This window comes from Choloepus didactylus, chromosome 12 (genome assembly GCF_015220235.1).
Source record: "Choloepus didactylus isolate mChoDid1 chromosome 12, mChoDid1.pri, whole genome shotgun sequence".
Taxonomy (NCBI): Eukaryota; Metazoa; Chordata; class Mammalia; order Pilosa; family Megalonychidae; genus Choloepus; species Choloepus didactylus.
In genome coordinates, this window is record NC_051318.1 from 8,764,066 (window position 1) to 8,908,244 (window position 144,179).

Sequence of the window (144,179 nt, forward strand, 5' to 3'; positions counted from 1 at the left end):
CCATACATTCATCCATGGTGCACAATCAACTGTCCACAGTATGATCACATAATTATGCGTTCATCACCACAATCTATCTCCGAACATTTTCCTTACATCAGAAAGAGTCAGAACAAGAATAAAAAATAAAAGTGAAAAAAGAACACCCAAACCATTCCCCCATCCCACCCCATTTGTCCTTTAGTTTTTATCCCCATTTTTCTACTCATCCATACACTAGATAAAGGGGGTGTGATCCATAAGGTCTTCACAATCACACTGTCACCCCTTGTAATCTACATTATTATATAATTGTCTTCAGGAGTCCAGACTGCTGGGTTGGAGTTTGGTAGTTTCAGGTATTTACTTCTAGCTACTCCAATACATTAAAACCTAAGAGGTGTTATTTATATAGCGCATAAGAATGTCCACCAGAGTGACCTCTCGACTCCATTTGAAATCTCTCAGCCACTAAAACTATTTCATCTCATTTCGCATCCCCCTTTTGGTCAAGAAGATACTCTCAGTCCCACGATGCCGGGTCCAGGTTCATCCCTGGGAGTCAAAAATATATACATTTTAACTAGAGAAATTCAAAGAGACAGAGAGAGAGAAAGAGAGTTAGGAGGTAGGAGATGAATGAATGCCAAGGGGGTGGATTACAGATGGTATTTATTGTTTTCCTTTCACTTTCAATAAAGCAACACTTAGAGAGAAACAGAATTAAATTCTGCAGGCCACCTACCTGATAAGACTAATTTAACTAATCTAAGACAGAACCATTGTCTTCCTGTCTAATCTGAGCTAAATCATCCTACTTCTCTTGCTTCAATCTAGTCTCTTATAAATGTGAATTAAAAGTATGAAAATAGCAAATAACTGAAATAACCAGTAATAAAGAATTCCTAAGTTAAATGATGGTGAAAATACACAGTGAAATACCAGGCAGGGATTTTGTTACAGAATATTTAACAACATATTAGAAGTCCATGATATGTTAAGAGAAGAAAGCAAGTTATAAAGGGTACGCTGACAGGTTAATTCTATTCCACAAGTTTACACAGAGCAGGAGCATTCCAGCTACATTGCTTTTTTTCTTTTTTTTCCATTTTTTCAAAGAAGTCATAATCCCTCCACCATGGGGACTGGCACATGCTGCTCCTTCTTCCTAGAATGGAATCCTCCCACTGAACCCCAGCCTTTCAACTGGTTAACTACCTTTTAATTTTAAGTCTCAAATCAAAGCCTAACTCTTCATTAGTACTTATCAAAGTTTATAATTATGTATTATTATTCATTACTGTCTGTGCCCTAGATTATAAATTCAATAAGGACAGAGAATTTATCTACTTTTGCTCGTCATTGCCTCTCCAGAACCTGGCACATAATAGATACTTTTAAAATATTTAATGAATGAACCAAGGTTAACTTTTATATCCATAAAGTTATTTTAAAAATGTATTATTACAGAATTTTCCTATATTTCTGAATCCATTGATGAAAGTCAAATATACTTCAAATTGATTAAACTCAACATAATGAATCCTAAATTTTCCAATTTGATAGAGTAGATAATTCACTCTAATTAGAGAAACTCAAAATCTCAAAATTAAGCACTCTTCATAATGGAGTACAGATGTGGAAATAGCAGCTACAGGGGGTTTTTACTAATGCATTGCAGATCCTATATTTCAACACTAGAGTCATAACATTTTAAAGCTCAGACTGTCTCATTTGATTAGAAAACTGACGCCCAGAGACACAAAGTGACCCACCCAGGATGACACAGCTAAGCCAGCACTAGGCCTTTTAACCCAGTGCTCCTTCCACCGCAGCATAAAGGAGAATAGCTTCCAACTCCAAATGTGGAATTAGGAGAAACCAAGACGGGGAATCAAATAGGGGAGTCAAATGCTGTCCAAGAAATTCTAGATTTAGGAGTGTCTGAAAATGTCCAGGAGGCTGGTGTGCAAGGAAGCCCAGAGAACCAGAGGCAGGTCTCCATCTTAACTTCTTCTCCACCTGAAGAGTAACTTAATTTTTTTTTTTTTAATTTCACTTTTGGGTTTTTTTCCCCATGTGCAAAGATCTGGGGGGCACCGCTGAGTACCCGTGTCTTGCACAGAGTCTAAGAACACAATGACCAGCACAATGTCATAGCTCACAATACAGCTGTCAGGTGAATCTGTGGACGCATGAGGGAGTGGGCACGTTCCCTTGAGCCTCCCTCCAACAACCCACCACGGCAGGCGAAGGATGGCCCTCCCCGAGGAGATCCACATCCCAGTTCCTGCAGCCGGTTAACTTTACGTGGCAGAAAAGGACTTTGCAGATGTGATTAAGTTAAGGGTTTTGAAATGGGAAGATTATGCTTGATTATCTGGGTGGACTCTCCATGAAATCACACGAATCCTTCCAAGAGGGAGATTTAACCCCCAGGCAGAAGGGGAGAAGGCTGTGTGATCACAGAGGCAGGATTGAGGACACATGCCAAGGGAGGCTGGCAGGCACCAGAAGCTCACAAAGACAAGGAATGGGTTCTCCCTCAAGCCTGCAGAGGAGTGTGGCCCTGCCAACAACTTGATTTCAGCTCAGTGACACTAATTTCAGACTTCTGGCCTCCAAGCTGTGAGAGAATTGATTAAACATAACATAATGAGACAGGCAGAGACAAACACATTTCTGTTGTTTAAAGCCACTAAGTTTGTGGTGATCCATTGAAGTAGCCCCGGAAACTGAGACAGATTTTGGGTTCTGGGCACTAGGATGCTCCTGCAACAAATATCTAAAAATGTCAACGTGGCAATGGGCAGAAGCTGGAGGAATTTTGAGGTGCATGATAGAAAATATGTAGGTTGCTTTTAACAGACTGTTGGTGTAAACATGGACATTTAAAGGAGCTGTTGGGGAGGGATCAGAAGGAAGTGAGGAGTGCAGGCGAGGGGACATAGACCATCTTAGAGAAAACAGATAGTGTTAGAAGCACAGTGTCTGCAGAAATAGGAGCTTTAAAGGAGCTGCTGGGAGGGCCCGGAAGGGAGTGAGGGGCATGTTTTTGGTAGTTGGAGGACACGGGGTCCTTGTCGTATCGTGGCAGGAAGCCCAGCTGCAGTGTGCCCGACAGTTATGTGGAAAGCAGACCTTGCAAGCGGTGATCTTGAATGTTTAGCTGAGGGGATTTTCAAGCAAAGTACTGAAGGTGCGGCCTGGTGTCTTCTTGCAATTTATGGTAAAATGAAAGAACGTGAGGGAAGGCCTGTTGAACGAAAAAAAAAAAAATGGAACTTGATGACTGGGGAACTTCTCAGCCTACCCAACATTTTAGCAAAAGTTGCTAAAATGAGGAGATTCACTGTTAGGAAATCGTGAAGAGAAAGCTAAGGGTGTGGCTGGACAACCACTGGCAAGCAGCTTAAAAGGATCTGAAGGTCACAGCGTTCCCTCACAGGGCTCCTTGAAGATTTTAAGCACACAGCTCACAGATCCCCTCAACCATTGGAAGGGTTAGATGAGAGATCATCCAGGAGAGACGTGTGGAGGGGACTTCTGTCTAGTAGCGTGACTCCCCATGACACACCTGAGAGACTCACAAGGATTTGGGGGAATGTTGTATCACCAGAAATTGCCAGCTCGGACTAAAGGGACAGACATGGGACAAAATGAAAGAAGGTTGTGGGACTCCCAAAATTTTACAGAGAACAGGCTCATCATTTCTATCATTTTAAGCCACCAAATTTTTGGTAATTTGTTACAACAGTCACAGGAAACTAACCTGTACACATTAGATACACAATAAGATGTTTTTTAATCTTTTAATTAAAATTAAATACCAAAAAATTTAAGGGATATTCATAATGTATATATGCGGTATAAATAGCACTTATAAAACAAACATGCATTGTGCCCACCAGCCCACTGAGTAAACAGAGATGACATTACCCTGGAGTCCTGTGTGCCCCTCCCAGAACCCATCCCCTTTTCTTTCTCCCACAAGTAACCACTAACTTGAATTTTGTGTTTACCGTTCTCTTACTCTTCTTTATGGCTTTAAAAAATGTGTATTTCTACATGTTTGTTTTTTAGTTTTACATGATTTTTTAGTTTATATCAATGAAACCCTACTTTTAAGTGTTGCTCCGTGGCTTATTTGCTTAAACATTATGAGACACTTCCACGCCTCACGCAGCTTAGTGCATGCAGCAGCTCACACTCCCTGCTGCAGAATATGGCCTTGTAGAGATGCACCACTTCTCATTTACCCAGTCTTCAAGCAACAGTCAGGGACGCTGGGTGCGGCTTTGGGTTCTAATGAACTGTGTGTGCTGCTACAAAGAATCTTCCAGAGGCTTCCTGATGCATAAGTGTAAGAGCTTCACTAAGCCATTAAATGCCTCAGAGGAGAACTTCTGGGTCCCAGGGTAGGAGAATCTTCACCTTTACTAGGTGCATTGTCTTCCATAGTGGTAGTACCAAAGTCTAAAATTCAGTGCTGAGTAGACAGTTTCTTCCTTTTTTAATCTCCCAGCACATACTGCATCTACCACTTATTTGAGGAATAATTATATATTGCACTGTAACTTCTCTTCCGGAGTTAACTCTTGGATTCTCAGTCATCTCTGCCTATAATAATGCTTTGACTAGATAGGCACCCCCTCTGGGAAAGCACCATATGCCACTCTTGGAAGAGGTGTGAGACTATAGGGATTAAATTCATAGACTCTGAAGCCAAAACATCTGGATTCCAAACGCTGCTCTGCCATCTTTCAGATGTGTGACCCAGAGCTGGTTATTCAAAGTCACCCTTAATATAAAATGGGGTTAACAATAACACATGCTTACTGTGGAGAATTAAGTAAGTTATGTGTGTGACCCTTGAAGGGTGCTGGGCACAGTAAGCACCATATGAGTGGTGGTGGTGGTTGTTTTCATGTTGCTGTTCTCCGTAAGAACTAGCACATGTCAAACCTTAAACATTCTCAGCAGATGACACTGGCTTATACTTAACAGAAGTGATGCAAACACCCACATCTTCATGCCTGCAAACCCAAACACCTTTCTATTCCCACACCCACACTCTTCCTTTGTTTTACAGCAGATCCCCCTAACAAGGTAGATCCCTCCACCGTGCTCTGGAGCCCAGCCCCTGCTTCACCAAGATGGCCAACGCCATCATCCCCCCTCTCTACTTGATCACTCCCATCACAGATGTTCCCTAGAATCTTCCATCTTAAAATACAAACTCTCTAGACCCCATGTTGCCTTTCAAGTTATGTTCCCTTGCTTTTAAACTAATTCATAAAAACACCCAAACAAAACAAAAACTCAACTGACACCTCAACTCCCATTCTCCTCCCATGCTTTGCTGCCCAAAGCCCACTCATTGAGAGCGGCCTTGTCAAGGCTGCCGGTGACTTCCATGCTGCCACATCACACAATCACTTCTCCGTCCTCGTACTGTGGACCTCTTGGCAACACGTGATGCAGTCGATCACTTGCTCCTCTGCTAGACTTACGGCCCACCCTGTGGGGTCCTTCCCACCACACTGGCTTCGCACCACTGCTCAGGTGTGGGGCCTCTTTTCTCCTCTCTAGGTAATCTTGTCCAGTCTGGTGGCTTCAAAACCTCTGAAATGATGTTGACTTCCAAAATTGTATCTCCAGCCCTGACTTACCCACTGAGCTTGACTCCCACACTTATTTGAGATCACTTGGATGTCTACATCTAACAATAGCTAAGCCAAAGCCACACAGGCTTGCTTGCTTCCCACAACCACGTTGAGCTTGTTCACACCTTAGAGCCTTCGCGTTGGCTGTTCCCCCTGCCAAGAACCCCCAGCCCATGTATCTTTGATTTCTGACTCCTGGTCTTTTGGGTCTCAGCTCAAACATCACCTTCCAAGAGAAGCCTTCTCTGACCACTCCATCCATCGTCCCCAGCTCGCACCTGGTCCTATCACAGTACCCTGTCCTTTAGTTTCTTTATAGCATTCATCATTTGAAATCATTTTGTTCATTAATTGTTAGCTGGCTTATTTTATGTCCCTTCTCCCTGTACCCACCTCTACCTCCAGGAATATAAGTCTTCTAAATGAAAACATGCACTGACTAACACCAGAAACAAAGCCCTCACTTTCTACAAAGAGGAGGAAAATTCATTTTATAGGGGACATGTTTATAGAATGCTTGGGAACATAAAACAAAGCACCTGCTCCAGGCCAAGCAGTCAAAGATGCCTGCAATGGTGCAGCCAACATGGCAGACGGGGGCACCTTTGAAGGCCTGGCACATAGTAGGTGCTCAATGAACAGCTGCTGAATGAATCCACTGATTGATTCATTTTAGCCCATGGGAACTGCATCTCTGATTATGAATGGAAGACAACAGATTCTTACAAAAGCCAATTTAATTACTGAGGATTATCAACAATTATGCATGGACATGGAAGTGGAAGCACTAAAGTTTGCAGTTAATTAGGGAATGCCTTGAGCACCGATATGGAAATGACCCGAGTATAACGTCCCTGGAAGCCTGCTATTATTTCATGTTCCCAGCACACTCTGAAGGCTGTATTTGCTGTCTGGATTTATGGTTTAGCTACAAGATGTAAAAATCCCATGTATTCAGACAAGTTCCTTTGGCTATATCATCAGAAGTGGCTGAAAAGCAAAAATGACATTCTAGTTATTCTATAAATAAATCCTTGTTAACAACCCCAGGATAAAAACAGCCATTTGGAGAAAAAATCCCTATTTAAAAAGGCAAAGAAATGTGACTAGCACGATATCTGTTCTGGAAAGTTCAGACTCAAAATTTAGTTCTGAAGATATGAACTGTATGGATGCAGTTCTATAATAGCATCTTATTTGTGATATAACAAAAGATAATGGTCTTATAGCTTTGGTATAAATGTATTTTCAACTTCTGCTCGTTCTCTAAACAGGTTATCTTTTTATTGATTTTCTCTCTGAACACTGTATTTACTAGATGGCCAACTTTCTCCCCTGATTTCATTAACTCCTTTTCTCAATGGCCCTCCCCATTCCCACTGTAGGTTGGACTAACAAATACAACATTTGAGAAATCAGAAACTTAAGCAAATAAATTTTATTCATGGTTAGGCTTACATAGTTCCAAAAGGTAAACATAAAGAATAAAATACCTAAAAGCACCAGACGCAGTGCTCCAGCACCAGCAGAAGGCACTGATCAGAACACAGACGAAAGCTCGACATGGGATCTTCGTTTAGAGATGCCAGGCTCAATCCTGGTGAGCAGGCTGTTCTCTGAGTGGTAACAATTAGTAGGCACAAGTAGAGATAACTGAAGACTCTTCCCCACTGGCTTGGCGGCCATGGCCCTCCAGGAGCTGCCACTACAGGGGACATGCAGGCAACTGCGACGTAGCAAGGATAACAATCCCCATTACTGTGGCAGCAATGCCAAGGCCACTGCAGCAGCTTGATGAGATGAATACATCTCCACGGCACCTCTCACCCACGTGATGGTCTCCGATCCATTACTCGGATGGGCCACAAAATCCACACTCAAAAAAATGAGTCCAATGCATTCAGTTATCATCAAAACACACCAATCCTGGTATCTGCTAGTTTCAAGAACTGGTAAATGCTATTGCATTATTTTGGAAATGAGTCAACTCTAAGAAACACATACACACACACACACACACACACACACACACACACACACATGACTTTTGGAGGTCTGGTTTTAAACCCCTCTGCTTGGCTATAAAAGCATTACAAGCAAAGTTGACGAAAGGCATTTTTATTTTAAAAAAGAGAGAGAGACAAAGAAAAAAAGAGGAAAGTATTTTACTATACCAAAATTAGATTACAACATATTAAAATCAAATCTTATGCAAATCATTTTACAAAACTGAATTATATAATTAAAAACATTTAAAAAAAGAGTACTTTTTACACATGAAAACCAGATGTGTTAAGTTACCATATATTAAAGACATGATGTGAAGGTTAGATGTATTTCAAAACACTATGTTCAAATTTCTTTCTTTAAGAACCAGAGCAGTTGCCAGACCAACATTCTGTTCCTCCATTAGGGTCTCGCTGTACCCTGGAGTGATCTGTTCTCAGTCAGCAGAGGGTCTTCCAGGAACACTCAGAGAAAAAAAAGGGCAAAACATCAGTCACAAATGCATTTCAGTACCTGAGACTTCCACAGAGCTCACTGACTTGAATAAAACACTCCAACACTGTTGATAAATACTGAGGACACTATTTTCCAGCATCCATATACTTTTGCATCATAAGCAGGCCATAAAGATAGGGCTTCGGGGAGAAATAGAACAGAGACAAACCACTAAACAAATAGAAAGCTCTAGAAGTCCTCTCATTCTCTTTTTATGAGGCACAAACAGCAAAAGAAAAGCGAAAACAGAACAACGGCGGTAACCGATCACGGAGGATTTCATTTCTAGGCTTTTAGGATGTTTAGCATCACTCCTGCTGAGTTCCCAGGAAAGAATCTTCATCATCAATAACAGTTTAAAAGTTCATACCACTGGCAATACCCATGTCAAAAGAATTCCACTGTTCTTTATATACACATATGGGATGGCAGAGAGTCACGTCTCGCCACTGTCTTGCCCGACTGAAACGTTCGTTTAACAAATAGAGGGGACAGGGAAGAGACTTATAGTACCATTTATTTTACATGACAGTAATAAAGCTGCTGCATCACAGCCTGAAGATGCACAATAATCATTGTGCATTACGATAACTGCGTAATTCAGAAGCATGTGATTTTTCCCAGAAAAAAAAAAAAATTGCTGTGCCCCTACATGATTCCTCTCTTTCCCCTCTCAACACAGACAACAGAGTTTCCACGTAAAGCCGGGAAGGGTCCGAGGCGCCTGGCACACGGAGGCAGTCTGCACACAGCACAGCCGGCTCATGCCAGCCCCACTTCCACGGCCTCCCGCCCCGGCCCCCAGGGCCGCCCTCACAGCTCCTCCTTCCAGCGCTGCTGGGTCTCTGGTCCGGCCTGGGCTCCCTCGCGGGGTGCCAGCCACGTGAAGTACACCTCCACGGGATCGATGTTCCAGTGTTTGTGGAAGGAGATGGGGACTTGGTGAGAAAGGTAAGCCTTGGGGTAGTCCACTGGCCGCGCCTGCAGGGAGAGGAGACCGTTAGGCTCTCCGGCCGGTTTCTTGGCTGCAGGAGAAGACCTGAACATACGAAACAACCGCTTTGAATCAATATTTGATATCAGTTACAGGACTCGAAAAGCAAAGAGGAAAATCGTTTTCACTATCTCCCCTCTAACTCCAGGCTCTTTGCTTTTGTGTTGCCAATTACTTTAATTTCCCCAAGGCATCTCTCCAAATGCTTCTCTGCTCCGTGATCTTGCCCCTGGGAGATTCGTCAACCATGGTAATAAATACAAAAGAGGGAAGTTCTCCTCGGTAAGTCATTTACATTACTATTATGACTTCCACAAAAAGCATAAAAGTTATTTCCGACAGCCCTCTCTAAAGGAAGTCTGGCCATCTGTGGGCTGTGTGTGGGGCCGGGGCCAGGAGCTCCTGTGTTCCCTCTGCCAGCCTGCTGCGCTGTGTAGTTTGGTGTGAATCTTTCAAAGTAGGAAAACACTTTTGGTGCTTATCACGGAGAAGAGGACAGTGTGAGTGGACATGAGAGAAACTCAAAACCATCTGCAAGAGGCCTTAAAAGGGCTTTGCAATATCATCACTTCAAAATCCTCTAGAATTTAAAAACCAAAATGCAAGCAGAATTAGACATAGTCTAGAACAATGAGACTGAAGAAACAATCTACAGGGTACAGAAAGAAACTGAAACCAGATACTACCATTTGCTCTAAAGCCAAGCATCCATCATCTCTCAATCTCACCTTAATTTGTTATCATTTTATACGGCCCATCTGGTTTACTCATGGCAACCCAGTAGGTTGTCAATAATCAAACAGTCTTGATTTTATTAAAACTAGATATAACACATTTTAAAATAAGTCTTCTTCAGGCTAACATTTGGTTAAATTCTGCTTTCTTAAATGGCTTACAGAGTATTTTCATTCAGCTTTATCTCATTCTATCCTTGAAATCACCTTGTGGGACAGAGTTGTGTGATGCATCCTCATTTGATAGTTAAGGAAACCAGAGCACACAAAATTATAACTTCCCTGGGGTGACACATCTGGCAGATGTTGTTGGCACAGGGACGGAGAGCAGGCTTCTGGGTCCCAGTCCAGAGCTCTTTCCGGAGACCAGTTGGCTCCTCTCGGCCCCTGTGCCTCTGGCTCGGCCACTGAGCCGCTTTGGCAAGCTTTATCCAGTGGTGGCACAAATACACTGCTCAGATGAGTGTTCAAACAACACTGATACCTGGGAGGGAAACTGCACAACAATGTAGGGGAAAACGTTCATAATGGCCATTTTGTAACCTTTTAAAAATTCCAAGTGCTCATGGAGTTAAAAATCTAAGAAGGGAATTTTAAAGGGAAAGACCATGAGACAGAGAAAAAAAGTATACTGGATTACAGTCTAATTGGATTGGGAACGTTTTGAATACTAGCTAAGGGAATTCGTCAATTACATGATGTCTATCTGTCAGACCCCCTGAGAGTTAATTGGCAGGGAAGGAAACCAAGGAGAAGCATCCTCTCGACTCAGCTTTCATATAATGCCACAGTGGTCCCAGAAGAAAGAAACAGAAGCAATGGAAATAAATCCTTGCTTGTTTTTCACATTTAAAAGTGAACTTTTGGAGATACAAGTGCATCTAACAGGAAAAAATAAATCCGTAACATCTTTCCCCAGGGGAATGTAGACGCCTCTGAATGCCTGCATCTCAGCAAGATCACCCATGCATGAGAAGAGCCGGCCTAGGGAGCATTAAAATGTGCATAAATCAAAGGAGAGGCTAAACCTGCTTGTAGTTGTGCCTAAGAGTCTCCACCTGAGTGGCTCTTTGTTGCTCAGATGCGGCCTCTCTCTCTCTCTAAGCCACCTCAGCAGCTGAACTCACTGCCCTCCCCTCCGTGTGGGACCCGACTCCCAGGGGTGTAAATCTCCCTGGCAATGCAGGATATGACTCCTGGGGATGAGTCTGGACCCAGCATCCTGGGATTGAGAACATCTTCTTGACCAAAAGGGGGATGCAAAATGAAACAAAATAAAGTTTCAGTGGCTGAGAGATTTCAAATGGAGTTGAGAGGTCACTCTGGTGGGCATTCTTAGGCACTATAGAGAGAACACTTTTTAGGTTCTAAGGTTTTATTATACTGGAATAGCTAGAGGTGAATGCCTGAAACTACCAAACTCCAACCCAGTAGCCTTGACTCTTGAAGATGATTGTACAATATAGACTACAAGGGGTGACAGTGTGATTGTGAAAGTCTTGTGGATCACACTCCTTTTATCCAGTGTATGAACAGATGAGCAGATAAATGGGGACAAAAACTAAATGAAAAATAGGGTGGGAGGAGGGGATGATTTGAGTGTTCTCTTTTACCTTTATTTTTTATCCTTATTCTTTTCCTGGTATAAGGACAATGCTCAAAAATAGACTGGGATGATGAATGCACAACTATATGATGTGAAGAGTTGACTGTATACCATGGATGATTGTATGGTATGTGAATATATCTTAACAAAATTGAATTTAAAAAATGAAAAAAAAATTATCCCAATTAAAAAAAAGTGCATAAATTAGGTCATGGAAAAGAACAAGGCAAAACTACAAAACTGAAATGCATCCTAAGAGGCAGCTGTAATGCCAAGAAGTCTACAGAGTGTCTAATAATCATACCTACATGTCCAAAATGCCAAAAGAAAATCCCAAACAGGCCAGGCCTGCAGTGAGGAAGGAGAACTTGGGGAACAGATGTATGGAGGGCAGTGGGCATCTGTGTACAGAGAAAGCGAGACGGCTGAAACTGCGCAAGAAGGATGGAAGTTGGGCAGAAGGAAGGCTTTCTTGTCTGCAAAGGTTAGCACACACTGAACAGGGCAACAAAAGAAGAGTGAAACTGTACTCCCTTAGCACATATAATATCTTTTATAGTTGCACTGAGGTTTCAGAACATGACAATCATCCCAGAAAGTTCCCCAGTACCCATCTGCAAGCAATCCCCACCCCCACTGGCCACCCCAGGCAGCCACCGATCTGCTTAGTCTCTAGAATAGTGCCTTTTCTAGAAACTTCATATGAGTGCAGTCATAGCCCATGAAAACTCTGTGCCTGGCTTGCTTTATTGGCATAATATTTCTAAGGGTCATCACACAATTGCATATAGAGTAGTCTGTTCCTTTTTTATTGCTGAGTAATCTTACACGGCATGACCAGAGCCTCTTTTGTTGACCCAATCACCAGGTGACAGACACTTGGATTGCTTCCGATATGGGGCTACTCTGAATAATGCACACAAAGTCTTTGTGCACTTACAGGTTTTCACTTCTTTTGGGTAGACACCTAGGGGTATAAGGTAAGTACTTATTGGTGCATCATATATTACCCCCAAACCTAGCAATTTAAACAGAGATTTATCTCAGAGCTGCTGTGCCGTCAAGAGTCTGGGCACAGCTTAGCTGTGTCCTTGCTCCGCAGTCTCTCACAAAGCTGCAATCAAGGTCTCAGCTTCCAAGCGGGCTCAGCCATCACGGGCAGCGTTCAGTGCCTCGAGGGCTGGTGGACAGGGCACCTCGCTTCCTTGCTGGTTCTGACCTGAGGTCACCCTCGTTCCTCCCTGTGGGCCTCCCCCAGTGTGGCCACTCGCCTAGTCAGAGCATGCAGGCTGAGAAGGCAATGGGGAGAGTCTGCTGGGAAAACGCAAGACACGATCCTTCATAACCGAATTATAGGAGAGACATCACATCACCTTTGCCATATTCTATGGGTTAGAAGCAAGTCATTAGGTTCTGCCCACACTCAAGGGGGAGGAATAACACAAGGCTTGAATACCAGCAGGTGAGAATCACTGGGACTCATGCCAGAAACCGCCTACCACACATATCTTTAAATTTTTAAGAAATCAAAATATTTTCCAAAACAACTGCATTTTATACTACCACTAACAATGTATGAGGGACCCAGGTTTTCCACATCTTCATCAATACTTGGTGTGATGATTTGGAGCTGTATGTACCCCAGAAAAACATTTTATTATTTTGATGCTATTTGAATGAAAATGTTCTTTTCATTTCATTTCTGGATTTTCTGTTGCTAAAACATACAATTATTTTTGTATATTGACTTTGTATCCTGAGGTCATGCTAAATTCACATATTAGTTCTAACAGGTTTCTTTGTTGTTGAATTCTTAGGATTGTCTACATACAAGATCATGCAGTCTACGAATAAAGACAATTTTACTTCCTCCTCGCTGATCTGTATCCTTCAATTTCTTTTCCTTGACTCATATTGCACTGGTTAAAATCTCGAGTACAATGCAGATTAAAAGTGGTAAAACTGGAAATCCCTGCCTTGTCCCGATCACGTTTTCTGTAGATTTTCTTCAGTCATTTGACGAAGAGAACTTCAACCTAGTTTGTTAAGTTTTGGTTTTGTCTTGTTTTATCATGAAAGGGTGCTGGATTTTGTTAAATGCTTTTACTGCGTCTACTGCAACGATCATGTGGTTTTTATCCTTTACTCTAGGAATAAGAGTATTACAATAATTGATTTTTTTATGTTAAGTCACTTTTGAATTCCTGGGATAAATCCCACTTGGACATGGTTAATAATCCATTTTTATATGTGGCTGGAATCAGTTTGCTAATATTTTGTTAAGGAGTTTTGAATCCATGTTCAAAAGGAATATATTGTCATGTAATCCTTTGTGATGTACCACTTAAATCTCTTTAATTTTTTAAGCTAAGTGTATATATATACATATAGAAAATGTATATATATATATTTTCTTAACGGTTGCTCTAGGGATAACAATATGTATCTTTAAACTGTCAGGTTAATAGTGACCTCATCAAGTGAGTTGGGAAATATTCCCCTTCCTCTAATTCAATTTCTTCAATGGACATAGGTTTAAATATCCCTTCTTGAGGCAGCTTTAATAATGAGTGTGAATTATCTAATTTATTGGCATATTTCTGTAGGGCCTGAAAGATATTCCCTCTTTCATTCCTGATATTGGTAGTTCATGTCTCCTCTGTCTTTTTCTTGGTCAGCCTAGCTAAAGATTTATCAATTTAGCTGAACTTTTCAAAAGAATTAACTTTTGGTTTCATTGATTTCATCTATTGTCTTTCTGTTTTCTATTTCATTGATTTCTCCTTTGATTTTTATTCCTTCTTTCCTTCTACTTAGTTCAGGTTTGATTTCATATTACTGTTTTGTTTCTCAACTCAGAAGCTTAGATTATTGACAGTACTTTTCTCCTTTTATGATATAAATGTTGAAAAACTTCCCTCTAATCCCTAAGTAGCAGTACCTGAAAATTTTGATATGTTGTGTTTTTATTTTTATTTCAGTCAAGATTTTTCTAATTTCTCTTGTGACTATTTCTCCTTTTGATGCATGATTTACTTAAAAGTACATTGTTTAACTTCTAAATATTTGGGGTTTCCCCCAATTTTTCTGTTGTTGATTTGTAATTTCATTCCATTGTGGTGAGAGGACATACTTTGTATGTTTTCAATCCTTTAAAATTTATTGAGACTTGTTTTATGGCCAAACATATGGTCTATCCTGGAGGAGGTTCCCTGTACAGTTGAAAGGAATGCGAATTCTACAGATGTAAGGTAGAGTGTTCTTTCTCTATGTACCAATAGGTCAATTCGTTAAAAGAGCTGTACAAGTCTTCCGTATCTTTGCTGATCTTTTCTCTAGTTGTGTTATTATAAATATTGAGCTTAGTATTGAAATCTCTACTATCACCAATGAATTGCCTATTTCTCCTTTCAATTCTGTCAGTTTATGCTTCATGTATTGTGAAGATCTGCTGTGTTAGGTGCATACATATACAATCATTATATTTTCTTGATGTACTGATGTTTTATAATTATGAAATGCCCCTCTTTCTCAATAGTAATATAGTTAAACTGTTAAAAGACAAAGACAAAAGAAAATCTTAAAAGCAATGAGAAAACTAATCATCTGATAAAGGGAATGGAAATACAATTGTTGGCCGAATTCTCATTGGAAATAATGGAGGCCAAAGGGCAGAAAGAAAAAACAAACCTGCTAACCAAAACTTCTATATCCAGTAAAGATATCCTTCAGTAAAAATATCCTAATATTTCTGTTCTTAAAACCTATTGTATCTAATGTTGATATAGCCATTCCAGCTCTTTTATGCTTAGCTATTTGTATAGCATATCTTTTCTCATATTTTTACATGCAAGCTATTTGTGCTCTTTTAATCTGAAGTGTGATTCCTATAGAAAGCATATAGTCAGATTTTGCTTTTCATCAAGTCTGACAATATCTGCCCTTTAACTGGAGTGTTTAGTCCATTACATTTAGTGCAATTATTGATATTGCCGGATTTGCATCAGCCATTTCACTATTTGTTTTCTATATGATTCATGTTTTTTGTTCCTCTGTGACTCGTTTACTGCCTTTTTGGTTAAACAAAGTATTTTAGTACACCTTTTATCATTGATTGAACATTTCCATCCTTTTGTTTTAGCTATATTTTTTAAAATTTCAATAACATTTCTACAATATATCTCCATCTCCTTCCCCTGTCTGTGTGCTATTATTGTCATATACATTGCATGCATCTGTCTTATAAACTCAACGCAATAGGGTTATAATTGTTGCTTTTACAATCTTATGTAAGTTAAAGAAATCAGAAGAGTTAAGACACACACAGTCTTTTACATTTACCCACACACTAACCCTTCCCAATGTTCTTCATTCCTTCCTATATATTCATGTTACCTGGTGTCATTCAGTTTCAGCTCAAAAGATTTTCTTTAGTTTTTTCTTATAGGGCAGGTCTACTAGCAAAGAATTTTCTCAGTTTTTATTTATCTGGAGATATCTTTATGCTACTTCTATTTTTGAAGGATATTTTTACTCGATATAGAAGTTTTGGTTAACAGGTTTGTTTCTTCTTTCTGCCCTTTGGCTCATTATTTCCAATGAGAATTCGGCCAACAATCGTATTTCCATTCCCTTTATCATGATGATTAGTTTTCTCGTTGCTTTTAATATTTTCTTTTGTCTTTGTCTTTTGACAGTTTAACTATAATATGGCTAGGTGTGAATCTTTTCTTGATTATCTTATTTGGGCTTCGGTGAACTTCTTGAATCTGTAGATTAACGTTCTTCATCGCATTTAGGACGTTTCTCTCCTTTTTCTCAAAAAAAATTTTGTCCCATTCTCTCTCCCCTTTCTTCCTGGGACTCCCATAAGTGTATGTTGGTACCTTTTATGTTTTACCATATGTCTCTGAGGCTCTGTTCATTTTTCTTCAATCTTTTTTCTCTGTGTTCTTTGGACTGGAGAATTTCTATTGATCTATCTTCAACTTCAATGATTTTTTCTTCTGCCATCTCAAATCTACTGTTAAATCCATCTAGATAATTTCTCATTTCACTTACTGGCCTTTTTCAAGTATAAGATTTTCGTTTGATTCTTTGTCATCATTTCTGTCTTTCTATAGGGATTCTCTATTTGTTGAATCACTGTTGTCATATTTTTCTTTAATTCTGTGGCCATATTTATATGAGCTGCTTTGAATTCTTTTTCAAATCCAACATCTGGTCCCAATCAGAGTCAGTTTTTATAGCTGATTCTTTCCTGAGAAACATTTCTTTATGTATTTCAGAATTATTCATTGGAAACTTATTTTAGATAATCAATTATAGCATCTCACCAATCTGATTCATTTCTTTCTTATTTTTTTTTAAAGTTTCTTGTGTATACTTAAACTGTGGAATCTTTCTCCCTAAAGAGCATGGCTGCTGATTTCTCTGCTCAGTTTTTAATTCTTACTTTTATTGTTTAGCCTGTATTGATAGAAGTTGCCCCTGTATCTAAATAGCCTAGTGGTCAGCCTGTGAGCTGTGCTCAGACACCTGGAGCCCATAAGGCTCCCACCTAAGTGTGGGTTGGTAGGCACATTCAAAGCTCCAGCCAGTTTCCAAATCTGCCTTGGCTCTTACCTTCCATTTGACTCTCTAGTCTCCCAGGCATATGCACATAGCTTCCCAGCAGCCAGGGATGTGTGATGTGTGGAGAGCTTACCCAGCTCTTCCATCTCCAGGGCATCCTTATTGAATTTCTGGCTGATTCACTCCTCACCCCAACTGAGACTGCAACCTCAGGCTAGAAAAGGTGAGGTTTTTTCCTGTTCCCTTCAAATCTGCCAATTGTAGGTGACATATCTGTGGATCGTCACCTCCCCCTTCCCAACTTAAGTCCACACACTGCCGCAGCAAAGCTGCTGGTTTTGTCAGCCAGCCCCAAAGTGGTAATAATGTTCTCTCCCACCTAGCTGGGCAGGTTGGGGGTGGAGAATAACAGGGAGCAAGGATAGGAGCAGCTCTGGGCAAGAAGGACTCAGACACTGTTGTTCTTACCCAAAACTGTAGCAGGTTTTCAAGAATAAATGCTTCTCAATTTGTTATCTGCCTGTGGCTGATTCTGACTCCTGAAATTGTTATTCTGACAATTTTGTCGTTTTATACTTGTTTTTTGTGCAGAAGATCCACTGACCACTGCACAAGCATCCATGTCCATTAGTGGCATATATTTTTGGATAAAAAACAAAAAAAAACAGAAAACCACATGCTTAGACACTTTGCTTTTAACAAAGGGATGTATTAGGCCTTCGATTTCACAATAACCTTCCCTGACTAAAAAGAGAGGAGAAACATGGCACAAACAAATTTGAATCTGACACTACTCCCAAATGTCCATTCTATCTCAGACTAACTGGGAATCTTGGATTTTCTCTCTTTGCCTCATATCTCTTTTTGAATATGAACAAATACATTGTTTATATCAGAGTTCACATATTACAAATGATATTACAAATGGAAAGCACTGTGCAAGTTACACTAAAGTCTCTAAAAAAGGCTTAAAAATTGGAAGACATAGAGCACGTCCTGTTGGGAGGATACGTTTTAGACATGTTTTACAATTTTGGAAAGGTTTAAAACACATGTGAAGTAACTACAAACTTTTTTTTAAGTATCTTCAAGGGGCTTTTGCTTAGGATTAGATTATTTTCTTTCTTTCTTTTCTCCTTATCATTTTCTTGACTGGGGTATTCTTCTCTAAGTGAAAAAGGGCTGCTACAAAAATCTAAGAACCTGTCATGCTAACCATGATAAATGATTTCCCTCATGCACCAGCAGTTTTAATTATGCTTCCCTCTCTTTGAGTGAAACATTATGAAAGAAAGCAAGGAAGAGAGAATAACTTTTCTAAGTCATTATAACACAACACATAGCCTTAAAAGGAGCAAGATGTCTCAAGGTTTTAAAGATGGGAAAGGGCCTTCTGACTGGAACCAGGAATAAGGTCTCTCATACATTTCCTACAATTAAAAGTCTATTTTTATCCTTCCTGCCTGTCCTCAAAGATGTGGAAATGGATTCTGCTTTTCTAGATAATGCAAACACTTTCTTTGCCTTGTTCAAGTTGTTTTCTAGAGTGTCATTTCTGTCATGCTCAATAGTCTCTATTGCTATGCCAGCATTTGTTACTGGTTTCTAAATAAAGGATGAAAGTATAATTTCAATATAAGGGAAGACATTTAAAATACATGTGTACATTTATCTGTACATTTCAAATTTCAAAAAGATCTGAATTTCTCAAAGGAGAGCATTAGATGGGTGTGGGCTGTGGCTATTTTTAGTCCAAGTATATCTGCAATTATTCTTAGACTATCAAAACATTCACTGCCCTGCTTCTTAAAAACTGATAAAAAATAAGGCAAAAACAATTCCAGTCTTCAGCTCCGAAATGCAATATGGTGAAGCTATTAGCACTATCACTGGCAAACATCTCATCTCTTCTTTTCCATAACATTCAAAACACACGGTTATTGAGATACTATATTGACATTTAATAGATTTTAGCTGCTTAGTTTAATAGCAACAAAAGAGTGGGGGAGCCCAATGAAAAAGCAGCCAAATGGACTGTGTAAAAAACTGGGAATAGTGTAGAAATACATACATGTGGTGTTCAGTAGGACAATATTAAGTCAGTCCAATACATTTCTAAAAACATCCAATAATTCTTTAAGGTCATTAAATTTTTTAACTCAAAAGGAAAACAAAATAGCTTTTCCTTGGCTCTCCAGGCAAAGATGCTGGTCAAACACCATTTGGCTTTCTGGATGGCTTGGCTTTTCATTTTCAAGGTGTCCTGTGGCTGCTGTTCCCATGGAGACTGCTGATACAGTTCTTAAATGCATTCAGAGAAAATGTGGAGGGGGTAAAGCAGAACACTTAAGTGCACAGAAAATCACCCCCTCTGCCGAAGTCGGCCTACAAACAGTGTCCTCACCTGGTGGAAGAGGGGGCTGTGCGTCACGGGGATGCCCAAGCCACTGAAGCACATTCCCAGCACCATGTCGTCCGGAGCACTGTTGCTGTAGCAGCGACACTTGCTAGCGAGAAGTCTCCTGACGGCTTCCCTGCTGAAGACCATCCTAGGGGGAAGCAGAGGAGGCAGAGGGAGGAGCTGGGGCAGCGCCATGGCCGCCACCAGATGCTCCAAACGAAGCAATACAGTTAGCGGTGTGCTTCCGAGAAAGAGAAAGGGTGCTGGCGTCGGGGGAGTTTTATATGTAATAGTTCTTCCAGGGAAAATACTTTTTTGTGCTTTCTATGAAAGCAAAATCACTTTTAAGAGCTATTTACTTAACAGGCAATTTTACATATTTATTTTCCAATCTCTTGCAAAGTGATACTATGCAATTTCTTTTTGTAATATTTCATTTGGAAAATCAGACTAGTCCTTGAGGTTCAAACCTCTCAGTGGCATGGACGACGACCAAGCCTGCCCACAGTCCCATCAGGTGAAGGCACCTCACTCATACATGTGAGGACTGACAAGGAGCTCAAATCAGACCAAAAGAACCACCCATTGTCAGGTGACTCCAGTCTACACAGCTTCTGTAAGATGATTTTGAGAAAGAGAGATTTGCCTCAAACAGTGCTATGACACTGTTTGGGCTGATATTTCAGGTTCTTTCTGGGGAAACACAGCCCCTTCTTGCAGGAGGCTAGAAACCTTAAAACTACGCTTTCCAGACCTCCTTGTCAGCTTCCTTCTGACAACGAGGGGCAGGAGGTGCTGCTTCTGGTTCTGGCACCACAGTGGCAGAGGCAGGCGGCGGTGGGCGTCTGAGCAGCGGGTGCTGGCGAGCCAACAGCAGCGGAAGCCACAGCACGCAGCCCTAAGGGGCTCTGGGTAAAAATTACTTTCTCTGCTCCTCCAGCCTTGGGGGCAAGAGGAGCTTTCTACTGCATCAAACTCGAGGTGAAGCCACCTTTTCTGTTTTACTCTTCTGGCCCTATTCAACGCTTTGGTACCAAGACCCTGCATTCAGTTCCCCTCTGTCTGAAAGAGGTTGGTTTCTGGTTTCCATTCCAGTCCCAGGGAAATAAATCTTCTCGTGTCATGAACAACCCAATGGCAGACAGGGCTAAAAGGACCAACGCGGCTTGTTAATTCATTCCCGGTAACCGAAGGCTTCCTTTAAGGCAGTGCTATCGAAAATGTATCCATGTATTCCCAAAGCTAAATATGGGCCTTGCACACAGAAAGCACTTAATAACAGTTCAGCGTATCAACCAAATGAGGACAAAGCTGGCTTTGCAAGGAGCAAGGATTCTAGAAATCAGTCTAGTAAGAACGGAAAAAGGACAAAGAGCATGAATACAATCCTTGATTCAAAAATGTTAATTACAGACTCATCCAGGCCCAGTTCAGCACAGTTTAATTAAGGCTCATCGACCACACCCTGGGAATGCAGCGATGCAGAAGACATGCTCTGTCCTTGAGGAACTCAGATGAAACCATGTAGGAGATAAGATAATGTGGTGGGAGATACGACTAACCAAGAAGAAAAAGAGTGCTTTATTCAAGACGAAACAATGAAATATGACTGCACAAGAAGGAAAACAGTTCTTGTCACTATACAAAAAAGAAAACTGCAAGTGTGAAAAACCACCATGAGCTGTCTTTCTCTTAGAAAGTCTGCCGTCTTCCAGTAACTTGGGCCACCTACTTCGTGGTTGAGTCAAACACCTACACAGCGTCTGCCCCACTGTGCCCAAGTGACTGACCCCAAGACAAGGTCTAGAGAGAGCCCGTATCAACCTGAAACATACATTTCCATCAGTGGCTACCTGATGCCATGTTAGGAAAACTTCATAAATACACTATTTTTATTCCAGTCAGAGCTGTCATTTTATTCTTTTCAAACCCAATTTAAATAAAATTGCTGTCTTTTTTCCTGTTACCAACATCTATTAGAATGAGAAAGAAAAGAAAGGGCTCTTATTGGGCCTGCTCTCTGAAAAATCAACTTTAGAGGGAGACAAGATATAAGCATGAAATTTTTATTAGCAATTTTTCATATTTTTGCCTACTCAAACAGAACACTATTACATAAATTATTCACATAAGCTAAGTACACATGGTTCTTTAATAAAATCAGCCAAAAATAAATGGAAAATTATCATTTTCATCCTAGCACAGTAGAAAAGAATATTATGCCTGCTCGGTCATCCAGATTTTAAATATTAAAAAGATGTTCAAAGACTGCAAAACTAATAATCTGATTGCCTTTAAGATACAGTATACTATTTCTCAAAATAAGAAAAACTGGGACCTGCCCAAGGATATCCCTGCAAATGAAGAACACGGAGAGAAGAGAACGTGTGCCCGACTCCATTCCCCAGCCTGGACTTCAAGCGGATGAAAGGATCATGGCTAATTCTTTGGGTAACACTCTCTGGGGACTCTGCTCAAGGGCATTTCCACCCCTCCTGCCCAAGTGCAGTAATTTGACCTCAAGGATGCCAAAGAGGCTTATGAAATGTTTATCATGGCTTCCTACCCAGACTCTCATATGTAAATAAGTATTTTCAAAAAAAAGAAAATGGACGGTGTAAGAAAGTGAAAAACAAACACTTAGATTCTAATAGTGAGAAGGTCACTTAGCTATGATAAGTGGAACTTAAGAGGGATGGTTTAAGGCAGTTGTTCTCAAACTTACTTGACTGTAACCCACGGTCAGAAAATGAGAAAATACATCTGCAATACAGCAATCATTTATATGTTTTGTGTATGTGCGATAAAACTGAAACAAAAATTTCACAAAACAATACTTACCCTTAATATATGAGAACCACTGTGATGTTTTCTATTTTATTCCATTTCATGCTATATTTCCTTATTTAGAATGCTGGGTTTGATCCATTAACTGACTTTAAAAGTTATTAATTGATCCTGACTTTCTGTTTTAAAAAACTTGTAGGTCCTTAATCTAGATCATCAGAAAACTCTCCTATAATACTAGAAAAATTACTAAACATTCTACCTGAAGCTGTTATCAAAGGTTGATAACAATCTCATGAAGAATGTTTCCATATCTTTGGGAAAGTACTATTAAAAACAGACATTGCTCTGGTCAATATTTGTTATGTAAAAATCAATGCCAAATGTTCATGCATTTGTTTAATCATTTGTTCATCGTACTTATGTAAAAGATTTTTTTAAATGTGTCCCTGTGGTAGGAAACAGGGATATAATGACAAATGAGATGCAGGTGCTGCCTTCAAAGAATTTATAATTTAGGTGGAAAACAGCAAAATATACAGGCAAATGAATGACAATTATTTGCCTAATATTCTATGAAAGTACAAGGGAAAGGCATCGAACTCAAATTGGAGGGGCTAGGCTGGGATAAAGGCTCTCAGGAATAAATAAATGATAGCCATACCAAATCCAAAAATTGAGGAGGAATAGCCAGGTGAAAGAGACAGGAAGTTGGGGGCAGAAGGGACAATACTAAATAGAGAACAGCAGATGCCTTATCTTGAAGGAGGGAAAAAAAACAGTTTCTCTGAGAAACTGAAATAAGTTCAGCATGAATTCTTGTAAGATGAGAATGATGCTGGAAAGGTAAAATACTATCTGACAAGATCACTTGAAGACAGATCAATAGAAATTCTACAAAATGAAACACACAGAATAAAAGATTGTAAAAAAATAATAATAAAATAAAAAATAAAAAAAATAAAACCCCAAATCTCAGTGACCTCTAACATGCATGTAATGGGAATAAAAGGGGGGGTGGGGAGGGAGAGAGGACACAAAATGGGGCAGAGAAAGCATTTGAAGAATACTAAGTGAAATGTTCCAAATTTGATTAAAAATATCAAGCCAAAAATCCAATAAGCACAGTAAACCTCAAGCAGGAAAAAACAAAGACAACCAAATCTAGGACATCATAGTCAAATGGCTCAAGATAAAGGATGAAAGGAAAATACGAAAGATGGGGTCAGGGAGAGGAGACATCATGCACAAGGGGACAAGGTTGAGAATGACAGCTGACTTCTAATCCGAAACAATGCAAGTCAGGAGACAATGGACTGACAGTTTTAAAGTACGGAGAAAAAAATTCAACCCAGAAATCATATATCCTTTGGAAAGGAAAGAGAAATAAAGGCTGTTCTAGATAAATAAAGGCTGAAAGAACTTATCATCAGAAAACCTACTAAAGGAAATTCTTCACACTAAAGAAAAATAATACTAGATGGTATCTAGATCTACAAGAAAATCTAAAAAGTACACACACACATAAAAAGATAAATAAATGGTTAAGTATGAAAGGTTTTTTCTTAACTTCTTTAAAATACTATCTAAAGCAAAAATAACAAAATTTCCTTACGGAGTTTAAACCTAGGTTTAGTAATAAAAATATGATCAACACAGAAGATAGGAGAGGGCATATGCAATCACACTGTTGTAATTTTCTTATATACAAAGTGCCATAATGTTAATCCAAATTGGCAGTCCCCAGAAAAACCACAAAAGATGCAAACAAAGATATATAATAACAAGCCAACTGAGAATAAACGATGGGTTACAAAGAAATGCTCAGTTAATTCAAAAGAAGGCAGGAAGGGAGGGTCAAAGGAACAAAGAACAGAAGGGTCAAACAGAAAAGATGGTAGACTTAAACTCAATCATGTCAGGAATTACATTGACTATACATGGGCTACTTTTTTTTAAAACTCTAATTAAAAGACAACATCACAATTTGTCATTAAAAACCTACCCACAAAGAAACTTAACTCATGGTACAGATGGCTTCACTGGTTGGTTGTATCAAATATTTAAGAAAAAAATAATACCAATTTTAACCAGATGCTTTTGGAAAAGAGAGAAGGGTCCCTTCTCAACTCATTTTATGAATCTGGTATTACCTCATGCGGTGGTGGGTTGAAGCTTTGTGGACCCCACAAACACATGTTCTTAAATTTAATCCATTCCTATGGGTGTGTACCCATTGTAAGCAGGACCTTTTGACAAAGCTACTTTAGTTAAGATGTGACCCATCTCATTCAGGATGGGTCTTAATCCTATTACTGGAGTCCTTTACAAATGGAATGAATACACAGAGAGGGAGAGAAAGCAATGGAAGCAAGAAGCTGAAAGCAACAAAACCCAGAAGAGAAGGGGGAGACTAGCAGATGCCACCATGTGCCTCGGCATGTGGTAGAGGAGCCAATGATCACCATCAGCTGGTCTTCAGGAAGAAAGCATCACCTTGAGGATGCCTTGATTTGGCCATTTTCTCGACCTCAAGCTGTAAATTAATAAATTCCCACTGTTTAAGCCAACCCATTTCGTGGTATAAGCATGTTTTAAGCAGCCCAGGAAACTAAAACACCCCATTATTCAAAGCTTACAGAGACATTAAAAGAACATTTCAGACCAATAAAGGTGATGGAAAGCCAAGGAAGGTCTCTGAGCAGAGAGTGAGAGGATCAGATCTGTTTTTAGACAGGTCTCCCTGACCACAGTGTGGGTGACAGACACAGTGAGCGAGACCAGCAGGAGGGGGACCAGGAGGCAGTGACAGAAACTCAAGCAACAGATGATGGTGATGGAGACTAGACTGGTGGTGGTGGGGAGAGAGAAAGTATGGACAGAGGAGAAATAAAACTGACATGACTTTGTGACTTGAGTCCATTGCAGGGGAGTGGAGAATGAAGACAAGGTGAGAGATGAGTCAAAGATTTCTAGAGCCTCACATACTGATGTCCTTCCCTGAGAGAAGAACACAGGAAGAAGACCAAAACTGGGCTGAAGTCAGAAATGATGAGATCAGCATTGGATGTTGTTCCAGTTTGCTAATGCTGCCATTCTGCAAAACACCAGAAATGGATTGGCTTTTATAAAGGGGGTTTATTTGGTTACAAAGTTACAGTCTTCAGGCCATAAAGTGTCCAAGGAAAGGCAACAACAATCGGGTACCTTAACTAACGGATGACCATCGGGGTCTGGAAAACCTCTGTTAGCTGGGAAGGCACATGGCTGGCTGGCATCTGCTCTGGAATTCTGGTTTCAAAACGGCTTTCTCCCAGGCAAACTCTGGACTAGCAAAAGTCTATTTTCAATGGCCATCTGCAAGATGTCTCTGTTGGCTGCAGCTAATGTCAGGGGTCTGCAACTCCAAGCATGTCTAAGCATCAGCATCAGGAAGTGTCAGGGCCTGTGTGGCTCTCTTTTAAAGCACTCCAGTGATTAAATCAAGAGCCACCCTGAATGTGTGGGGCCCACATCTCCATGGAAACACTCAATTGAAAGGTTCCAATCTAATCAACACTAATACATCTGCCCCCACAAGACTGCATTAAAGAACATGGCTTTTTCTGGGGGACATAATATATCCAAACTGGCACAGTTGTGTTGTTTCATGTGCCATGAAACCCCAAGTGGAGATTCCTTTTGGCGATTTGACATACGAATGAGGAGGTCAGGAGAGAGTTCTGAGCTGGTAATGGAGATCTGGGTGCACTCAGCCTAAAGTCAAGGGAGTGGATAAGATCTCCCAGGAGGAGTACAGAGTGTGAAGAGAAGGGGCCTAGAAAAGAAGCTCAGGAAACAGGGACATTTCAGGATAAATGTACTGAGAATGTGTGATCAGAAAGACAGGAAGTAAACAAGGACAGGATGATGCTTGGAAAGCACGAGAAAGGAGTGTTTCAAGGAGGCTGCCAAGAACTTAAATGAGAGAAAGATTAGAAACAATCCATTGCACCTGGTGACCTGGAGCTCACTGGAGACCTCACCCTAGGAAGGAGGCTGGGCATGGAGGGCAGACTGAAGTGGGAGCTGAGGAAGTGGAGATATGAGAGCAGTGAATTCTTGAGGTGTTTTGAAAGGAAGAGTGTGTAGCGGTAAGATGAAGTTTTTATAGACAAAAACTGAAGGAGGTGCAGTGGTTCAGCAGAGCCTGCCATGGGCACAGGAAGGGGAGTAGAACACTGAATGCAGACTACTGGCTGATGTGGCACTAGCCAGGGTGCACCTGGAAGAAAGGGACTGGGTGGCACTCATCTTTGCATAGGGCTAGCCCAGAGCCTGGCATGCAGTAGGCTTGCTCAATGCATGAATGACCAGTCTGAGTGATGGGGAAATGCTGCTTAGAAGAGGTAAAACAAGCTTTCAGAAGGTCTCGAGTACCAGTTTCAGAAATAACGGTTAAATCCAAGACGTAAGGAGACAAAATAGTTTTCTTGCGGAAAGCACCAAAACAATTCATTTCTGTGATATATAATTGGGCCACAGAAGTATATAAACCCACATACAAATAACGAGAATCATTTCAAAAGGCGGAAATCAAACAGGAGTCATCCTGAATCAGCTCTAAAACTACTCTCACCTAGAAAACTAAATTCAATCCTCAAGGCTGCAAATCGATAGTTTTTTAAATGAGACTTTTTTAAATGAAGACGTCAGTATTCCTGGGCCTTAAATTTTAGCATCATTTCAAAGGCTATCTGGAGCTCCATCTCCTGTCCTTAGTGACCTGGGGTAGAAGCAGGCAGCTGCTTAACGAAGGTCAGTAGCCCTGCTCGGCCTTAGTTATCACCACGAAAGGGCCACCTCCATGACCACATGACCATTCTAATCTAAGGGATTGCAAAATAAGAAGATAAAAGTCCCAGCCCTTCAGAAGTTTACAATCCTGTGCTTCCAACACTGCTGGACACACAGGGGACACTGAGTAAATGCCTGCTGAATGAATTTAAAGGCTATAGTTAATAACAGGTTACGATTTTTAGTAAATACCCCCAACAGCACAGAGAAAAGACTAACTGCTCAACTGATATTACCTGTATAATCAAATTAAAATCTTTCCCCATATGAGATTAAGTAGACGCTGTGTTTAAAAACACTAGTTTTCAACTGTTATTTAAAAACCTATAAATTCTAAACAAATGTCACTTAATTGCTTAAATCTATGCTTCGATACTAGTTTTTTTCCCCAAATGTGATTTATCAAGCACTGGGTGATTTAAAAATCTAGTGGTTTATTTTCTGAAATTTAAATCTGTACCAATTTTTTTTTTCATTTCAACAATCAAAACTAATTGGCTGCCTAGGAGCAATCATTTTTATAGGAACTCTTCTACCAAGTACCTTGACATACATTTTTATATTGTCTCTTCAAGGGGTAAAAAACTGTCTTTACTGTAGCTTTCTTTTCATATAAAGCAAATTTAATGTTTGCAATTACCCAGTAATTTTCAACTGTTATAACAAAAACTACAGTTTACGGAGTTCACACATCAGTATCAATTCAAAGTCACAGACCCGACTCTGCATCATGGAAACAGAAAGTTAACGTTCAAAGTATTTGCAGGACACATCCCAAAGTAATCTGAACAGAGAATAAAAATATATTTGCAGGGCCCCCCTGAGGAGCTGGGGGAAATGCAGAGGTGTTGGACTTCCTCACCTGGATTGTTGCTGATGTTCTCACAAACACTGGGGACTGACAGCTTGGTACGCCAAGCCCTCTGTCTTGGGGCTTGCCCTTATGAAGCTCGTTACTGCAAAGGAGAGGCTAAACCTGCTTATAATTGTGCCTAGGAGTCTCCCCCTGAGTGCCTCTTGGTTGCTCAGATGGGGCCCTCTCTCTCTCTAACTAAGCCAACTCAGCAGGTGATCTCACTGCCCTCCCCCCTACGTGGGACCTGACTCCCAGGGGTGTGAATCTCCCTGGCAATGCAGGATATGACTCCCGGGGATGAATCTGGAGCCGGCATTGTGGGATAGGGAACATCTTCTTGACCAAAAGGGGGATGCGAAATGAAATGAAATAAAGCTTCAGCAGCTGAGAGATTTCAAAGGGAGGTAAGAGGTCACTCTGGTGGACATTCTTATGCATTATATAGATAACACTTTTTAGGTTTTAATGTATTGGAATAGCTAGAAGTAAATCCCTGAAATTATCAAACTCCAACCCAGTAGCCTTGACTCTTGAAGATGATTGCATAACAATGCAGCTTACAAGGGATGACAGCGTGATTGTGAAAACCTCATGGATCACACTCCCTTTATCCAGGTATGGATGGATGAATAGAAAAACGGGGACAAAAACTAAATGAAAAATAGGGTGGGATGGGGTGGATGATTTGGGGTGTTCTTTTTTACTTTAACTTTTTATTCTTATTCTGATTCTTTCTGGTGTAAGGAAAATGTTCAAAAAGAGACTGGGGTGATGAATGCATAACTACATGATGGTACTGTGAACAGTGGATTGTACACTTTGGATGACTCTATGGCATGTGAATATATCTCAATAAAACTGAATTTCAGTTTAAAAAAAAAAAAGTATTTGCAGGAAGCCTTTCACATAGTTACCCTCCTCCGCCGGTGATGTAGCTATAGCCACCTGTCCCCAGTCCGTAGCCGTAGCGTTCACCGAGAATCACGGGCTCGCTGGAGTCATAACAGCTGAGCAAGTGCTGGAGCCTGGAGATACTGAAATTCCGAAGAGAACATAAGCAATAATGACTTAATGCAAATACAGCTTCAGAATAATTATTAGATCGATCTTAGAGCCCACTGCTTTTGTAGTGTAGCACATAATAGCATACTGAAATGGTTTATGGTTGAAATGTGAGTGATTTACAGAAGAAACAGAATTTTAAAAGAAAAGAAACAAAAAAGAATTGATGAGCACTGTACACCAGTGGAAACAGTTGAAATGTGGAGAAGACAAATTTAATGCATGAGAAAGATCTCTCATCAAGGGTTGCTATTAAGAGTCTACAATTTAGCTGATCAGGTTCACATCCTTCTAAAGGTAAATGTCGACCGCTTCTAAGTTACCAGAAAATGTTTTCTTTGGAACTTAGCCTGGGTTCAGAACACAAGCTAAACATTCTAAGCACTTAGTTTGGAATCAGTCTTCAGGAAGTTGTCTAATAAATAACTTTGTGGGAGAAGGCACATGCCAACGTGTGGTAACCCAGAAAAACATCATTGGGTTATGGAGAATACACCCGTAGATACTTTTATTGGAAACTGCAACCTGTACAAACACAAAGCACTCCAGGGCAAATCCATGTCTACTGCTTGACCTGAAAAGAAATGAGAAATTTGTGATATTTCTCTTCTTCCCACATATTGCAAAATTATTAACCCAACCTCCAATCTTCTCTTTCTGAGCTTCAAATAACTGAGACTAAAAGTCTCCTCCAGGTTTCTTTTCCTTATACCATTAACCACTTCCATATCCACAGCATCAGTTTAAAGCTGAAGGATCATAAACCGAATCTAGCAACCATCATATCCTTAACATTCTCTAAAAAGTGGAAATTTGGATAAGGCAGATAGGTCTCCAATTCAGTCTAAGGGGATTTGCTACTGCTCCAGGAAAAGAACTTCTTACAATAATCTGTCACCACATAGGGCAGTTTTGAAATGAAGAAAAAATGGCAAGGCTCCGGATTAAATGCTATCAAAATGACACTAGCACATCTCAGTATTGCTCACAGATTTTAACATGATATTGATCTTTAAAATCCAGAAATGTCCCACTCCAACCTATTGTGTTTTTCTTTTATTTTTTAACTTTTTATCTGAAAATAATTTCAAAATTAGAGAATTCAAAATTAGAGAAACATTATTTTGAAATAATTTCAAAATAAGTAGTACAAAGAACCTCATGTACCTTTTCCCCATTTCACCAATTGTTAATGCACACCCCGTTTATGTTCTGTCTCTTTCTGTCTCTCTCTCTCTGTGGTTATGATGTACACATTTCTTTTCTGGACTTTCTGAGAGTGAGCTGCATACATTATGCCCCTTTATCCCTAAATACTTCAACGTGTATTTCTTAGGAACCAGAGTTAGCAACTTAAGGAAATTTAACATTGATAGGATACATTTTGTAAAAAGTTAAATATATACCAACTACGTGATTCAGCCATTCCACTGGTAGGTCTTTACCCATGAGAAATGAAAGGATGTGTCCATACAAAGACGCATACACATAGGTTCAGAGCAGCTTTATTTATAATAACCCAAAACCAGAAAAACTGATAAAATGCTTTTATCCAAGCTATCAGCCGTATTCCAATTTTATCAACTAACCCAATAATGTCCTCTTGAGCATTCCCCTAGCCCCGCAGCCCAGGGTCACTTATTGCATTTAGTTATTGTGTCACTTTAATCTCCTGTAATCTGAATCATCTTGACTTTGTCTTTCCTGATACCAGCATTTTAAAATAATACAATCCCCCCTTTTTAACAGAATGACCCTCATTTGGGGTTGGTCTGATGCTTTTTCATGATGAAGTTCAAGCTGTGCATCCCCAGTTGCAATACTACACAAACGATGCTGTGTCTGTCCTAGTGTCCGTCCGTCCCTGGTGACTAATGATCATTTTCATTGCCCGGTCAAGGTGTGGTCTGGTTTCTCCATTTGCTATTTACAAGAGTCTCGGGAAGACACTGTAACACCATGCAGATATCCTAACCCTCACCAAAACTAACCCCTAGATTTAGCATCCATGATTCTTGCCTGCTTCAATTTTTACTATGATAACTACAAAATGACAATTTTTCCAATTCCATCACTTGCCCCATATTGACCAGTCAGAACTCAGAATTATCCTGCCAGCAAAAACCTGCTCTTCTCCATTTATTATTTACTACCTTACTTTTCACTTGATATATTATATGCATGAATGTGTGGATTCCTAATTTTTAGTAGTTTATAATTCATTATTGTCCTTAATTATACTGAGGCTTAACTTGACCCAGATTTGGTGAATGGGAACCTTTTCCAGATGAATCTGTGTCTCCCTGACATGCACTGTCGGTTTTCTGAGCACTTCCTTACTTTCTGGTATAAAAACATGTCCCGGATGCATCTTGCACCTTCTCTGCCTCTTCCCTGGAATCAGCTATTTCTCTGGGAACCCCTGGTTCCTTTTCATGGGGAATGGTATTAGTTCTGAGCTCAGTGTTACTGGGACACCTCCAGCAGAAAGGGCTTGGCAACATGTACGTGCGTGTGCACACGCACACACGCACGCACACACACACACACACACACGCTTTAGAAACCGTGAGTTCTTACAGAGTCCTTCAATTCCCACCCATCCCCAACAGGACTCTTCCTTGACCTTCCCTATTCATGCCCATAGTTCCCTTTTCCCACCAATAACATTTACTTATTTACTCAATCATACAATGCACCTCAAATAATTGCCTAGTACTACAAAATCAGACCGACTAGACAGCTCAGAATTTCTGTGAAGTTCCTTCTTTCCTCCTACACCTGACTGAAGGCACACACTTAAGTACTAGATCCAAAAGTTCCTTGCTTTAGTTATAGTTTTCCTTCAGTGCGATTATATCAGTTATTTGGAATATAGTTGGCTTCATTTGTTTCAGTTTCTTCCCAATCCTTGTTGATTTTTCTCCTGTCCTTGTTGATTTATTTTACTTTTACAAATATGTAAAATATTAGCATTCTTCCAAAAGTCAAAGCTGTACAGGAAAACTTGGAGCTATCACACCCTCCTCTATCGTCATTGTCCTTTCTTCCTTTTTGTAAAGATAAGCAGACACACGTATGTTTTCTTATTTCCTCGTTTTCCTTACACACCTGGTAGTATATTAAATACATTCTTTTGTACTTTGATCTTTTCACCGAACAATATCTCTTGGAAATCACTCAATACACTTTGCTGATTTTTTTTCAAGGAACCAAAACTTTGATTCATTAACTTGAACCTCTGCCCTTTTGCTCTCTAAGTCATTATTTCTGCATTTATCTTTATTATGTCCTTCTTCCTGCTTTTGGGGGTTGATTTCATGGTTCTCTTTCTAGCTTGTCGAGTTGGGAACTGAATAATTTACTTTTTATTATAAAAGGCTCTAGGGCTATGAATTGTCCTCTGACCACATTTACATGTTCCCTATAGATTCTGATAAGGAATACCTTTATCATCATTATTGGTAAAAGGTAATTAACTACTGAAAGTGGTAAAAGAGGATGCCAAGCGTCCAAAAGTATAAAATGCAAAAAGAATTCTCTTCCTCTAAGCTCGTGGGCAGATAACAAGTAAAGAACTAAGAACTAGAATAGAACCATCTACCGCTCGCCCCCGCGAAGGTTCAGATGCTTTGGAGATGACAGAGACGGCACAGGAACCTGGTGGTAAGGGAAAGCCAGAGGGTACGGCAGAGCTGGTCAACAGGCAGGGACTGCTGGGGGCACAGAAACTTGAGGACCAGAAAGAACCTTCCAGGAGGAGGAGCCCCTGAGTGCAGGCAGTGGGCAGGCCAGAGCTGGTCCCCGGAAGCAGCCCCCCCAGACGGTGGACAAACTTAGCAGAGGGTGGGATGGGTTAGAGCAGGCCCATGAGGGCCCCCGAGGAGAGAGCCTCCAGGCTTCTCACATGCTGACCTGCTGGCTGTCACCCCCAAAAACAGAAGTGTACGCTGGGACCAGGAAGGGAGCCCCTTACTCGTCCTATGGCCTCGCAGGGCCCCCATCACCCTCGATGGGCAAAGACTAACATCAAGACGCCTGGCAAAGGAGGACGGTTTACAGGGTCCTGCTTCAGCACCACAAGGCAGGGCAACAAGGATAGACTTGAAGTTGAGAGCCAATAAGTTGATAAATGGCACAATTATTTTTTTCAGTAATTCTACAACTTGTATTTCATCCAACAATTATTTAATAAAAGGTTGAAAATTTCTAGGGAGAAGGATCTGTCTGTTTTTGGGTGTCATTTTTAATTTCTAGTTTTATTGCATTGTGATCAGAGAGTGCTGCTCATAAAATTTCTACTTTATAGAGTTTACTGATATTTTCTTTTTTGCCACAACATACAAATAATTTTTGTGAATATTCCATGTATGCTTGTGAAGAAAGTATATTCCCTACTGGGTGGAAAATTCAATATATCCAAAAGATCTACCTTATTGGTGATGTCAATTAATCTTTCTATCATTATTTACTTTTGGTCCACTTGACCTGTCTTACACTGAGAGTTGTGTGTCTATTATGATTAGTGTGTTTCGATAGATTTCTCCTCGCATCTTCTGTCATTTGTTATTTCTCTTTAGCCTTTTCCATTTTGTTAGTTGCAAACTCTCTGCTCTGTCAGAACACATAACATTTCTATACTCTTCTTCTCCCCATACCTCTACCCCTATTTCAGCTCTACAGGTAAACACATGGACAGCTTCCCTTCAGTCCTTTGGCCCCAATTTCCCAAGTCATCACTCTTGGCCGCATAAAGTTCTTTCCCTAATACATTCCTCAGGAAGACGTGTACACTATTCTCTAAGTTCCTGTACATTCACAACTGTTCTTCCTTAACCTTGACACTTTAGAGAAGCTTGGCTGCATATAAAATCCTTAAATTACACTTTCTTTACTTGAGTTTGTTGAAAATGCTCCTACACTTTTTATGTTATTACTGAGAAGCCTGGTGCCAGTCTAATTCCCTTGCTTTTTAAGTTATTTCACCTATTGCTTGAAGATTCAGAGAATGTTTTTTTTTTTTTTAATCTTGAAACTCAAATAGTTTTGCTAATATGTACAGGAATTGATGATTCCAGTTCAGTTTTCCATGGTAACCACTGGGTTCTTTCAATATGTAAATTAAGATGTTTTTATTTATGGTAACTTAATATTATTTCCATTCCTTTTGTTTTTTTCACTGGGGATGATTTCATCAGGGACACCAATTATACTTGGACTTCTTTACTTCTTCTATTTCAACCACTTTTTTCATGACCTTATTAGCTTCTTTATCCCATTTTCATTCTCTTGGTTGCTTTCCTAATTTTCTTCCATTTCCTTATTAACTTTTTCATTTGAATTTTTTTCTCTTGGGTTTTTATGATTTAGCCTTAAGTTCAGATATGATTTTGCCTTTTTTCTTCTATTTCTGAATTCCATAAACTCAGCTTCATTTAATTTCTTTTTTGTCCATGTCCTCTTTAGTGTTTAGATTTTTGATTCAAGTTGCTTTTTTGTCTCTAAATGTTTTTGATCTTCAGGCTGTAGCACTCAAAGCTCCAGATATTGGTGATAATAAAAAGATGAATTTAAAGATTCATCTTATTCATGGAGAAGAACCTTTGATGTTAATCCTGAGGTTATTCAGCTTCACAACTTAGGAAAAGTTGGAAAGCTCATGGTGACAAGGATGCCACAGTCTTAAAAGGAAAAGATGACAAAGCTCAGATTTTAAACTTTTAAAACACATTCAAGATGCTAAGCAGTTAAATATTATTGCTAGCGGATGTGGGGGGAACAGCCTAAATGGACATCTGGCAAAACTTTCAGGTGGGGTGGCTGAGCAGAAGGTTGGTAGCAGAAGTGAAGCAGTTACAGGTGCAATAATGGCTATCTGCAATGTTGCTGAAGACGGCATTATTCTGGGATGGGGCCATGTTTTGTAGTTTGTTTTGCCGCTTGCAGTTGCATTTGCTGAACTTCTTGATCTGCAGGTTTATAGTTAATCAATTTGGAAAAGTTTGGGCCATTATGTCTTCAACTATATTTATGTCACCCGGCTCTTTCAGGGACTCCAGTTATATGTATATAAGGCCAACTGAAACTGTCCCACAATTCAGTGATCTCTGTTCATTTTTTTTTACATCCTCTTTTATCTTTGCATTTCATTTGGATAATTACTACAGCAATGTCTTCAAATTCATTAATCTTTTCTTCTGCAATATCTAATCTGCTGATAATCCCATCCACTGTATTTTCACATCAGACATCATAGTTTTCATCTCTAGGAGTTAAATTTCAGTCTTTTTAAATACCTTCCACATCTCTACTTAATTTTTTGAACATATGTAATTCAGTTATAATAAATGTCCAATAATAACAGTTAAATGACTGCTAATTCTAACATTGTGTCACTTCTGGGACAATCTGAATTGACTGACTTTTCTCCTCATATAGTAATAATATTTATTAAAAATAAACATATTTATAGTAAATTATGTATTTATAGTAAATGAAAAATATTTACTTAGAAGAATTAAAAATCTCCCTGCTGCTTTGCACGTCTGGTAACTTTGGATTTGATGCCAGGCATTATGCATCATACCTTGTTTCAGGTGCTGGATATTTTTCTGTTTCGACAAATCTTCCTGAGCTTTATTCTCAGAGGCACTTCCTTGGAAACGGTTGGTCCTTTGGGGTTTGCTTTGTAAGATTTGCTCAGCAGGACCAGGGCAGTGCAGCCTTGGGCTTACACTTCCCGCTCGTGGGACAAGACCCTTCAACACCCGATGCCCCAGGAATGACAGGGCTTCCCCGCTGCGGGGGCACGATCCTCCCCAGCCCCGCCTGAGCGCCGGCAGCATCACTTTCATGCTTTTGGAAGGTTCTTCCCTCACACATATGGGCTCCAAGCACTGTCCTCTCTGGGACTCTGCCCTGCAGACTCCAGCAGCCTGGGTCCCCCCAAACTCCCAGCTTCGTCTTCTCGACCCTAGGCGTCCACCAGGCTCCCCTGGGCTGCCCTCCCGAGCGGTCCCAGGGCCGCCCATCCCTCCAGAGGTCACCAGCCTTTGTTGCCTAGTGTCCGGAGTGTTAAAAACCTTTATGTCATATGTTTTGTTCTTTTCTTGGTTGTTTCAGGAGAGAGGACAGATCCAGACCCAGTTACTCCATCTTGGCCAGAGGCAGGAGTCCCCCTTAGGATTTGTGAACATGAATATCTGCAGAACTGATGAGAGCGGCTCCTTACCTTATTAATGTGTCGTCATCCACAATCACTAACCACGCTATCTTGTCATTGCTATGATTCAAAAATCTTTCCAAAATGGCAAATGTCTTCCCACAGTGACCTGGGAAAGGCAAGAAGAAAACTTCCAATGTATTATTTTCCTTAAAAATACACAATTTATTTTTAAACATATTTGAGTTTTAAAGCATTATAAGCAAGAGCTCAAATGACAACGTGTGCCTTAATAGTTCAACTTTAAAAAATCACCTTTTCTAATTTTCACAGACACAATGAACTTTTAGGAGTGTTAGAGATCACAAAGCCTAAGCCATTTATTTCTCGCAGGAGGACACGGAGACCCAGCGAGATGAGGGATCCCACAGGGCCACAATGCTGATGTGAGGCAGAGAATGGACTAGGATCGTGAGTCCAGCGAAACAAGAAAGCCCACGGCAATTACAGAGGCCTGGTATCTTTTCTTGGCTCTACTTGTCCTAAAAGATCTGTTGAAACCCCAAGCACCACAGCCAGAGGGAAGCCAGGGTGCAAAGGGGGAGGATTATATATTCATTCATTTCTTTTGTAAATATCTACTAAGTTTCTAATGCACTAGATACTCCACCAGGTCCTCAGATATGCACCCAAGACATGGTGCTGAGTAAGACCTAGTCACCGTCCCTTGGGGCCTCCATCCAGAAGCTGACAGACGAATTACGAATTACCATGCTTCGGCGGTAAATGCTTCAGTGGGTATAAGAAGAAAATACTCGGGAAGCACCCAAGTTGGTAAACAGGAATAGGCCACTCATTCCAAATAAGCATTTGGTAACAAAGAAGAGAAAAAACTCAAATTAACTCATATTATTTACTAATAAGCCACACAATTTGGCCTTTATTTTCTTCATTCTTGATCTCTTTAGGTATCTTTAACCATGGCAGTATATAATTTTGAAAACCATCTCCAATTCTTCTTTGGAATAAAGTTGAATATAAATTAAGAAATAAAATAAGGAATGCATAAATAAATAAGTGATTATTAAAGTCAACCTAAATTGAAGTCTAAAAAGAAAATTTAAAAAAAAAAGGAAGAAAAATAATTCCATCTAAAACCGTTTTTCCAAACAGACAGCAACAGATTCCGTAATGTGTTAAACTCTGTCAGAAGAATTGATAACTACAGAACAGTCTGATTCCACGCATTGTGTTTTATTAATTAAAATAATCAAGATAGCTTAATTTATAGAACAAGATGATCAGCTTGGTAATTTTATCTTTTATTCTGGGGAACCAGAAAATTAGGAGAAAAAAAATGTGGCAGGAACACTAGATAAAAGTTAAAACGAACATGAAGGTAAGGTGGCCAAATTTCTACCTCCATTTATTGAGAGATAAAAGGTTTTTAACTAGAAAACCAGCAATCTGAAGAGAAAAGCAAGTATATGTCCAACAATTCACCAAGTAAAATATTAACACATGTCTGAACATACATTTCGAGGCTTGGTTTATGCATAACGTAGAATGTGGTTAACTGCTACTCAGATAAAATGTGAACCACACTCACAGCTTCATGAGGATGAACTTGTGTGGTTCATTCCATGTCCCCGTATTTAACCGTGGCTGCCAGTCAGCAGGAGGATAAAAAAAATTGGCTGATTGAACTGTTAACCCCAAATGAGGAGGAGCTTCCTCTGGGAAGATGATACATGAACTTTGGAGCCCCCATTTTATGACTACAATGAATTGGGAAGGTTTGAGAATCTATTACTAAATTCTACTGTGACTGCCATGTGATCAATAATTTCAATATGGACTATTAAAAGCCTACGGAGAGGCGGGGCAAGATGGCGGACTGGTGAGCTGTATGTTTTAGTTACTCCTCCAGGAAAGTAGGTAGAAAGCCAGGAACTGCGTGGACTGGACACTACACAGCAATCTGACTTTGGGCATACTTCATACAATACTCATGAACATGTCGAACTGCTGAGATCAGCGAAATCTGTAAGTTTTTGCGGCCAGGGGACCCCCACCCCTCCCTGCCAGGCTCAGTCCCGTGGGAGGAGGGGCTGTCAGCTCCGGGAAGGAGAAGGGAGAACTGCAGTGGCAGCCCTTATCGGAAACTCATTCTACTGATCCAAACTCCAACCATAGACAGACTGAGACCAGACACCAGAGAATCTGAGAGCAGCCAGCCCAGCAGAGAGGAGACAGGCATAGAAAAAAACAGCACGAAAAACTCCAAAATAAAAGCGGAGGATTTTTGGAGTTCTGGTGAACATAGAAAGGGGAAGGGCAGAGCTCAGGCCCTCAGGCTCATATGCAAATCCCAAAGAAAAGCTGATCTCTCTGCCCTGTGGAACTTTCCTTAATGGCCCTAATTTCTTTGTCTCTTAGCATTTCAATAACCCATTAGATCTCTGAGGAGGGCCCTTTTTTTTTTTTTTTAAATCCTTTTTTCCTTTTCTAAAACAATTATTCTAAGAAGCCCAATACAGAAAGCTTCAAAGACTTGCAATTTGGGCAGGTCAAGACAAGAGCAGAACTAAGAGAGCTCTGAGACAAAAGGCAATAATCCAGTGGCTGAGAAATTTCACTAAACACCACAACTTCCCAAGAAAAGGGGGGTGTCCGCTCACAGCCATCATCCTGGTGGACAGGAAACACTCCTGCCCATCGCCAGCCCCATAGCCCAGAGCTGCCCCAGACAACCCAGTGTGATGCAAGTGCTTCAAATAACAGGCACACACCACAAAACTGGGCGTGGACATTAGCCTTCCCTGCAACCTCAGCTGATTGTCCCAGAGTTGGGAAGGTAAAACAGTGTGAATTAACAAAGCCCCATTCAGCCATCATTTCAGCAGACTGGGAGCCTCCCTACACAGCCCAGCAGCCCAGAACCGCCCTGGGGGGACGGCCCTCACCTGTGACATAGCACAGTCATCCCTCAACAGAGGACCCAGGGTGCACAGCCTGGAAGAGGGGCCCACTTGCAAGTCTCAGGAGCCATACGCCAATACCAAGGACTTGTGGGTCAGTGGCAGAGACAAACTGTGGCAGGACTGAACTGAAGGATTAGACTATTGCAGCAGCTTTAAAACTCTAGGATCACCAGGGAGATTTGATTGTTAGAGCCAACCCCCTCCCTGACTGCCCAGAAACACGCCCCATATACAGGGCAGGCAACACCAACTACACACGCAAGCTTGGTACACCAATTGGACCCCACAAGACTCACTCCCCCACTCACCAAAGAGGCTAAGCAGGGCAGAACTGGCTTGTGGACGCCACCTGCTGGTTAGTTAGAGAAAGTGTACTCCACAAGCTGTAGATCTGATAAATTAGAGATAAGGACTTCAATTGGTCTAAAAATCCTAAAAGAACCCTATCAAGTTCAGCAAATGCCAAGAGGCCAAAAACAACAGAAAATTATAAAGCATATGAAGAAACCAGACGATATGGATAACCCAAGCCCAAGCACCCAAATCAAAAGATCAGAAGAGACACAGCACCTAGAGCAGCTACTCAAAGAACTAAAGATGAACAATGAGACCATAGTACAGGATAAAAAGGATATCAAGAAGACCCTAGAAGAGCATAAAGAAGACATTGCAAGACTAAATACAAAAATGGATGATCTTATGGAAATTAAAGAAACTGTTGACCAAATTAAAAAGATTCCAGACACTCATAGTACAGGACTCGAGGAAATTGAACAACGAATCAGTGACCTGGAAGATGACAGAATGGAAAATGAAAGCATAAAAGAAAGAATGGGAAAAAAATTGAAAAAATCAAAATGGACCTCAGGGATATGATAGATAATATGAAACATCCGAATATAAGACTCATTGGTGTTCCAGAAGGGGAAGAAAAGGGTAAAGGTCTAGGAAGAGTATTCAAAGAAATTGTTGGGGAAAACTTCCCAAATCTTCTAAACAACATAAATACACAAATCATAAATGCTCAGCGAACTCCAAATAGAATAAATCCAAATAAACCCACTCCGAGACATATTCTGATCACACTGTCAAACACGGAAGAGAAGGAGCAAGTTCTGAAAGCAGCAAGAGAAAAGCAATTCACCACATACAAAGGAAACAGCATAAGACTAAGTAGTGACTACTCAGCAGCCACCATGGAGGCGAGAAGGCAGTGGCACGATATATTTAAAATTCTGAGTGAGAAAAATTTCCAGCCAAGAATACTTTAACCACCAAAGCTCTCCTTCAAATTTGAGGGAGAGCTTAAATTTTTCACAGACAAACAAATGCTGAGAGAATTTGCTAACAAGAGACCTGCCCTACTGGAGATACTCAAGGGAGCCCTACAGACAGAAAAACAAAGAAAGGACAGAGAGACTTGGAGAAAGGTTCAGTACTAAAGAGATTCGGTATGGATACAATAAAGGATATTAATAGACAGAGGGGAAAAATATGACAAACATAAACCAAAGGATAAGATGGCTGATTCAAGAAATGCCTTCACGGTTATAACGTTGAATGTAAATGGATTAAACTCCCCAATTAAAAGATATAGATTCACAGAATGGATCAAAAAAAATGAACCATCAATATGTTGCCTACAAGAGACTCATCTTAGACACAGGGACACAAAGAAACTGAAAGTGAAAGGATGGAAAAAAATATTTCATGCAAGCTACAGCCAAAAGAAAGCAGGTGTAGCAATATTAATATCAGATAAAATAGACTTTAAATTCAGGGATGTTTTGAGAGACAAAGAAGGCCACTACATACTAATAAAAGGGGCAATAAAACAAGAAGAAATAACAATCGTAAATGTCTATGCACCCAATCAAGGTGCCACAAAATACATGAGAGAAACACTGGCAAAACTAAAGGAAGCAATTGATGTTTCCACAATAATTGTGGGAGACTTCAACACATCACTCTCTCCTATAGATAGATCAACCAGACAGAAGACCAATAAGGAAATTGAAAACCTAAACAATCTGAAAAATTAATTAGATTTAACAGACATATACAGGACATTACATCCCAAATCACCAGGATACACATACTTTTCTAGTGCTCATGGAACTTTCTCCAGAATAGATCATATGCTGGGACATAAAACAAGCCTCAATAAATTTAAAAAGATTGAAATTATTCAAAGCACATTCTCTGACCACAATGGAATACAATTAGAAGTCAATAACCATCAGAGACTTAGAAAATTCACAAATACCTGGAGGTTAAACAACACACTCCTAAACAATCAGTGGGTTAAAGAAGAAATAGCAAGAGAAATTGCTAAATACATAGAGATGAATGAAAATGAGAACACAACATACCAAAACCTATGGGATGCAGCAAAAGCAGTGCTAAGGGGGAAGTTTATAGCACTAAACGCATATATTAAAAAGGAAGAAAGAGCCAAAATCAAAGAACTAATGGATCAGCTGAAGAAGCTAGAAAATGAACAGCAAACCAATCCTAAACTAAGTAGAAGAAAAGAAATAACAAGGATTAAAGCTGAAATAAACGGCATAGAGAACAAAAAAACAATAGAGAGGATAAATATCACCAAAAGTTGGTTCTTTGAGAAGATCAACAAGATTGACAAGCCCCTAGCTAGACTGACAAAATCAGAAAGAGAGAAGACCCATATAAACAAAATAATGAATGAAAAAGGTAACATAACTGCAGATAGTGAAGAAATCAAAAAAATTATAAGAGGATATTATGAACAACTGTATGGCAACAAACTGGATAATGTAGAAGAAATGGACAATTTCCTGGAAACATATGAACAACCTAGACTGACCAGAGAAGAAATAGAAGACCTCAACCAACCCATCACAAGCAAAGAGATCCAATCAGTCATCAAAAATCTTCCCACAAATAAATGCCCAGGGCCAGATGGCTTCACAGGGGAATTCTACCAAACTTTCCAGAAAGAACTGACACCAATCTTAAACTCTTTCAAAACATTGAAGAAAATGGAACACTACCTAACTCATTTTATGAAGCTAACATCAATCTAATACCAAAACCAGGCAAAGATGCTACAAAAAAGGAAAACTACCGGCCAATCTCCCTAATGAATATAGATGCAAAAATCCTCAACAAAATACTTGCAAATCGAATCCAAAGACACATTAAAAAAATCATACACCATGACCAAGTGGGGTTCATTCCAGGCATGCAAGGATGGTTCAACATAAGAAAATCAATCAATGTATTACAACATATTAACAAGTCAAAAGGGAAAAATCAACTGATCATCTCAATAGATGCTGAAAAAGCATTTCACAAAATCCAACATCCCTTTTTGATAAAAACACTTCAAAAGGTAGGAATTGAAGGAAACTTCCTCAACATGATAAAGAGCATATATGAAAAACCCACAGCCAGCATAGTACTCAATGGTGAGAGACTGAAAGCCTTCCCTCTAAGATCAGGAACAAGACAAGGATGCCCGCTGTCACCACTGTTATTCAACATTGTGCTGGAAGTGCTAGCCAGGGCAATCCGGCAAGACAAAGAAATAAAAGGCATCCAAATTGGAAAAGAAGAAGTAAAACTGTCATTGTTTGCAGATGATATGATCTTATATCTAGAAAACCCTGAGAAATCGACGATACAGCTACTAGAGCTAATAAACAAATTTAGCAAAGTAGCGGGATACAAGGTTAATGCACATAAGTCAGTAATGTTTCTATATGCTAGAAATGAACAAACTGAAGAGACACTCAAGAAAAAGATATCATTTTCAATAGCAACTAAAAAAATCAAGTACCTAGGAATAAACTTAACCAAAGATGTAAAAGACCTATACAAAGAAAACTACATAACTCTACTAAAAGAAATAGAAGGGGACCTTAAAAGATGGAAAAATATTCCATGTTCATGGATAGGAAGACTAAATGTCATTAAGATGTCAATTCTACCCAAACTCATCTACAGATTCAATGCAATCCCAATCAAAATTCCAACAACCTACTTTGCAGACTTGGAAAAGCTAGTGATCAAATTTATTTGGAAAGGGAAGATGCCTCAAATTGCTAAAGACACTCTAAAAAAGAAAAACGAAGTGGGAGGATTTACACTCCCTGACTTTGAAGCTTATTATAAAGCCACAGTTGCCAAAACAGCATGGTACTGGCACAAAGATAGACATATAGATCAATGGAATCGAATTGAGAATTCAGAGATAGACCCTCAGATCTATGGCCGACTGATTTTTGATAAGGGCCCCAAAGTCACTGAACTGAGTCATAATGGTCTTTTCAACAAATGGGGCTGGGAGAGTTGGATATCCATATCCAAAAGAATGAAAGAGGACCCCTACCTCACCTCCTACACAAAAACTAACTCAAAATGGACAAAAGATCTCAATATAAAAGACAGTACCATAAAACTCCTAGAAGATAATGTAGGAAAACATCTTCAAGACCTTGTATTAGGCGGCCACTTCCTAGACTTTACACCCAAAGCACAAGCAACAAAAGAAAAAATAGATAAATGGGAACTCCTCAAGCTTAGAAGTTTCTGCACCTCAAAGGAATTTCTCAAAAAGGTGAAGAGGCAGCCAACTCAATGGGAAAAAATTTTTGGAAACCATGTATCTGACAAAAGACTGATATCGTGCATATATAAAGAAATCCTACAACTCAATGACAATAGTACAGACAGCCCAATTATAAAATGGGCAAAAGATATGAAAAGACAGTTCTCTGAAGAGGAAATACAAATGGCCAAGAAAAACATGAAAAAATGTTCAGCTTCACTAGCTATTAGAGAGATGCAAATTAAGACCACAATGAGATACCATCTCACACCGATTAGAATGGCTGCCATTAAACAAACAGGACACTACGAATGCTGGAGGGGATGTGGAGAAATTGGAACTCTTATTCATTGTTGGTGGGAGTGTATAATGGTTCAGCCACTCTGGAAGTCAGTCTGGCAGTTCCTTAGAAAACTAGATATAGAGTTACCATTCGATCCAGCGATTGCACTTCTCGGTATATAGCCGGAAGATCGGAAAGCAGTGACACGAACAGATATCTGCACACCAATGTTCATAGCAGCATTATTCACAATTGCCAAGAGATGGAAACAACCCACATGTCCTTCAACAGATGAGTGGATAAAGAAAATGTGGCATACACACACGATGGAATACTACGCGGCAGTAAGAAGGAACAATCTCGTGAAACATATGACAACATGGATGAACCTTGAAGACATAATGCTGAGCGAAATAAGCCAGGCACAAAAAGAGAAATATTATATGCTACCACTAATGTGAACTTTGAAAAATGTAAAACAAATGGTTTATAATGTAGAATGTAGGGGAACTAGCAATAGAGAGCAATTAAGGAAGGGGGAACAATAATCCAAGAAGAACAGATAAACTATTTAACGTTCTGGGGATGCCCAGGAATGACTACGGTCTGTTAATTTCTGATGGATATAGTAGGAATAAGTTCACAGAAATGTTGCTATATTAGGTAACTTTCTTGGGGTAAAGTAGGAACATGTTGGAAGTTAAGCAGTTATCTTAGGTTAGTTGTCTTTTTCTTACTCCCTTGTTATGGTCTCTTTGAAATGTTCTTTTATTGTATGTTTGTTTTCTTTTTAACTTTTTTTTCATACAGTTGATTTAAAAAAGAAGGGAAAGTTAAAAAAAAAAAAAAAAGAAAAACAAGGAAAAAAAGATGTAGTGTCCCCTTGAGGAGCCTGTGGAGAATGCAGGGGTATTGGCCTACCCCACCTCGATGGTTGCTAACATGACCACAGACATAGGGGACTGGTGGTTTGATGGGTTGAGCCCTCTACCATAGGTTTTACCCTTGGGAAGACGGTTGCTGCAAAGGAGAGGATAGGCCTCCCTATGGTTGTGCCTAAGAGCCTCCTCCAGAATGCCTCTTTGTTGCTCAGATGTGGCCCTCTCTCTCTAGCTAAGCCAACTTGAAAGGTGAGATCACTGCCCTCCCCACTACGTGGGATCAGACACCCAGGGGAGTGAATCTCCCTGGCAACGTGGAATATGACTCCCGGGGAGGAATGTAGACCTGGCATCGTGGGACGGAGAACATCTTCTTGACCAAAAGGGGGATGTGAAAGGAATTGAAATAAGCTTCAGTAGCAGAGAGATTCTAAAAGGAGCCGAGAGGTCACTCTGGTGGGCACTCTTACGCACACTTTAGACAACCCTTTTTAGGTTCTGAAGAATTGGGGTAGCTGGTGGTGGATACCTGAAACTATCAAACTACAACCCAGAACCCATGAATCTCAAAGACAGTTGTATAAAAATGTAGCTTATGAGGGGTGACAATGGGATTGGGAAAGCCATAAGGACCACACTCCACTTTGTCTAGTTTATGGATGGATGAGTAGAAAAATAGGGGAAGGAAACAAACAGACAAAGGTACCCAGTGTTCTTTTTTACTTCAATTGCTCTTTTTCACTCTAATTATTATTCTTGTTATTTTTGTGTGTGTGCTAATGAAGGTGTCAGGGATTGATTTAGGTGATGAATGTACAACTATGTAATGGTACTGTGAACAATCGAAAGCACGATTTGTTATGTATGACTGTGTGGTATGTGAATATATCTCAATAAAATGAAGATAAAAAAAAAAGAGTAAAGCCAAAAAAAAAAAAAAAAAAAAAAAAAAGCCTACGACACTTTGTTAATACTGTAAAGCCCTTAATCGGAAAGAGCCAGTCCACATCCACTGGCTGACAGAAGAAGGGAAAATAATCTACAAGGGGCAAACGTTACAGTATTCATAAAATTTTTCATTTTTATCCTAACTTAATTTACTATATTTACAGAAGGGAAATTTGGAATAAGGAGAATTAAGACCTCACCTCTCACAGGGCGAGGGCCTGGGGATGAGGAGTGGGGAGTGGGGAGTGGGGGGCTGATGCTTAACCAGTGCCAAGTTGCCCTGGGAGCGGTGAAAAGGCTCAGTGCTGGAAGGAGGTGGGGCAGTGCCACCTGGCGATGTAATAAATACCACTGAATGGCAGATTTGAAAGTAGTTAAAAGGGGACGTTTTGAGCTGTAAGAACTCACCTCTCTCTGTATTCGGGATTCCCAAATCGACGGTCGGAATGGAACTTTCTGCGTAGTCACTGTAATATTCGATGAGGCTTGCCTGCCCTCCCCAGGTCTGCTTTACGATGGGTACTGAAAGAGGCAGAGGCCACACTCAGTGCACAGCCACACGGGAAACCAGGAAACGCACAATGGCGGCATCATCACCCCGTGAAGGAAAAGAACAGCTACTGGTTCTTCAGGTGTTGCAAGATTTAGAGCTTGCTTTCAACCCTAAGAAACGCAAACCTTGTTTGCCTGTAACAGCCCATGATTAAAACCCTTTTCTTGCAGAATTTCCAATATTCTCTTGAGCACAGCCTTTCTCATTCCTGGTGACAAATACACTTACTTCGATATAATGTTAAATTTTCTAGTCTGATCATAGTATTGTGTTTAATTCAAATTAATTTTAACTAATTTTTCTCTTTTCCAAAAATGGTATTCATTTAAAAATCACAACTGGATTTTTTTAAGAGCTTTTTGGGGGCCTGGGGAATATAATTACTGCTAAGGCCTGGAATATTCTGTATGGTTCTAGCTGAGATGCAAACTTGGTGCACTTACAATGGAGGTGTTGGGGACCTTTCCAAACGACACAGATCTCACATCAAGGCTCTGACAGGACCACCCAGCCCTACAAAGCATGACCTTGTCACGGAGAGTCACTGCACATGATGGGTCACATTATGCTGGTGTACTTTTGAAAAATATGGTAGAAACAAGATTGAGGTCCATTGCAAACTTTAACATTAAAACCATCATCAACTAATAAATTGTTTCAATATACATAACAAAAAGCATTCTTAGTTTTTCATATTTTAGGTTCAGATACTCAAAGGTACACTCATATAGAATTCTGACCACTATTTGATATTAATTCACTTGACCAACTATTCAAGTAACTATCTTCCATTATATATTTTTTTAAAAGTTAGTTTGTACAACTCTGAATTTTAAGGGGAAGAAAGGGTTTCTGTTGTTTTAATGGAAAAGATCACCATAGCTAGACTGTATACCCTGTAAATTTAAGAATCTCAATTTTTTTTTTTAAATTCAATTTTATTGAGATATAGTCACATAAGAATCTCAATTTTGATGAACCAAATCTTCAGGTCAGTATTTTAACTTTTTGAGATTTTATGGAGCATTTATTTTTTTCTTTTACCCCAACCCAAATCAAAATAACTTATATGCAAAAACTATCTATGCAATGTTTAAGTGTTTAGCTACACCAACCAGCAAACTCAGAGTCAAGCTCAGACAGTCCTTATAAATCAAAGATGAAAATGTGTCATTTTATAGTGCAATATTCATTAGCTTTTAAGAAAGAAAAAGAACTATAAATTCTGGATATTTGGTATAATAATCTCCAAATTACTTATTTTTAACCCATTAAATATTATCTTTATACATTAAAATAGAATTTTTCTTCAGTTACAGACAGGCCAATAGGTACAAGGATTTTTCCATGTCAACAAGGTCACAGATGCATTCAGTGATAGCTCAGGTTGCTAGGGGAAAAAAATAGAAAGAAAAAATACTTCATGCTGTTCTACTTCCGAATTCAAGCATGACGAAGAAAACCTTAACCTTGGCATTGCGGTAGCGGTTTGCTTTGCATATAGCAAGCAAAAGGATTTACCCCAGAAAGGGCTCCCTGCAGCTTGCAGCTGCTAAACGTTCATACTCTTGGGTAAACTGCCCTCCACTGCATAAGGCTGGAGAGGCTGTGAGGACAGGTCAAGGATTTCCCTCATTTCCAGCACTAGGTCCTGCAGGCTGTGCAAATTCTGCGTTCACTTTCCTCAGCCTTGAGTTTTAAGTTCCCTTTTGCTCTAATAGCTTTATTCAACTGCACAGGTATTGCTTCCCAATTAGCTGATCTGAATGAAATCAAAATCAAAATCAAGCGTGAGCTTGCTCTTTGACTTGTTATATCTAAGTACTTGCTTTGAGTTCTAGTTTGTGGCCCTCCATCTGGCTGCGTTTTAATTCAAGCTTCGCTTTTAAAGAAGCAGACTACACCTATATTTAATCAGAGTCCTCCAGCTACCCAACACGCCTCCTAATAAATTTGTTCAGATTTGCCATTCATAGACAAGATCACAGCAGTCAAGAGAACAAACAGTTGTTTTAATTTTAATCTGAAAGGAACCAAGTGGTTATTTTAAGAGCTCAGGAAGCTGTGAAAAGGAACTGAAGGCTGAGCAAGTAGCAATCTGACCTCTTTAATTAAAGGAAGCCTGCAGGAGGATAGCATCTCAGAACCCACCACTTAATGAACAAAAACAGCGGCTGCCGAGGGCGCTTGAGGGATGCACATGAACTGCAGGACAAAATGATGCCCGGAAAATTCTGACAGCTCACATGACACAACGAAACACATAGAACCCAAGAGCACATCAGCAAGCTGAATATTAAGCCTCCAGAAATCTTTTCCTGGCTTAAATACAATTTTACGTACTGTGCCCACTTCATCACATTACCTACTATTTTTGAAGTTTCTTTAAAACCTTACGCCATGCTTACATCTCAGAGCCATTGCTCTTCTGATGGTGTCGATGTGTGTCCGTGCCCGGGACAGGGTGCCTACCTGCTCTGGTTTGCTAATGCTGCCGGAATGCAAAACACCAGAGATGGATCGGCTTTTATAAAAGGGGTTTATTTGGTTACACAGTTACAGTCTTAAGGACATAAAGTGTCCAAGGTAACACATCAGCAATCGGGTACCTTCACTGGAGGATGGCCAATGGCGTCCAGAAAACCTCTGTTAGCTGGAAAGGCACGTGGCTGGTGTCTGCTCCAAAGTTCTGGTTTCAAAACGGCTTTCTCCCAAGACATTCCTCTCTAGGCTGCAGTTCCTCAAAAATGTCACTCTTAGTTGCACTTGGGGTATTTGTCCTCTCTCAGCTTCTCTGGAGCAAGAGTCTGCTGTCAGCAGTTGTCTTCAAACACTCTCTCATCTGCAGCTCCTGTGCTTTCTTCAAAGTGTCCCTCTTGGCTGTGGCAGCTGGCTCCTTCTGTCTGAGCTTATATAGTGCTCCAGTGAACTAATCAAGGCTCACGCTGAATGGGCGGGGCCACACCTCCTCGGAAATTATCTCATCAGGGTTATCACCTACAGTTGGGTGGGGCACATCTCCATGGAAACACTCAAAGAATTCCAATCTGATCAGCACTAAAATGTCTGCCCTACAAGATTGCATCAAAGAATATGGCTTTTTCTGGGGAACATAATATATTCAAACCGGCACACCACCCCAAATAAGAACTCGCCACCAAACAATTAAGCAGTAGTGGAGCCGACTCTCAATTTCTCAAAGATAAATCCAGTTTCTTATCAACGTTTCTTCCTCCAACGTTGTTTGGCCTTTGGCACTTTGGGTACTTCTACTGAAGAGCGCACAGGGGAAAAAAAATGAAACAATAGCACCCCAAGCCCTGTATTCTACTTGATGGGGTAGGGGTGGCCATCTGAATTCCCAACTTGATTTGTATTTTAGATAACCTGTGGATTTCAACTCCTTGCTATCCCCATTGCTCCTGAAAACAAAAAGCCTGCGCTCCCAGCTTCTGGCCAAGTGAAGACAGGCCTTTGACTTGGCAGGGCGTCAGCACGAGTCCCACACCTGTGATATCACTTGAGGATTACAATCCAGCTGTGCTGTGTAGAAGGAGCATGGAGTTGGGAGCCGGAGAACCCCAGTCCAAGTCCCAGCTTCCCAACTCAGCAGCTACCAGCATGTGGGTCGAGACTGTATCCTTCCATCCTCAGTCTTCTCTACAATATCAAGCAAAAATCAATAGTCACCCCATCATGGGAAGGCTGTCAACATGAAATTAAATAATAGAACGCATGTGCCAAGCATGCCAGACAGTGTGAAAACAGATCAGCAAAGTAGTCAGTAGCAGTTGCCATGTGGTTGTATCACATGTAACATATATTATTACTGGATAGCTATTTGGGCCAACTTATGGTGAGACTCCTAAAAGGAGGCACGTACACTCCCACCAAGCAAGACAGACATCAAAGTCACTGAAATCCTGCTGTCTCAGACCTGTCTTTCCAAACATGGCCAAGCTTAAAGAGGGCTTGCCCGACACCCAACTGTGGGAGCTTCAAAACAGCTTCTGGCTGCCACGCTTCAGGGACCCCAGACAGATAAATAGCAGCAAATCCATGCAGCTGGCTTTGGGCACTTTGTTTTCAATGCATATAAGAGGCTCTTAGGATTTTATAATTTTTAGAAGCACTGGACTCAAAATTCAAACGTAAAGCCATTGTCTGGAAATCTGAAAAGTGTATCTGAACCTTATGCAAAATAAGAAAGCAGTCAATTAGATTATTCAAAATCACAAACTAAAATCAACATTTTTTTTTCATTTCTGTGGAATGCAAAAAAATCTAACAGGAAGGATCCCTAATTTTACTGCTTTACTTCCACTTGAAAAATGTGTTTCAGAAAATACCATCACCAGTACCATCATTCTCAACATCAACATCACAAAAATAACCAGTTCTCAGATGCAGTTGCAAGGTCAATTAAATCAATTTGAACATTTCTACTTGCTGTAAGAAGAAAAAATAAACACAGCATACTTCATTTCCCTTGACAGCTTTTTCTTTAAAGATATTTGTCAAAACAAAACAAAACAAAATCATACTATAGAGCCCTACCAGATTATGAGAACACCAAAAGGATATTAAATTTAGGTTAAATTTGTGAGAAATGAGAATTTTACTTTAACATGCTATATTGATTCTTAATAGTATTTTAGGACGCCTTGTATAACGAAAGCATATACTTATTTAGGATGATTTATAGGATTCGGAATTTAACTTTACTATTTTAGGTAAATATGAAGATTTATAGTTAGGGTACTTTAAAAATATTTCTAATAATAACTGGATTTTATTTGATGCTGATTTCTTAAACAATACTACAATCCCAAATTATAATATCCTAATTATTGTACTACTGGTTTATTTGGAAAGTATGTTCTCCTTTAAAACGTAATTCGTAGAGCTCATATTGTCATATATTTAAATGAACTTGCCCTCATAGCTTCAACTACATGAAATAACAGCTGGTTTAGAAATCGCTCCTATATAAATATCACCCCTTCAGTGAAATCTACAGTCTTCACGGGAAAAAAAAAAATATGCTAAAATTAGAAAATCCAAAAGACTGGCTAATCTTCCATTTCAGAGAAGTGCTGCTTAAAATGAGGTGAAAAAAAGAGAGAAACTTTATCTATTCATATTAGAGATCTCCTTTTTTTTACATTGTTACCACAGCTTAGCAGAATTCTCTAACACCACCAAAAACTTGGATAAAAACAACACCCCTCCACATGCCAGGATTTCCTTGAGAAAAGCAAATCCTATTTCCTCTTCTCCAATCTACCTACACATGAGCAAATACAAATCTTCAGGAAAAAAAAAGTTCCAACCTGTGCATTTGAAATACATATAAGAAGAAGCCACCGTCTTTACAAAATCATTCTTTTTCAGTATTCTGTAACCTTGAAATCCCCTTTTCTAGTCCTCCCACAGTTCAGGACTGTGCAAAGGATGAGTATCTTTTCATCATCATAGGACACGGTTTTGTAAACTAGACTGCCAGTCATATCATCTCCAAGATTGCCAGAGCAGAGCCTTTCCATTTCCAATTTAAACTGCTCTTCTAAATAGCATTTAAAAGGGCTATGACCATTCATGTTTCAAAACAAAATCATCCTTTCACATTGACCTTGGCAACCAAAGTGATACTAAGAGGAACTCCAATTAAATAACTGCATTAACTTCAACATGACATCTCTCATTATCCTTTCCTTGAGCTTATACCTGGTTTGTACTTAAAAAAAAAAAAAAAAAAAAAAAGGCAGCTTGGTTTTTAAAAGTCCAATAAAAATGAATAACCCAAAACCCCAAAACATACTTCTGTCGCCATGAAATTTCTTGCATGTTTTTACTGCAACAAAAATATCCTCCTTCTTCACTGGATTTCCCTAAAAAAAAAAAAAAAGGAAAAGAAAAGAAAAAAATATATGCACATATGATTCAGCATTATCTTAAATTTGCATTCATGTTAGTTATCACATGCTCTAGAATCCATATTAACGCATGTCAAGGATGAAGTTTTAGGAAAAAAGAGGAACTGTAGTTTGGCTGATGACAAAGCCTTTGAAGTCAGCCAGTGCTAGACCCAAATCCCAGCTCTGTCCTTTATACACCGTGTATCATCTGCTGCAAGTTATTCAACCTCTTTGACCTTCAGTGTTCTGGTTTGGAAGATGGGAACCAGGGCCACCAGTACAGCAGTTGTTAACCAGCAACCATCTATGAAGCACACAGTAGTACCCAATAAATATTAGTGCCTCCCCTTTTCCTTTTTCCATCTAGCAAAGATTTTGACAAAGGGAGAGAAGCAAGAGATGTTCTAATGCAAAATATGAGATGACTCCCTTCTCTGGGCCCAGCCTCACTTTGATGTCTGAAGTGTGTCTACAGCCCCGTTGTCGGCTACCCAAACCCAGGCTAACCGGACATTCCATCATCTGCCAAAGGTAGGATGGTCCTAACACCTGAGTGTCCCGGAGCCCTGAGCTTATCAGGGATCATGCGGATGAAGGGGACAAGTAGAGGGATCTGTCTACCACCCATACACAAGGCCAGTGGCTCTCTCAAAGAGGGGTTTTCTCACTCCTCGGTTACCTCCACTGGGCCATAGTGGTAATCAATCAGGTCACCTCTGCATTCGGGACTGGCTTACAGTGACATCCACTCACAGCCTGGTCACATCATTCAAGGCACTGAGAGGCCAACCCCTCCAGATTCCCTCAGGGATTTTATGAACATTACATGGTCTCTTGCTTGTTGCTAAATATATATATAAGTTATCTTTTAAAACGGCACACACAGTCTTTAGTATGAGAATAACAAACAATGCTTGAGGCCTGCAATGTTTTCCTTCTGAGAAGGAACTGCACAGCGTAGTGGCTTTCAGGGGTCTTCAGGCTCATTCTGGGGTCTGGACCCAGGGTCTTCCCTAATGGGTTCATTCTGAATGTTCTGCGTAGTCTCAGGGCTCGAAGGCAGGGCCCCTGGAGGAGAGAACCAAGGGGATGGGCTTGTGGAGAAGGCTCGTGAGTAACTGGAAATTCTTCAAAAAGCCTTTCTAGGAAATGAAATAGAAATTCCAATGGACTTATGCCACGTCATCAAAAAAACATGACTCTGGGCACACTGAATTAGCAGAGCTGTGGCAGACAGAACAATATATAGACTCTGGGATGAGACTGTCACCCCAAATCCCACGACCCTCCCACAAGCTGTGTGACCCTTGAGCTAGCACTTAACTTCGAAGCCTCTCTCTTCTCATTTGAAAATGGAGTGACCAGCAGAGGCCACGTTATAGGGGTGCTGTCAGTGGAAACCTGACATGGGGTAGTAGCCCGGCACAGAGCACATGTGCCAGGTTTAGAAGGTAAAGGCTAGCACAGCCTTCTGCACAGCATGTGAGTCTTCCTTGGATTCACAGGACGTTTTTTCCTCAATCACTTACACAAAGTGGCAGCAGAGACTGGCATGTGGTGGCACAGCTGGGGTCCACACCATCTGTACAAAGCTCAGGCACCGGCGTGAGGGGAGGCCCGTGGCCTTTGTCCCAGATGTAGAGGGCAATCTGTCAAGGCACAGGAGACCAGAATGAAGGAAGGAACTCAGCCACCACCCCAAGTACAAGATCGGACAGAATACCTCAAGAGGCAGCAGAACACACCTTTATAGGCAGTATGAGGTCAAATCGTATCAATTTGTCAATATTCAGCAGGGTTTGTGTTTTTAACCTACAAAAATGGTAACTGACATCATGTGGATCAATCTAATTTTTTAACAATAAACAATAAACTATAAATTAATAATCCAGACTCCAAAGAATTCCAAAGTGGTCATAAGAACTTTTAGGAAGAACATATTCTAGAACAGCACAGAGACATAAGAGTAGTCCACAACGCTGGTTTCCTGCAGTATGGTAATAGACGTCCTGAACAGCTGACTCAATGAAAACATCCAAAAGGACAGAATAAAATGTTTTTAAGATCATTTTAAGGATAGAGCTAAGCCAGCATGACAGTACAAAGCCTGTGCAGGACAAAAACAATGTGAACGTGAGAATCCTGAGAGGAAAAGAGCAGCCAGGGTGGTTTTCCCCAGCAGTATCAGCTGAGCCCTGGTGACACTCAGTTTCTGGAAGGAGTTAATAAAGCCTGTGACCCTGTTATAGATTGAGCTGTGACCCCCCAAAGGACATGTCCAGTCCCAACCCCTAGTTCTGTGAATGGGACATTATTTGCAAATAGGATCTTTGGAGATGTTATTAGTTAAAATGAGTCCAAACTGAATCCGGCTGGGTCCTAACCCAATACGACTGGAGTCCCCATACACTGGGGAGATCTGGACATGGTTAGGAAGACGGAGACAGGTACAGAGCGACACAGCCTGTGAGGGAGGCTGTTCTAGTTTGCTAATGCTGCAGAATGCAAAACACCAGAGACGGATTGGCTTTTATAAAAAGGGGGTTTATTTGGCTATACAGTTACAGTCTTAAGGCCATAAAGTGTCCAAGGTAACACATCAGTAATCAGGTACCTTCACTGGAGGATGGCAAATGGCGTCCAGAAAACCTCTGTTAGCTGGGAAGGCACGTGGCTGGCGTCTGCTCCAAAGTTCTGGTTTCAAAATGGCTTTCTCCCAGGACGTTCCTCTCTAGCAAGCTTGCTCCTCTTCAAAACGTGACTCACAGCTGCACTCCATCCAGTCTCTTTGAGTCAGCTCATTTATATGGCTCCACTGATCAAGACCCACCCTGAATGGGTGGGGTCACACCTCCATGGGAGTATCCCACCAAAGTCACCACCCACAGCTGGGTGGGGCACATTCCAAGCAAATCTAACCAGCACCAAAATGTCTGTCCCACAAGACCACAAAGATAATGGCATTTGGGGGACACAATACATTCAAACTGGCACATTCCACCCCCTGGACCCCAAAATGACATGATCTTTCCAAATACAAAATACATTCATTTCATCACAATATCACAAAAACTTAAACCATTTCAGTTACAAAAGTTAAGTACAAGATCCCATCAAAATCAATTACAGGCGTGGTGGGTCCTAAGGTGCAATTCTCCTTTAGCTTTGGATCTGTGGACTTAGAACAAGTTATATGCTTCCAATATACAAAGGAAGGACATGCATAGGATAAACATTCCCATTGTCATAAGGAGAAAGAGTAAGGAAAACAGGGTTAACAGGACCAAAGCAGTTCCTAAAACCTGCAGGACAAACTCCATTAGATTTCAAAGTCTGAAAGTCATTTACAGAACAATGTTGCATCCTTGGGGCTTGAGAGAGCGGGAGTCTAGCCCTTCCCAAGGGCCTTTGTGGCAGCCCTTTCCTCTCCAAATGCTTAGGTGAGTGATCCAACATACCCACACATTGGGGAGACCACCTTCTCGGCCCCACCCTCCTCAAACATCGGGGCAGCTCCCGGATTCCCTTCCATCTCCAGGGCACATGCTGAACCCCTTCAGAACAGTGTGGTGGCAGCCAGGCTCTCCCCAATTCCCTGGAAATGTGCTCCAACCTCTTTGGGACCTCGGGTGGCAGAACTCTTCCAGAGCATCGAGGCGGAAGGCCCACCCTCGACCTCCAGGGCAAACTCACCCTTTCCATGCATGTGGGCTGTTCCGCTCTCCCAGCCCGAGACCTCCTGACTCCAGACCTCAACTTCCATGGCTCTGTCTTTGAAGAGATTTTTCCTTTAATTTTTTCCTTGTCTGTCTCCTCCAGTCCAGACCAGCAATGGCTCTGTCTATAAAGATCTCGCAAAAATTCTGTTGGCTTTGTATGAAGCATACAGGGGTCAAAGCCATCGGACAATAGGACTTTCCACAAATCCTTTCTGGATAATTCCATCTCCAATCTTGGCTTGTACTGAAATGGTGGCTGGGTTCCATGTTTGGTTACATCCTCACGTTGGGCTGTAGCTTCTGGAATTCCACCCCCTGGAAGCTCGTAATTTTCCAAGCCATCAGCTTCTGGTTTCTTTGAACCCAAGAGTTCAGTTCTAAGTTTATCTCTCTCTGCTCGCATTTTACTATAAGCTGCAAGGAGAAGCCAGGATACATCCTCCACATGTAGTCTGGAGATCTCCTCAGCCAAGTATTCCAGGTTGTTGCTTCCAGATTCTTCCTTCCATATGACACCAGGACTCAATTTTGCCAAATTCTCTGCCACTTTAAAACAAGGATCACCTTTCTTCCAGTTTACAACAACACATTCATCATTTCTGCTCAGGGCCTCATCAGAAGTATCTTTGGAGTCCATATTTCCATAAACAGTCTCTTTAAAGCAGTTTTGGCCTTTTCTATCAAGCTCCTCACAACTCCTCCAGAAACTCCCCATTATCCATTTAAAAAGCCATTCCAACATGTTTGGTATTTGCAAACTCAGCAGCAAAAGCACCCCACTTCTCTGGTACCAAAATCTGTTCTAGTTTGCTAATGCTGCAGAATGCAAAACACCAGAGATGGATAGGCTTTTATAAAAAGGGGGTTTATTTGGCTATACAGTTACAGTCTTAAGGCCATAAAGTGTCCAAGGTAACACATCAGTAATCAGGTACCTTCACTGGAGGATGGCAAATGGCGTCCAGAAAACCTCTGTTAGCTGGGAAGGCACATGGCTGGTGTCTGCTCCAAAGTTCTGGTTTCAAAATGGCTTTCTCCCAGGACGTTCCTCTCTAGCAAGCTTGCTCCTCTTCAAAACGTCACTCACAGCTGCACTCCGTCCCGTCTCTTTGAGTCAGCATGTTTTATATGGCTCCACTGATCAAGGCCCACCCTGAATGGGTGGGGCCACGCCTCCATGGGAGTATCCCACCAGAGTCACCACCCACAGCTGGGCGGGGCACATTCCAAGCAAATCTAACCAGCACCAAAACGTCTGTCCCACAAGACCACAAAGATAATGGCATTTGGGGGACACAATACATTCAAACCGGCACAGAGGCCGTGGTGCAGTGAGGCCGCCACAAGCCACAGATGCCAGGGAGTGTCAGGCACTGGCCAGAGCCTGGGGAGAGGCAGGAGGCAGAGATCTCCTCTGAGCGGAAGCCCAGCTGCTGACGCTTTGATCTGGACTTCAGCCTTCAGAAGGGTGAGATGAAGGATTTCTGCTGGTACCTTGTTATGGCAGCCTGGGAAAGTAAGGTGATGCAACGTGAAGGGTGTCTAACAGCCCATTGCCACGTAAAGTGGGACCTGGGAGCTAAATGGTGTGTGTGTGGGGGTGGAGGATCTCCTCTGAGATTTCCTAACCAAAAGCTGGTCCTCCTGATTTCTGCCACCTGTGTGGTGCATAAATACCTCAGAGTACTTTAGAGTGGACTCAAATTCATATAACCTGTGAGCAGCAGGCAGAAGAAAACACAAAGGCTTTCTGGGGGAACTCACAACTTTAATATAGGCCTTGGAAAATTGCCACAGATACAATTCCAAAGGAACAAGGGTACTTAGGAAAAAAATCACTAAAATACAAATAAATAATAATAAGCAAGAGTCAGCAGACACAATTTAATCAAATCCAAAAGACTTCATAAGGAATTGATGTTATCAAACACTGAATATAAAATGACTATGTTCAACATGTTTTATAAATAAAAGAAAAACTTTAAAACATGAAAATTAAAAGAGATTATACAAAAAGTAAAACAGATTTGAAAAAGAACCAAATAGAACTTCTAGAAATGAAAAATATAATAAATAGAATGAAAAAGTTATTGGTTAGCATAAATAGCATATCAGGCACAGCTCAATAAAAAATTAGAAACCTAAAAGACAAAGCCCTGAAAGTGATCTAAAATGCAGCACAACAAGAAAGAAAGATGAACAATGTAAAACCAAAGTTCATACCTCTTGTGTACACCTAACACTCTAGAAGGAGATAACAGAATATTGGACAATAACAATCTATTATAGAAATGCCCAAAGAACCACAACAGGATTAAAAAAGAGAGTCCACACCTAGACACATCAGAGTGAAACGGCAGAACACCAAAGACAAAGTAGGAATTTCAAAGCAGCCCGAGAGAAACAACAGATTATCTATGAAGGACACACAATTGGAGAGATGGCTGATTTCTCAGCACTCCAGCAATAACAGTTTGTGCTGGTTTGTATATATTATGTCCCCCAGAAAAAGCCATGTTCTTTAATCCAATCATGTGGGATACTGGGATTAGGTTGCTTCCATGGAGATGTGACTCACCCAACTGCAGGTGAAAATTTGGATTAGATTATTTCCATGGAGGTGTGGCCCCACCCACTCGGCGTGGGTCTTGACTAGTTAACTGGAGTCCTTTAAAAATGCTGGCACAGACCCAGACGCTTGCTGGCTTAGCTCAGAGATGCCTGGAGTTGCGGACCCCTGACGCTGATGCTTAGACATTTTGGAGAACGCCATTTTGAAATGCCACCTGGGAGCAAACAGATGCCAGCCACGTGCCTTCCGAGCAAACACAGGTTTTTCAGATGCCAATGGCCGTTGTTCTGTGAAGGTACCCTACTGTCGACACCTTGGTTTGGATACTTTTATGGCCTTAGGTCTGTAACCTTGTAACCAAATTAACTCCCTTTATAAATGCCAATCCATTTCTGGTATTTTGCTTAATGGCAGTACTAGCAAGGAATGATAGTGAAATAACACCACTAAAATGAGAGAAAATACCTGAAACCTAGAATCATATAAACAATGTAACCGTCTTTCAAGAGCAAAGTTGGCATAAATATCTTTAAAGAGAAAAAAAAAAAAAACAAAACAGAGAATTTACTACCTCACTACAGGATACCCTGAAGGATGTACTTCAGGAGGAACAAAATGATCCTGATGGGAAGGTCTAAGAAGCAAGAAGGAATGATGAGCAGACATTGGCAAATACATGGTTATGGTAATACAAATGTTAACTGCATAAAATAATGATAATATCTAATTAGCAGCATTTAAAAAAAGAATAAGAAAAATACTGGACAATAATAGCATATAAGTTGGGAGTGAGATCAACAGTTAAACTATTCTAAGGCCCTTAAATTATCAAGATATTGATTAGACACTGATAGGTTATGAATGCATGTTAAAATATTTAAAATAACTAATAAAGACATTGAGACTGAATTTCCAAAATGGAAGAGAAGAAAAAAATGTGACACATTTTTTTAAAAAATCTAAAAGCAGCCATGAAAGTTTAAAAAGAAGAAAAGAAAAAAATGGGGAAAAAGCATAAAATCAGGTTGTGGAAAGAAATACAAATATACTAATAATCACAACCAACATGAATGAAAATTTGCTTTCTGGTTTAAAGACAAAGATTGTCAAACTGGGAGGAAAAAAAAAGTTATGTTCTCTTGGAAAGAGACATATTTAAAAGATAACAATACAGAAAGGTTGAAAGAAAAAGACAGAAAATAGACTAAGAAGCAAACACCAAAAGAAAACTACATTCACATGAACAAAATAAACTTGAAGGTAAAGAGCATTATTAGAAATAAAGTCACTCAGAAGTTTCTTAGTGTACACAATATAACTTCCTAAGCTTACTAATCGTAATTATAAACTCATATGCACCAAATTAACATAGCCTGAGTGTAAAAAGCAAGGGTTGGCAGTTCCACAAGAAGAAACTGTCAAACCCACTATCATTATGGGAAACTGTCATATTCTTACCTTCATAAATGATAAAACCAAGCAGACAAAATGAGGGAGGGGGGAAGAGGAAAGAAGGGGAAAGGGAAGAGAAGGAGGGAGGGAAAAGACCTGACTAATACAACTAACACCTTCTTAGTCCAATCGCTATAAAGAGAACATTATGCCCCCAAATTAGAGAACAGACACCCTCTCTGTTTATGAGTACTGAACATGAGCTAGGCCACAGAGCAAGTCTAAAGATACTTCAGAATATGATCATCCAATAGACCAGAACACTACTAAATCAGAGATAAATAATAAAACTTAATAATGCATACAGATACACTGGCTCACAATGAGAAATAATGTATTTTTTTTAAGTGGGGCAGTCAAAAAAGTTGAAGTCCTCTTGCAAATGATCATCAGGACACATGTCAAAAATACTCATAGAAGCAAAGATTGTATATTAGCAAAAAACCTGGTGGCAACCCAGAAGTCCCCTAACAGGAAAATGGACAAACACCGTGTGGGACAGTCACACAGGGCACTACTGCATAAAGGGATGATGGGTGAAAACCACGTGCACCAGCAGGGATGAGTCCCGATCATGGGACAATCCTGCTGTATAAAGTCCCAAAGCATGCAGAGCTACATAATGTACTATTAAGAGATACATTTGTATGTCATAAAATATGAAGAAAAGTATGGGAAAATAGAGAGTTCAAAAAAGTGGCTACTCCAGGAAGAAGGAAGAGGGTAGGACTGGGGAGAAGCCAAGTGGTGGCTGTACAGGTATTTTGTTGATTGATTTTAATAACCCTTGCATATGTTAGAAACACTCTTTTGTACGCCTTCAACATTTACTGGATTTCCAAACCTGGGTATCTATTCCAGAGCTGGCTTTCCAGCAGAGGCATGTAGCCAAGCACTCGTTTTCAACTGGTCGCCCTTTCCTTTTTTGTGGAAATGAAGGATGATTTTTTAAAAAAAAGTATCTCTCGCCTCAAATAAGCTGTTCCGTAATTTTAAAATACCAGGAAGTTACAAAGGCTTGCATGTGCCCTTTTCCCGACGGGAAGGCCGCCGGCATCACGGGACTGCGTTACATTTGGAGACTTACATAAATTTCCCGAGACAGTTCCCTGCACCGTGTGAAATATGTCTGCTTTAGGCAGTCAGGCGTGCTGAGGAATGAAATGCAAATGAGACCTTTTTAATGATGATTCAGGGATGATCAACAAAGAGACACCTGCCACCCAGCTCCAGGGTAACTGGCCGCAGGTGCCCAGGGATGGCCCCACACACGTGCAGGGCTGCCTGTCAATTCTGCTCCGGGGGGAGCCGAGACACGAGAGCCCAAGGCAGGGCCGGGGCACCCAGGGAACCCAGCGGTACTGTCAGTGACACTTGCATGTGTTTCTAGAAATCTACCTTTGCACCTGGCCACCTAGATTTTTCAGTGTTTTGTGTTTTTTTTCTTTTTTTAATTAGAGCAATAGTAGGTTTATGGAAGATTCAGGCAGAAAGTATAGAGTTCCCATATAACACCCTCTCCTCCCCCCCCAACACACACAGTTTTCCCTGTTATGACATTTTGCATTAGTGTGATGCCCTTTTTACAACTGATGAAAAAATATTATTATAATTATACTATTAACTACAGTCCATAGTTTACTTTAGCTTCCCTCTCTGTCACCTAGTTTTAAAAATGAAGAATCAAGAAACAGGAGATGCCCTCTTTTTCACTGCTACTTCTCCACCTACAGACTAAAATGAGCTTAAAACAGAAGGACCTAATTCACAGGGTGCTGGGAAAACTACCTTGCTGAGAGGAAATGGATGGGGTGGGGGGAATGTACTGTTTGGGAATACAGAACCCCTTTTCTAGCAAAAGACATGAATTCTTGATTATTAAAACTTTTCACCAAACAGAACAGGACATACCTCATGCTTTAAATCTATTGTAAAGTCGGATTTCAGGGATTCACTCTTTAGCCTCCTGGTAAGCCTAGAAAAAGAGACAATTTTATTGTTTTAAAACTGTAAGAAGTATCAAATAACATAATCTTTGGGACTTGCCAATGTTTGAAAACAGATAAAAATGCAAATTACAAGGAAAAATAGGAATTTAATTTTCTTGAGAGAAAGGACTCTGTAGATGCCCTTATGTACTGACCAATAAGTGAATGCAAGGTTTGTTGTAAATACAGCAGTCGTTTCAACATGTGCAAATAAAATAATACTATGTCTCTAAAAATAAAAGCCATAAAGTTTATTGACTCCTGATAACCCTTACACTAAATAATTATATATATTAAATATATATATAAATATATATATATAAAGGACAGAGAAAAGAAAAAAGCTTGCATGACAGAAAAAAAATTCGCTACTTTGCAGTCCCTTACTCTTAATAACCCCAATGAATTATAGCAGGTGGAATTTTTAGCCATGGGGGCGGGGGGGGGATGGTATAGTTTGGGGAAGAAGTTGTTTTATTTTACTTTTTCAAGGTCACTTCCTGGCTTTAAAAATCTTTAATGGCCCAAACCACTTTATACCAACTAAGACAGCTATCATTAAAAATATATATAACAATGGTTGGCAGGGATGTAGAGAAACTGGAACCCTCCCACATGGCTGGTGGAAATGCAAAATGGTGCAGCTGCCTGGGAAAACAGTTCAGCAGTTCCTCAAAGAGTTAAACATAAAATTGTCATACAGCCAATATTCCTACTTCTATATATGCATATTCCCCAAAGAACTGAGAACAGGAACTCAAGCATATTTGCACAGCAATGCTCATAGCTGCAGTATTCACAATAAACAAAGGTAGAAACAGCCAAGTGTCCATCCACAGGTGACTGGATAAGCAAAAGATGTCTTTCCACACAATGGAAAATCATTTGGCATGAAAAGGAATAATGCTGATACCTGCGACAACATGGATGAACCTTGAAGACATTATGCTCAGTGAAATAAGCCAGACACAAAAGGACCAATATTGTATGATTTCACTTAAATGAAATATCATGAGTAAGCAAATCCACAGAGACAGGAAGTGGATTAGAGCCTCTCAGGAGTCGAGGGAAGGAGGAACGGGCAGGTATTGCTCCCTGGGTACTGAGTCTCTGTTTGGGGTGATGGAAAAGTTTTACTAACGGATGGTGGCGATGGTAGCACAACACTGTGAATGTATTAATGCCACTGAATTGTACACTTAAAAATGCTAAAATGGCAAATATTATGTTCTATATGCTACCACAGGAACATGTTAAAAAAAATCTTCAATAGCTCCTCTCCCAGGTAGGATAAAGTCCCAGATTTCTTACCCTGCCCTAAGACCCTGCCATTCCCCTCCACCACCCCCTTCTCAGTATTGACTTCTTCTACCCTGAGCACACTGCTGCCCATTTGCCTTCATGACCCTGACTTGGCAAACCTTTCTTCTTTAAGACCAAACTCAAGGGCATTTTCTCTGTGAAACTTTCCAGACGTGCCCACCAGAATACAGTGAAACCTCCTTTTCCTAGAGTACCAAGCACAGCTCCTTAAAAGCACTTACCCCACATTTCATGACCCTCTGTTTCCACATCTCTCTTCTCCACTACACATCTTTGTATTGCCAGCCTCTCCCCCCAAGCCTGGCCAAAATGACTACTCGATAAATGCCCACTGAGTGAATGACAGTGCACTGGGGGCTCCCGGTCTTCAAGCTGCAGCAAACCAAAGTTTGTTTAACTTGAGAATAACTATAACCCTTGGCTGCTGAAGGACAGAATGTATTCTCTCCCCTAGAGAGAGCAGAGGCAGGCAAACCAGCAGAGGGTGAGAAGGAAAGGATGACTATCCCTTCTCGTCTTCCCTCCCCTTCCCTCCCCATCTTTCCTCCCCTTTCCTCCCCAACCTACAAGAACAGAGGAGGGAAAACCATGTGGATCCTTCCAGGCCTGCTGGGTGCAGGCTGGGAGTAGGGCATGCCTTGACCAGCAGGTACGTGGGTCAGTGATCTTCGCTGGAGACAAGAGAACATTCTCTGGCTAGTTTAAGCATAAAGATGCATTTGTTGAGGATACAGATAACTCACGAAATTATTGAAATGTGAAGAGACTCTAGGCTGAGAGTCCAAGAAACACCCCCAGACCTGTACCACAGAACTGGGCAGCCAAGGAGCTGCAGCCTCTGCCACTGTCAGGAAGCCACGACGTCAGGAAGCCACTGTCTCAGCTGCCACCCCTAAAACTACCCTTCTTCTGCCAAGACCTCTCAAGTCAGAGACCCCTGGGCTTTGTCTTCTTCCCCATGTAACTCGGTTCCCAGTAAGAATTTTGCAGGGTTCATCTACTTGACAGAACCTAAATATAGCAGCCAATCCCTAGCAGCAAGGAAGGCTAAAAAGTATTGGAGATTTTTGTGCATTTGTTTCTTTGGGGGATTCTACATTGGGAAGGAAGCAACCATCAAATGTGAAGGGAGCATTCAAAAAGTATTCAAAAGGTCTTGGCCAGCCGTGAACGGCAAGGTATCCTTGTATACTACCCTGGGAATATCTACAATGGGCTGAAAGGTTTTCAAGACCCCAGACCCAGGAACAGGACACTTAGTTTAAGAAGTAATGGAAACCTTTTCATCTTCGAAGCTAGAAAGACCACAATTGGTCTTTATCAACCTTCCATTCCACAAAGGGCAAAAACACATAATGAATCTGAAGTGATCAGATTTAGAAAGGGCCTCTCAATAAACTAAATTACAACTTAATTGCCTTCCCTTTTCACATCTAAACAAGCATCATTGTGATTATACCTATATATATCTAGGCAGGGCTATCTACAGTGCCTTCCAGTAGCTGTCCCTGCTGCCTGGCCCAGGTTTAAGTATCTGCACCTGTGCATCTAATCAGCCATTCACTCCAACCCCAAGAATGTGACTCGCACATTTTCTTACTGGCAATAAAGTGATATCTACATCAAACCAGGTCCATCGGCAATGGTGATGATGCTTACACAAGCACAGGTTTCAAGCACTTACATGCTCTCCCTTCATCTCACAACTTATCACCTTATTTTGCAGGTGAATAAAAGGATGTCCAGAAAGGTTAAGGCATACATCTGAAGGGCCCAGTAAATGACAGAGTGAAAATAAGAAGCCTCAGGTCCCTGGCTCCACGTCCACTTCTCTGTCACACGCTGCCTCTGGCTGAAAACTCATTTGAAGTCCATCAGTTATACCCCACCCCCCATCCCACAAACAAAAAAGGTCTAATAAAGTCTTACTTGTTTACAAGTGGAAAACTAAGGGCCCAGCCAGCAGCAAAGTCTGGATATTTAAAAGCTGTAGGATTTTCAGAAAAGGCGTAATGGTGAATTATTGTAGATTCTTCATCATGTAATGCTTTTCCCAAAAACCATTCCTGTTCAAGATATAAAATGTCATAAAAAAAAAAAAAAAAAGAAATTTCAGGTAAGACTGAAAACAATTCCCTATTTAGTTAATTAAATATTCTAGGTGATAGAGAGCTAGCATGGGTTATATATTTTACAGAATTAGAACAAAAATATATTAACACTAGTATGATACTAAAGACAGCCCAATCTTTATACATAAAACAAAGTATTTCAAAATCAGGTCATCAATATGAACAGAAAGTTAGTTATCATTATACCATAAATGTATAAAAGTGGTATTTTATCAAATATTCCATATCAATGTACTATTAAGGCAAGTAAAACAGAGTTCTTACTCCTCGATGAGATCTTCAAAGAAGAATTTGAAAAATTCCTTCCAGAATCAATGCTCATTTTATCCATCCATCCATTCATCCATCCATCCAACGGATATTTATTGAGAATCTACCAAACACCAGGGGGAACAGAGCTTACACTACAGTGAGGTAGACAGAAAATAAGCAAGTAAATAAGGTAATTTCAGATAGTGATTGGAATTTGCTATGATGAAAATAAAACAGAGGGAGTGGAGGACTACCCTGGAAAGAAAAGGAACACTCTTTCTGAGGCGACGACTGAACTGAGATTGAAGAATGTCAAGGAGCCAACTATGCAAAAATCTGGGAAGAAGGTTCTAAGAAACTAATGGGTAAAAACTTGATACAGTTGATGGAAAAAAAAAAAAATCCAATGTGGCTGCAGCATATTAGTTATGGGCAAACATGGTATGAGAGAGAGAGAGAGACAACACAGAACAGAGCAGGATGAGTTTTATGTGCTGGTGGAAAGGAGTGTAGACTTTATTCTAAGTATAATGGGAGACATCCACTTCCAGCCACAACAGAATGGCTTGGATCAGACCGTCCCTCCCACCAAGAACAATGATAAAAGCTGGAGAATTTGCATAAAGCAAATGAATGAAGGCATCAGAACACAATAAAGGCAGGTAGGATATGAAAGGCTAAGTTCCCAGAGAGGAGGGAAGTCGGTCCATGTGAGCCCATGTTCACTTCTCTTCCCCTCAAGATACGTGCTGGTTCTCAGAGCTGGGAAGAGTGATGCAGCAGAAAGTAGCAGCTGAGGACATCTGCAGTCCCACTGGCTGAGAAGACAGAGGTTGGAGCTGGAGAATGCCAAGGCAGTAGAGATTTAAGGGGATCCCAGAAAAATGAGCCCAAAATTCTATGTGAAATTTTTCTTCAACTCCTAAGCTACACAGAAGCCAAGGGAAATAAACAAGAACCAAGCAGAAAGCAGCAGGTGAGAGGTTAAAAAAGTGGAGCAAAGACTGAACATTCCTGTAGTGCTAGGAGCCCAAGGCTGGAATCTGGGATTTGCAAAGGTGAAATGGCTCTAACAGATATCCCAAGCTTCCAGCTGAGGCCCTGGAGGGACTACACCTTTGGAGTAAAGGCAATCTGAAAACAGATCTACCCAGACAAGATTTACAAGCCAGAAGAATATTAAATCTTCCTGTAGAAAGATGATATCATCCACCACTTCCTTAATTTTTCCCATAAAACATCTGACCTTTAGTCAAAAATTGCCAGGCATGCCAAGAAATGAGACCAATCCAAAAACAACGAGAAAAAAAAAATGAACAATAGAGATTTACAGATTTTGCAGCTCTCACACAGTGACTTTAAAATAACAAGGATTAACATGTTTAAGAAAATAGATGAAAAGATAGAAAATTTTACCAAGGAACTAAAATAACTAGAGTCAAATGGAAATTCTAAAACTGAATAATGCAATAACTGAAGTCAGGAATTCAAAAGGATATTAGACACAGTGGAAAACAGAATACTGAACTGGAAAGGTGGTCAGTAAAAAAATATCTACATTGATGCACAGAAAATTTAAAAAGAAGGAAAATACAGAAAAGAACTTAAGAGAAACATGGGACCTAGTGAAAGGTTTAAATACAAGAAATTGGAAATCCTGAATGAGAGGAGGGAGAGAATAGAACTGAAGCAATATTTAAAGAAAAACTGGCTTAGAATTTTCTAAAACTAGCAAAAATTACCAAGCTGTAAATTCAAGAAGCTCCACATACTCCAATCAAGACAAATACAAAGAAAACCACACATAGACACATAATAGTAAAACTGCCGGAAATCAAAGACAGAGAACATCTTAAAAGCAGCCATGGGGATGGGGGCTGGCTGGAGTGAGGGGGATGATACATTTCTCCCAAAGGAGCAAAACCAAGATTGGCAGTTGACTCCTCAAGAGAAACAATGGAAGCTGAAAGGCAATGAAATGCCAGCTCTGCAGTGATGGAAGAAAATTACTACAGCCTAGGATGCTATACCCAGTGAAAATATCCTATGAGTAACAGGAAACAACTGGAAGATTCTGAGCAGTGAGCAATATGATCTAATGAATTACAGAGAGGTTAGGTTATTAGGGTGGCAAGAGTGGAAACCAGAAGACCTGTTAGGAGGCTTGAATAAAGCAAGAGCAGACTGCAGCCTGGACCAGGGGATATTATTAAATATGGAGAGAAGATGGATAAGATATATATTTTGGAGATAGACTCAACCAGATATGACAACATGGGATTGAGCTAAAAAGAGACTTCAATCATGAATCCTAGGTGTTTTTAGCTAAGCAACTGAAAAGACTGTGATGCTTTTCTGAGACAAGGAAGACTGAAGATGGAAGAGGTTTAAAGGGGCATTAATTCAGTTTTGAACAGCTTGATTTTGAAGTTCTTATAAGTGGAGGTATTAAGTGGGCAGTTTGATTTAGGAAGAGGGCGCACCCAGCTCACACCCCCAGTTCCTTTGCATTCTGCTCAAATATGACCTGAGTGGTATTCCTTGTGCACCTAACTAAATGAGTAAGCCCACCCCAAGTCAACCCTTGTCCCCCTTATTCTGCTTTATATTCCTCCATAGTCCCTATTTCCATCTGACCTATATTTATTTGCATTTTTGTTTATTGCCTATCTTCCCTGCAACAAGAATGTCCACTCTTTGTGGACAGGAATGGTGTTCATTTGTTCACTGCTGTATCCCCAGTAGGACTAACATGTGATGGGTGTTCAATAATTTTTTGTTGAATGAATGCAGCAAGCTCAGGAGAGATTTAGAAGACAACTCTCCCCTACTGAAAAAACTAAAGCATATAATTTAAATCAAGTACCCTAAGTTCTAGAAATGTCATACTTTCTCTCTCTTACCCTACCATCACCACCACACTAAGAAAATTATCAGAAAATAAAAACACAGAAATGTAAGGTACTATTTCTTAAGAATCCTCTTCTCCTTGTGGTTTATCCTAAATACCTCCCAGAGCTCTAGTTTCAACCAATTCAGCAACAGGCCGTCCCTGAACATGTATGACAGTCATGAGTATAACTGCTATTTAGAGTCACAGACCTATATGGCAATTTTGTTCTTGATACTTTGCCTAGTAATATATTAAGGAATGATCACAAAGCAAATGACTTCAGCTTGACACAGAAAATTCAACCTTTTTGTTTCCAAAAAAATCAATAATTAGCTGTTTACTCAATCTTGACCAATATGAAAATCCCCACATTTAACATATCATGGCAATACAGCTGGCTTAAAGGAAATAAGCACCTTTCTCACTAATCTGTCACTGTTACAACACTTTGTTTCAAACAATTTTATGAAACATATGTTTTTATATTACATCCCCTAATAGCAACATTCAGCTATTATCTAGTATACAAGATTGTCATTAAATATTTTTGTGGGAGAGAGTTATACTGCAAATTACTTTAAGGGAGCAATCAATATATAATTTGGAAAAAAAGCACTCCTGCATCTTTTTAATGACTATGCTTTGTTAAGAGGACAATTATCATCAAGATAAACTTTAAAAGAACAACTTAGACAATGTTCTATTAATATCTTACAATTACTCTTTACCAACACCTGCGTTTCACCTCTATTAAAAATAATTCAAAAAAGTCAAGATGCTTCAGCAAATGCACACTTATATTAAAAGCATCCCGTGGGGGAGAAAAAGAAAGTCTTCAAAAAAGAATATGGCAATTTTTAGGAATCACCCAGAAAGGAAATTTTATAAAGATTGATTACTTTAATAAAGTTTTTTCCCATTTAAAATATTGTATAACAGCATTAAGTTGCATTAGTAAGAATTACTGGAAGTTATTACAGGGAGAAAATGTCAGAATTGAATCAAACAAAATACCTGGCACCCTAACACATTAAATAATCCTGATTTTAATGTTGTTTATTCATGTCAATATCAAAGACAGGTTTGCTTTATACTTTTTTCCTAGAATTTCAAATAGTAGGGAGGAAAAAACCACACTGGTTTAAGCTAATTCAATGCTAGCTTCAAAAGAAATGAAGCAACCTAGATATTTTTTTTTCAAATGGAAGTGCTCAGAAAAGCGGGAGAAAACACCCTATTTTACCTCTGTTCTGTACTTGCTTTCATGAACTTCCTTTGAACTTTTAAATTTAACACTCCAATTTTCATTAAAAAGCACAGTGCGTCACCATCTTCTTCTGTACAGAGTTAGAGCTATGGATAATGGAAAAATAATCTCCAGGTGAAACAAACACTGAGAGGAGGTGAAAACCCCTACATTTTAAAAAAGATCTGGGAGTTTTTCTCAAGTCAAAAGGAAACATAAAATCCTAACAAATCTTTTATATAAAACATGGAAAAAGTCCATAGTGGCTGGCTCGCATCATCAGAAAAGACTGGATGAGTCACACTCATAATTCTTCTCTTTGAAGGAATTATTGTTTTAACCTAATAATCTTCTCATCCAATTACATCTGAACCTTCCCAAAAATAAATGCATGAAGAGCACTCATGGCTGCTTCCAGTATTTAAATATAATGAGATTTGTGGTTTGTATTACAGCAACAAACTTTCTAGTGTTTGAGAAATCAATCTAACGATCACCGTTGCCCTACTTTTTGCATCTATAGCAAAAATCCACGCAGACACCTAGAAGATCACCTTTGGTTCCCCAGATCCTCATTAAATATGATTCACCTCTGGAGTAGGCATCAGAACAAAGGAGGTGCAAGTTTCTAGGGGTAACAGAAACGGCCAATTCTGCTTATCTCAAGTTTAAAGAAAGCCAAAACATCATCCGGTTATAACCTGGGCTTTCCCAACAGAAACAGTGATTGACTTTACGTAGCCCCAAACCCTCCCCAAAATTGCTTCCTCTGCCTGGAACACTCCCCCTACCTCTGACTCATCCTACAGAACTCAGACAAAAGGCCACTTCCTGCAGGGGCCCTTCCAGCACAGGGCGGGGGGTGGGGGGAATGCTGAGTGCTTCTAGCAGCACTCTCTGCTCCCCCAGGATAAGGGGTCCCACGGGTCCCACTTTAACTGCAGTGGTTTCCTTCATCATCCGTCTCCTGCAGCTATTCTGCAAGAACCATGCAGCCAGGGCCCCTGCCTTTGCTCCGGCCCCCTGCCCGGAGTGCCTGGTATACAGTTGGTACACAATAAATACTACTTATATAAAATAATAAGCAGTCATTGTCTAGTAAAGAGAAATGACAAATTTATGCTTATTTCTAGCGTAAACTGCTTTTGAACTCTGAGTTACAGGTTTTCAACTCTCCGAAATTGCTAACACAGAAAAATAGATTTTCTCATTTAAAAACAGCTCATTATAGGTTCCATCCCTCTGTAAGCTACAAACCTCAAAGAGAATTATTTAATTGGAAGTTTACACAGGAAGAGTTATAAGAGTCTCCAGGTATGGAACTTTTATTTCATTCTTTACAATGATTAGAATTTTAAATGGTTTTGATGAGCTTCAAGAACCTCTTAATCAAAATTACATCTTCTTTTAAGCGTTTCCCCCAAGGATAAATAATGGCATTGAAATTTTATTTCACCTTGGATGGATCATATCTTCTGAGTGTTTTTAAGAGTTGTGGAATTTTTATTCTTGTCTCTTCTTCACAGAAGAAAATCCATGATGAATTTCTGCTGTATGTTAGAGAAAAGCTGACAAAAAGAAATAAGTTAGAGTAATCACTTCTATAACATGAGTTTATAATAGGATTTAAAATTCATAAGTAGGAAATGGATGAAGGGCATAGGGAATGACAAGAAATCTAGATTTTTCCCATTTTTTTTTTCAAAGTATAGAGTTTCAACTTATAGGAAAGCCAGATACTAATAGCTTATAAAACAGAGTTCTTCAAATTAATTCTCTCTGTAACAACACCAGTTTGGGAGACAGATAATTTTCAAAACATCAACTTGAAGCATTCTGTCTCTCTTTTAAGAAAAAAACATCTTTAAAAATAAAAGCTGTTCATTATCAAGAACCAACCATCAAGACATGGGGTTCATGTGGTAATTGTAGGAGGTAAAGTTAAAATTTACTCCACTCCCTGACCCTGAGGGGACACCCACCCTCTTCATAAGAAAGCGGGTGGCACGAGGGCACTTGGGGATAAACATCGAGGAGTTACACATTTACACTACACGTACTGCAGCAGCAACGGAAGAATGGTCCAACCACCTTCCTGCACAACCAGCTGATGCGTGAGAAGAACTCTGGGGGGTTCCTGCCGAAAAGATTTCCAGACAAGAAATAAATAAAAATACATTATGACCACTCACTCCAATTAAAAAAAAAAAAAACTATTCAATATAAAACACAGGCATTTTTATATACATGATGCTTTCCTCCTCACACCACTCTCTGATTCCTAGTTCTCTTTAGAAACTAATGGAAATAGTATTTCAGCTGAATCCACACAACCTGCACTAGCCAGGCTATGGAGAGTGGGGAGGTCCCCAAGGAGTCTTCGGGGCTGCCCGGAGCCAACTTGAAATCTGCAGATTTGTGGGGGCAACTGGCAGGGGTGAGCCCCTAGGGAAGCAGGCAGGAGGAACTCAGAGGCACAAAGACTGTTTTTGACTTTATACGCAACATATGTAATGCATGCGAGACAAAACAAAACACTAAAAACACCATGCTAATGAAAAGGTTTTGGTCTAAATACTAGAAATATGATCCTTAACTATTCAAGTAATAAAAGCAATAGCTTAATAAAGGAATTTTCAAAACTACAAACACAGGAGGAATTAAGATTCAGAAAAAAGGTACAACTGTGATTAAATATATGTCCATAAATATACACAGAGAGATTGATATTTTTAAGGCTATGAATGTTATCTTTAAGGTAAAGCACTACTCATATTTCAAGTAGTTACAAGTCAAAAGTCTCTCAGAAATTTCATATGCTTGAAGAAACACCCCCCCACACACACACAAATTTTAGTATATCCTGTGTTTTATACTAACTACAAAAATGTGTCTTGGTAACTGTTACAGGCAAAAGAATTTAAGAATAAGTGACTAAATATTTGAAATACAATCACACTGACATAGATTCTACATCAGCCTTAAAAGTTCATATAAATTTATTTTTGAAGAGAATTATTTTTCATTTAAATTTTTGGAATGGAATATCCAATAAGCCTTATTCCTTTATTTTATGCATTTATTTCAACTTCCATGTACAAATATGAAATGTAAAAACAATAACCAAAAGTTAAACAACATGATATGTTAGAAAGAAAGAACAAAACTGAAGGCTGAATTAACCACCACTCAATACAGTATAGTATAAATAATTCAGAACCTTCTACAGTTGCTTCCGAATTAGGCAGAAATTTTCATTGTCTTTTAAAAACTACCATCTATCTATTTATATATTCATGAGGGATTATATAAGAGTAAAAAATTATGCATAAAGAAAACTAATGGTATTCCTATTTGCATAAGTTTCTGAAGTAATTATGGGTGGATGATAATGTGAACTAGATTAGAAAAGAAACAGCAAATACTAAAAAATTTTATAAGAAATAAGGAGCTGATAGAATTCTATGTAGCAATTAAAATCATAATAATGAAGGCTTTATAACCAGGGAAACGTCTTTACGTTAAATGGAAAAAGCAGACCTGACTCCAACTACGTGAAAAAAATTACATACGGAACAGAGATTGGAAGAGAACTAAAAAATACAAATATTTCTGTCAAGAAGACAGAATGAGATACATGTGTTAAAAATCCTTTAACGTAGTTAAAACACAATGTTTTAGCTTCCCAGCTGCTAGAACACACACCACACAATGGGTTGGCTTCAACAATGGGAATTTATTGGCTCATGGCTTTGAGGCCAGGAAAAGTCCCAAATTGAGTCCTCATCAAGGCAATGCTTTCTCCATAAAGACTGTGGCGTTCTGGGGTGGCTGCCGGTGATGCTTGGTCCCTGGCTCCTCTGTCACACGGCCGTGCACATGGCGGTGTCTTCTCCTTTCTCTTCTGGGTTCCATTGGCTTCCAACTTCTGGCTGCTCCCCAAGCTTCTCCTTCTGCGTCCCATCTCCTTTGCTTACAAGGACTTTACTCACACCAGCTGAAGGTCCATCCTCGTTCACTTTAACTAAAACCATCTTCCAAGGTCCTACTTACAAAAGGTTCACACCCACACGACAAGGGGTTGGGACCTGAACATGCCTTTTGTGGGGGACATGGTTCAATCCCCAACACATAGTTTAATTAAAAAAATAATAATTTGAGGGATCATGAATACACCTCAAAATTTTACTTTCAGAAAAAGCTCTGTTCCTTCTAGTCACGGGAAATGTACAAAAGACGTTAACAGGCAGTGGCTGAGAAGAGGCTGCCTTTTACACCTACACAGGTAACCGCAGTGGAAAGTGGGTGAGGGCACTTTCCTGGCAGGAACGAAGACAGGTCTATAAATAACTTCTGTCACAACAATAAAAATATAATAAAAGCACAAAGAGGGAGTCCAATTCTAGACTGAAAGGAGCTCTATGGATTCCTAATGGATTAAAATCCTTCCTGCCTCTATTATTTTTGTTTACTGAACTTCAAATTTGCTTCAGTTTACGAACACAAGGACAGCAATTACATTTTCTGATCCTTGAAATCTCCGAATAGAAACATTTGAAAAACTAGTGTGCCATGTTCATAATAGTCTCCAAAGGTGTGTGAAAACCTGTCTCAAAAATACAGAGCAGATTCTTCCTGAGCATTCAAAAACTGTTCTTGATTACTTGTTGATTAAGATGATGTCCTCTTAATAGAAATACATTTCAACATCCAAAAAGGCCCAAGCCAAGAACTTTTACCCTTGTCTGATACATACCTATGATCACACACACAGACCCAGACAGATGAGCACATATTATATGCAGTCGCCCCTCTAAGATAAATATATTCAAAAAGGTCGCCTTGAAATCTTCCGTGGAATGATCTTATCTCAGGTCTTACCACTGGAATTGGAGTAACCTGTGTTCTCTCTCTCACCACAAGAGTTAGTCCTCCTGAAAGGAACCAGGTCACCAACTTACCAGCTCTTTTGGATGCAAAACGGGTTTTTAAATAAGGAATTGGATGAATGGGTGATAGAGAAAGAGTTTTAGAATGAAAAGTAATTGGATGTAAGATAATCAACCCCACCAAAAGCCATCTGAAATAAAAGGTATCCTGTGACGTGCTCCCAGCAGCAGCTGTCATCAATCTAAATGATGTGCATCCACCAAACCGTGCTGCTATTTCAAACCTAAAGGTTATGCAGAATTCTATCAATAATGAGATAATGCCAAAATATAGGCAAGCATAAAGGGGCAGGCTAAAAGTTCAAATGATGAAATGGGGGTAAACAAGGAAAAGAGAAAGAAAACAAGAAGTGGATCACAATCCTGTAAACTGCCAGGTCAATTCTATTTGTCTCTTGGAGGCAAAAATCTCCCTATACTTCCATAACAACCATTTACTGAATCATAGTAATCACTCAAAAGTCAGAAAGTCTACTGGATCTTTAGTCAGTACTTCCTTTGAACATATCTGTTATCAAGGCATTTATTCATATTTAAAGTAGTTAATCATTCTTGAGGACAAATTTATAACCAACACCCTAATTCACTAGCTGGTTTATCATACTCATCATCTTCTTTTGAGAAAGAGGTCTAATTCTAATGCCATAGCTGAGCATTCTCAAAATGTGTTGAGAAAGCCCCTTATTCTTTATATGGAGGGAAAAAAATCATTAAAAATTAATATCTAGAAATATTAATGGCAAGAATGAAAAAGGCAGCATTTGGATATGGATTAAAGCAGATGAATCTTTAAAATATCATAAATAACTTTAATTATTCAGCAAATTTGGTTTTGAACCATGTTAGTCTTCCTGCCACTGTCTGGAAAGAATTCAACTATCTTAACTCCATGCTGTTGGCCTGTGACCCTGGTCAATAGACTGTTCCAGGTATATACCTGGAACGAGTCCGTGCCTTAATTTAACCCATAAGTCTAGCAGAACATGGGTTTTTGGTCTAACTATTCAGATCAAGTGCTAGATTAGAAAACAAAAGCCAATACATTTGTCCAGTCTGAGGCAAAAGGTCTAAAAGATTGAATCCTGTTTTTAAGACTGATTCCAGTTCAACTGTATTTCCAAATTTCAACTATTTTTAAAAACTGAGTTTTTAAACCAGCACATAAATTATGTTATGATGAAAATTAACATGTTTATTGTTATAATCTCTTCCATAAGAAGTAGATATATCTTTGGAAGATAATAATAGAGATGTACAATATGCTGTTTGGAACATATATCTGACAGATTTATTAGCCTTTAGAAATCCAGTGTTCATTTATGGCTCAGTAGATTTTAACTGATGCTATAATTACACACCTTCCAAGAATCTGGATCTCTACCTTAAAAAAAAAAGATTTTCCAGATAACCATCTTCATTATTAAATGCCTTGCCTTGCAACAGAAAATATTACCTCATTATTTATAAATATTATTTTTATAAATCTATTTACTTTGAAATGTATTTCTAAGTACACTTTTATAGTGCATATAAATCTATTTTAACTAATCATTCATTCATTCACAAAAGGCAGCAAAGCTACGTATTTATAGACATGATTTCTGGCTCCACCTTTTCTGAGCCATGTAGCCTTAAGAAGGTTCTGTAACCTATCTGCAGCTCACAGTGTTACAGACCTTGGGGAGGGAACTTTACCTTGCAGACACCTCAATTTTGACCACCACCTAGCCTCCAAACTGTGAACCAATAAAAGCCCATTGCTTCAGCCAACCCATTATATGGTATGTATTTTACCAGCCAGGAAATGAAGACATGGCATTATTACTACTGAGTTTACACTATTTGTTGAGCAACTACTATGTGCCAGGCACCCCTCTAGGAATCAAGTCTATGGCGGAGACCCTGCTCCCTTGAATCTCTGGTTCCAATGAAGGAGACTGGCAACAAACAAATAATCACATACTGTAATGGCAGGGGCAAATGTCATAAAGATAAATGCAGTAAAAACAAGGCCAGGTAAAACAACAGAGTGACCAGGCAGGCTCGGGCAAACACTCTTTCCTAATCAACCAGAATGACCTCCACCTGCTGGCTACACCGATGATTACAATGACCACCGGCCGGGCCGCGTGCTAGGAGGCAGAGACACAGAGAACTGGCTTCAGAGCCCTGCAGAACTGAGATAAACCCTAGCCACACGTTCCAGTGACGTGGGCAGGGGCAAGTCTCACACTCTCAGCTCAGTTTCCTCTCTGCAAAACAAGGAGAGGAACAGTAACTACTTCACAGGGTTAAATGAGCTGATGCCTGATTTAGCGAGCTCACAGTAAGTTGTTTCCAACTCTGTCTCTACTCGGACCCTGGCCCCAGAGGCTAAATGTCCCACTGCTCCCGCCAACCCAGTCTTTCCAAACCTGAACGCACCATCTTCATTCACCTTCCTTTCACGCATCCATCCACTAACACGAATTGAGATGCACGATTTATGCCTCAATCAGAGACAGTCCTCACAGGAGCCTCATAAACTCTTACTATTTCTTCAAGGCTTAGCTCAAATGCCATCCCAAAGCCTTCACTGACATCTCCGGGCAGCGCTGAAGGCCTCCTTGGCTATGGTCTCTCAGTGCCATGTAAGTGTTGCCTCAGGACAGCAAATGAACAACCTGCTACCCTGCAGACTGCACCTCCTGGAGGGTTGGATTTCTCCAGTTCAGGGGAGAGGTTCAAACCCTGGGCAGCCAACGGTGACAAATGCTCCCGACACGGCCTCCTCCGTGGTGTGAAGAATTGATTTCCTCATGGCTGAGCAGGTGGCCTCCGTCTCACCATGCTATTTTCTCCTAACCCAAGCCCAGGCCCTTGCACGGAGAAAACATTAGAGAGTTACTAAATGAATGGATGACTAAATTCTTACTCAACAGCAAAGTAATAAAGTCTCCAGTTTAATAAGTAACTTAATGGGATTCCTTAATACCTAACAATTACCACCCGAAAAAAAATGAACTTTTAGTAAGTAATTAAGCATCCAATTGCATTTACCTAAAAAGTTTCATGATAGCATCAAAGAGCTGAGGCAATAAACCAAACCCAGGAATCTCAAAAGTCACCTTTTAATGAAGTGCCTCACACTTATCGGCATACCCTGCCAATTAAAAAAAATTCTAAAAATAGAAAGTGCCAGGCCACCTTTCTCAAGCGTCTGCACGCTCTCCTAGGAAAAGCTTTGCTTGCTTTCCTGGCTTACCTTATAGAAATGAGGTTTTTTAAACTAATAAGCTAAGGCCTGACTAACTCTTCTCAAGGAATAGTGTTTTCCAAAACTTCCTGCGAAAAAGAGTAATTATTTGTAAGGCTCAGATTCTTCCAGGTTTTAAATAAAGGTCATAGTTGCACCATAAAAGAAGGCAACAAAATTAGAAGTAGCTCTTCTCTTCACAAGCTGAGGGCGGAGGTCTAAGTGACTGGCTCCATTTGGCCTAAAGCAGAAATCGTAATCCAACATCTGCCGGGGGCCCCCAAAAAGCTCCTGTTATAAGCATCCCCTACTCCCACTTTTTTTTTTTTTCAGGTGTTTACAGGTTACCTTAAAAAAAAAAAATTAGAACCATGGAACCAGAATTCACCCGTGGTTCTCCCCGTATCTTAGCTCCAGCCATCATTCTAGACTCTCTCTGAGGGCTCCTTCCCCAGGGGCTTATTTTCCTGTTCCCAATCCAAAGCAACTCTGTGGCCGAGCATGCTAAGGTTAACATTTATGCTTTCAGGTCTTCAAAATGGTGCCTGAATCCTTGTTTTAGTAGAAACTACCAAAAACAATGCAATTGTGTTTTACCTTTCCTCCTTCGAACAGGAATGGCTGTTGCCAATTTAATTTTACTTTCAAAGTCCGTTAGAGAACAATGATGGTTTCCATAACTTAGGGCAAGTCTTAATACTTGATATTCTTCTGGAGCTACAGTAAAAGTCGTCTCAAGTCTAAGTTCCCATTTCATTGGACCCCACATTCCAGAAGGAAAAAAAATGCGAGCTTCTCCACAACATAAACAAGATACCCCCAGGAGAACCCTCCCCAGAGGCTGAGCTGTTTATCCCCATTTCATGTAGCAGGTAAAATACAAGAATTTTCACATAAACATCCACACAGCAAGGAATTTTTTTAAGTTCAAAATGAAGTCAAGTCACCATCAATACTCAGATGCTGTGTACACAGCAAGTATTTAAAAAGGAGTAAAGTGAAGAACCTGGTTGACTAGGAAACCACTGCACCAACTCTCCTATGGATTTCTACTAGCCTCACCTCACCGTTTGTTTTTTTTCAGGTGCATCTTTAAACAGTCCATCTTTACACTATCCTTCCATCTGTAAGAGGTTGGGGCAGAGACTCAGGAAAAAAAAAAGCACTTCTTCAAAATCTGTATTTTTATATCAACAGATTTGCATTTAGGAACCGCGTGGTCATCAACCACATCTTCCCATCTCACCAACCTTATTTTCCATCCATCCCAACCCCAAAAGATCACCATTCCACTTGCTTTCCTCATGCCCCAAACTGTGCCTTTACAAATTCCTGGCATCCCCCAAGTATTCCTAACAAGCCTTCAACTCCCAGAACTATGTTCTAAAGCTGTGCCCCTCCAGCAAAACTTGTTTCCCCTCCCTGATTTCACAGCAGCTTTCCCTCTTTATCCTCACAGCCTTCACATGAATAATCTGCAGCCCATAAACTCGGGATTTTTGCATCTTGCTTTACTTCTTAAACAGCTTCAAACTGTGCATCACATATTCCTCTAGGGCCCCACTGTTTTGTCTACAGGTATCTTTCTTCATTTAAAAGTATCTAAAATAACTATAGATGCCCAATCAATACTTATTTGTTGAATAAATAATATACTTACTCTGTATTACTTCTAATTTCTGCTTAGTGATACTGTCCTTTATATTATGCAATAGGTAGCATCTACCTTATATGTTATTTAAAGGACTAGAATATCTTTCATAATTCCTTTCTAATCCTTTGCTCCACAGCATTCTAGAATAGTACTCCACACCTAGAATTGCACATGGTGAAATCTGCTGACTTCTGATTAGAAGAAATACATCGTTGTAAACTTCAAAGCTATTACAAACTGCATTATAAACCTCAAAACGAGCTGTGAAGGACCCAAACTATTCTAGAAAGCAAGGGAAATAGCTTTTACCACTCTAGTAACAACTCCAAGTATAGTATTAAATTTCAGAGAGAAATTTACCGTAGGCTCCTGTTTTTATATTCACACTGCAAAGATGAGAAATGTTTGTATTTCTAATACGAACACATTTTACCACCTTGAGGCAAAACAGGCTTAGGTAATGACTTGCCGAAGCCAAGAGAATAGCTAGAAGCAGATGCATAATCACAGAAACCATTAAATTTTTGCACTTTAATTTTTGGCAGACTTTGCATTCAAGTACAATCTGACAGGAGTAATGAATAAATAAGCAGCCATTCTAGACATGTGGCATGGTGGGAGGAATGGAAACGGAGTATTTTGACTATTAGATAAATATTCAAATGGTAAAAGCCACAGCTGATTCCTCCCTCACCAAGCAACTTCTGTAAATGCATGTGGTGGGTCAATCTAGGAGGAAACCAAAATTGCAACCTGCAGACTTCAAAGCTCCGGTCCCAGGTGACACGAGAGCCCCCGACGTCCCCCCCCCCATGTCCAGTTCCATGAGAGACACACACCTGCCACGACCTGCCACGCTGTGGGACTGGATGCTACCCCCAGGGCTGCGAGCTGACTCTCAGCCCCCTCTCCAAGCTTCCACAGCTGCCCCAGGCCCTTTGCAACATCATGCTCTCGCTTAAGAAAATGCCAATTCTTTCTCAAGAACGTGGCCACTTCCCAGAACAGGTTCCATTTCCATTTTAACTAGGGAGCACTTTGTCCTTCCGTGCTTTGTGCATTTCAGCAATTAATTCTCAAAAGTCAATCTTATTTCTCTATTTTCATGCAGCTCTAGGTTGGGATATGTCATAAATGCCCCAAAATATTGTCTACAGACCCTCTATCAGCTGGCAACAATTTTGTGGATCTCTAAAATGCCATCCATGGAAGAAACTTGACTTTTACTCTTGAGTGGCATAAAAACTTCTATAAAGAAAAAAAAGTACCTAGTATCAAGTATAGTTGCCAACTATAAAATATTTCTAGTCATTCCAACTACCAAAAGATTTGCTAATCCAAGTACTAAATTACTTAAGCCATAACGGCACATTCTGGGTCTTGGGAACAAATTAAGCCCAAGTGTTAGTTAATATTTTGTCATAACTACTTCAGTACTCACAGCTGACTTTCATGGAAGGAAACAATTCGGAATAAGAGTAGACTATCTTACAATTAAAGAGAGGTCTCCTTATGGCTTTGGTCTAGACTACCGTCACAGAACTTAAATGCTGGGGGCAGGGCTTATTGCCTAATGATATTGTTTAATTATGGGTCTTTAACTACAAAACCAACATCGCCACCTAGTGGCAGTCTAAGCCTCCTACCAAACAGACTGTCCAAACTGCAAATTTTGAATGTAAAGCACAATAAAAATTAAGAACAGCATACTGAAACTAAATATAAGTATACAATACCAGAAACGTTAAACACCTTAGAGAAATGGGGCTGTTTCTGAAGCTTTAAAAGCCAAGAGAAGAACAGGGCAATGAAAATACCCTGGCGTCACCCCAGGCGCCACGGGAATACAAAGAGGAGTGTGGAAGAGGGCAGAGCATACACAATAAAAGACAAACTGGAGAAACTGGGGAGCCCAGAGGAATGCCAACCAGCATCCCTGAGTTAGGTGCCTGCGGATGAAAACCAGAAAGACACGGAGGAGGGCCTGTCAAAATAAGGATAACAATGACGGCAATAATAATAACAGCAGCGGCAACAAAACACTCTGCATGGGGATGCTCCCAGAGGTAAGCGGAAGGCAGGAGGAGCCACAGCTGCCCAACTGAATGCACGACTTGGAGACCTCCGCTTACTCCTGCTCTCTGGGGAACAGAACATTACTGATCACTCCTTGAAACGCGACTCCCTCGGGTCCCCTGATGTTACACCACAACACGACTTTTCTCTGCGTCTCTCTGTATAATAAGAGGATTGCTCCTGCCCTGCCCAGCCCCAAACACTGGTTTTCCCCAGATTCCACTGCCCTTCCTGGGGCAGCCCTCTCAAGAGTTCAACTGCTACCTTTGTGTTGTTGAATCCCAAATCTGCCATCTTCTGGCCCAACCTTTCCCCAGAGCATGAAAAAATACCCAGCCTCCTGTCGCTGATGCCTCCAGCTCCAATTTGATAGATATTGAAACCTGATGTCGTCTTCACCCCCTAAACCTGCTGATTTTGCCCTGAACTTGGCCTCCAGTGGCAGATCACCGCATCTCCATCCTAGCTGGGAGCATCCAGGACTTCTCCAGCAGCACTTCTGATCTCCCACCCTTCTGGCCCTGCTCTTCACACAGCCATGCCCGTCGGGTCTGGTCCTCTGCCCCTTCCCCAGCCCAGCACTTCTCAAGCTCCCATGGTGAAGACCCAGCAGTTGTCTGCAACCCCGCTGAGGAGCAATGCCTGAGACGCAAGAGTCCGACAGCCTCAGAATTAGGCCCCTGTCTTGGCTCTCGTAAACCTGTCCCCCTCCCAGCCACCAGAGTGATGGATTCTAATACAAATCCAACCAGGCGGACCCTCTCACAGTTCAACCCAGGAGTGCCTCACCCAGGGGGCACTCTTCACATCAGTGGCTGGGAAATGCTGCTACATTTAGCGCCGGGGGCAGGGATGCTAAAACTACCTTGCATAGTAAAGAAACTCCCTCAAATTGCCGGTGGTTGGACGCAACCTCATACTTTGTCTGTCACAAAATGGCGCCTTACGGCTGACAGGTGACCCAGCTGCAGCTCGTGGCATTCAAGGAAAGCTCTGTCATAACATCAGCTGGAAATGAGCTTAAGAACAGATGTCTCAGAGTCTAAATTCCAGTGACAACACACTAAAATATTTTAATGTCCAGGTTTCAACAAAAGGTTAGGAAAACATACAAAGAAACAGGAAGTGATGGTGGCCCAGGCAGAGGAGAAAATTAAAGCCTTAGAAACCATCAATGAGGAGAACCAGGCCTGGGACCTACCAGACAAAGACTTTTTTTAAAAAATAGTCTTAAATATGCCCAAAGAGCTAAAGGAAAACATGGGCAAAGAACTAAAGGAAATCAGGAAAACGACAGATCAACACAAAGAAGGCATCAATAGAGAGAAAGAAATTATGAAAAGGAACCTAACAGAGCTGAAGACCACAGTAACAGAAATCTAGAATTCCCTAGAGGGGTTTGACAGTAGATTGGAGCTGGCAGAAGAAAGAATCCATGACAGACAGTTGAAATCATTCAGTCTAAGGAGCTGAAAGAACAATGAGGAAAAGTGAACAGAGCCAGAGGCTATCAAGCATACAAATAGACACACTGGGAGGCCCAGAAGGAGAAGAAAGTAAGAGGCAAAGAAAATATTCAAAGAAATAACTTTGAAAACTCCCCCCAATTTAACTAAAGACATGAATATACACATCCAAAATGCTCAACAAACTCCCTGCAGGATAAACCCAAATAAACCCCTGCTGAGGCATATTACAATCAAACCGTCAAATGCCAAAGATAAAGAGAGATTCCAAAAGACACAAGAGTGAAGCAACGTGTCATATAGAAGGGAGGCTCAATAAGACTAAGTGCCCATACCTCATTAGAAACCATGGAGACAGGCATGGAATGACATATTTAAAGGGCTGAAAGTGAAAAAAAAAAAACAAAAAACACTGCCAACCAAGAATTCTATATTCCGCAAAACTCTTTCAAAAATGAGGGAGAGATTAACACATTCCCAGATAAACAAAAGCTGAGGAAGTTCATCACCACTAGACCAGCCTTACAAGAGATGGCAAGGAGAGTTCTGCAGTTTGAAATGAAAGGACAACTGACAGTAGTCAGTGGCTTCAAGCCATGGCTGCGTGAAGAAATAAAGATCTCCAGTGAGGGTAACTACATCGGTAAATATAAATGCCAGTAGTTTTGTATTTTTGGTTTGTAACTCCACTTTTTTACTTCCTACAGGATCTAAAAGGCAAAAGCATAAAATCTAATGATAAGTCAGTGGTTGTGGGCTCATGCATCAAGACAATTTGTGACAAGGACTACCTAAAAGTGGGCGGATGGAGGGTTTTAGGAACACATTTTGTGTATATTATTGAAGTTAAGTTGGCATCAAAGTAAATGAGACGGTTACAGATTTGTGATGTTAAATTTCTGGGGTATATACAGCTTCAAACCACCACCCTACCCATCCCACATCTTGTTTGTCTGCCAGGCCCACTTACGACAGTTGATGGCCAAGGAAAACCTCAAGTCTTGCCAAAGCTTGAGGCTGATGAGAGTGATGCTGGTGAGCTCCTGAGGTCACAAGCAAAGTCGGGGGCAAATTGAAGCTCCATCTGGCTGGGTACGAAAATGAAACCTCCGAAGGTGAAGTAGGAGGACGCAGTGCTTCAGAAGAAAATGATCCGAATACCAAAGAATTCTGAGCAGCCCTGGGGAACCTGCCTGAGCTTTCAGTGCAGATCAGAAGGGCCTAGCAAGGACCATCTGGCAATTTTATGGGAAAAATCATGCCTCCCCAAATTTCATCTTTTTTCATTCTAAGTATAGCACGTGTACCTACGAATTAGCACATTCACCTCAAGTTTGTGGCGTGGATGATAAAATGTATGTATTTTCATACTTTGATTTCATTTTTCAAAATAAAATTCCAATTAAATTTTTTTTTTTAAATGCCAGTGGTGCCCCCTGTGAAGTCCCTGGCTCCTCAAGAAGACATACCCATTCCTCTGGGGTCACACCCCAGCCACTCTGCAGGCTCCCCTCCTCCAGCCCTGCCTCCCACCTTCCTTCTGCCCAGTCCCAGGACAGGATGCAGTGCCCCACCCCCTGCATGCTGTGCTCCGCCCACCCTGCCCATTCCCCCACGGCCCCACCCACCCACTCCATACTGTGCCACGCCCACCCTGCCCATGGCCCCACAGCACCCCAGCCACCCACTCTACTCTGTGCCCTGCCTACTGCCCCCTGTCAGGTTCTCCCAGCACGCCTTTGCCTGTACCATCCTCTCCAGCTAGAGAGACCCTTCTCAACTTGTTTAAGCTGCTTAGTTTGGGCTACTCTGTTACAGCAGCTCTGGCAAACTGCAACAAGCTTCAGCCCTGCAGATGAGATGAGACACCTTAGCGGATGGCGAAAGGACAAGATGGACCCTGGAGATGAACTGCCTACCCCCGACCCCACCAACTGGACTGGTTTGGGACGGCGGCAACCCTCCATCTTCCTTAAGCCATTGCTACTTGCTTGTGGTAAACTAGGCCAATGAGTGGTATCCTGACAGGTAAGGAAACCAACCTGGGATTCCGTACTACTTGTTCCTGGTTCTTTTCCATATTCTCTCTCAAACTCCACTGAAACATTAGATCATGTTTTCCTAGCACAAACTCACACCAAATCTTTTTCTATTCTTCTCTCCAAACTCTGCGGTTTCACTGAGAGAAGTAAAATAGCTGTTATATTTAATAGGAGACAGAGAGATTGGCCATTATCAATTTAACAATTTTAAAAAAAAGAAACAAAATACTTTTTTAAAATAAAAGCGTACTTAAAGCTCATTTTAATTTCTTAAATTTCTTGTGGATTTGTTGAATATCTACTATATTTAAGGTTCTATGGAGCAATCAAAAACAAAACAAGCCAAAATGCCTGCCTTCAAGAACCCTGTGACTGAAGGTGTAGAGTGGAGTGTGTATGTTGGTGGGGGGGAGTCAAATGTGATAGCACTGTAAGAGAAATAAACAGAAACTTCTATGATGATAGAAAAGAGAGTAATAACCTTGGGAAAGATTAAGTAATGCCGGGGGTTCCATTCAATTAGCATTCACCAAGGAGCCAGGCTCAGTGCCTGCAAAGCCCTGTGTTTGGTTCTGGGGATAAACAGGAAACAATAAATGCTGGAAAGGATGTAGAGAAACTGGAGCTGTTATTCATTGCTGGTGGGACTGTATAATGGTACAGCCACTGTGGAAGACAGTTTGGCGGATTCTCAGAAAACTAGATATTGAATTACCCTATAATCCAGCAATCCCACTTCTTGGTATATACCCAGAAGATCTGAAAGCAGTGACATGAACAGACATCTGTACACTGATGCTCATAGTCACATTGTTCACAATTGCCAAGAGATGGAAACAATCCAAGTGTCCCTCAATAGATGAGTGGATAAACAAAATGTGGTGTGTATGTGTGTGTGTGTATATATATATATATATATATATATACATACACACACATGATGGAATACTATGCATCAGTAAAGAGCAACAAGGTCCTGAAACATATGGCAACATGGATGAACCCTGAAGATATAATGCTGAGTGAAATAAGTCAGACACAAAAGGAAAGATATTGTATGTTACCACTTCTGTGAACTCTCTGAACAACGTATAATCAATGTCTTGTAATGTAGAATATCGGGGACCTAGTGATAGACAGAAGCTAGTGAGGGGGCATGATAATCTGTTATGTTCAGATGTGTTAATGATGGTGAATATAAAGGTATGGGAATAGACAGGAATTGTTTGTTAATGGGATTATAAGTATTAGAGTTCTATTGAGGATGGATAGGATTGTAAGGGGTTGTTTAAAGGCATGTTTCCCATAGATCACCACCACAAATATAGACAGGTGCTTGCATGATATACTTCTAAGGTATGACACTAGCACAGAGAGTTGAAACAAAAGGGTATATGGGAAAAATCTACCCATTGCATACTAGGGACTATAATTAATAGGAATATAATTCTACTACCACACAACAGGGACAAATAATTAAGGGCTGACAAAAGCTATGAGGTCTTTTGGGTCATGAGAATTGTTTAAAATGGAGACTGATGAAGACTGTACAACTAAGTGAGGATAATGTGAGATATGGATGGATTATCGTGGACATAACATATGCTATGTGAACTTAGGAACCCCCTATTTTACAAGTCAAGTCCTCAATCTTGAGGCTTGCTCAGGTGGAACTTACGGTTGTAAAGAGGAGGCTAAGCCCAGGAGTCACATCCAGAGAATCTCTTTTGTTGTTCAAATGTAGATTTTCCCTCTCTAAGCCCAACTCTGCAAATAAATCCATCACCCTCCCCCTGACGTGGGACAGGACCTCCCTCCCCCCAAGACGAATGAGTATTTCTGGTGATATGTGACATGAATTCCAGGAATGAGCCTGACCCTGGCATTGAGGGATTGAGAATGACTTTTTGACCAAAGGTGGGGAAAGAAAGGGAAGAAAATAAAGTTTCAGTGGCTGAGAGATTTCAAATAGAGTTGAGAGGCTGTCCTGGAGGTTACTCCTATGCAAGCTTCACCTAGATATGCCAAATGGCCACAATATGATAAGCTCAAGTCAACAGTAGTCCCAAAAACCTTAGTGAATACCCAGATTCCTATCTGAGACACTATAACAGTTTCACTCACTGAGTTTATTCTTCAGAAACATAAATCTTTCAGAGAACTCCTATGCCAGCTAAGTCCCAAACCCAGAGGCAACAGCCCCTTTAAGAACATCAACCAGATGTGTCCCCTTTTCTCATAAAGTCGACACCCCTTTTCTACATGAGCAAGTTAGGGTGGTCACAGCCTAGACACTCCTGAAGATTGGGAAAGTGATTAAACTAGATGAAGGGGTCGCAACAGACAAGATGGAATTTAACAAGGGATTATGACTACTGAATCTCTATATAATTTTCTTTTTCTTAGTTGCTAGGATATTGGAATAGCTAGAAGGAAAGAACTGACATGGTGGAACTCTAACCCATAGCATCCCTTGAAGTTTGTTCAATAGCTACTTGTTAAATTGTAATTCAAAAGCTATCACGTTTTTGTATATGTTATAATTCACAATAAGGAAATAACTGAAACTATGGTGCTGTGACTCCTAACAACTTTGGAAATTTCCTATATAACTACTTGTTAAATCATACTTTGAAATATATTATTTTTTGTATATATATTTCATAATAAGGAAATATAACTGAAATTATGGAACTATAATCCATAATATTTTTTGAAATTTGCTCTCTACTTGTTAAAGTGTATTTGAAAAGTTATCACTTCCATGTATATATATGTTATAACAAAAAATGATTAAAAAATGAAAAAGATACACTGTCTACTGTCACAATTTGTCAAAGAGATAGACAGATGTGTTAACAATTGATAATAATACAAAGTGAAAAGTGTTCAATGAGAGTTTGTACAAGGTACAGAAATGGAACCAAAGAGGAAGCAATTTAGCACTGTGGGTCAAGAAAGTACACAGAAAGGCTTCTCAGGGATTCAGGAACTTGTCAAGAAGACGTGGGGTCAGCAATATCCAAGGAACAGTGCTAGAGCAAATCATGTTCCCCACACGGAAAGTTCAAGTCCTAAGCCCGGACCTGTGGGTGTGAACGCATTTGTAAGCAGGACCTTGAAAGATCCTATTTGAATGAGGCCACAATTGAATCAGGGAGGCCTTAATCTAACAGGACTGAAGTCCTCACAGCAGAGGAAGTTCAGATGCAGTCAGTTAGGAGAAGCCAGAAGTAGAAACCAGAGAAGGGGACAGAGATCTCCAGGTGACGGGGCAGAGCTGCATCTACGAGCCAAGGAGCTCCAAGAACTGCCAACGGCAGCCCTGGAACGCTACAGGCGTCAGGAGAAAGTGTGGCCCAGGGATACCTTGACATTGGCCTTCCAGCCTCCAAACTGTGAGCCAATAAATCCCTGTTGTTTAAGTTGACCAGTGTGTGGTATTTATCATAGCAGCCCTGGCAAACTAAGGCAAAAACTGAAGTGAAACTCCAAACAATACCCTTTCTTTGTTCCGAAGCCAAATGGCCAAGCTCAGCAAAGACAGAAACCTGGAACCACCCCTCCTAGTTGGTTTTAAGCATCCGGTGGTCTTGCATCTAGATCACATCCTCTGCAGAGTCCCCAGGCCTCCCAAGGAAGCAGGCATACCCAGCCCCTCGCAGCATCCTCCCAAATCTCATTTCCAAAGGAGAAGAAAAGAAGAAGGGATACTTTATAATTCCATATTTCTTCCCACTATAAGGTACCCGGGTGTATCCATACTGGAAACTGAGTCCTGGGAGTGCTGTCCTGCTCCAGGGTTCCCTGGAAGCTGCTCCAGGGAAAGGAGGGAGGGAGGGAAGGAAGGAGGAAGGGAGGGAGGGGGAAGGAAGGAGGGGGGGGAAGGGAGGGAGGAAGCAGAGGACAAATAGAGGAGAAAGGGTGGGACAGATTCAATAAACTGGGCTTAGTTGGCAAGGGAAGTAATTACCTACCTTAAAGGCAAGGACTATTAGTCTGGATTAAAGGGGGAAGAGGCATAATCTAAAAAAACATGTATTTGCCTCTCTAACAAGGAAGGTACTTCTGGGAACATAGGCACACACAGTTACCTAGGGCTAAGAGTGTTTTTAATTCCTATAAGAATAAGGGACACTTCACTGTGTCCTGATGTCGGTATGTGGGGTAAGTGCTAAGACCCGACCAAGCTAAATTCAGTTAATGCTTGCCTGGATCCAACTGAGGGGTCAGGCTCCTGGTGACCCCCTTCTGTCTGCAGCTGCCCGCCGATGGCCACCCCCTGGTCATCTGCACCGGCCCCCAGAGCTGACAGCAGCCCAGGAGGTCAGGGGCCCGCAGGACCACCTCACTGATGAAAGGCTTAAGAGGAGAAATCTCTTGAAGTTAGGTTTTCAACCAAAGAATTTTAAATTCATCAAGCTGCCGAACCGAGAAATTAAGAGTTAAATAATTATGTTGACTGAATCATTATATAGACGCCTTTTGCTTACTTTCTGGTATATTGTAGAATATACAAAAGGAAATATCTGAAATCACTGAAACTCACGGAACTGTAACCCAGATGCCTTGATCTTTGCTAATGATTGTACAACAATATAACCTTTATCTTGTGACAGAAAAACCTCGTGGCTGGCCCCGCTTGTACCCCCTTACCCTGTTTTACAAATTTAGAGTCTAACGATCACAAGAACAAGCCCTTAGTGTTTACTAATGAAGGAACTTGAGTCAGCCCAGAACTAACTCTCCCCAATTCCTAAGCTACCTTACAGGAGGAAGCTAGATTTAACCAAAATTGGCCTGACATGCACACCAGCTTAAATCTTAACCTATGAGTGACCTATACCTCATTATAATTCTAAAAATCATGCCCATCATCATATTAAGGTCACTATTTTCTCACATACATTCATGTAATCAATCTGCGTGTGCTCAAGATCATCTTTAATTTCCTCATCTTGAGCCATTACACTCATTACCATAAACCTGCCTATCTGTGGATACTATAAAACTATCAGTTTCTGCAGTTCAAGGAGACACATTTTAGGCCCATAGGAAATCTGTTCTGCTGCCTTCACATAGCAATCAACTCTTTCTCCCTTTGAAACCCCACTGTCACTGGCTGTCATATGCACTGGGCAGAGAACCCCGTGTCTGATCAGTAACATTGTTCCTATCACTAAGTCCCAGGAACAACCTGTCTGTAATACACAATCCTTTCCTCTCCCTGGAGAAGCCACCATCTTCTGGGGAGGTTTACCAGAAACCTGTCCTCACAGGAAGAGAGGATATATAAAGCATTTAAAGATCAGGTATAATCAACCTATTCACATCAGTGACTTCACCATGAATTCCCTTAAGGCTGCTAATTTTTCCGTTATCATTCCCAACTCTTGACTTCCAGGCACCCATCAACAAAAAGAAAGCAATCTACCAAACACAGGGCTCTTATCAGTTCTTTGCTAAGAGGACCAGGAAATATGTTTATTAACAAGCAAGCACTTCTGTCCTGGGGCAATGCAGCACAGCCCTCTGGGAGGAGTTTTGTTTCATTTTGTTTAATTTCACTAAAGAAGAAAGCACCTATAGGGCAGTGCAAGCAGGCGGGTCTTCCTTCTCTGCAGACCTCCTACCTTAATCAGCGCACCTTTAGATCAAAGCTCTATTTTAAAGGTTATTTTAAATGGGCCTGTATGCTGAGATTGCTCTCTCCATAATCCTTCTCAGCTATTATGTTATAAATCAAACCACAAAGGTCAATTAATGATATCCAATTAAAAAACCGATTAAGGGACTCAGAGGAAGCACTGCACTAAGGTTAATGAAAGTGTTATTTCAACACGAAAACTGCCTTGGAACTTGCTATCAAAATTTCAAGCATTAATTATCGATGCTATTTTAAGAACTGCCTTTAAAAAGTTACCTCTTCCACTTCTTTTTTTTTTTTGAGATTGTTCACAAACCATGCAATTATCCAAAGATCCAAAGTGCACAATCAATTGCCCATGAAACCATCATGCAGCCATGCAGCCATCACAATTAATATTTTTTCAATTTTTAGAACATTTTCATTACTCCAGAAAAGAAATAAAGACAAAAGAAGGAAACTCAAAACCTCCCATACCCCTAAACAACTCCCCTCCATTACTGATTCATAGTTTTGGTATAGTACATTTCTTACTGTTAATGAAAGAATGTTAAAATACTTCTAACTGTAGTATATAGTTTGCAATAGGTATATTATTTTCCTATATGCCCCTCTATTATTAACTTGTAATTATAGTGTCATACATTTGTTCTAGTTCTTGAGAGAAATTTCTAATATTTGTACAGTTAATTAAGGACATTGCCCGCCACAAGATTCACTGCTTTATACATTCCCATCTTTTAACCTCCAACTTTCCTTCTGGTGACATACGTGACTCTGAGCTTCCCCTTTCCACCACTTTCACACATCATTCAGCACTGTTAGTCATTCTCACAATGTGCTACCATCACCTCTGGCCACTTCCAAATGTTTAAGTTTACCCTAGTTGAACATTCTTCTCATAGTAAGCAACCACTCCCCATTCTTTAGCTGTGTTCTATATCCTGGTAACTTATTTTTCATGTCTATGAATTTACATATTATAACTAATTCATATCAGGAAGACCCTGCAATATTTGTCCTTATGTGTCTGTCTTATTTCACTCAATATAGTGCCCTCAAGGTTTCTTCAACAACCCATTATTTTTCAAGACGGTTTCATTCACCCACCATACATTCCGTCCTAAGTAAACAATCAATGCCCTGTATGGTCACGTATTTACGTATTCACCACCATCACCACTATCTATATAAGGATATCCCCATTTCTTCCACAAAGAAGGTGGAAGGGTCAAAGAAGGTAGAGAGACAAAAGAAAAAAAGAGAAGAAAAAAAAAATGACAGCTAGGAGGTGATAAAAGGGAAGATAGCATTAAACCAAAGTAGGATAGAGTCAGACAACACTCCCAATGCCAAGAGTCCCATACCCTTCCCCTATGTCCACCCCCCCCCCCCAATAGACATTTGGCTTTGGTATATTGCCTTTGTTGCATTAAAGGAAGCATAATACAATGTTTCTGTTAATTATAGTCTCTAGTTTGCCTTGATTATATTTTTTCCCCAATCCCACCCTATTTTTAACACCTTGCAATGCTGACATTCATTTGTTCTCCTTCATGTAAAAATATATTTGTACCTTTTATTACAATTGTTGAGTACCCTAGGTTTCCGAGTTACACAGTCCCAGTCTTTATCCTTTGTCTTTTGCTCTGGTGTCTCACATGGTACCAACCTTCCTCTTTCAACCATACTCACAGTCATCTTTGTTCAGTGTACTTACATTGTTGTGCTACTATCTCCCAAAATTGTTTTCCAAACCTCTCACTCCTATCTTTTCCTTTCTGTCTGCAGTGCTTCCTTTAGTGTTTCCTGTAGAGCAGGTATCTTGTTCACAAACTCTGTCACTGTCTGTCTGTCTGAGAATATTTTGAGCTCTCCCTCATATTTGAAGGACAGCTTTGCTGATACAGGATTCTTGGTTGGTGGTTTTTCTCTTTCAGTATCTTAAATATATCACACCACTTCCTTCTTGCCTCCATGGTTTCTATTGAGAAATCCACACATAGTCTTATCAAGCTTCCTTTGTATGTGATGGATCGCTTTTCTCTTGCTGCTTTCAGGATTCTCTTTTTATCTTTGACATTTGATAATCTGATTATTAAGTGTCTTGGTGTAGGCCTATTCAGAACTACTCTGTTTGGGGTATGCTGTGCTTCTTGGATCTGTAATTTTATGTCTTTCATAAGAGATGGGAAATTTTCATTGATTATTTCCTCTATTATTGCTTCTGCCCCTTTTCCCTTCTCTTCTCCTTCTGGGACACCAATGACACGTAATTCCTGCATTTCGTACTGTCATTCAATTCCCGGAGACGTTACTCATATTTTTCCATTCTTTTCTCTATCTGTTCTTTTGTGTGTAGGCTTTCAGGTGTCTTGCTCTCCTGTTCTTAAGTGTTTTCTTCTGCCTCTTGCGATCTGCTGTTGTATGTCTCCACATGTTTTTCATCTCTTGTGTTGCACCTTTCATTTCCATAGATTCTGCCAGTTGTTTTTTTGAACTTTCAATTTCTACCTTATGTACACCCAGTGTTTTCATTACACACTTCATCTCTTTTGCCATATCTTCCCTAAACTTTTTGAATTGATTTAGCATTAGTTGTTTCAATTCTTATATCTCAGTTGAAGTGTAAGTTTGTTCCTTTGACTAGGCCATAACTTCATTTTTCTTAGTGTAGCTTGTAGTTTTCTATTGTCTAGGCATCTGGTTCCCTTGGTTACCCCAATCAGGTTTTCCCAGACCAAAACGGGCTCAGGTCTCAGAAGGAGGCAATAGTTTCAGGTCTCCCTGAGGCTGTCTTAGAAGACTGATACACCCTTTGAGGCCTCAAGCCACTGTGCTTTTCTGCCCAGCAGGTGGCACCTGTCACTCCAGACTGGTGTAAGGAGGTATGGCCTGTGGCTGTTTTCCCCCAGGCTCTGTGGTCTGGTTCTGAATGGCAGGCGGGTAGTAGAGCTTGGCACCACCTCTTTCCTCTTAGGGAAAATACACCCTCTGGGGAGATGTCATTTGCATTCAAATAGTCTCTCTGCCTGTGCTATCTCCACCCTTGTATGGGTCAGAGCTATGGGAACTGAAAATGGCTGAGGCTTTCTCCACTGAGCCGAAAAATGGACAGAAAGCCCCCCTTCAGGGCCAGTCTGTGGGCCTCCTCAGCTTCACCCATCGGCCAGAGACAGCACCCGGTCCTTTGGGATCCCCTCCCTCCCAGAGAGGGTCTCCAGCTCTCCAAGGTTAGTCGTCACCAAAATCCTCCGTCTGCTTGTTGGAGATTTGTAGTTTATATTGAGCAGCCCACGTGTTAAATTAAAACCTTACTTGGAGCTGGGCTGAGGTATATTCACTTGTTCAGAGAGTGCTGCTCTCTAGCACAGTGAGGTTTTGCATTTGGGCTGCCATGCCTCTTCCGCTTCTTTTGATCATACTTTGTGATAAAACCATGATGGGCCTTGTTCTAGTTTGCTAATGCTGCCACAATGCAAAACACCAGAGATGGATTGGCTTTTATAAAAGGGGGTTTATTTGGTTACACAGTTACAGTCTTAAGGCCATGAAGGGTCCAAGTTAATACATCAACAATTGGGTACCTTCACTGGAGGATGGCCAATAGTGTCCAGAAAACCTCTGTTAGCTGGGAAGGCACATGGCTGGCGTCTGCTCCAGAGTTCTGGTTTCAAAATGGCTTTTTCCCAGGACGTTCCTCTCTAGGCTTCAGCTTCTCTCCAAAATGTCACTCTCAGTTGCTCTTGGGGCGTTTGTCCTCTCTTAGATTCCCCAGAGCAAAAGTCGGCCGTCTCCAAAATGTCTCTGTAAGCTGAAGCTCCTCTCAGTTCCAGTGCGTTCTTCAAAGTATCCCTCTTGGCTGAAGCTCCCCTTCAAGATGTCACTCTCAGCTGCAGCTGCACTGAGTTCCTTCTGTTTGTCAGCCCATTTATATGGCTCCACTGATCAAGGCCCACCCTGAATGGGTGGGGCCACGCCTCCATGGGAATATCTCATCAGTTATCACCCACAGTTGGGTGGGGCACATTCCATGGAAACACTCAAAGAAGAATTACCATCTAATTAACACTGATAGGTCTGCCCACACAAGATTACATCAAAGATAATGGCATTTGGGGGACATAATACATTCAAACCAGCACAGGCCTACACAATTATATAATTCTCTTAAATTAAAAAAAAAAAAATGTAATAATTCAGAATATGATGCTTTGAACATTAGAAATTAGCTAGAAGCTAAGCCAACTTGAAAGGTGAAATCACTGCCCTCCCCCCTATGTGGGATCAGACACCCAGGGGAGTGAATCTCCCTGGCAACGTGGAATATGACTCCCGGGGAGGAATGTAGACCTGGCATCGTGGGACGGAGAACATCTTCTTGACCAAAAGGGGGATGTGAAAGGAAATGAAATAAGCTTCAGTAGCAGAGAGATTCCAAAAGGAGCCGAGAGGTCACTCTGGTGGGCACTCTTATGCACAATTTAGACAACCCTTTTTAGGTTCTAAAGAATTGGGGTAGCTGGTGGTGGATACCTGAAACTATCAAACTACAACCCAGAACCCATGAATCTCGAAGACAATTGTATAAAAATGTAGCTTATGAGGGGTGACAATGGGATTGGGAAAGCCATAAGCACCACACTCTACTTTGTCTAGTTTATGGATGGATGAGTAGAAAAATAGGGGAAGGAAACAAACAAACAAACAGACAAAGGTACCCAGTGTTCTTTTTTACTTCAATTGCTCTTTTTCACTTTAATTATTATTCTTGTTATTTTTGTGTGTGTGCTAATGAAGGTGTCAGGGATTGATTTAGGTGATGTATGTACAACTATGTAATGGTACTGTGAACAATCAAATGTACAATTTGTTTTGTATGACTGCGTGGTATGTGAATATATCTCAATAAAATGAAGATAAAAAATAAATAAATAAATATTACTAAGCTTTATTGAATCCACTTTAGCATGTCTGAACAAAAAAATGCTACTAAAGAGTGAATGCTTGTATTATCATTTAAATGTAAACTTAAAAAATCTAAAATTTAAGAAACAATAAAATCAGAATAAATTCATATTACTCTTGTAAAAAAATCTTCTATTGAAATTCTGTTACAGGAAGAGAATCAACAATATCCTAACTTTTATTCAAGATTTACTAGTTAAGCACTCAAATTACTTTTATAATAAAATAGAAATTTTACATGTTGGAAAAAAAAGAAAAGAAATTAGCTAGAGCATTTTAAACAAAAACATTCAATACTACATAAGCAAAATGAGTCAGAAGAGCTATTCTTATCTAAGTAGAATCGATTCTCTACAGACTGAGTGCTTTGAAAAACATAATTGTATAAAGAAATAAATAGCTAACAAATATCCCAAGCCATTTCTACATACCTGTGTAAGAGCTGCAGCCTGTTGTAAAATGCTTCTCTTTAACTGTTCTGCTCTCTTTGCATGAAAAGAATTACTTTGACTCTGGATGACAAACACAATTTCTTTTAAGTCTAGAACAAAAAAAAAATTTATAAAATATTTCTATTGTAACCATTACTAAAACAAACTGGAAAACAAGGGGAAAACAACAGCCACAAGGCAAGCCTTCAAGGGGAAAAAATGAATCCATACCCAATTCTATAAACAAAATCCTCTCTCTTTTCAAACGGACCTTCAAAACTTCTTCCCTAGCAAGTTAGCATGTAAATAAGCTCACTATACTGGACCAAGTCCGCGGTAACAAGCTGTGAATCCGTTCCTGCATCTGTCAAAAAGTATGACTATAAATGTGTGTAAGTATGAAAATGTCTAGAACACTAACATCCCTAGTAGTTGAAAATCCAGTGTTTGCAAACCGCTTTTTAACCTCAAGAATGTTCCAGATGCTCTTTAAAGTGACACCGAGAAGTCACCACATCTATTCCACGAGTCCACAAGGGTTTGCAAATAACTGAGGAATCCCCTCCATACCCCCAGAAGGCATCTCACAAGGATTAGAAGTTATCTTCGGGAAAGCAGAATAATTTCAAGGCAGCAGGGTTCAGCAAGAAACGCTACATAAAGTCCATCAACCGTGGATGGTATTTGCCAGCCCAGGAGAGCCTAGCTCCAAGGTGGCCAGCTTTTTACTATCCTGAGTAGGGAGGAAATCCTAGGATGTCCCAGCCATGGGCCAGGGGAGACTAGTAACGTGGGTGGCCGGCCAGGCCAGGAACCCAGAGAAGCACCCGATGTTCTGAGCTTGTAATAAAGTAACAGCAGCACCCACTGTGTCTGCACAGTGCTCACAGAAGGCAGAGGTCACGGCCAGCGCTGCCCCCGGCCAGGCTCATAGCAAAGGGGTCTGAGGACCCTCTCTGACCAGGAATCCTTCTCAGCTCAGGGATACTAATTTGGTTTTAATTTTACTTCGTTATATTTTATTGTTGTTATGTTCAGTTTTATAGCTTCATGCATTCATTCGCTCACTCAGTGACCCCATTTAGACCTTTAAAATTATCCAAATGGCCTTTAGTGGAAAACTCAAAAAAGGAAACAGAAAATAATGAGCAACCTACCAAATGGGACCTGGTTCCTTTTCTTTAGACGCTCCTAAAATGGGAACATTCTATCTACCTGTCTAATCTAAATTGCCTTCTTGGAACTATGAATCAGGCACACGCCTAAGGCTTAAACTGGTATCTTATGCTTCAACTGAAACATTATGTTCATCCACTGTATCTGTAACATTAACATAAACCGACATATGAAAAGAGGAGTTACACTTTTTTAAGAATGGAGCAAATAAACTCTAGAGAATAATTTCACAAACTTTAATAAAGTTGAAGATGCACATTCCCAATGACCTAGAAATTCCATTCCTGGGACTTATCCTTGAGAAACTCCCAGATGTGTGATGATGAGATACAATGAGTGCTCACAGCAACACTGTGTAAAAGAATGGAAAAAAAAACAGAAGCAACCCAAAAACATAAATCAGAATATTACACAGCACTGAAAATGAACTAGTGCTACACGTATCAATCCAGATGGGTGTTGTAGACAAATCTCACAGATACAATGCTGGGGATAAAATAGCAAGTTACAATAGAATAACTATATGAATAAAGAGTTTGCAAAAATATAAATACAAATACACATAAAGTGGGTATGGATGTGTGTGCGTGTATGTGTGTGACTGCATGAAAATGATAAACATCAAATCAGGATGACGGCTGCAAGGCATAGTGTTTTGTCTCTTAAGTGAGGTGGCAGATACACGGATGCTCACTAATTACTCTTGTAATATTATGTATATTCAAAATATTTCACAATAAACTTTTTAAAAGAGCAGCTCCATCTGTCAAAAGGTTGATCCTTCTCCCACCACAGTGACTCCTACCACCAGCAAAGCTCCCATTCTCTTCTCGAGGACACCAGTTCTTTCAGGCAGGGAAGACACTTTGGAAGAAGAAAGAAAGAGAATCCTTCTCCTCTTAGTATGCCTGCACCACGTCCCATGAGTTTTGTTTTTCCTCTTTCTTAATGCAGCTACTAAGAAATCCTGGCTGCCCTCCATTTTCCCGTGCTCTGCTCCCACGTGCTGTGTGTATCCATTCAGCAAACATCCTGGGTGCCTGCGAAGGGCAAGGCTCTGGGCTGATGGTGAAAAGTACAGTCCCAGCACTTACAGGTTTGCATCCATTTCAGGAGACAGGTAATTAACTCCTGTGCACACAGGCACCGGGGGAGCAGAGGGAGCAGCAGTGGGTGCAGGAGGGCTGCCGGGAGAGGACTTTCCTGACTTCCCTTCTAAAGGCAGCCATTGGCTGCAGACCGAGGAGCAGAGGGTGGCAGGTCAGTAGCACAGAGAGACATGGGGCCATCGCAGAGCCCAGAGCCTGCCTCGTCCTTGCAGCCTCCTGGGGGCAGCCGGGGAGTCTGCCACGCACCCTGCGGAAAGGACAGGTGAGTGGGTGATCACGGTGGAGAGGGAGGTGCAGGGGGGCCCGAGCAGATCACAGACGACCTGGATGCCTTGCTGAGGGGCTTGGACTGTGGATTAACAGCTTCAAACCACAGAAGGGACGCATGAGAGAGGCTGAAGGGGAAGGCAGAACCCAGGCTCCTAGAACTCTGATAACAGTGACTAGTAACAAATGACAGAAAATAATGGGCATGTACATTCAGCCCCAGCCCCTTTCCAGAAAAGAACCAGGTCAGTACAAAACACAGCTTCTGTGCTGAAACTCCTGCTGTTCTTTATACCAGTACCAAGAAATATTTGCTAACACACATGCTGAGTCCTCCCTTGGCTGAATCCCTTCTGGCTGGGTCCAGAGCCCAGGGATCATCTCGGTAGCTGTCTTCTCCATTTACATCCAACCATCTGCCTAAGTCCCACTGACCAGACAACAGTGCCAAATAAAGCAACTCCCGTTTCCTCGTCATTCTGGTTGCACTTCTCTAAACTCACAGCAAGCCGCCTTCAGCGAACATGGCCACAACTCAAGACTCATCATCTCTCTTTCTCTTCCAGGAAGTGTGCAATACACATTCACTAAGTGCCCAGAAAGAGCGAGGAGCATGACAGGCCAGAAGGGGAAGATAAAGTGATTAGTCAAGGTCTTGGAAAGGACCAACGTGGCTCTGAAGCAAACCGTCGGCTGCAGAGAGCACCAAGGAAGGGCAACAGAAAACCACAGACATGGTAGAAATGGATCCACGCAGGAGAGAAGAAACAAAAGGTTCTCTGGCTTCTGCTGTCAGGCATCCACCAAGTGCTCATCTCCCCTGGCCAGAAAGGATCCAGAATACTGGATTTCAGCATTCTAGCATGTTTCTGATGAGAAGTCCACGTGTTGTCGTGCTGCTAAAAGGTGAATAACAGGCAGCCATATGATTGAAAGCTATGACTTTGTTCACAACACTTGACTAGCTGTTCCAACCACGTTAAGTGTGCTCTAGCACATCTATCCACCGGACAGTGAGCCAGAAGAGAGAAGAGCCCATCCTGGGCTCTGAAGCCGACCCCAGCCCTGAGAATCATGAGACCATGGTCCCACTACTGCAGCCTGGGGCTGGGTAGGCTTTCTCGCAGCCTCCCAATCCCACCAACTCATGAAGATTGTGGAAAATAAGCCCCCAGTTCAAGTGAACTGATAGCCAGCTAAGTATCACACAACCTGCCATCCGTAATCACCAGGATGTATATTTACTCATCCACAATAATCTCACCTTGGTACTTTCCAGCCCTTATCCCTGACAAGGGCTATTAATTCATCCCATTACCATTCACTGGAACAAAACCAATCAGCTTCCATAAACACCAGCCAAGGCTGGCAGTGGAGGGAAATTCTACCCATGGGGAGAAGGGGCTGAACCCCACAGGGGGTTATATAAAGAAGAAAAAGCAATGAACCAATGTGGCTCATGAAATACAAGGTTCTCAGAGCTGGCAGACCCCAACCCATCCCCCTCCAGGGTCCCCTGAAAGCCTAAGCCTCAGACCTACCTCCCCAGCAGAGGTCATTCTTCATGTACCACCCAGGCAGTGCCTCTCCTGCACCCCAAGACTCCTAAAGTCCAGGCCCAGAAAGGAGAGAGCCCCTTTTCCCTCCGGTCACAGGCTTGCCTTCTAGGTGTCCAGGCTATGGGAGATGGCTGACACTGACAAACTTCACACCCTCGGAGAGACAGCAGCCTGTACCCAGGGAGACATGGCCTCGCACGCTCAGTAACACACTGGGGCAGGCTTCCCCCCAGAAAACACACACATGCACACACATGTCACTAATGCATGGTCACATCCCTCAAGGAGCTTACAGCATACAAGAGGGAGAAAGATATGTTAAAAAGGGAATGCAAAGAAGGATGGAAGTTCTGCGTTCCAGCCAAGGAGCAAGCAGCAGCAGCCACCCCAGCGTCTCGGGGAAAATTTGATGGGTGAGCAAGTGGGGAAACTGGTCTGTGCAGAGACTTGAGCAAAGGCTGCAGCCTGCCCTTTTCTTCCCCCGAAGTGTGGATCCCCAAAAGAGGGGCCATGTCTTACCTGTCTCTGTATTCTCCCAAGCACCCAGCTGCCTGGGGCTCTGCCCTAGTGGGAGCTCAATACGTGATGGCCAAGGGAACTAAACCCAACAAATCAACTATCCCTTCTCTGGGCACCACATGCCAATCTGAAAAGTCTTCTCCCCTGCCTTGGGCCAAAGACAGAATATTTGGACAACAATTTCACTCCATAAATAAACAAAATCAGGAAGGAAAATTCACTTCACTGGAACATAATTTAAAAGAAATATACCAGGACACATACTTTTAAATAAATGCTTTAAAAATCTTTACTTACCTATGTCCTTCTTCCTCGATACTCCGCTTTTCTCCAAGTTCTATATTTTAAATAAAAGAGAGAAATAGAAATCTCATCATGTAACCAGGCTGGTGATACACTGAATAAATTTGTATGGTATATATATGAACATTTGGGGGTAAGCCATCAAAGAAGGGAGCCTGGGGATGCTAACCTAAAGAATGAAATGAAACCAAACCTTAAGGAGAAAAGAAACTAGGGACTTCTGTATCAAGACAGAAGCCTCTCAGGTTTGGCCCTTTTGGTTACATGATCTTGGGCAAGTAATTCGTGTAGCTGAGGCTCCTTTCTCCTGTGTCACCACCCAACTGCTTCTGGAAACCCTGTCAACCGTAAAGCCACACACACATATCTGAGACATGAACAACTCTGGTGGTGCGTTCTTCATGAAGATGAGTTCCACTAACCATCGCATTTTATCACCTTTTGGGTTCAGCCCGACTGCCATCAGGAATGTTACCACGGTGTCCCTCCCATCTACTGGCAGCCCTGGGGTGCCCAGACGGAGACCCCGAGGAGGTCAGCCCTTGGGTTCCCTGGGACTCATGACTTGGAAGAGGCACCTTCGAGCTGCAGAACTCAAGACCCCGAAATCGGGTGTTGGGCACAGAAATACCTGATCCTCAGCCTGCGTAAATCAAACAAGGGCTCTCAAATGGTTTCTCTGGCAAAGCACAAAATGTCAGCAGCTACCTCTGCCTCCTTGTTGTCTTTTTCGGCAGAGCAAGAAGGAGTTTTCTCCCTAATTGCCCTTTTCCGCTTCCAGCCGCTGGATGCTATAATTATGAAAATTGGAGGGTACCAGATACCCTTCCATCCTCCTCACAGACTGCAATAAGAAATGCAGTTGTGAGCCTTCACCAACAAAATCAGGAACAGCTTAACAGCAACATGGAGACTGGTAGAAATGCATCCTCTTAGAATGCAAGAGAGGCCGTGAGTAGCCGGGGAGGAGAGAGAGCACTCAACAGGGAAGCATCCGCCTTTGGAAGCATTTTCTGTAATTCTCTTTGTCTCTAGAACAGAAATGCCATTGAGTAGAGAAGAACCCATACTCAGGTGCTGGCTTCTTAGACCTCGGGATCAGGTGACACTTCACTTATTCCTGATGAAACACACAGCAAAGAGATTGGAAAGTTCAACCCACTTCTCTAAAGTTGCAGAATCAAAGCCATGTTATCACCATAAAAAAGCCTGTGTGAACTCCAGAGTCTTCCACATTCAAAATGGCCTCTAGACTAGGAGAACCACCTGCTCTCGGGGGACGAGCACCCACCCAGAAACCAGAGGTGCGCTCGGCTTCCTCCTTCAGCCTGCAGCTCGCTCTCGGCCAGGCTGTCCCCTCCTTAGGAGCCCATCACGTTGGCTGCCAGGTGAGGACTATGGAAAAATAGAATTTTTAGATCTAAAAATGGCATCAGAGATGACTCAATCTAACACCTTCCTTTTACAAAAGAGACAACGGAGGTCCAGAAAGATAAAGAATTTGTCCAATATCCAACGGTCATTCTAACCACAGTATAGGGTCAAAACCCAGGTCTTTTGGCTTCTTTCCAATGCTCCTTCCATATACCACCCTCATAATACACACCGTCTTACTCCAGAGACAGTCTCTAAAAATGTGCATTATTGAATGGGAACACATTTTGAAAGCAGGTTAAAAATCTTATCTATAACGAAAGTTGTCTTAAGCAACTTCTTTATTTTTCAGATAAAAAAAAATGTTCTGAACTCAGTGGTTCCAGAATAAGTAGCTGAAACAAACTGGAATACCAACTGGACTTTTTGTCTGATACCTTCGTGAAATCGGAGAAAAGCAACCAAAATTACACATCTTTCTATTTGTTTTTAAGAACCGCAGCTCAGACTTGCTGGCACAATATCTAGGAAATGATTAGCAATTTCAAATGACTCAGTTTGTTAACTGGAAAAATAAAATATCCAAGGAATGGCTGGACTAGGTGAACTGAAATGGAACCAAAATGGTTTTGAGTAACTTCCCCCTTGAGAAAGAAAATTAGACTAAATGAATGAATTGACAGAACATTTAAAATTCTGTCTCCGGCTTTCCTGGTGAAAAGGCTTAGTTCTTCCTAAGAAGAAAGTAACACATGGTTTATTTTATTATCTCTGCTGCTGCAGGTTTGTACACTGACTATCAGTATCAATCAAAGTGTGCTCACCATTGGGCTTTGTAAGTCAACTGAACTGCCATCCAGATAGGAAAGACGTTTGTCATTGGCACACCTAGCCAACAGAGAGCTCCTACCCCACTGGGAAAAGACAAACCAAGTCACCCTTTCACTCAGGTTTGATTTTTAAGGCACAATAGATTTGAATGCTTATAATTCATACAATGCTTAGTTTTTTACTTCTTCATTAAAAGATGTTACATTCTCCAAATAATTTGATATGAAATCTTTTAAGAGGAACAATGAGCGGAACAGCCTCTTCTACATAGACACAGCTAACCAGAACCACCACCCAGATATTAAATAAAGTAAATAATTGCCTTCATTGGCACACTCTGTTGGAAGATGGTCCTGTGTTCTAATTCTTCCTCTACCACCCACTGGCTCAGGTCTGTTTCTCATCAGGAAAATAGCAATAATAATTATAAGACCTACTTCACAGAGTTGCTACGAGATTTTAATGAGGTCTCTGAGCACACTGGCTGCACAAAGCAAATGCTCATAATTTTTTGTTCCTACTGTCTTTATCATCATCATCATTATCATCATCATCTTCATCATCTACAACCATAAAGAAATAATGGATAAAAGCAGTAAGGTCTATGGTTCCTCTTTCTTCTTTGGTTTGTTTAGGTGGAACAGATGGCTTAAGCAACACCTTGAAAATCTATGAACATTCCTTGCTGAGATATCAGGTAAACACTTGTATAGGGCCTGTCCCTGTTATGAGAGCTGTATATGCACACATGCACATCACACACACACACACACAAACACACACTCACACAGAGAGAGAGCTTCTGAAGCTGCATGCCACTGTCCCCATCTTACAGCTGGGGAAGCTGAGGCCCAGCAAGATTCGAGACCTTGAGCTGTACGGCTAGTCCGTGGTGGGGAGGGGGTCCAAACCATGACAGTTTGGCTCCAGTGTCCACTCCTTAGCTTAAGTCGTACAGGACATAACATCACAAGCTAGCACGGGCTGTAAGGTAGGGCAGGAACGGCAGGCTGAGGACAGGGCTGTGGCGGTGGTGGAGGCAGTGGCGGTGGTGGAGGCAGTGGGTGGGATCACCAGAGGCCAGGGCAGATTTCAGGACCCAGGACAGCGCTGGCGATCAGGAGTCCAGGAGAGGTCAGCGCCCAGCAGTAAGTCAGGGCACAGCGGTGATCAGGATTCTGATGCAAACCAAGTCTGATGCAAACCAAGCCTGATGCCAACCAGGGAGTCGGAGCGTTGTCTGGGCAAGGAACGCACCCCAGGGCTGGCCGGCCTTCCACGGGGAGCTCTGTCTGAGCCAAGTCATGGGGTGAGCCGTGCAGGGCAGAAGGGCAGCTGCTTCTCAGCAGCAATGGCCGGGCAGATCCTGGCCAATTCTGCTGAAAGGGACGAACTAATGATAAATGAAGATTAACATGGTTATTGCTAAGAGCCTTAAATGTTATCTCCAGGTTCATCTACAGACTGCGGACAACCTTGGACAAATTGATTCTTCTCTATCTCTGAGTATGTCCCAGAGTAGACATTTTATCACTGCCTCATCTCATGAGATTAGGAGATTTGGGCTCTGTGGGATAAATGACATTTTTCAAGTGATTTAATAACTTCATATGAAAAATGACACTAAAATATAGAACTCAACTTAATCTACCTCTATATTGATATTTATGTATGCATTTAAAGCAAAAGGATGCATATATATATAGCTCTTGATTTGAAAAAATTAGTTAAAACTTATATTTGAAAATATTCACTGTAATTTCTAAATATATAAAACAAAATGTTAATTCCCTGCTAATAACCCTTAGGTAGCACTTTAAATTCATTATAAATGAGCCTCATTATTACCAAACACGCACACACACACAAGCCCACATACACATATTATAATGCATGAGGCTGTGTGATATAAAATAGCACCATATAAAGAGAACCAAGGATACAGAAAATTTGGATTCTGGCTTTGCCTTTTAATAGTCATGTAACTTGGTCAAGTCACTTAACTTCTTTGAGGCTAAATTTTCTCTGCTCTAAATGGGTAGATCTGTTTAAGATCAACTTAAACAAAAGATGTCAAAATGCCTTATTAACCAGAAAGGATCTTAAAACCTAAGGAATTACTTATCATTTCTGCTGTATAGGCATCCCATGGTGCAACTGTAACAGATAATACCCTGCTGATAAAAGAAAGAGTCTACTAAAAAATGCTTTTGTACCAATTGTATGTGTGAGGGGAGGCAGGAGGGGCAGGACAGACCCAACTGGGCCGTAATCAGTATGGCAAAAGCAACTCACAATTTTAAAGTAGTGCCTCTCTTTCAACATACTAAACTGATTGAGTGCAAAGTCCAACGTTAAAATTTAGATAAGATGCTTGCTTGAACACAAACAATGATGACAAAGAGGCAGCTCTGTGATTTGGCTCAGTGCTGTCCCTCCCCCCAGGCCCCAGGTTTGGGTTTCTGCAGTTGAGGTTTCTGATTCTGATGTGCACGGGGTCTGGCAGGGCCGTAGGGACTGTGGCCCTTGGGCCCTCTCTCCCAGCCCACAGCCCACCCCCTCCCAGGGCACCTCCTTCAGGGTGATGGATAATGAGGAGCTTGCAACTCTGTGGCAAAGCATAATCCTTTTTGCTCAGACTGGGAAAATTAAACCCAAGGTTAAGATGTGGTAAGGCTGGAGAAACTGTGATATCCAAGCTAGACTTCTAAAATTTCTAATTCCAGGTCCGTATATCTTTTTCTTGAAATGAATTTAGCATGCAATGGATCTGCTTTAACTATTAAGGGATTTTTTTTTAAAGGAAGACTACCTGTGGGTTGCTATGTGGAATTCAAAAGCCATGTTACTCGACATTTCGTTAATTCATACTTCAAGAAACTTGATAACTACTAAAGGATTGAATCATTACAGTTCCCATTAAAGAAGAGACAAAAGAATCTCAGAAAGGAGGAGATTTGATTACTATAAATAGTACCTGAGACTGCTTGACCTCTTTATTTGTATCTTCAGAAACCAAAGCAAAAGCTGGAAAAAAAGGAAACATTTTTACATTAAAATTAGCAATTAAGATTCATCTGACATTCAACAGTTTTGCTTATGGTGAGTAAAAAAGATACTTGAAAAAGACACATGTGCTCATTTTTAAGCAGCTGCATTGCTGCAAACTTGTAATGCTGCCCTTCACCTCCAGACCTAAGATGATTCATCAAGGCGAAGCCAACGTGAATAGGCTACCAAGCAGAAGAAACAGTACGTCAAAGACATCAAAATCTGTGTAAAGCATTTGAGTCTATACATAGAAAACACAAAAGAGATGCACCCAGAATACTACTCCTTAGAAACCTTGGTTTGTGCCTTCTTAAGCAAAGAATTCCTGAGATTCCAGAGGGAAGAAAAACAAATTCCAACTTTCACCATCACTGCCAGAACCGGGCAGGCCACGGAGCTAAACCTCGAACAAGCCATGGGCCTGCGGGACTGCTGGGTTAGATGCCTAAAGCAGGGACTGCTGGCAGGTATGGAGAAAACCCTACTAAAGCAATGGGGCTAGGCGAGCAAGGGGAATTACAGTCAGTCCCCATTTATGATGATTTAATGTTTTGAGTCCGAGCCCATAAAGAGACAAAGATTTCCCTAGAGATACCTGCAGGCTCCGCATTAAAAAATAACAACATGATGGTAATACTTAACACTTTGAAAATATACAGCTAAATGATAAACCAAACAGTCAGGTAGGTTAACAGAATAAAAAAATAATGCCTTAATTTCATAGCACATTTCTCCTGAGGAGCTAAGAAAGTATTTCCTAGCATTTGTTTTTCCAATTGGCATCCCCAGGAGTAAGCAGGCAATGCCAAGGAACAGTCATGTAAAAAAGGGTGGGACAGGCAAGAGCACCAGGCAATAATGCAGTGCAGGGGTGTGGGGGCTCGCCCGGAGCAACAGAGGAGACCCCACCGAGATCCCTTTGGATCCCTTTGAATCCCTCTGGATCCCTTCCAGTGCTTCCCCACTCACCCCCCTCAGGCATCTGCTGCCTCCAACTGCTCTCTCCATTCAAATATGCTCAAAGGAAATCATCAAAAACATATTCACACTAAGAAGCAAATGACCAATGTGGATTGATCATTTCTATTTCCAGGATGACATTTCAAAAGACAAGGGGGAAAGGTAAAGCCAAGTGCCCCTCTATGTGTGGAATTTAGATAACAGCAAGCATTATATGAGGCCCCTCTGATGCCACCTCATATAAGACAGTAAATCCCTCATCCCTCCACTCTGCTTTTTTTTTTCCTCCATCACATTTATTGCCGACAGTATGTACGTATTGGTTTCTTGCCTGTCTTAATTATTAGTTTATCACAAGCTCCATGAGGGCAGGAGTTTAGCTTTACCTACTGTTCACCCTGCACCTAGCACACAGCCAGCCCCCAGAAAGAGCGTGATGCATATTTATTGAATGAATGAATGCAAGTCCACATGCTGGCCCTGGGATCACATCACACAGGGGTTGTCTATTCACCAACCCAGTAGGATGAGGAGTTTAGTGCCCCACCCCGCACTTATTCTCATCAGATTTTGATCCATTTTCCCACTTTTCACACACACATAAAACACATACAGAGAGAGAAGGTAAAGGGAAGCTAAAATCATTCATCAGATTCTAGGAAGAAAGGAAGGATTTCACCCAAAACGCCATTTAACCCCTCCTTCGGGGCACTTAGTTTTTGGTTTTGTCTCATTTTATTTGCCTCCAAGCTAGTTTGCATACATTAAATGCTCAAAAAGATATCAAAAATAGAATTGTTTAACAAACACCATCCAGTCAGGTCATGACATGTTACACCATGACTCAGCACCACAGAGCTCCAGAAAATAGAACATTCTGACAACTTGTGGGCTCTGAAAACTGATCAATCTAATACATGACTTTGATTCAAAAACCCACTCTCAAATGTGGATAGTCAAAGCTCTCTGAGTTAGAATTTTCTTTTATCAAGAAAACTGTCTCAATTTAACACATTCAGTGACTTTCAACCAGCGTTTACTCTTACCTCACCTGTTCGCAAGACCAGGCAGCTATGTGACGAGGAAGAGTATTTCAACTCAAAACACTTGGGTCTCTAGGGTAGACTTGATTGTGAAGGGAAAATGTCTTTAGAATTGGTTCTGGAAATTTCTAATGCATCACCTTTCATAAGTAAGCAGCTAATATTATTTGAGGATGCAACTGTTTATGGCAGGAATTACATAGAAGGAAGATGTTGGTAATACATCAGGATTTCCACAAATCCTACTTGTCCTTTTAAAAAACAAGTCCTTTATTCAGACAAGGCTTACCTGAGGCAAGGGTAAACCAGATACCAGTTCTATCCAAAACTACACAGACATCGAGTTAAAATAGCCATAAAATCTTTTAAAAAAAATAAAAACTAAAAATAAAAAAAGCCTTTCATCATTTCTTCCCATCACCGTGCTATGAAATTAAAAAATCCTTTTTCTCAGCATAGATACAAGTTACATAATCTTCAAAACAATGACATAAGAAACGTATCAGAGTTACTTTCAGTCATAAGAGCAAATCATATTGCAATATAATCCCCATTAGATGAATACAAAACATGCTAGTTGGTTTTCTCTCTGCATTTCCATAATCTAAATAAAACAAAAGCAATCATTGAGGAGCCAAATGCATTTTGAAGGCACAGAATGTGCTTTACCACTAATAAATTCAACCTGAAAATAATGAACCACTTAACAGAATTCCTACCAACAAAATCCCCGCTTTTACAGTTCTTGGGAACAAAGGAGAAATGGTGCAAATAGATGAGTAAAGTGAGAAAAATTGGCAAGTAAGGTAATTTCTTATACCTGTCACCCTCGTGAACCTGGCTGTGCAGGTTAACACCACGTGCCTTGGATAAGGAACACTGAGCACATGGATGAAGGGAAAGCAGCCTCCCACCAACAGGGCACACACGGGCACCAGGAGTGACCCCCAGGCTCAGTGTTTGCTGGTGGGTCTCAGACTAGTTTCCAGAATCAGCAGGGCAGACATGCTTGAAAGTTTGGCCTTAGTGCCTTGGCATGCAATTGGAGAAACATTCCAAGGTAAATCATACTCTTCTACGCCAAACTGCTGTTTAAAAGTCATTTTCCCTTTTCTATTTTCAATATGAATTCCAGTGAATTGCTACAGGGAACTATATTTAAAGTGCAAATCAGGGCAGGCAATAGAAACGAGACCTTTTTCATGATAACTTTAAATAATTGAAGCCAACCAATGTGTTTGCACACCTAGAATGAGAGATAAATCAAGATTTTACAACTAACCTGGGACTGAGATTTATAGGCTAGCCTGAGCCCTGGAGTGCAAGAAAACTTGAGAGGGATTAATTGCAGTGCACTTAGGCAACACTCATCACCAAAGATCTCTTCTGGTTCCTTTGAGGCAAAGACCCCCACCCCTTCCGGAAGGACGATTGCACCTCCTCGCTCCTAACTCTATTTTGTTCCTACACTCCTGATCTGTTCTCCCAAACTATTCCAGGAACATTCTATCACAGAAATCAAATTATTTTTTTAAAAAAAGGAGGGGGGTAGCACTAGAAGCTTTTCATCTAAATGAGATCATGCACAAAGTATGAATTAACAGCTCCTGAACATCCTGAGCATGCTGACAGCTGTCAGTCTGGGGAGGGTGTGGCTGGCCATTTGCCCTACACAAAAGCCAGGAGGGAACAAGAGCAGCACCCCCAGCTCTGTGAGATCAAAGGCCGATGTCACGCTGGAGCAAATTCTGGAAGCTTCTTACTGATGCCCTGGTTCTCACTACGGGTGCTGTGCACCAAGCCACTTTTTCTTATAACACGTGGAGAGAGGAAGTCTTTGGGTTTTACCCTCCTTCCTGTGACCTACTTAGAAAAGGTTTTACTCGGTGCTCTATTCAAAAGCCTTGGACGCCCTGTGCCAGCAACCCAGCCCCGGCCCCAGCAGGTTCCCAGGTTTAGTTCTGAGTTCTCCAGGACACACAGCCCACATCCAGTTTTCCTTGTTTCCAATCACCTGCCCCAAAGTAACCCACAGCAGCAGGGAGAACTGAAGTGGGCACACTCACTGGGGGTGAGCACCCACCTCTCCCTGGCCGTCTGTTCTCCATCCTCCCTGCTGGGCCCCTGGACCTGCTGGGAGCAGCTCGCCTCCAAAGCGGGGCACCACCGCCCTGGCACGGCACCCTGGGGCTGACCGCAGGACCAGCCACACCCACGGCGGGTGACCCAGGAGCAAACAGCTCAGCCCGGGCAGTGCACTGACGGCAGGGCCTGGCACGAGGAAAATGCTCCAGGCCTCAGCAGCTATTCATTCACATTTTCATCAGCTCCACAAACCACCAGGGAGTGGCTGCGGGTGTATAACGCACCACACTTTATGCCAGGATCTGGGGAAGAAAGCTGAGGGAGCCACTCCCAGGCCAGTCGGGGGGGTTCTGATTGCAGGGCCGCTGGCCGAGCCCCTGGGGTGAGCCTGTGTGGGCGCGGCAGGGGCTGTGCCAGGGAAGGGGTCAGGCTCGAGGAGGCTGGTTTTCTCCGTGCTGTGAGCAGCTCCTGTTGGCTCCTAGAGGGGAGGGCCAGGCTGAGACTCGTGCCTTAGAAAGATGTCTCGGGTGGCGTCTGGGTGGCTGTGGGGCACAGAAAAGGAGACAAACAGAGCAGCTAGGATGCTACTGCAGCCAGACAGCAAGAGACAAGGAATTATCCCCAAATTAAGTCAAGGCAGAGCCTGGCTGCGAGGGACAGGAGGCGTTAGGGCCACTAAAGCAGCAGAATCCACCGGCTTTGAAACAGGCTGTCCGGAAGGGCACAAGGGCAGGTGACCCCCAGGTTTCAGGTCTGAGTAACTGGGTAGAATGGGGTGTGTGGTAGGTTGAATTATGAACCCCACAAACACCTGCTCTTAACCTTCATCCGCATCCCTGTGGGTGTGAACCCGTTGTAAACAGGTCCTCTTGAAGACGCTCTTTTTGGTTAAGGTGTGGCCCAAATGAATCCGGGTGGGTTTTAATCCACATTACTGGTTCTATAGGGAGAGGAAACCAGAAGCTGGAAGTTGGGGACGGCCACGCAGAAAGAAGCCGGAAGCCAGCGGCTCACCATGCCCCGCAGGCAGCAATGCGAGCCAAGGAGCCCCAAGGAGCCCCAAGGATTGCAGCGAACCAGCATCGGTGAACTAATGACTTCGGGGGACAAAGTAAGCCTTGCCGGTATCTTGATTTTGGATTTCTTCTCACCTCTTGTTGTTTGAGCCAAAACCAGTTGGCGGTATTTGCCATAGCAGCTCTGGCAAACAGACAGGTTGCCATTCAGCAACCCAGAGGATCAAGGGGCAAGCAGATGTGTCTGGATAAATGTGAATGCCTGTGGAATATTCTGGAGGGGTTATCAGGTGTAGGGCTCAGTGTGGAGGTTGGGGAAGGGGCTGACTCAGGTGTGTCCAGAGTCCCATGGAAATGAGGCCCCAAGACTGGGGGTGCTCACCCAGAGAGTGTGTGCAGCCAAGGATGGGGACGGGGAGCCCCAACATTTCAGGGACAAGCCTATGAGGGGAACCACAAATGGCTGGGGCAGGAGGGAGAAGCAGGAGAGAAGGGAATTTCAGCTGAGAACCTCACTGTTGGATGGAGCGGTCAGCCTCAAATGCTGCAAAGGAGGGTCCATTTCAACCCTGCCCAACAAAAGCCAGCCCCAGGTGGACTCCTAGGCCATGTCCTAAGGCTCCAGAGCAGGAGCAGGGAGAGCCGCCACTGAATCCCAGCTTTGACCCCTAGCAGAACAGGGAATACTATGACAAAAGAGCCACAACATGCAAATCCTTTACAGAAGTGACACCCCAATAAATGCTTCCCTGACTTACCGAAGCACAAGCTGCGGAATGGGAAAGGGGTTTGGAACATTATACAAGATGCCTCAAGATGACAGTTCATCGAGTTCGCTCCTTGAAGATGCACAACAAGTCAGGGACTCAGGCCCTCCTGAGAAACACAGATCTACACTCAGGCCATCTGGGTTTGGATCCAGGCTTGGCCACTTAGCAGCTGAGCAACTCTGGGCCAGGACCCAGCCTCTCTGAGCCTCGGATTCCCTCCCTGCAGAGGGGGTATTAAACAGTCACTGTCCACGCAGGCCCAAAACAGGACCCTTCTTAGCTGGGAAGAGGTCTCAAGCCTTCTGCTCAGGCACCAAACATCAAACCCCTAGGTAAGGAGATGCTACTGGGGAAGCTGCCAGCACCTTCCTGCCACCTCAGCAAGTAGAGAATTGGATGCTATTTGGGGGTCAGGGCCCCCCCCTTTTACACAGTCCTGTGGCTTCTACAACAGTTAATGATTCAGCCTCTTGAGAGAAGTCAAGCAGGAAGGAGGCCTGGCCTCCCATCCAAAGGCCACACACACGCCCCCCCTCCTCCTCCTCAGCCCACTCCCTCCCCAGCCTTGCCCTGTTCCACCGGAACACATCCACACACAGGCAAGAGATTTTTCTCCACTTGGCCACAAAGTTTGCCAAATGACCAATACGTCCTATACACCAGATGGTAAATGTATTTACCGGCAGGACAATAAAGGGGAAAAAAAGAAAAGAAAAGTGAAATAACCATGTATTTTAGAAAGTAAAAGATCATTTGATTCTTGGATTCATCCCTCAGTTAAACAAATCAAAATCCCAGTCCCACAAGTATGTTCTATAGCCTGAGTCCCAGGTAGGGTCCGGAAAATCTTGGTCACACAAGAGACCATGGAACACACTAAAGAGGAGCAGAGACCAAACCTCAAATAAGGAAATGAGGGCTCGGTGTCATTCGTTTACCTCGCAAGAGCACTACTCAACAGTTGACCAACAGGCTTAATTTACAAAAATTCAACTCACACTTAACCTTTGAATGCCTTCCCTATTACAAAAGTGGATTTTAAAGCTACCACTGCCGGTGCCACCCAACGCATAGCATATACACCCTGAGAGGTTCTAACTCCTTTAGGACCTCGCTTGTCCATTATCCAAAAACCTTTGCTCCAACAACCCACTGCGCTCACCTTTTGAGATTTGTGCTCCATAGACTATATTCCCCCAGAAGTATTTGAAAAGTCACTGTGCTGGTTTGAATATATTATGTCCCCCAGAAAAAGCCATATTCTTTGATGCAATTTTGTAGGGCAGACATATTAGTGGAGATTAAGTTGGAACTTTGGATTAGGTTGTTTCCATGGAGATGTGCCCCACCCAACTGTAGGTGATGACTCTGATTGGATAATTTCCATTGAGGTGTTGGCCTGCCCATTCAGGGTGGGTCTGAATTAAATTACTGGAGCACTATATAAGATCAGCCAGAAGGAGCCAGCTGCTACAGCCAAGAGGGACACTTTGAAGAAAGCACAGAGAAGCTGCAGATGAGAGACATTTTGAAGATGGACATTGAAAACAGACTGGCTCCGGAGAAGCTAAGAGAAGACAAATACCCCAAGTGCAACTAAGAGTGACATTTTTGAGGAACTGCAGCCTAGAGAGGAACGTCCTGGGAGAAAGCCATTTTGAAACCAGAACTTTGGTGCAGACGCCAGCCACGTGCCTTCCCAGCTAACAGAGGTTTTCCAGACACCATTGGCCATCCTCCAGTGAAGGTACCTGATTGCTGATGTGTTACCTTGCACACTTTATGGCTTTAAGACTGTAACTGTGTAACCAAATAAACCCCCTTTTACAAAAGCTAATCCATCTCTGGTGTTTTCCATTCTGGCAGCATAAGCAAAACTAGAACAGCCACCAAATGATGCCAGAACCAGAGAAAGGCTCCTTGGCTTGAGTGAAGAGGTTACCGTCCCCAACAGACGAAGCACCCAACTGGTAAAGATTAGGCAACAGTTCCAGACTTTGCAATCTCCATCTTAAAGACAAAAGCAACCATCAGTCATCTTTACACTCTACAGATGTTCATGAGCATGACAACCATCTGCTTACACCCCAGTTCACACCTGGCCCAGGTGGCCCAGGCAGGGGTCCGCGCACCTGCCCACATGTACAGCTCGCGTGGGCACCTTGTTAAACACATAAATCCATAGGCCTCATCTGGGACCCTTTGAATCAGAAAATCTGGAGCAGGAACCCTGGAATCTGCATCTTTTTACAAACAGGTGCTCCTTTAAGAGCTTCCCATGCACACTTAAGTTTAAGAAATACCAGATGGACAGCCAAACAGCAACTCAAGCACTGTTTTCATGGTGGGCCTTGGTCCTTTAACTTCCTTTGTTTTCTTTGTCTCAGAAACTAAGAATCACATCCACAAAAACCACATCCACCCTCAAGGATCTGGAGAAGATAAATCCAGCTTGATGAATAAAGAGCCTTGAACGTCTTACAGGAAGCAATGCTGTAAACTCAAATATACTACCTTTTCAGTTTCACAAAATATCCTTTCAGGAGCAAAAATACATCATGGTCCTAGGAGAAAATGGCATTGCTATACTTGCAACAGATTAAAGCTTCTGTGATGATACTTTTAATCATTGCTGAAAACTGCAGCTTTATATCATGCAAATAAGGGCTGCTTTCTTTCCCAACTTCTACCACCTCTTTGGTAGATTAAATAAAACACCGAATAAATTCATTTTGTAGATCAAGGCTCTCTTCTTTAAAAATAAAAAGAATCTTCTCAAATCACCACCGACATCTCCCCAGCCTGGACCTCTCCTCTGAGTTCCACACCCACCCAGCGACTGCCAGCTGACAGGGCACCCAAACACCTCACATGCACCCCAAGCTCAACACTGCAAAACTCCCTAAAAATAAAAATCAAAAAGTAATTTAAAAAATAAAAGAAAGTCTGGTCCTCCTCTAGTAGCACCTGTGTCCGGAAGTAGCACCTGCAGCTGGACAAAAATCTACAAGTCACCCTCGACCCACCTCTTCTCCCATCCCACTGTACCCAATCAAAGAGCATGCCTTATGGATTCCTACATGCTGCTAACATGGCCCTCGAATCCCTCCACTTGCCCCCACCTCCACCTCCACCATCACCATCTCCCCCACACACTGCTATGGTCCCACTGTCCCCCTCCAACCCTGGTTCCACAGGCAACTAGAGGGAGCGTCTTCAAATGCCAGTCAACTCACGTGCCTCCCCCACTGCAGCCTAACTTCCCACTGCTCTTGGGGCAAAGTGCCAAATGCATAGCCGGGCCTGCCAGCCCTAATCTTCCCAGCCCCTTTCAAGCTCTCCAGTCCCCCGTCTTTGCTCCTAGACACCCAGTTCCTTTCCTCTGCTGGAAGGCTCTCTCCCTCCCCCTCCTCGCTGATGTCTGTTTCCCCTCAGGTCTGAGCTCGGATGCTGCTTCCTCTAGGAGGCGTTTCTTGAGCTCCTCCACACTGGTGACATTTCAAGCTGGACAGTTCTTTGCCGTCAGGGGCTGTCCTGTGCACGGCAGGAAGCTCAGCAGCATCCCTGGCCTCCGCCCAACCGATGCCAATAGCATCCCCCACCCAGTCGTGACAATCAATGCCTCTAGACATTGCCAGATGTCCCCTGGGGGGGGGGGGGTCCAGTTGATTGGCACAGGCCAGGCCAAAGCCATCCACCCTTCGAAACTGCCCCTTCCCAGCAGCCCACACGCTTGCAAATGGGAAGTTCCCACCAGCTTGTCCTGCTTATCCCCGAGGCTTCACACAACAATCACTTTCTGAACAAATGAAAGAAACTTTCGCTACAGTTTCTCTTTCTAACACCATTCCTATTTTTAAATGTTAACTGGTTAATATTATTCCTATTTTTAAATTGTTAACATTTTCTAGTCCAAATCAGCACCTACATTGCATCAGATGTATGGGTGGTGGTTTAGTGAGCAGAGCTTTGGAACAGGGTGTTAAGCAGGCCTGCAATCAAGAAGAGGTCTGAGGAGCCCCTGGCTCGCATCAGAACTTTCCCTTTTTCATCGAAAAGATGGCAAGAAAATACAGAGACTCCTGGGTATTGTTCTGAAGGAAGAATCTGTGCAATCCCAAGGAAGCATCACACACAATCCGACAAGGAAGAAAAACAGCATTCGTAAATTCCCCATAAGCAGACCCTTTGTGCCTAGAAATTAATTTGCTTGCTTTATGATGTTTCTAACAAGGAGCAAAAAAACCTGGCATTTAGAGCCCCAAACCGGATCAGTTATTAGGACTGGCTGGAGCACTGGGCCCACAACTTTTCCATCAGAGGAAATTAATAAAAGGTCAGAACATCTCCTCACTGCCCCAACCCCCCTCAATTGAAGCAGTTGCCTCTCCCCTCCCTCCCACCACAAAGCAGGACTGTCAGCAGCAGGCAAAGTCCCTTGGGTCAAGTCCCAAGGGATTTGGGGGTCCTGGAGTGCCTGGACAACAGAGAATCATCCAGAGGGCTAAAATCTGGGCCAGTAATGTTCAAGTCCCACTTAAGAAACAGAAGGTTTAAAATACAAAAATCAAAAAAACATAAAACCTCCTTGAGTCAGATTTGACTCGTGGAGTCCTACAATTTCTGACTCACTGCAATCAAAAGGAATCCAAGCAAGACCTGGCTCAGAATGAAAAATCATCCTAATTTTGGCAGGTGCTAAGAAATACAATGTTGGCTCATAGAGAGTGGAGATAGGGGTAAGAGAGCTAAAGGCTAATACCTATTATTTTCACCACTGGTTCAAATAAGCTTTTTCACAGATGTATCAATTAGGATTAGGTCTGGTTGCATATAATAGCCCAAACAACTGGGCCTGAAACAGACAGAGGTTTATTTTTATCCCTGTAATACAAGCCTGGAAGTAGGCGATCCAGAACTGGCATGAAGTCCCAATCCATCTGGTGCCCAGGCTTCTTCCATCTTTCTGCTCTGCCATCCTTACTAGGGCTTCCATCATCAAAGTAGCCTCATGGTCACAGGATGGCTGCACCAGCTCCAGCCATAAAGCCCACATTGTGGAAAAATGAAACAGGGCAGAAAGGCCGGCATCCCAGCTGGGTCAGCCACCTTTTAGGAGCTTACCCGGAAGCCCCACCCAGCAATCTCTACATACATCTCACTGGCTACCTTTATGCTCAAGGACCACTGAGAAATGTTTTCTTGCCAGCAACACTGCCAGCACTCCAGCCATTTCTCTGCCCTTCCCTTTGCCCCCAATGATTAGAAAAGAGTTTTGCTAGTCAGGAAAAGAAAGGACTGAGGGATACTGGGTGAGCAGTTAGGAGTCTCTACCACAATAGAATGAGTAATTTAAACTGTAAGAGACTGCAAAATTCTAGTAGTCTATCTAGTCTGTGCCTCCAATTTCATATATATGAGAAAACTGAGGCTCAAAAACCACCCAGCTAGTAAGTGGTGGCTTAAAGGGTTGAATAAATCTTCTGCTTCTAGAACTGGTGCCGGAACTTTAGAATTGAAGTTGCAGAGAGTTTTGTCTGTATATGCATGGGGGTTTAAAATAAATTTAAAATGAATTTTCTACATTGACTTTTCTCTTAAAAACCCAAATGAATATGCTAGTTTGTGTGGAAACTAAACATGTACCATCAGGCAAATCTCCTAAAGGAATATTTAAGGTATTTTAAAACTCTCAGGACTGTTCACATGCCTCAGAAATTGTGTCACATTCTTTGTCCCAGCAAGATTCCAAGAACCTTGGGAGAGGAGACCATTCACACACCCTTGCATCCTCCCCACAACCTCAGGTCAAGCTCAATAAAACATACCAGCAACTTACATTGGAAATGGAAGAATACAGCCTCCTGTCTTACCAACCCACAAAGCCAGTTCACAAAACCCAAATGTGTCGTGGGGGGTTTGCATTATTTACTGTGCTTATCTGACAACCTCACCACTGGAATAGACAGCGCTAAAAATGTGTTGACATTTTACTTCATTGTGAATGTCCTTTCATGTATTATCAAGTTTGGACAGTGCAAATGTTCCCTTAAGGGTAGTAAAAAAAAAATAGATACACACAGCAATACAATTGTGCAGTTCAGCCCACACAGTACATAGGTTGCATACAAATATTATGTCCCGAGTGCAGCATTATAAAGTTCAGTGCTATAAATAAAATGCCAATTTCGGCTACCATCCACCCCAATTGGGTAGTTGCAAAACTTCCAGGCAACAAGCCAAAGGACGCAGCCAGGAGCCACCTCGCCCATTTCCATCTCCCACCCCAGCACGCTCCTCCCGGGGACACGCTCAGTATTCCACCACCCGAGCGCGTCTACAGCCAAGCTCGCCTCTCCCCACCATCCAGCACATCCTTCTCTGCCCAAGGTGCCCGGACATTTTAATCACGTTGTTGCTTAATTAATCATGTGTGTGAACAATTCGCTACCAATTACCATCCCTCGCTTTGCTCACTCTTACCGAGCACCTAGAGAAATGCCAAGGATATACCGAGAGGCACACAGGTCCCTCCTTCTGAGAGACATTAAAATCCTAAAATAAAAACAGACCACATAGATTCAGGAAGGCCCAAGCAAACGGCAGCGTGCGGGACGCCACGTCTCTTCCTCGACTGCACTACCCCGAAGTCCCTAAACCCTGAACCGCCTTTGAGCTGGAAACACACGGTTCCGGGCTGGACACCCGGACGCCGAGATCTCCGAAAAGGGAATCACCCCACCCCCACCCCTTAAAATGTGAACGAATCGCATCGTGAAAGTCGGTTACGATGGTTAGCATTGTGTTTTAACCTCCGTTCACTTGGTTTCATGAGAACGGGGGTTGGGGGCGGGGGGTGCGCCCCGAGGGTCCGGGGAGGGGGCTCCGGCAACAGCCGAGCCGCAAGTGCCGCTTGCAGAACTGCGCTCCGTTGGCCCAGCACAGACCCGCGACTTCCGAGGGTCCCCGCGGCGCCCCGCGACTCCCAGCCAGGCCCCGAAACCCGCAGAAAGGGGCGGTGCCCGAGGGGCCGCGCGGGGAGTGGAGGAGGGGACGGGCCCCCGGCGCCGCCGGACCCCCGCTCCCCCCCGGCCCCGGCCCCCAGCGCCCGGGCGCGCAGGCGGGACGCGGGCGGCAGTCGGGGGGCGGGCACGGCCGCGGCCACCTCGCCGGGAAAAGTTTCTTCCAGTTGCGCCTTCCCGCGGCCGCGTCCTGCGGGGTGGCCGCCGCGCTCGGCTCGCGCGCGGGAGGCGGGGGGACGCGGGCCGGGGCCCGGGCGGCCGAGGGGCGCGCAGGGCGCGGCGGGGACGGGGACGGGGACGGGGCGGCCGCCGGGGCCAGGGCTGGGCCGCCGGCGCCTCCCCGCGCGGACCCGGGCGCGGCCGCCCGCTACTTACCCGGCCAGCAGGCGAGGAGCGCGAGCAGCGCGGGCGGGCGCATGCCGGCGGCGGAGCTGCGCGCCCGGCCTGGGCGCGGGGACCGCAGACGCGCGCGGAGCGCAGCTGCGCCGCCGCCGCCCTCCCGGCCCCTGCCGCGGCGCCCGCCTCCCCCGCCCGGGCCCTGCGCGCCGCGCCCTCCGCGCCCCCTGGCGGCCGGGAGCGGGAGCGCCCCGGGGTGCACTCGCGGCGCCCGTGGCTCCCGGCCCGCCCAACCCAGGGGTGAGCGCGGAGGAGGACCGCTGCCCCTCCCCGTCCAGGCCGCGGACCTCGGCCCCTCCGGCCACCAGCCTCCGCGCCTCCCGTTCCCTTCCTCTCCAGCAGCCCCCCGCCATGACCTAGACACCCTCTCTCCCTCCAGGACCTGCCACCTGACCTCCTGTGGCCCCTGCAAGGGGTCAGTAGTATTCTGACCCCCGAAGTGATGGGGGGCGGAGGAAGGGAGGGGAGTCACTTTTTTTCCCTGCTAGTGTAATGTACCATCTGCTATTTTTAAAAATCAGTAATTCAACTCTTAATATTATTGGCACCAGTGTTCTATATGTTGATGAAGGTGTTTTTAACCAGCTCAACTAATTTACTTAAAATCCTTTTTTTAAATGGAATTTGGCCAATAGCTTAGGCCTGGGATTTGGCTCTTAATAGAGGTTTGGGTGAATGTAATTTTGTATAAATGTAGTTTTAAGTGTCCACTGTAATGAAAGAGGGAGGGTGTGATTTTATTCAAAACGTCTGATAAAAATTAGTTGTTAAATTGGAGCTACAGAGAAGCAAAGTGAGGAACAGATGCCTCGTTAGAGAGTCCCTATGTCACTACAGGACTTCCCAGGCCTCCCTCCCCAGTCAGGAAAAGAGCCCTGGCAGAGGGCTGTCCAGTTGGGTTGTGTGGCAGGCTGAAGACGAAAGCAATCTCAGTGAAGAACTAGAAGTCTCTCTAATGGTCCTGCACTCCCTTGTGCCTCTTCCAAGCCTTGACCATTTCTGTCTCCAAAGAAGTCGATAGGACCCAAAGATCAGCCCTGGCCTGAACCTGTCCACTCAGTGAGCTCCTGATGGCAGGCTCCATGTTTCCATTCACATTCTGTCATATCCTCGGACACCCACGATGTGCCTGGGACTGTGCTAAGCAGCCTCACAGTGCCTGTATCTTCTGCTTGGACATAAAAAATTCACCAGCTTCTTAAACATTTAATGAACACCTGTGCCAGATTCTGGGCACCCAAGGTTGAGGAACTGTGGGGGGCGGGGGGGGGGGGGATAGACAAGCAGGTGCTGAATGCATGCTTTTGGCTTGAGCCCTGTAAATGGGAATGCTATGGGGGGTTAGCCTTGAAAGTGTTAGGACAATGTTGCCATTGCATTGCCAGTGCACTGCTGCTGCAAGTTTTAAAGAAGAAAGTCTGGAGACCGTGGATTTTTCTCTTTGTGGTTTATATTGACTTCTTAAATCTGAGACTAAATATATTATGTTATCCATTCTGTGTGAATGCAGGTAGTGCCATTTTTTTCCCACTCAGCCAATGTTCATGGCCACATGTCAAAACCATTTTGATGGAAGGGAAAAGAAATGTAGGAATCCTTCTATTTCATTTTTTCAGTGAGGTTTTTCACATGTATGGTTGACTGCACTGACCCCTTTTATTCTTCTTGCAAAACTTCTAAAACGTACCTGCCTAGCTGACTTCTAGAAGCTTTCCAATTTCCAAAGCTGTTTAGCTTTCTTCCAAGAAAATATTCCCCACATATGGTGGATATTAAATATTTAACCAAGGTGTGTTTAAATAGACCCCAAAGACTATTAATTAAACAGCTTGGTTACCAGGTATGTGTTCTTGTATGCCTACTCCACGTATGGTAACAGGCAATTCTAAGTGCTTAATCAATGTTATCATCAAAATTCACGATGACAGGGTATTGCTGTGTGTTGGAACAAGCTATGGAAAATTGAGCCCTAAAGACAATGAAGAGCACACTCTGTTTAAGTAATAAACTTGCCCTGGCATTCTACCTTCCCACAATAGACGTAGACAAATAGCACAGTACAAAGCCCCATAACTCATGTTTTAAAAAGGATTACCTTTCACTTACTCCAGTCACATGATAAATGGACTTGCTGGGAGCTCTGTCTCCCAACCACAAGTTGGGAGAGCTTCCTGGAACAAAGCACGCCCATGGGTTTACTCGCAGATACATGATGAGGAATTTAGTGCTGCTTGTCTCACTGCCTCTTGCACCTGAACCATCAAGTGTAAGGGGACAGCCTTCAGTAGAAGAAAACAAAAACCCATCGTCTCCAAAGTTTGCGAGGTGAAGGAGAGCAGCCCATGGCTCTTCTTCCTGGGGTTACTCTCCTTCATTCCAGCTGCACCCCCATATGGGAACCTGGAACCATGCTGTGTCCCTTAAAAATGAAAAAAATAAATAAAAGCAAGGTGCCACCTCTCTTGGGGGGGGGGGGCTTGTTTAGCAGTAGGATCACAGCAGGCTGGTGATTTTTTAAATAATTTTCCTAAATTCTAAGGGAAAGCATAAAGACATATCCACAAAACCACTGATTACCCAATAATCTAATAATCAATAAAGTTCCAAACTGATGACCTCTGGTCTTATAACTATACATTAGACCAAAAAGGCTGGTCTCCGTTGATTCATTCAGCTGATAGAGCTATCTGGCCGACATGCCCTTTGCAAGGCAGATACAGAGAAGCATAAAACTTGGTACTGGGCCCTCAGTTAGGGAGACAAAAATGGTCACGAGTAATTACACTACCACGTGACAAATGCTAAAGCACAGGAAGATGGGACACACTTTGGAATCTACGGAGGGAAAAACAAAATCTCTCAGGGCCAGAAATCGGTCAGAAAAGACTTTATTGGGGAAGCGACTTCTGTACAAAGATTTAAAGGTGAACTGGGAAGTTCCTGGGCTGAGAAAAAGGAAGGAGGGCCTCCCAAGCAGAGGCTCAGTGTGCACGAAGGGGCCAGGGCTCAGGGAATGGCGGGAACTCAGCACCCACTTCTCCCTCAGCTCCCTCCCTGCCCGCTGCCTCTCTCCGGGGCCTCCTGTTCCTGAATGACAAAGACCAGGGCCCAGATCCCACCTGTCCCCACCCTCTCGGTCAGAAGCAGAGGAGCAGGTGACACTCCTCAGGAAGGTCGTCTTCCCGCACAGAGAAGTGGCCTTGTGAGTTATGCATGGCCTTATGGGTCATTTTCCCATTCTAAAATCAGGATCTGACAGTGAAATAGAATGTCTAAAACTGGGTCTCATCTGAAAACGCAGGACATAAGGTCTTTGTGGTATCAGACCCACATTACAATATTTTAGCCATCTGCTAACCACACCCCACATCTCCAGAACTGGTGTGCACTAGGGAATGGGAAAGTGACTGGTAGTTGATCCTTTAACCCTTAGGGAGGCAAGAGAATCCTTATCCCCAGCAGAGGAGAGTGAGCAGGAAAAAAATAGATGTGGCAAAAACCTCACTCTTACTAAATCCAGGACACAGCCTCCGCTCTGCAGCAGACACTCGGGAAGAATATATTGGATGACTTAAAGTGGTGTCGCCAACACTCTCAAGGAGCTCCTCTCATTTTGCTTCCAAAACTTTCAAAAATTTTAGGGAAAACCCACTCTGTCAAACCGGGCACTCAACCAAGATTTTTACCCAAAGAGGTTTAACCCAGGATTCTGACAACCGTGAACCAACAACCAGGAGACAAGGCAGAGGCTGTGGCCTTGGCAGGCCCCCAGGATGAGCACAAGATCAGAAGCCAAAAGCCATTCTGTCTTCTGCTCTTTCAAACACAGAGTGATGTCAGAGCCTCTCTACGAGAATGAGCTATCTCCTAGAAACTTCTAATCAGAAATAGATTATATACTTGGCTGCTTTGTTCTTTTTTCTAGAATCACATATCCTCCTGCTCTCAATAAAGATGAGGGCTTACTCCTAGCAGTGTATCCTCAGGAGCCATAGGAAGCATCTGAGTTTGACTTTTAAAAAGAACAGAAGGCGTGGGGTATGAATCTTCAGCAGCCCACACAAAACGTGTTGGTGTTTTTGGTACTCTCGCTAATAAGTAGATGTTCATTTTACAACAGCTACTTTAAGATGTGGGATCCTGGTTAACAACCTGAACAGAACAAGTAAAGCTCATTCATTTACCCATCAACAAACATGGCATGGGGGGTGGGGGGGTGGACACACGTGACTCTACAGTTAGGAAGATAAATGCATTTCCCTCCAGGTGAAAGGACCAAGACAAACATCAATGGCGGTGAGCCTTTGAAGAAGAAGATAAGCACCTGAAGAAGCAGGCAAAGGAAGCCTGACAGAAGTGCAGGGGCAAGGAAGCTTTACCCTGTGGGGGGCTGGAGAAGGCTCCCCGAGATGGGGCAAGGAGCTGGGGCTCAGGCCTGGCAGCAGAGAGGACAGGTGAGCCATGGCCTGGAAGCCTGGGGGTGGAAGCCATGGGAGCTCCCACGAGGAGCTCAGTTTGACCAGCACATGGGGATGTGAAGCTGAGTACAGCCACATCAAGGGAGACTTCGGTGCTAGGCTAAGGAAAATGACCTTCCATTGGGTGCATCTGAAGGCAGGGGAGAGCCAGGAAAGCTGTTTAAACAGGAGGTCACCAAAATGTCCACTATAAGACTTCAGGCTCCTATAGTCACTCTTGTGTCCCAGGTCTACAAACACCTGGAGAAAGGTATCAGCTCACAGCTCTGGAGGCCAGAAGTCCAAAATCAAGGTGTCGGTGGGACCATGCACCTCTGAAACCTGTAGGGGAGGGTCCTTCCTGGCCTCCTCCAGCTCCCGGTGGTGGCCGGCCAGCCTTGGAGTTCCTGGGCCTGTAGATGCAACCCTCTAGCCTCTGCCTCCGTCCCCACATGGCCATCTTCTCTCTTATGTATGTCTGTCCCTGTGTCCAGTCTCCCTCTTCATGCAAGAACACCAGTCACACTGGCTCAGGACCCACCCTAATCCAGTTTGACCTCATCTTAACTCATCTCGTCTTCAAAGACCCTACTTCCAAATAAGGGTGCAGCCACAGAACCGGGGGTGAGGACTTGAGCGAGTCTTTTGAGGGACACAGGTACAGATTTAATGAATGAACTATGATGCAAGCAGGTTCATTCAATAATAACATTCTGGATGGATTGGAGAAGGGAAGGACAAGAAGAAAGAATGGTAAAAGCAAATGAATAAATAAATAAATAAATAAATAAATAAATAAATAAATAAATAAGCAAGCTATGAGGAAAAGGGGAAAGTAAAAAATCTAAAATCTGAAAACATGCTGTAGCTAGGCACTCTGCCAGTTACTTGCAAATGTTTTATATATATATATATATATATATATATATATATATAACCCTCACACACAGCAAAAATAATAATAATAATAAAGGAACTATTCTTATTCCCACTTTACGGATTAGGAAACTGAGTCTGTGGCAGGTCAAGTGCTGTTTACCCAAGATCATGGTTAGTGACAGCCAGAACAGCCATTAAGGGCAGTTTCTTTCCACTAAACCATGCTCTTCACTGGGGTAGTAGCAACATGACTTGTGTGGATAGATAGTGGTTGGAGCAAAGAAAAGGACAGCAGAAGGAGAGGTATGGGGCATTGACTAAAATGCCAGAGGAATAAGTTTGTGGGGAAAAATGAAATTATCATGTCTTCTATTATAGATGATAGCTATACTCTCACAATATCAATACATTAATAGTAGTAGCTAACATTTACTGAACACTTATTATATACCACTGAATGCTTTACATACACTATTTCATGTTAAATGGCATTTCATGTAATTCTCAAAACAGCTTTATTACTATCATTTCTCTTTTAAAGGTGGGCGAGATGAGGCTTAGAGGGGTTAAGGAGCTTGCCCAAGGACAGGGGGTTCCAAGTGTGACCCCCTGGTCCCCTCAGAGGTCTCCAAGACTCTTTCAGGAGGGCCATGTTCTAAAGGTCAAAACTATTTTTATAAAATACTAATACATTCTTCTCCTCTGTGTTGCATTTCTCCTGATGGTGCAATAGCAACAGTGGGGAAAAGTGCTATCACCTTAGCACTAGCCAAGGCACCAGCCCTAAACTGTGCCTGCAAGGGGAAAACAACAACAACAACAAAAAAGCCAAGTCAAGTCAAATTCATATGAGTGTCCTGGATGATGCAGTAAAAATTGATAATTCTGTCAAGTTTTGTCCCTTGAATACAAATCTTTTTGTTTCATGTGATGTATTGAGGTATAAGTATTTTGTTCTGCTGCTGCCTGTGATCATGTCTGAAAAAAAAAAAAAATGCTTGTCTGATTGATTGAGTTAAAGCTGAACCTGCCACTTTTTTCACTGAACACTATTTTTAGTTGAAAGAACAACTGACAGACTTGATTATTATGATTATTCAGACTTTGGGACTGGGCAAACAGTTTCTCAAAAATAAACAAAGCAAGCCTGTCACTTCAAGGAAAACAACTGACATAAGTTGTTGCCAATGATAAAATTCAAGCTTTCACGCAGACTTAGAATTTTGAAAAATATGTATCTGCCCCCATGAGCTTGAACGCTTCCCAATCCTAACAGATGTTTCTGATGAGATTGATAGTGGTGTTAACGAGTGTGATTTTTCTATACTGTATAATAAAATGTGTCAATATTTGGAAGATCTGCATATTTTGGTGAAACAATGTTTTAAAAGTGACCTATATATGATGTTACAAAATCATGCACAAAAGTTCAGTTCAAAATACAAGAAAGACCAATGGATTTTTATGTGACATAATGAAAGTTCATTGATACAGTTTCAGATTCCACATTGCAACTAACTTTTAAGTAACTCTTGATTGTTTTGGTTTAGTATCAAAGAATATCCACAGTTCTATGAAAAGGTTATTAAAATATCCCCCCCTTTCTTTGCTACAGATCTGTGTGATGCTGGATTTTCTTCATTTACTTCATCCAAAACAATATATCCCAGCATACAAAACCAAGAAAAAGATATGAGACTCCATCTTTTATTAAATTAGACATTAAAGAGAGATGCAAAAATGTAAAACAGTGACATCTTGTCACTAGATATTTTCTTTTGGAAAATACATTTATTTTTCATAAAAATATAGTATAGTAACATGTGATGAGCTTTCTGCCATTTTTAATGAATTAATAAACAAATATTTTTAAATGTCTCAGTTTTATTTCTAATCAGTAAATATACATAACCCACATAACCAAAACCCTCTGGGCTTCAATAATTTTTTAAGTGTGTAAAGGGGTCCTGAGACCAAAACCTTTAAATACAGCCAGTTAAGGACACAAATCCTGTAAATTGTGGGGGCTGGGACTCAAAACTTAGTGCATCTGATCCCAAACCTCTTGCTGTTTAACCACCAAGCTGGATTCACTTGCAGGTCGGTTTTAGATCTGTTGAGTTTGAGGTGCCCCACCAACAGGAAGCCCACTTTGGCTCTGTCACCTAAATAAACCCCCAATCATTAGGGATTTTAAATAGTAAGTATCAGTCAGATGGGCAAGGTTATGCCGCATAACAACCAATCAGAAATTTCAGTGACTTCACACCACAGAGTTTGCTGGCCCCCATTCTGCCGCTGGCCCATGCATCTCTTGAGGCCAACAACCGTTCTCCATTGTTAGTGATCCAGGCGGGTCGCCGGCCACCATCTCAACCACAAATGCAGTGCAGGGTGAGCTGAGACTCAAGCATCAGCAAGTGAAAGGGTGAAAGTGACCCACATTTCACTGGAGGGTGGGGGGAGGGGCAGTTCTTCCCTAGCCCAGAGCAGATATTAGTGGATGTAGCACTGCCAACCCCTACGCTTCCTTCTGCTCTTCAGACCCCAAGCACCCCATCTCTGCTATAAGGAGCTGTGAGCTGGATGCTGTGGGGCATGAAACAGGGTTGAGAATTTAGCCTCTGCCCTTTAAGAACTCACAAAGTAACTGGAAAGAAAAGATAAATGCTACAAATAAAGTCAGCTTACCATTGTGCAGTTCTTCACTGCTTACCAAGCAGTCACGTGAATGATGACTGAACAAGGCATAAAAGCAGAAGTCCAGATGCATAGATCAGATAATAAATGTTTTGAGTGTTCTTGAGAGAAAAAAGAAAACTCCGGCTTGGATAATTAAGGAAGGTTTCAGGGAGAAGGTGGAATTTCAATATAGGTCACAAAACGAGGGAAGGACCCAAACTGGTGGAGATGGGAAAAGGGGAAAAATTCAAGAAAGGTATAAAGTCAGGGAAGAAAGAGCTATATTTGCAGGGTGGTGAAGACACCAGTATGTCTCCATCAACTAGCAGAAGATGGTATTTATGGCAAGAAGACAGGGACACTGGCCAGAGGCGGCAGTAGTGAGCACTGACCAGAGGTGGCAGTAGTGAGCACTGGCCAGAGGCGGCAGTAGTGAGCACTGGCCAGAGGCGGCAGTAGTGAGCACTGACCAGAGGTGGCAGTAGTGAGTACTGATCAGAGGTGGCAGTAGTGAGCAGCAGAGTGGGCGCAGGCTCTGGTGGGGGCAGAGTCCCAGCGGGGGAGGGGACAGCTGATGAGGCCGTGGGAAAGGAGGCCACAGAGCCCCGGGGAAGCCTCATTAATCAGCAAGAGAAATATTAGGCTTAGAAATATAGAACATCATGTATTTTAATTAAGAAGCTAGAACCGAAACATGTGTTAGGTCTTTTTTATTTTTTCCTAAAAATATATTTCCTTTTTAATTTCCCAACTTCAATAACGTTAAAATAGCTGTGGAATGATAATTGTCTTACACGAATGAAAATACAGTTTTAAGAAATGGCATTTTACTAGCTTTAAGCCAAGTAAATGTTGGCAGTATCTTGCTTAAATTAAACTGTCATGTTCTTTGGCTTACCAGAGTAAGCAAATTCTGTTTTTGTGCTTCCCTGCCTTGTACACTGACATCTGTTTTTGAAAGGACATAAGATAAAAGGACAGCAAAGGAGGAAGTCCCAAATCTGAGCTGCATGTTAAGCCTCTGTTGAGGGAAGCTGCTGTAACTCTTTGAAGGACCTTTGGGGCTGATTGAGAAGAGGGAAAAGCCAAAGTGAGGCAGTGGTAATGGGAGAGAGGAGATTGCAAGGACAAGCATAGCAGGCATAAAATTTCAAGGACCTTTAAATGATTGAAATCAACATATTCTTCTTTCTATTGTTGCCAGAGCCTGGTTGGCATCCAAAGTGAGCTCCAGTGCAGGCTCATTTTCTTGTCTCAAGAAAGAATTCAGGGACAAGAGGAAAAGTAGCAAGCAGTAAAGTTTATTTGAAAAAGCCGGCACACACAGGGAAATAGCAAAGGTTGGTAAGAAGAAATACGTGCTTGAGAGGTTAGTGTGGGCAGGCCCCAAGAGAGGGGCTGCATTGGGTTGGGTTTTATATGTTAGCCTGTTGCTGTGCTTTAGGCCAGGGCTGGGTCCCCTCCCCCTGGCTTAACCCCTCCTTTTCCTCCGTCTGGCTATCTCAGCCGATTCTGGGGATTAGGGTCTGGTTCTCCTTCCATCCAGCCCCTCCTTTCTTCCTCTGCCTGTCTATCTCAGCTGGTTCTGGGAACTTGGGTTTGGTTTGCCTTTTGCTTGACCCCCTCCTTCCTGCTCCCCATCTGGCTGTCTCAACTATGGCTTGATGCTGACCATCCATTTGAACTAACTGATGCCCCTGGCCTGCCCAGAGTGCCCTATTCTAGCCTACCTCACCATGATCACACAAAATAACAAACCTTAGTTTGCTTAACTGTTTGAGGCTAAGTCATAGAATAGGTTGATGCTAAGACAGAGTAAGGAATGCTGAAACAAGACTTTTGAGGCCTTGAACTACAGGCTTACAAAGTTGTACTTTATCCTGTAGTCAGAAGAGAAACATTGTATCAGTGAGAGTACACATAAAAGCTCCGCCCTGTTCAAGATGGTGGTGTGAGATGCTTCAGCGCTCTGTCCCCCCACAGAAGCTTTGAGCAACCAGCAAGAATTGGCAGAAACATCTTTCTCAGGGCTCCAGAAAACTGTTAAAGGACCACAGCAACAGGGCAAGTGCCAAATCAAGAAAATGCTACATAAAACAGCAGGATCTCATGGCGCCCCAGCTGGTCCCTCCCCCACTCCCCTCCAGCTCAGCATGGAGCCACCAGTGCCCCCAGTGCCTGGTCTCGGTTCCAGAGGGAGCAGAGTTGCCTTCATCCACATGCTGGGATCATGGTTGTCTGGCCCAATCTGTCTGCTGCTGGCCCGAGGGACTCACTGTCCCAGAACTTGCCCCTTGTGTTGAAGGCATGCACAGAGCTCTGCTACAGGACACTGTGGGAGAGCAGTCAAGTGGCTGTCTAGAGCAATGGATCACTGGCTGTAGGACATTCAGTGCAGTGTCCAGCCAGTGAGGAAACTGTTTCCTAGGGAAGAGGGGACATTCAGAACCATGTTAATGGTGGAATTCCTTGGGCCACACATGTATACCTAACACAAGACGCATGCACAGAAAGGACCAGGGAGGCTCCTAGGCTTTGGCCTGGAGCTTTTCTCTGAACTCATTGTAAGGGTAAGCTCTAAAGGAGGGCATTCCGCAGGTCAATCTGAAGGACTGGGAAAGGTGTTTTCTTTTTTTATTCTCCCCCCCCTCCCCAGTAGCTTTTGTATTGAAGAAAAGCTTGGTCACAATAGTAGCTGGATACAACCTTCTGAAACAGATGTTTCAGAATCTAAATAACATCAATAACATGATAAAATATCAAAATGTCCAGGTTTCAACAAAAGGTTAGAAGACATACAAAGAAACAGGAAGTGATGGTCCAGGCAAAGGAGAAGATTAAAGCATTAGAAACTATCAATGAGAAGGATCAGACCTGTAATCTACCAGACCAAGATTTTTTTTAATGGTCCTAAATATGCTTAAAGAGCTAAAGGAAAATATGGACAAAGAACTAAAGGAAATCAGGAAAAAGATCGATAAACAAAAACAGAATATCAATAGAGAATGGAAATAATGAAAAGGAAAAAACAGCTCAAGACCACAGTAACAGAAATTTTAAACTCCCTAGAGGAGTTCTACATCAGATTGGAGCTGGCAGAAGAAAGAATCAGTGAACTTGAAGATAAGACAATTGAATCATCCAGTCTGAAGATCAGAAAGAAGAAAGAATGAATAAAAGTGAGCAGAGCCTGAGGAATCTGTTGGGACGCCATCAGGCGTACTAATATACATATTATGGGAGTCCCAGGAGGATAAGAAAGAGAAAAGAAGGCAGAGGAAATATTCAAAGTAATTACAGCTGAATACACCCCTAATTTAACTAAAGACATAAATATGCACATCTAGGACATTCAATGACCTCCAAACAGGAAAAATGCAAATAAACTCACACTGTATCCTATTATAATCAGACTGTTGACATGCCTAAGATAAAAAGAGAATTCTGAAATCTGAAAGAGAGAAGAAATGTATCACATACAAGGCAGCCTCATAAGATTAAATGTCAATTTCTCACTGCAAACCATGGAGGCAAGACAGAGGGATAATATATTTAAAGTGCTAAAAGCAAAAAATTGCTACCCAATGGAGGCAACCTAAGGGTACATAGACTGAGGAACAAAATGGTGAACTGTGGTGTGTGCATACAATGGAACACTGAGCAACTACAAGAAGGAGTGAAGCTGTGAGACACACAACGAGGTAAATGGATCCTGTACACAGTAGTTGAGTGAAATACACCAGAAATAAAGGCAAACACTGTATGTCTCACCAATATGGACTAACTACAATGTGTAAACTCAGAATTGAATCTTAGAACATAGCCTAACTGGACATGATTATTGTAATAGTCCTTAGATTGTAAGCTCTTATGGCAGTCAACTCTATTCCTGAATTGTAATGCCTATCTCTAAGCTTTGAGATGCTGATCCCTTAGTGTATAACCTGATTGGTCTCTGGAACAATGCGTATCTCTGAGACACCTGAAACTCAGAGCTAGAGCTCGGCAGATATTAATGTCAGTATTAGTGCATACAGCAACTGTTTAAAAAAAAAAGCTAAAAAAGAGCCCAGACTTCAATTAGTGATACGAATGAAGCAGATATGGTTAAGACTAGGGCAAACTGGGCCAAAGGGTAAAGGTCAAAACTGACTGTGTTTTAAAAATTCAACTTCCATATAAAACCAAGGGAAGAGATGTCTATTTGGTGCAGGATCTATATTTTCTAAACAGTATAACTCTTCAGTCAGTTTGTTCAAACACCACAATTACATGGAACTTTGAATAGGAAGTGAGACATGGTAGGTTAGTATAGGTTAGAGTAAAACAGTGACACATCCCAAAGTAATTTGGGCAGAGAATAAAAAATATATTTACAGCCCCCTCCCCCGCCCCGAGGAGCTGGGGGAAGGTGCGGATGTGTTGGACTTCCTCACCTAGACTGGTGTTGATGTTGTCACAAACACTGGGACTGGCGGTTTGATGTGCCGAGCCCTCGATTGTGGGAGTTGCCCTTATGAAGCTTGTTACTGCAAAGGAGAGGCTAAACTTGCATATAATGGTGCCTAAGAGTCTCCCCCTGAATGCCTCTTTGTTGCTCAGATGTGGCCCTCTCTCTCTCTAACTGAGCCACCTCAGCAGGTGAACTCACTGCCCTCCCCCCTACGTGGGACCCAACTCCCAGGGGTGTAAATCTCCCTGGCAATGCAGGATATGACCCCTGGGGATGAATCTGGACCCAGCATCGTGGGTTTGAGAATATCTTCTTGACCAAAAGGGGGATGCAAAATGAGACGAAGTACTTTCAGTGGCTGAGAAATTTCAAATGGAGTCAAGAGGTCACTCTGGTGGACATTCTTACACACTATACAGATAACACCTCTTAGGTTTTAATATATTGGAATAGCTAGAAGTAAATACCTGAAACTACCAAACTCCAACCCAGCAGTCTGGACTCCTGAAGACGATTATATAATAATGTAGATTACAAGGGGTGACAGTGTGATTGTGAAAACCTTGTGGGTCACACTTCCTTTATCTAGTGTATGGATGGATGAGTAGAAAAATGGGGATAAAAACTAAATGACAAATAAGGTGGGATGGGGGGATGGTTTGGGTGCTCTTTTTTTCTCTTTTATTTTTTATTCTTATTCTGATTCTTTCTGATGTAAGGAAAATGTTCAGAAACAGATTGTGGTGATGAACATGTAACTATATGATCGTACTGTGAACAGTTGATTGTATACCATGGATGATTGTATGGTATGTGAATATATTTCAATAAAACTGAATTTAAAAAAAATTGCTACCCAAGATTTCTATATACAGCAAAACTGTCTTTCAAAATTCAAGGAAAGATTAAGATATTCCCAGGGAAATGAAACATGAGATGCTAAAAAGAGTTCTGCAGGTTAAAAGGAAAGGACAACAGACATGAGATCAAAGTCACATGAAGAAATAAAGATCTCCAGTGAAAGGAATGACATGAGTTAATACAAAGGCCAGTACTATTGTATTTTTGGTTTGTAACTCCACTTTTTACTTGCACAAGGATCTAAAAGGCAAACCATAAAATGTAATGATAAATCAGTGGTTTTGGACTCATAATGTGTAAGTATATAACTTGTTACAAGAACCATATAAAGGTGGGGGGAAGGAGGGGTAAAGGAGCATATACTGTTGAAGTTAAGTTAGTATCAAAGCAAATGAAATTGTTACAAACTTAGGATGTTAAATTTAAGCCCCAAGGTAACTACAAAGAAAATATTGGCAATTATGCAAACTCATAGTGGCAGAAAGTAGAGTACAGGTTGCCAGGAGCAGGGGACGGGGGCCATGGGAAGCTAATGGACACTGGGTGTAGGGTTTCTGTTTGGGGATGTGCAGGCTTGAATTTGTTATGTACCCCATAAAAAGCCATGTTCTTTAATGCACTCTTGTGGGGGCAGACCTATTGTGGGTGGGATCTCTTGATTAGTTGTTTCCATGGAGATGTGACCCACCCAGTTGTGGGTGGAACATTTTGATTAGATTATTACCATGGAGATATGACCACACCCACTCAAGGTGGGTCTTGATTAATTTACTGGAGTCCTTAAGAGAGCTCAAAGAGAGAGACAGAGCTCAGAGCCAACACAGACTGAGACACCTGGAGGTGCATACAGAATGATGTTTGGAGATGCTAAGCTAAGAAATGAAGCCCAAAGTTGGGAAAGTTTTAGTAACTGAAGGTGGTGAGGGTACTGCAACATAGTGAATGAATTAATCCCACTGAATGGTATGCTTGGGAGTGGTTGAGATGGGAAAGTTTATATTGTACTTATGTTTTCACAATTTAAAAAAAAAAAAGAGCAACAAAAGAGATACTGATAAATAATGCAATATATGATCCTGGATGGGATCTAAGAATGGAGAAGAAAAGCTCAAAGGGACATTATTGGGACATTGAGAAAATTGGAATATAGACCATAAGCTTTATAACAGTGTTAAACTGCTTGAACTTGATAACTGCACTTAAGGTGGTTACTTAAGTGAATATTGTTGTTCTTCGGAAATGTACATGCAAGTATTAAGTGTTCACGGAGCATAATGTATACAAACTGTTGTAGTTTCCTGGGATATTCAAGCAAATACCATGAAATGGGTCAGATTAAGCAAAGGGAATTTAATGGCTCATGGTTTTGAGGTTAGTAAAAAAGTCCAAATCAAGGCATCATCAAAGTGATGCTTTCTCCCCAAAGACTGTGGCATCCTGGGGCTGGCAACTGGCAATATTTGGTCCTTAGCTTGTCATGTGCCTGTGCACATGGTGGCATTTTGTGGTCTCCCTCTTCTCTTCTGGGTTCCACTGATATTCAGCTCCAGCTTTTCCTTCTGGCTTTTACTCGCTGTCTCTCTGAATTTCACTCTCTAATAAAGGACTCCAATAATAGGATTAAGACCCCTTCTGACTGAGGTGGGCCACATCATAACCAAAATAACCCCATCAAAAGGTCCTACTTACAATGAGTCCACACTCACAGGAATGAATTAACTTTAAGAACCTATTTTTCTTGGGTATATACAGCTGCAAACCTCCACAATAACCTACACTCAAGTGTTGAGAAAATGGATTGATTAATAGGTAGGTATATAGAGATAGATGATAGATGATGATGATATAGATAGATAGATAGATAGATAGATAGAATAATGTGACAAAAGTAAAAGTTAGGTATCTGGGAGGATAGGGGTACATTGGATTTCTCTGAATGGGGTTTGTATTATTTTTATAACTGTCCTGTAAGTTTAAATGTATTTGAAAATAATTTAAAAAGAAAGACAAAATAAAAAGTTGCCCATAAAGAAGAGTGTGGGGGCAGAGTCCAGCACATCCTGGGAGAGCACAGACAGTTGCAGGCACGTGGTGTGAAGACTTTTGCTGTGGTACATGCATAAGCCAATAAGCAGCCAGACTAAGGTGGTGGATACAGAATTAGGAAAAGAAGATGGGTGCAAGTGTTACCATGAAGGATGAATCGAAAAGATTTAGGATTATCCAGAAGGAATCAAAAATGTGTCTGAAATTTGGAATTCAAGTAGCTGAGTGCAGTTGACATGCTTAGAGAAGTTAGGGAGAATAGCTTGCTGATTTAAATGATTCTGGTTTTCTGTATAGGTATATTGCCTTTGAGTCAGGGGAGGACCCTCTGAGTAGAAATGGCCAGTTGGCAGGTAGACGCAAGGACTGGAGATGGAGAAGAGTCAGAGGCTGAAATACAGGTTAGAAGTGATCACAAAGAAATGGGGAAGACATCGTGGGTCACTGAGAGGAGATAGGAAGTGGCAGAGGTTGGAACACGAAGTCCTGGGGCTATCTGTGCTTAAGGGTCAGGAGGAGGAGAAGCAGTCAGAGCAGAAGGAGGGTGCCAGAAGAAGGGCAGAGCTCATGGAAGTGAGCTAGAGCATTTCAGGAGGAGGAAAGTGGACATTTCACTGTTTTAATCTCTCCAGCATCAGAACCCCTTTCTCACTTTTTGGAGCCTTCCCCATCTAATGAGGCACAGCCGGCTCACTTTCCCAGCCTCCCTTGCACCTAGGGAGCTGGCACACAATCTAGGCTCTGCCAATCAGAAACTGGTGCCCCAGACATTGGATAATAAGCTAGGGATGCTGCAGGCTACACTCCCCAGGGAAGGGTAGTGGCCGAGCCCCCACAGCTGGTGCTGGTGCTACAGACTGCAACATCCGGGGCTGCAGACAACAGCAGTTTCTTCCCTATATCAACCCCTAGCAAGACTTTGGACCTTCTTCTCGGCTTCCTGGCCTCTAAGCCTGGCTCTCTGCCCAACATCCTTCTGTTCCCTTTCTCTTTAAATCAGTCAGAGTCATTTGTGTTGCTTGCAACAAAGTCCCAGACTAGTATAAAAAATCTGTCGACAAAGTACTGCAGATAGTTCAAGAGATTGAAGTACTGCAGATTGATTTCATGATCTGGTTATTTGTGATTTTAGACAGATAATCTCATAATGGGAATAAAACTAAGTGTGGAGAAGAGAGTGAATTCAAAACAATGCTTATCTAACCACATGCCTGAGCTCAGTGTGGTGCTAACCAACAGTACGGGTTTTGTTATCCACAGCTGGAGGACTTATGGTCCAACTGTTGAAACCCTGAGGCCTTCTCTTGCTCACAGTTATATCTCAAGGGAGGTGGGGAGAGTTTTAATTCTCCTTTCTTCTGAGCTTCATCACTAGGAAGAGAATCTACAGATTTGTTCCAGGGGCAGTGCAAAGGCCTGATGACCGTGAGTCCGTCTCCTTCTGCCCCTCCTGCCCTCACCTTCACCGAATGGGGAACACCCAGATTCTCTAGCTCACAGACTAAAGTCTTGGAGCTCCGAGCTCAGCCTCCCTGCCCTCCACTCTGCCTCTCTTCTCTCAAGTGTCCCACCAGAGCCGCTGGACTCTCTCTGGCCACACCACATTTTTAAAAATCATCCTGTTCTTTCTCACATGGGAGAAAACACCTCAATGTTTTCCTTCTGATTAAAATTGTGCCCCCACTTTCCTGCCTGGCAAAATCGCAGTCTGCTTGTAAGATTTAGGTGGAATGTTACTTCGGGAAGTTTTCCCAAATCCTGCACACCTCAGATGCAATTATTCCTGTTTCTGATCTCCTTTGGCAGAGGAATTTGATTATGCACCATACCTATCTAGGTCTAAACCATTTGATTATGTACCATAACTATCTAGGTCTATTTATAAATTATATAGGTGCTCTTCTAGCAATTATGTATATTAAAAAACATACAAAGAGAAAAAGGTAAAGCGTGGAGATATATATATACTTATGTTCTATTTTTTTCATCCTATTTGCCAAGTTTCCTCCCCTTCCCCCACCCCCAGGGTGCACACGTTTCATACACATTTCTATTGCAGCCCCAACCACATTCTGTAATAATTCTGTTTACATATCCCATTTGCCTTTGTAGAAGTGCAATTTGCAAAGTGCAGCACACAAAAAGGTGTTGTTTAAATATCTTTTGAATTTTAACTTGCATAACTATTAGAAATACATTTTTTTCCCAACAGTTTCAAATTCCCATCATTTTCTCAGTAATGATGGATGTGGAAGTAGGCATTTTGACTGACTTACCTGAATAACTACAGTTTAAAAGTCCACTGAGTTATTTTCCTTCATTTAAATTGTCCCCACACACCTGTGCTCAGTCACATTTTCTTCACTGTCAGTCTGAGATTTGTGCCTTAGGGCATGAATGAATTACAATGCAATCCACTGTCTAGGGCTATTTTAAAAATCCAGACCTGGGTTTGTTTTTTTTAAGTGAAGTATTAGTTATTACCATCTCAGCTAGGGCTGACTCATTAACTTCAAATGTGAAAGACCTTCCCCAAACATACCAAAAGCCCATTATTCACAAAGATTTTGGACTTGAAAAAAAAAAAAGGAAGGTAGTTTAAATCATCAGGGTTCCCATTTCTGAAAATTCTATTCAGTTTGGGCATGCAAGGCTCAGTGATTTTTATTATGAGAATTATCTGACTGTGAAATACTTGTAGAAATAGAATATTTTTAAAATATTATAATTTTGAAGTCTTCCACAATGTTCCCTGTGGTTGTTTAAATTGTATGCTGATGGCAGCACTACATAAGAAACGATTTATGTCTTAATTATCTGGCTTGTAAATTCCATGAGGACAGGGCCCCTAGATCCTTGTCACTGTCCTCCTTGCCTGACAGCAAGATGGATTTCATGAGCACATGTTGACTCTACTGGTTGCTCTGCAGCTTCATTTCCCAGCATCCCTTCAATAAATCCCCAAAATATATACTTTTTAAAAAAATTTTTAAGCTAATTTGAAATCAGTCTGAGTCTTGACTGAGTGCTTATTCTTTATTTTGTTCTCTGTTTACTTCTCCCACAATACAACACTAAATTTCTGGCAAGAGCTGTTGGGTAACTAATACGGGTGAGTATGTGTATTAGCTGTTGGGAATGTTGCTTTTCTTTGGGAAATCCTGTTGATAAGGAAATTGTTCTATAGATTACATGCTGCTAAAGGAGTGAGTTGTTTAGGGTGTTTGGGGTAATCAGACCATTCAGTCGTCCTTCCCTTCTAAATCTGCAGTGGCTGGGTCTGAGGAGCAGAACAAGTTGACTCGCCCAGGAAGTCAAATGGAGAGGAAAGCTGCACCCTTCAGGCAAGGCCCTGTGGAGGCAGTAAGTAAAAAAAGACAAGCCTCTGTCAGTCTTGACCTTTAAGGCACAGTGACACAGTTCAAGAGTAAAGCATGGTTCAGGGAATGTCTTGAGTTCTGTCAGTCTGATGAGCAGTTCCTCCTCCTTAGGAAGCAATAACAACGTGAAATGGGTAAAAGGATGTGGGACCCCCAGGCCCAGGGCATTCCCCAGGGGCCTTGAAGACTGCACACAGCAGCTTGCATGACCTAGGACAGTTAAAGTTTGACCTATTCTCCTTGTAATATCAGATGCTATATGTAATCTATACCCAAAACTACCTCCTCCCTGAGACTCCCTGAGATACTGTTATCTACAAGATAATCTATAATCCTCCCCTCCCCCCTGTTGATTACAAACAATCCCTCCCTACGTTGCACTCCCACCTTATGCTCATACCCATTGGAATGTCAAGCCCTGTAACCAGCTTATTCAGCCCCACCAAAGTGTGGAGGATCTCCACAATGAATGAATCCATTCAGAGAAGCTCCTGTATGCAGGGCAGTGTGACTCGACTTCCCCACTCTGTAGGTAAGCCCCACTATAAAAGCTCATGTCTCAGAACGTGGCCGGTGCTTTCTTTAGTCCTTTGGCTACAAAAGCCCTCTTGGGCCGTGACAAAAGATAAATATGTATGCCATCTACTAAGGGTAGGGAGGCTTAAAATGAGAAGGATCCCTGAAAATAACTCTTCCCCAACAACAAAAACAACTATAATAATGAAATTCCAAGAATGTAGAGGTTACCACCCCAGGATCTGGGATTTGCTGGTGTTTTCTAAGTTTTGTGGGCTTGAGGTTGTGTTATGTATCTGTCAGGTTAGGCCCTGCTATGCTGGGTCATAAGTGGTTTGAGTGACCTCCAAATTCTTTGAGGTTTACATCAATGACGATTCATTTCTCTTTCCCACTAAATATCTGTCAAGGGTCAGCTGTACTAGTTCCGCTCCAGATCTTCTAGACTCCAGGACTCAGGATGACAGAGCAGCCTCTCTGCCTGAGACATTGGCAGTTGCTTTGGCAGAGGTGGAAAAAGAGCATGGCATGCTACGTGCCATTTCAGACCACATTACACTGATCACACCAATCAAACACAGGGTTCTCTGTCTCATGCATGTAACAGCCAATCTATGACGCCAGGGTTTCAAACGGAGAGTTTACTTCTATGTGAAGCAAGGAGAACAGATGACCAATCAGCCTAAAATCTGTCTCCCAAAGTCTAAGGAGTTTGGGGTTTTTATGGATTCAAACAAGGGGAGGTGGAATTGTTACCATTACAATAACAAGTATGAACAACTACAATTTACAAAATGTAAAGGGGTGGAATTCAGCTAGAACTAAGTAAAAATAACAATTACAATAGCAAGGATAAACACTATAGTTAGCAGTTAGTTCTGGGCTCACTCAAGTTTCTTCATTAATAAATATTAGGGAGTTATCTTTGTGATCATAAGAATCAAAAGTTGAAAAATAGGATAAGGGAGTACAAAGTTGGGGGCCAGCCACAAGATTTTACAATCAAAAGATAAAGGTTACATAATCATACAATCATTATCAAAGATCAAGGCATCTGAGTTACAATTCAGTGGGTTGCAGTAATTTCAGCTATTTCCTTTTTTTTGTTCTACATTATGCCAGAAAGAAAGAAAAAGGCATCTAAATATTGATTCAGTCATCCTAATTATTTGTTAATTCTTAATTTCTGACTTATAATGTTCAATAGGGAATGTTGTATATAGAGAGTTCAATAAACGTCTGCAATTTTTGACACCAACTGCAAATACTGCATTAACTCAATTGGCATCTGCAATGCAATTCTGACCCTACCCAGAGTTATCCTTTCATAGAAAAGGTCAGTATAACAATCTAACACATGCATTTACATTCTTACATTTTATGTTGCTTGCCAAGAACTTTAGAAAAGTGAGATACAAAGATACCTGAAAATGGAGAAATAGGACTTTAGAAGTGCTTTGGATTAGAATATGCTTCACTGGCAAATAATCCTTATTTTAAAGAAAAAGAAAAAAAGAAAGAAAAGCCTTGGTTTATTTCTTGCCCACAGTAAATGTACACCTCAGGCCGGCAGGAAGCTCTGCTCCTTGTCACTGTCACTCAGAGCCACAGACCTCCACCATCAGGAGCACAACGGGTCCAGGCAGGGAAGGCACACGGAGAATTACACACTCTCTTAAAGACCGAAACCAGGAAGTAGCAGCCAACACTTCCACTCCCCTGCTGTTGACCAAGGTAGATCAGATGGCCCTGCCCAGACTGAAATGGTCAGAAAAACACTCCCCCACAATGTGCCTGGAAGGAGAGCCAGATTACCTACGAACACACCAAACGACCACCATGAAGATATTGAAAGAGTCACATCAATTGAGTAGCAGGTGGCCCCAGCTGAGGCCACTCAATAAAGAATCCAGAATCCACCAGGCTTTTGCACCTACTCTGGCCAGACTGCGTAGAACAGGGGAAATGTACAAAGTGCATCTTGTGTATGACTTTTCCATTTTTCTGAGGGAAAAGGAATTGACTTGCTAATGTGAGAGGGTCCATATTGTTAAGGCTTCATGTGTTAATGGCAAACCTGAAATCATTTTTTATATATCCGCTTTGTATTACATAGGCTGGGTTCGTACCTGATGCTCACCATGTAAGCCTGCCAGGCAAACTTCAGCTAGGCACCGAAATAGATCACTGACGTCTTCTCAACCTACTGCAGGTGGGAGCTGGGGATGACGGTTAGTATCTTGTCTTGATCCACTTTAGAGGCCCCCAGAAGTCCCTACTTAGAGACATTCATAAAGGCCTTGGAGGCTCAAATGTCCCCTTACTGATTCCAGGGGGCCCACAGAAAGGGTTGGGAGGGTGATTCTGTGGACGGGCCGGGTCTCACCCTTTATTCAGGCACCGCAGGTGCACCACCCAGTGCCCACGACATGTTCAGAGGCCCACGGAAATGCTTCACATTCTTTTAAAATCAGAAGGAAAAGAAAGAATTTCAGTTGAAGATAATGTTTTCATATATAGTATTAACATGCTCCTCTTTATACCAACACAGTCACAGAACATAATTCCAATTACTTTTTTACGGAGGCAGGGGCCAAAAGGCAGCAAGGCCCAGGCCCCCGAGAGTCAGGCTGCAGCTGCAAAGCAGCGCGCAGGGATAGTAACTGAGGAGTTTGGATTTAACAAATGATTTTGATTACTGAATCATTATACAGATATTCCTTTTTACTTTCTGGTGTATTAGAGTGGCCAGAGGGAAATACCTGAAATCTCTTAACTGTATCCAGCTGCCTTCATCTCTGATAGTGATTATAGGGCCTTTATCTTGTGCCCTTGTGATTGTGAAAACATTGTGACTGACCCTCATGTGTACCCCTTTATCTGGTTTTTCCACTTTAGAGTCTTATGATCGTTAAAGACAGACCCTAATGTTTACTAATGAAAGGCCTTAAATCAGCCCAGAATTAACCCTTGCCAATTCCAAAGCTATTGTGCTAGATGGACATGGATCCAACCAAAATGGGTCTGCCCAACATGCGCAGCAGCTTAGACTTTGACCTATGTCACGTATACCTCACTATAACACTAAAAATCACACCTGTCATCATATTAAGGCGCCATTTTCTACATTCATCCTGTGGCTAAGCAGGTAATCAATCTACGCATGCTCAATAATTAGATCACCTCAACCTCATCATCTCGCGCCATTGTGCTCATTATCCCAAAACCTGCCCATCTTTTGATACTATAAAACTATCAGAGCTATTGCAGTTTGGGGAGACAGATCTTTAGACCAACAGGCCATCTGATCTGCTGTGCACCAAGCAAGAAACCCTCTATCTCTTTGAAGCCCTGGTGTCTCAGGAATTGGATATTTGGGCTCATCTGGCAGAGAAGCCACTGCTTCTGATCGTACCAGCATCTTCCTCAACTTTCCTCTGAAGATCTGTAGAACTCGGCTGCATGCAGCCTCATCATCCAGCAAAGAACAAAAGAGGGGAAATCGCAGCCTCAAGGGGAGGAGGGGGCTTCTCCCAGCTCCCCATCCAGGCCCCACCAGTGGTGTCCTGCTGACAAGGACGTTTGTGTTCTGCTTAGTAATTGGGATAGAGAGGCAGTGGAGAATGTGAAGAAGAAAGAATGAAAGCACCAAGCCTGAGCTCAAGGGCTCCCCTGGGGTTGTTTTCTTCCAATCCAACTGTGGGTGTCAGGCCTGGAGCTCCCAGCAGCCTTCTTCTGTCCCCCCAGAAGGAAGTAAGTATGTGACGATTTGGCGAGCAGGACCCTGGGCCTCGAGGAGAAACTGGGATTTCTGTGGCTGGCTCGTTCCCATCGCAACTGCCTCCTATCACTGATCCTGACCCACCCACCCCCTAACCTAAGCGTGGGGCTGTGCTACGCTGCCAGCAAGTGCTTGAAATGCAGTGGTTCCAAATTGAGGAGCGCGATGCGAGTAAAACACTCAACACGTTTCAAAGACCTAGTAGAGGAAAAGGAGTGGAAACGATCTCAATAATTTGTATTCTGATTACACATCAAACTTTTAATAATTTAGATATGTTGGGTTACATAAAATACATTATCAAAATTATTTTCACCTGTTTCTTTTCACCTTTTTTAATGTGGCCACCGGAAAATTTGAAATAGCATGTGCGACTCGCCTTTGTGGCTCATGTTATGTTCTGTGGGCCAGTGCTGCTGGAGGCCCCTACAGCACCTAGAGCAGGCCCTTGACAACACTTCATATCAGGTCTCCTTGGCTCAAAGCCCCCAGCAGCTTCACATTCACTCAGAACTAAGAAAAGATCTTCTTGAGGCCTAGGAGGTCCAAGCCAACCTGTGCCCCAACCACCACACTGACCCCCTCCCCTGGCACCCCTGGCTTTGCCACGCGGGCACCAGGGCCTCCCTGCTCCTGTTGGAACACGCCAGCCATGGGTCTACCCCAGGGCCTTTGCACGTGCTTTTCCATCTGCTCTGAAGCCCCTGCCCCTGATACCTCTGTTCATTCCCTCCCTTCCTTCAGGCTGCAGCTCATCTGTCATCCTTAGATGTGCCTTCTCTGGCCACCCCATTTAAAGTAGGAAGCACACACACACTCACACACCTGCAGGTACCCTAATCCTCTGTCACCTAAGCTCCCCTTATTCTGCTTTAGTTTTTCTTTGTTGTGCTTACTTCAAGCTGACTGTGTGTGTGTGTGTGTGTGTGTGTGTGTGTGTGTGTGTACGTGTGTGTGTGTGTGTGTGTCCCTCAGAATAGAAGCTCCAGGAGGGCAGGGGTTTTCCTTGTGCCATTTACTGGGGAGTCCTCAGTGCCGAAGGCAGCACTGGAGCCTGACAGACACTCACTGGATACCCAACGGCTGTTTGTGGGATGAATGGATATCAGAGTGGTCAACGCATGTGGACCCAGAGAAAAAAGCGCTGCCTCCCCAGAGGCCTGCCGCTCGCCTAAGCCAGTGGGGTGCTCTGGCCCACACCGGTTTCTACATTGGAGTTTCGGTTTCGGGCAACAGCCTCAGAGAAATGGGTTCCTTTGCCTAACTTTGTTCTAGAAACTC

General features: G+C 42.0%; 1 protein-coding gene across 3 annotated transcripts; it reads right to left on the reverse strand.

Moving 5' to 3' along the window:
* Positions 1–7,072: 7,072 nt before the first annotated feature.
* B3GLCT (beta 3-glucosyltransferase) lies at positions 7,073–119,877 on the reverse strand. Of its 3 annotated transcripts, none has more exons than XM_037799994.1 (15): positions 119,823–119,877; positions 106,478–106,527; positions 101,290–101,329; positions 96,363–96,472; positions 71,955–72,031; positions 71,351–71,462; positions 65,301–65,437; positions 61,972–62,035; positions 53,847–53,966; positions 52,221–52,290; positions 46,255–46,368; positions 36,229–36,328; positions 28,850–28,969; positions 19,460–19,604; positions 7,073–9,128 (listed from the first exon to the last, which is right to left on the reverse strand). In XM_037799994.1, the coding sequence occupies exons 1-15, from the start codon at positions 119,863–119,865 to the stop codon at positions 8,961–8,963; spliced, it is 1,470 nt and encodes a 489-aa protein (XP_037655922.1). In that variant the 5' UTR covers positions 119,866–119,877; the 3' UTR covers positions 7,073–8,960. The 3 variants fall into 3 exon arrangements, with proteins under 3 accessions (XP_037655922.1, XP_037655923.1, XP_037655924.1); XM_037799996.1 differs by lacking the exon at positions 7,073–9,128 and adding an exon at positions 16,183–19,356; XM_037799995.1 differs by lacking the exons at positions 106,478–106,527; positions 119,823–119,877 and adding an exon at positions 103,494–105,038.
* Positions 119,878–144,179: the final 24,302 nt, after the last annotated feature.

Bases quoted from the DNA above. Each gene is read 5' to 3' on its own strand.
- B3GLCT (XM_037799994.1), bottom strand. From the start codon at position 119,865: ATGCGCCCGCCCGCGCTGCTCGCGCTCCTCGCCTGCTGGCCGG. The intron at 53,967-61,971 runs GTATGTCCTGTT...GTGCCTTGACAG, and splicing joins CAATAGATTTAAAGCATGAG to ATTGCCCTCTACATCTGGGA. The intron at 52,291-53,846 runs GTAAGTGATTGA...TTTTTTTTTTAG, and splicing joins AGTCTCTGCTGCCACTTTGT to GGAAATCCAGTGAAGAAGGA.